The 144,179-nt window shown below is 43.5% G+C and overlaps 2 protein-coding genes, 2 long non-coding RNA genes and 1 other non-coding gene across 5 annotated transcripts; 2 read left to right on the top strand and 3 right to left on the bottom strand.

Annotated features, from left to right (window-relative positions):
• Positions 1 to 51,246: 51,246 nt before the first annotated feature.
• On the bottom strand, positions 51,247 to 57,624 carry LOC106557738. Its single transcript, XR_005378405.1, has 2 exons — positions 57,510 to 57,624; positions 51,247 to 53,717 (listed from the first exon to the last, which is right to left on the bottom strand). It is a non-coding gene; the product is annotated as an uncharacterized LOC106557738 (long non-coding RNA).
• A 6,254-nt stretch (positions 57,625 to 63,878) lies between these two features.
• On the bottom strand, positions 63,879 to 82,412 carry LOC111092316. Its single transcript, XR_005378404.1, has 4 exons — positions 80,945 to 82,412; positions 78,225 to 78,278; positions 65,720 to 66,045; positions 63,879 to 64,553 (listed from the first exon to the last, which is right to left on the bottom strand). It is a non-coding gene; the product is annotated as an uncharacterized LOC111092316 (long non-coding RNA).
• A 2,270-nt stretch (positions 82,413 to 84,682) lies between these two features.
• Positions 84,683 to 103,941, top strand: LOC102155494. The gene is made up of 4 exons (XM_038574493.1): positions 84,683 to 84,720; positions 84,774 to 84,820; positions 102,261 to 102,352; positions 102,881 to 103,941. Exons 1-4 carry the CDS (start codon positions 84,683 to 84,685, stop codon positions 103,517 to 103,519), a joined length of 816 nt encoding a protein of 271 aa, XP_038430421.1. The 3' UTR covers positions 103,520 to 103,941.
• Positions 97,712 to 97,817, top strand: LOC119866020. The gene has a single exon (XR_005378958.1). It is a non-coding gene; the product is annotated as a U6 spliceosomal RNA (small nuclear RNA).
• An 11,359-nt stretch (positions 103,942 to 115,300) lies between the features above and the next one.
• Positions 115,301 to 121,665, bottom strand: HMGB1 (high mobility group box 1). The gene is given in 5 exon segments (NM_001002937.2): positions 115,301 to 117,001; positions 118,055 to 118,229; positions 118,747 to 118,892; positions 119,118 to 119,280; positions 121,512 to 121,665. Coding segments are annotated over 4 exon segments (648 nt in total). The 5' UTR covers positions 119,268 to 119,280; positions 121,512 to 121,665; the 3' UTR covers positions 115,301 to 116,824.
• Positions 121,666 to 144,179: the final 22,514 nt, after the last annotated feature.

Raw genomic sequence — 144,179 nt, 5'->3', positions numbered from 1 at the left:
GTAGTTGTTATTATTATGGTAATTCTACTTATGTATTAAGATACTAAAGTTCAGGTAGGTTAGAAACTCAGTTGACTTCACACAGCCAGAATAGGACACAGCTGATATTGAACACATATTTGTCCCCTGACACTTACTTACAAAATACATGAATCTTTTACTCTTCCATGATACCTCTCATCAAGCAAGTCACAGGCTTTTCCTCAGCATTGGAAAGCCCAGTGGAATAAGCACTTTTCCTTCTCCAGAGTCTGGCCTTCTCTCCAGTACTACATCAGCATATTTCTCAACCAGTCAGAGCCTCGGCTGCTGGCAATGAGGACATTGTCCCTTCCTCTCCAAAAAGACCAGTGGCAGCTCCTGGAATCCCTTCTCCTCTCCTTTCTGCCATTGGCTCATTTCCTACCAGTGGAGAGCATCAGAACATCACTGTTCAAACACAGCTATCTCGCCCAGTGGTTCCCCACTGGATGTTACACAAAATCTTATAGGAAGTTACCGGATTTAATTAAGACTAAGATGCACATCTTTTCACATTTTTAATGACCATTTTTCTCTTACTTTACTATCTCTGAAATCATAACATGACTTAAAGGTACTGGCATTTTAGTTTTGTTGGAATAGGTGCTTGGAAATATATTGGTTCGATAGTCAACCAAGTTTAGAAAACTTAGTAATCAGGGGATGCCTGGGTGGCTCAGTGGTTGAGCGTCTGCCTTCAGCTTAGGTCATGATCCCAGGGTCCTGGGATCAAGTCCCTCATTGGGCTCCCTGCATGGAGACTGCTTCCCCCTCTGCCTATGTCTCCTCTTCTCTTTCTGTGTCTCTCTTAAATAAAGAAATAGAATATTTTAAAAAAAGAAAACCTAGTAATCAAATAAACTAAATTAAACAGATGTTTTTAATGCAGGCCTTCTCAGAGGCTTTAACATGCTAAAGTGCATCTTAAGAGATTTGTTAAAATTTTTTTGGCCATGCGATTCTCTTTTTTTGTTTGATGTCTTATGGTACTAGTGTTATATGGAATGTAAGTTTGAGAACACTGCATTAGACCATTCTATTCTGGATTAATTAATCAGATGTGCCAAACAACTGTCCTCTGCAAGAGAATTTTGAAAAAGTTGATCAGAAAATATGCAAACTGTGAAACTGGTAAATCTGAAGAATGGTCCTTTCGCAAGGGGGTGGGGGGTCAAAGATGTCCTAGAAGCACCATTCACCTGAGTTAGTCACTGGAAAATAGAGCAGATCCCTTCACAGTGAATTTTGGGGAAGTAGAGGGTACAGGAATGCTGAATTCTACTACCTAACTCTTTTTATTGGCAGTCAAGCCTGCTTGCCTTTGCCCAGTCCAAAAAAAACAGGAGTAGGGCTAAAGTCACCCCTCCTTAATTCCTGGAGACTGCATCTGATGCCCAGAGCCTTAGGACAACATCACTGGTCTCAGAGATATAAACAATCCTGCTGTGGCTCCTATAATGCTGGAAAAGTGAGACCCCAAACTTTAGCTAGTACTTTTTACATTCCCGGGTAATTCTGATGTGTGGACAAAACTGAGGGCCATACATCTCAGGAGCTGACTTGAAGAAGTGGTGTCTAAACAGTGACAGCCAGTAAAAGATGTATTTATTTGCTGCAGTAATCTACACCCTAGGTGACACAGACTAAAGGTGGCAGAGATAGAAAATGGGAGATAAGGCAAGAACTATTTTTTTAGACTTTATTTATTTATTCATAAGGACACACAGAGAGAGGCAGAGAATTATTTTTGAGCAAGAATCTTGGAGGAGGGTCTTAACATAACTCAGATTTTGAGAAGTTTGAAAGAATGTTGTGCCACGAGAAACATGGGATAGTGATGGGAGGAGTGGGGATCCTGGGTCCCTGAGGGAAGATGATTGTTTGAATTTACACACAGAGCTATAGTTTTTGGCTTGAGGTCCAAGTAGAAATGTCCAGGAGAAGGCTGGAGATGGAGACTGGTCTCAGAGGGCAGAGTTACAAATTTTGAAGTACTTTATACGATGTTTGAAGCCTTAGGAGTTGAAGTGTCTTTCCCAGATTGCCATAGCGTCCAACGTATCACACATTTATAACTGCTGGGAGTCCACACGAACAACGCAAAGTTCAAGCCCCACCTCTGCCGCCAATCAGCTATGTGGCCTTGTACCAGATGTTCTACCTCCTGAGCCTCAGTTTCCTTCCCTGGATAACAGGAACTATCACACCAACCTCTCTGAACTGGTGCAAATAATAAGCAAGCAAATCTTGATAAAGCACCTGGCACACTGCCTGGTGCTATGTGTGGCCTAGAGTCTTGCTATGTCTCTGATTTCCCCAGCCCCACCCCACACAGCTCACAAGCAAGCCATCGCACGAGTCCACTTCTCAGGTAGAGAATGAGGCCAACAGTGGCCCACAATCCATTTACACTCACCTCAACGGTATGTGAAGATCAAATCTTGGCAGACCAATTTAATTTTCTTCGATGAATAGATAGGCCACGTCGATAAGGAATGAGTAAGAGATATAATCTCGCTCTTCTGGAGTATGACCTCAGATTCCACTGCCAGTGACTTTTCATCAACGAGACAGAAAGAAAGAAGAGAGACTCTTACTTCTTAGGTGCAGGTACCAAGAACTGAATAATATCACCCAAAAGGTGGCTTATCAATGACTCAGCTTAACCTGGAAGTATCCTGTGTGATCTCACTGGTGTCAGAGCTGTAGCTGATGCTGAGCATCTCTATCTTTACCCCAGTGATGTAACTGAGAACTTCCTAAACAAATCACAGATGATGCTGAGTAGTGAGGCATTGGTAAGAGGATTAGGAATAGCAGTCAAAATACCATTAATTGACAAAAGAAATAGTTGATAATGTGGGCAAGGTGGGGTAGGAACAAGCGTAATGTATTTTGAAACAAATTATATAGACAGAAAGAAGGCTATAGATTGACTAGTTCACAGGATTATCAACCAGTTTCACCCAGAGGTATAGGCAGGTAAGCAATGCTCAAGCATGGTAAGGGTGCCTCAGTGACCCTGATGGGCTTAACAAATGACAGAAGAAGGCAGAAGAAAAGAGACAGACAGGCAGAATGAGAAACAAAGAAAGGGAGAAATGATAGGCAAGCGTGATGTTAGAATTGCTGTAATTTATGTTCAGAGTGGGAGATCTTAGGTAATTGGAATTATCTAGAGCACACAGTGTGTGCCAGGCACTGTATCCAGATCCTGCCCCCGGGAGTTCTTCTTCTACCTGACTTCTAAATGTTGAAGATTCTATTATGAGTCCTTAGACGTCTTCTCTCTCCATCTGTACTCACTCCTTTGGCGATGTCATCCAGTACCAAGGCTTTCCATACCACCCATCTGCTGATGACTCACAATTCAGACTTCCATCCCAGACTTGGGTGGCCAGTCGTCTACTTGTCTTCTCAACAAATCACAAACTTGGTTCATAGGAAGTGGAATCTGGAGTCTTCTCTGTCCTGCCCAAATCTGTCCCTTCCCGTCTTTCCCATCTGTGTACACAGCACCCAATTCAGCCCAAACAGAGGACTTGTCCTCGGTTCCTGCATCCCATGTCCTGTTGCTTCTAATTCTCCAGAATTAGAACTAGATCTCACAGCTGAAAAACAGCAGGACCTAATTATTTCACATTCCAAAGACTACTGCCAACAACCAGGAACAAAAAAGACCCCTTCTGGGACACCTGGGTGGCTCAGCAGTTGAGTGTCTGCCTTTGGCCCAGGGCGTGATCCCGGGATCTGGGATGGAGTCCCACATCGGGCTCCTTGTAGGGAGCCTGCTTCTCCCTCGATCTATGTCTCTGCCTCTCTCTGTGTCTCTCATGAATAAATAAATAAAATCTTTAAAAACAAACAACAACAAAAAACAAAAAACAACAAAAAGACCCCTTCCTCCTTCCTGCCCCATGCCTTCTCCCGCCCCTTACTCCTGACCTCCAGATATGATCTTGCCTGAACCAACCCTATCTCGACCCACCCCACATGAAGAAGACTGGGGAAGACAAAACAGTCTTTGGGGTCTATCGCCTTGGGAGTGAGGACTGCAATATTTGTGAGTAGAGATTACCAACCCTCCTTGTGGGGAAAGAGAAGAAATGGATTCCAAAGTGATGGGAGGCTCTACAACAGAGGCTAGTGAACTTTCTCTGCCAAGGGCCAGATGGTAAATATTGGATTTGCTGCCTGTCCAGTGTCTCCCAAACACTGAACACAACCATCCTGGCATGAAAGCGGCCATAGACGATAACATGAATGAGCAAGCCTGCGTTCCAATAAAACTATTTATGGACACAAATTTGAAACCCATATGATTTTCACATCTTTTTTTCATTTTTTTCAACCACTTAAAAGAGTTAAAAAAAAAAAAATCTTAGCTCACAAGCTGTACAAAAACAGGCAGCAGGCCAGGTTTGGCCTCTTGTCTGTAGTTTGCCGACCCAGAATCCAAGAGAAACACTTGCAGATACTGTGAGGACCTGCCAAAAGGGAACAGTGACACCTCGCTCCTCGGGAGACATAGCTGATGAACCGTGGACTGCAAGCCTGTCCTGGGTAGAACAGAGTGTGGGGAGAGGGCAATGGAGTATTTTCTTCTGGAAGCTGGGAGCACCCGGGAGCAGAAGGCCAGGCCTGCTTCTCAGCTAGGGTTTCTGAAGACAAGACCCTTATGAAGCCACACCTGCCCCGAGAGGAACAGAACTGATTTTACTTGTAACTATCTCTTGAAAATACTGTATTTTTATAAAATGGTGTCTCCTAAATTCCAGCTCTTTCTGCAGTAAACTTAAAATGTAACCACAAGGTTACAGATGATTTCTTGGGATGCAGAGGTTTTGCATGGGTGTTTGGAGTATTCATTTTTAAATTTCTACTACTGTTGGTGTAATTTTTTAAAAATTTTATTCAAATGAAAGAAGGTTAAGCACTGATACCAGTTAACGAGAAGGGACACAGAATGCCTATCCTGAGAGCCTTGCAACGATGACCAATGAGCATCTGTTTCAGAGGTTTTAGGGGAGCTCAGCCCGCCTCTGGGAGCTAGGTGGGATATCCACTTGGAGTTTCCTCCGTCTCCATGATTCCAGGGTACAAAAGGAGACAGATGCCCACAAGGAAGAGTGGTTAGAAAGAGCAGCCCTTCTTTCCTTTTCTCTGACAGCAGGGACAGTGAAGATTAACTCCCCAAACCCCCCGAGTAACACTGAATATCCAGCAAAAGAAGTTTCCTTTGAAATGCCGTCTGCCTGCAGAAGAGGTCCACAGAGCCTGCATTTTAGTGCTGAAATAACTGCAGTTGTTTGAGCTGCCTTTCCTGCTAAAAGATTTTTGAAGAGGAAAAAGAAAAACGCCTCTCAATATGACAAGGAACGTGTCAGAAGGACTGGGCACAAACAAGGTGCGGATGCTTTCCCCTATGAAAGAGGCGGGTGTAACTGAGAAATTATCTCCATCCTCTTGGCCTGCAGACCCTGAAGAGACACAGACAGACTTTTTTAGATCACAGTTTTCTCTGCATCGGGTGGCCACTGAGTCTCTGTGCTCAGGACCTGTAAGTCAGGACATTTCCTCTCTAGCTGAGTTTTCCCTAGTGCTAGAGAATCCCAACATCTGTGTGTAACTGGCAAATTGTGCTGATGTCACCGAGGGCAAGAATCGGTGCCGTTTGCTCTTCCTGGCCTGAGGGCAAGTCGCTGGATTAACGAGAGCCAACACTGAATTTTCACCCCCAATTATACTTTATAACTGATTTATAAAAATAACAGGGACAGATATTATGTAAAATGTTCCGTTTTCCAACATTTTTTTCTGGCTATCACCTTTCGATGTCCAATTTTGTTTCTGTCATGGACAGCAGGAGTCTTGCAGCTATGATATTTTTTATGCTGTGTCATTATCATTCAAGATGTCCAGCTAAATTACTAACAGAAAGGCAGCAGAGATGCCATTAAGCCGGCTCAATAACCAAATAACCATCCAGCTGAGAAAAGAGTCTTCGTTCACTCACTCCCTTCTTTCCTGGGCAGAATCGCTTGGTTTACATTTGTGAGAAACACGCTTGCAAATATTTTCTCTTAGCTGAATGTCCTTCTCTCTACTGTCAGATCAATAATTATGAAAAGATAAATACAGGAAAAGAGCAGCATCGCTTAGATGAGCCTCCCGCTCATTAGGCACCGACCGCATACCTGCTGCCAAGCCCACTCCCTCTGCTCCCCCAACAACTGCACAGGCAGGCATTATTCATCCATTTTTACAGCTATGTAAACTAAACTGCAGGAAGTTAAATAACTTGTCTGGGCTCATACTTCTGGTATGAAGTGGAAGTTGGCTTCCAGCCCGGCTCTATTTGCCTCCAGCGCCTCGTTCTTTCCACTCTTCCACAAGGCCTCCCTCAGTAACTACCCGGGGCTGACCGAGCATTTTCTGTGGCTGTCCCTCCAGCACATTGATCTGCCTCTTTATAGGAACCTCTTCCCACCTCTTCCAAAATTGTTACTTTTCATTGTAATTGCACAAGGATGACTTTAAAGGAAATTTTCAAGCTGGGGGTGTCACTCTCTTTCACAACTAGTTTAAGTTTTTTGTGTTTTCTTCCAGTCTTCATTCTTGGGGCTTGAACTAGTACATCGTTATCAATGCTAAAAATTGTATATACCCTTCTTTTTGCATTCAACGTTACCCTGTGAACGTATTCCTGTGTTTATATAGCATTATAATTATTGATTTAACAAGCACATAAAATTCCATCAAGTTGACATACCTCAATTTCTTTTTTTTTTTAAAGATTTTATTTATTTTATTTATTTATTCATGAGAGACACAGAGAAAGGCAGAGACATAGGCAGAGGGAGAAGCAGGCTCCATGCAGGAAGCCTGACATGGGACTCGATCCCAGGACTCCAGGATCACAACCTGAGCCAAAGGCAGACACTCAATCACTGAGCCACCCAGGCACCCCCCTCAATTTCTTAAACCATTTCTCCTATGTCAAATTGTTGATAATGTTTCCCTAATATAAGTAATGTCACAATAGACTTTTTTTAAAAAAAGATTTTTATTTTTAAGTAATCTCTACACCAGACATGAGGCTAGAACCTGCAACCCGGAGATCAGGAGTCACACACTCCACCAACTGAGCCAGCCAAGTGTCCCTACAATAAACTTTTTTCACATGTATATGCTTTTTCCTTTTACTGAGAATTTTCTTTAGACTAAATTCCCAAAAATATAATTGCAGGACCAAAGGGTTTGACTGTTTTATGTTTGACCCCTATTTCTAAATCTTGAACACAAGATTTTCAACCTTCTTCTCCTTGTCTTATAAGCATAATCTGTGAAAGCCAGATTCAATTTGTAGCTTCATTTCCCTCACATTTGATTGGGCATTGGGTTAAAGTGGAGCTTGCTCACACTCAAAGCTGCAGCCAATTTCTGAATGTAAGCTGAACTTCTTCAAAAATTCTTGTGTTTCCCATCCAGATACTAGGCCAAAAAGATAAAAAATAATTACTTCATATTCTTGTGCTGGCGAGATGTGAAGAAATGGACACACTAATAAATTTCACTGAGTATAAACTGGTATAACTTCTCTGGAAGGCAGTTTGGCAATACATAGAAAAAGCTCTAAAAATCTATATATCTCTTAATCTAACCATTCTATCTTAATAATTTATTCTAAAGGGGAAAAGTCAGTGATAGGTATAAATATTTAGCTGCAAGCTAAATCTATAGCATTTCTTTTGTAAATTTACTTATATAGGGACACCTGGGTGGCTCAGTGGTTTGGCACCTGCCTTTGGCCCAGGGTGTGATCCTGGGATCCCAGGATTGAGTCCCGCATCGGCTCCCTGCGTGGAGCCAGCTTCTCCTGCTGCCTGTGTCTCTGTGTCTCTCTCTGTGTCTCTCATGAATAAATAAACAAAATCTTTAAAAAAAAAATTTTACTTATATAAGTTCTATTTAGTTAACACAGAGTTCAATATTGATTTCAGGAGTAGAGTCCAGTGGTTCATCACTTACATATAACACCCAGTGCTCATCGTAACAAGTGTCCTTCTTAATACCCATCACCAGTCTAGCCCATCCCCCACCCACCTCCCTCCACCAACCCTCAGTTTGTTCTCTATCGTTAAAGAGTCTGTCATATTGGGATTCCTGGGTGGCTCAGTGGTTGAGCGTCTGCCTTCAGCCTAGGGCGTGATCCCAGTATCCGGGATCAGAGTCCTGCATCCAGCTCCCTTTGGGGAGTCTGCTTCTCCCTGTGCCTATGTCTCTGCTTCTCTGTGTGTGTGTCTCTCATGAATAAATAAATAAATCTTAAAAAAAAAAAAAAAAGAAAGAAAGAAAGAAAGAAAGAAAAAGAACTTTTCCTTTAAAAAAAAAAAGAGAGTCTATCATAAGGGGCACCTGGGTGGGTCAGTAGGTTAAGCACCTGCCTTCAGTTCAGGTCATTGATCCCTGGGATTGAACCCTACATTAGGCTCCTTGACAGCCGGGAGTCCACTTCTCCTTCTACCTCTACCCTTCCCCTAGCTTCTCCTGTCTCCCTCAAATAAATAAATAAATAAATAAATATCTTTAAAAGAAAAGTTTATCATGATTTGTTTCCCTCTCTCACTTTATTCCCCTCCCAAATGTTAGTCTGTTTTGTTTCTTAAATTCCACATATGAGCAAAATCATATATTTATCTTTCTCTGATTGACTTATTTCACTTAACATAATACACTCTAGCTCCATCTACATCATCACTGCAAATGGCAAGATTTCATTCTTTTTGATGGCTGAGTAATATTCATATATATATATATATATATATATATATATATATACACACACACACATACACACACCCCACATCCTCTTTATCCATTTATGGATGAGCATTTGGGCTCTTTCAATATTTGCCTATTTTTGATAATGCTGCTATAACCATTGGGGTGCATGTACCCCTTCAAATCTGTATCTTTGTATCCTTTGGGTAGATACCTAGCAGTGCAATTGCCAGGATCTATTTTTAGCTTTTTGAGGAACCACCATACTATTCTCCAGAGTGGCTGCACCAGTTTGCATTCCCACCAACAGTATAAGAGGGTTCCCCTTTCTCCACATCCTTGTCAACACCTATTGTCTCTTGTGTTGTTAATTTTAGCCATTCTGACCCATGTGAAGTGATATCTCATCATGGTTTTGATTTTGCATTTCTCTGATGACAAGTGATACTGAGCACCTTTTCATGTGTCTATTAGCCATCTGGATGTCTTCTTTGGAAAAATGTCTTCATGTCTTCTGCCCATTTCTTAATCAGATTTTGTGGGTTTTGGCTATTGAATTTGATGTGTGTGTGTGTGTGTGTGTGTGTGTGTGTGTGTGTGTTTAAGATTTTATTTATTTATTCATGAGAGACACACAGAAAGAGGCAGGGGCAGAAGCAGACTCCCTGCAGGGAGCTCAATGTGGGACTCAATCTCAGGACCCTGGGATTACAACCTGAGCCAAAGGCAGATGCTCAACCACTGAGCCACCCAAGGGTCCCAAGTTTGATCAATTCTTTATCGATTTTGGATATTTACCCTTTACCAGATATGTCATTTGCAAATACCTTCTCCCATTAGGTAGGCTGCCTTTTAGTTTTGTTGATTGTTTCCTTGCTAATCTATAGCATTTCTTTATAGCATTTCTTATTATGGCAAAAAGGGAAATAAATGTACATAAAAAAAAAAACAGAATTGGCTTTAAAAAATTATGACATATCTGTATAATGAGCTATGATGCAACCATTTAAAATTATAGTTGTAGATGAGGGCACCTAGCTGGCTCAGTCAGTGGAGCCTGCAACCCTTGATCTCAGGGTTGTAAGTTTAAGCTCCATGTTGGGTGTAGAGATAACTTTAAAAAAATGTTTAATAAATAAATAAATAAAATTATAGTTAGAGGTGATATAACACGTTAATAACATAAACACAGGCTCATGATATACTTAATGAAGAAACAAGTCACAAAACAGCACTTATTATATTACTTACTTGTATAAAATAGATAGAAATAGTTGTAGAAATGCTCCAGTTGTTAACAATATTAATATCCAGATAGTGAGGTTACTATCTGGTTGTTGAATGGTTTTGCCTTTTTATTTTTTACCCCACAGATATTACTGCTTCTTTGATTTTTTTTAAAAGGTGGGTTTTTTTTTTTTCCTCCTTAATTAGACCAGTTTCTAAAGCTTGCATGCACACAAAAAATTTCCTACTCCCTCAGCTGGGACAGAGAAAAAGAGCAGTATCTGCCTCATCATCTAGATTCTGTGTGTGTTTTATCATCCATACATGCAAATATCAAGCGCATAGACAACGGATTAGAAGTGTATAATGATGAATGTAGGGGAAATATCCTTCTATATCTCATTCAAAACTCCAGTACCACCCTAACCCCCCAGTCCAGCAAAGGAAGTGAGGGTGACTCAACCCCTCTGACCAAGGACCTAGACACTTCTCCCTGCAGAAGTGATGGGGGATAAAAGAGTAAGGCTGACAAGGAAGAGCTGCTGCTTGCCCTGCATTAGTTATCTATTGCTGTATGATAAGTTACCCTAGGACTGAGTAGCTTAAAATAACAAACGTGTGATCTCACAGTTGGTGTGGGTCAGGGATTTTGGGAACAGCTCTGTTGGGTGGTTCTGACTCAGGTGTCTCATGAGATTGCAATCAAGTAAGGACACATTCATCTGAAGGCTCGACTGGGGCTGGAGGATCCATCCCAAGCACACCCACACAGTGGGTAGGGGTTTCACTGGCTACCAGGCGGGAGCCTCACCTGCTTGCCTCATGGGCCTCTCCACAGACTGTGTGTTCTTGTGACATGACAGCTGATTTCCTGAATGAGTGATCAAGATGGAGTGAGAGATAAAGCACCTGATGTGGAAGTCACAGTGTCTTTTGAAACCTAATCTTGGAAATAAAATCCAATCACTTCTGGTGTTTCCTGTGGGTCACACAGACCAACTCTGACAGTGTGGGAGGGGACTATGCACAGTTGAGAGCACCAGGTAGCAGGAACCAGGAGGGGTCATCTTGGAGGCAGTCTACCATCCTCCCCAGCCATTGCTGAAATCCCCTCAGCAAGAGAATTGGAGAACCATGGTTTACAAATGAATCTACCAGAGTCCTAATAGATAAATTTTTACTTTCATTCAAATAAAATAACAGACAATACAGTAAATAACGAGCTTATCAATGTCATTAAATTAGGGACGCCTGGCGGGGATCGAGTCCCTCATCGAGCTCACTGCATGGAGCCTGCTTCTCTTTCTGCCTATGTCTCTGCCTGTCTCTGTGTCTCTCATGAATAAATGAATAAAATTTTTTAAAAAAATGGCATAAATTAGAGGTAACAGGTACCATACAATTAATTTCCATTTATGCTTTGCTTTACTAAAAACGGTTTTTAGGTTTCTTTGCCAGCAGTTTCAAGGAGATTTTTATAAATTTATTTTGCTCAGCTGCAGATACTACACACATCAAGAAGGTTTTTTCCTCTGTGTCTGATCCTATGTGCAATGTGAGTGCCTCTCTCATTGATATACTCTGAGTCTTGCTCTGGTTATAACCCTAAAGGCATAGCATTGGGCCAATGTAGCTTACCGGTCAGTTACAGGGAGGGGAGGGAGATTTCAGTGCCTCAAGGCCTAACATCAGGGTTAGGAAGCCTGAAGGTCACCCTCACCTGCCTAAGGCCTCACACCTCCCTAAGTGCCCTGGGCTGCTGGTCCCTGCAGAGCAGGCTGTGCCCCTTCCCTGCCTTGTTCTTCACATCTGCCCCAAGGCTGCCCTACATTCACTTCTACTGTCATGGCTTCCTCTTCACCTCCTTTTCCACTGCTTGTTTCCAACTCATTGTTTAGATTATTGCCAACAAGAGCCACAATCCCCACATACCAACCCCCAAATTCTAGACCACAATCAAAGGTATCAAGTAAAGTGAAGAGTAGAATTTTTAGAAAAATTAGTGTGGCCCTTTAGAGTCTTCTAGTGAATTGAACAGAAGATTGCTATATACCCTCAAGGCTTACAGCAGAGTATTTACTACCCTCATTAACAAATAAATGAATTAAGAGTTGGAGGATACATTTTAGCCTACTTGCTCCAGTTTGACAGAATAAAAAGTCAGCAACTCTTGATGTTTTCCCCTACTTCTGCCCCATCAAAACAAAACAAAACAAAAAAATCTGACTTGTGAAATTGTCAGCCTGGAGACCCATAGTTGGGGCCAGTAGAGCCATCATGTTGTTCGTATTGTTGGTACCAAGACTGTTCTTTTGCCCCTTGAGGGCAGAAAACCAAGTAATGCATTTGAACTCTAACATATCCACATCAGAAAGCCTGAGACAAATAAGAAGAAAGAAGAATCTTATGGATGAGATACAGAATGTGTCTAGAATTAGAAGAAGACTTGTGTAATGGAGAAAGTTTACCTGCTTACTGTTCTGGGTAAGTCCAAGGGACTCAGTGGTATCCTATGTGGGTTAACATGGCAATGTCTAGCAGCAGGATAGCATGATGTGTAAACACTATATTGACCAGGACTCCCCCAGTGGCCAAGTAACAAAAGCTGAACTCAAAAATTAGCTTAAATAAGGGAGGCTGGGACTGGGAGGCAAGGATCTGAAGGTCATTAGAATTCTTTCTCCCCATCCTTGGATCTGCTTTTCTGTGTGTGTGGATTTCATTCTCTCCTCCCACAGAGAGCTTTCTTTTTTTTTTTTTTAAGATTTTATTTATTTATTCATGAGAGACACACACACAGAGAGAGAGAGAGAGAGAGAGAGAGGCAGAGACACAGGCAGAGGGAGAAGCAGGCTCCATGCAGGGAGCCCGATGCGGGACTCCATCTCGGGTCACCAGGATCAGGCCCTGGGCTGAAATAAACCACTGAGCCACCAGAGCTGCCCAGAGCTTTCTTCACACAACAGTGGACATGGGAGCCCACCTCACTGGATTCACAGTCAGATGATTTGTGTCCAGAGAAGAAAGGGTTTTCTGCTAGGTCCTACTAGGAGTGTCATTAGGACTCTTAGGTGACAGGTCCCTCTCTATATCAATCATTATAGCCAAGAGCCCAGCTATGTTTACTTAGATTTCCTAAGCTTCATTTCCCTCATCTGCAAAGCAGGGATAATATTAATACCAACAACAAATTGTTGTTGTGATGATTAAAATAATTTAAATGAGATGGTGTGTATAAAATACTAAATTCTAAAAGTCCATTGTCTATGTGGCAAGCACCAATGCTCTGTGATCTGCTCAACGGGGAGACCAAACCACAATACCTGGTCTTCTATTCTTGCCAACATTCTCCTGCCAGAATGGAGTTGTGTCAAATAATGTACATAACATACTATAAAACCACGCATCCACAAAGGTGTGGGAGGGCCAACAGAAGCTGAAACCAGAATCATAATTTAAGACTTAAAAGAACTCTGATATTTTAGATAATAAAACTGTACCCTCACCTGGCTAGATAGAGGCAGAAAATATAAATTAGTGCCTGAATCCCGTTGTCATGAAAAGATAGCACACGGGATAGGCAGGCTGACAAGCTAGTTTCACAATTGTGGATTCGCTTTAAAGCCTCTGTTTCTTCCATCTGTAAAATGGGGATAATGATATTCCCCTTCTACTCCCACACTGAGGTGTGGTGGGATTTAATGAGGCACTGTTGGTAAGATGTTTTAAGTTCAGCTAATGAAAGCTCTGTGCAAGCGCTCACATTATTACATGGACCCTTCACGCCGTGTGTATTTGGAGTAAGTTGTTTGGCACTACTTCATAGAACTGCTAAGAAATGTAGATATACTAAATGGTCTTCTCCAAAACTAAAATTAAATCACAACAGAAAGGTTGGCCCAGTTACTGCCTTGTCCTAGTAAGACCTCATGCCTAATGGTGTCGACATCACTTCCCTCTGAGTACCACCCATGGGTACCAATGACCTATCACACCTTATTTTATCCTCTTTTTTTTTTTTTAAGATTTTATTTGAGGGAGAAAGAGAGAGAGCACACGCATGCATTTGTGTGTGCACACAAGCACAAGCAAGAGGAGGCCCAGAGGAGGAAGGAGAGGTACAAGCAGACTCTGCAGCAAGTGGGCAGCCGCACACAGGGCTTGATCCCAGCACCCCAAGATCATGACCCAAGCTGAAACGAAAAGTCGGACACTTAACTGACTGAGATACCTAGGTGCCCCTCTAAACTCTTTTTACCCCTCAAATCAAGTATCGTCTCATTTCCCTGAGGTGTCATCCATAATGTGAATTCTAGATGGATAACCATGGTGTTAATGCATGAGTTATATGTCAATTATATCTCAATAAAACTGAGAGGAAACCCCAAAATATGAGGAAAGGTAATTATATGCTGTAGAGCAGCAAACTGAAAAACAGATTTTTAATACTATACTGAAAGGACAAATCATTAAAAAGGCATTTCCCCAGTGGTATACTAGGGAAAGCTGACAGTGCCTTGTGAAAACTGATGGTGAAATTTTTAGGAATTTTTTGAGCTAGTTGTTAAATACAGCCATTTTATTTATTTTTTAAGATTTTTATCTATTTATTCATGAGAGACACAGAGAGAAACAGAGACATAGGCAGCGGAAGAAGCAGGCTCCCTCCGGGGAGCCTGATACAGGACTCGATCCCAGGATCCCGGGATCACAATCTGAGCCAAAGGCAGACGCTCAACCACGGAGCCGCCAGGTGCCCCTAAATATAGCCATTTTAAAAATTAACTTGTATGCACCTAAAATTTTTAAAATTATATTAAAAACAAAGCTAATGAATTCTCAAAACTTATCATTTATAGCAATTTTACAATTATGTACTCTCTTGAGGTCATTTATGTCTACTGTTTATGGCTATTGTATCTGTATGGTAGAAATGTAGTTCCCAAGTGAGGATGTTTCGATTTAAGATTTTCTGGCTCTATGATGGTGTGAAAGCAATTCTCATTTAATAGAAGTGAGACTTCAAATTTTGAATTTTGATCTTTTCCCAGGGAGTGATATGCATACATTGTGATTCTGTCTGTGATGCTGGGCAGCAGCTGACGCTCGCAGCCAACCACGTGATCAAGAGGGGCAACAACCTGCACAACCGACAACCATTCTGTCCCATTCAAGCATTCTGATTTTCACTTTCAGTACAGTATTTAACAAATTACATGAGATATTCAACACTTTATTGTAAAATCGGCTCTGTGTTAAATGATTTTGTCCACTGTAGGCTAAAGTAAGAGTTCTGAGCACATTTAAGATAGGCTAGGCTAAACTATGAGGATCAGTAGGTTAGGTGTATTTTTTTTTTTTTTAGATATTTATTTATTTATTTATTTATTTATTTATTTATTTATTTATTTGAGACAGAGAGAGAGAGAGGGGGGCAGAGGGAGAAGCAGGCTCCATGCTGGGAGCCCGACATGGGACAAGATCCCGGGTCTCCAGGATCACACCCCGGGCCGAAGGCGGTGCTAAACCGTTAAGCCACCGGGGCTGCCCAGGTTAGGTGTATTAAATGCATTTTCAACTTACAATATTTTCAACTTACAATGGGTTTATCAGGCTGTAACCCAATTATAAGTCAAGAAAGATCTGTATTATATAAGAATGCACTACTTTGCATTTCTTCCCATCTGCATGTTCAGTGACGTCCTTTTGGTAGCTTGCAATTAGCCACATTAGGAGTTATTTATACCACAGAAACTGGACTGCTACAAATCAGGGCTCCCGCTTCCCCCAAAAGCCAGTTGCCAAACATTTACTAGTACACCCTGTCTAGACCCATAAGGACAAAGAGAAGACAGGAACAAAAACAACAGCAAACAAAAAACATCAACAATATTCTCGAAACTAAAGAAGCAGATGAATAAGAGCTAAATAATTTAGCAGAGAAGATAAAGCCAAAACCTAGCCCACAGAAAAGGAAGCCTATAAGAAGCAAACAAGCTACACCACAAAACCTTAGAAACTGAAATTGGTTCCCTCTGTGCAGAATGTGGGTGCAGGTGTGCTGAAATTTGTGCAAGGGGCAGTGAGACTCCCCACGTTTCTTCCTGCACCTGTGCAGCCAGGCCACTACCCCCACCCAGTCCTGGGAGAATAGGTTAAATCTGAGATCATCTGGACAGTGACAACAGCTGACAGCTAGCACGTGACACAGTACTGAGACAGGATTAAATGAGTCTGCATTTTGGTTTGCAAGATCCCACGGTCCCCTTCACTCTTGGCTCCCAGAATATTGGTCATGAGGCTTACACCCCACAGGCGAAGAACAGATGATTCAGCTCTAGAGAAGCCGACCATTCCAACAGAGAAGACTTACAGAGACTGACCCAGTAGGATTCCCTCCACCCCACCCCACCCCAGACATCCAAAATTCCTGCATAAGCACTGACAGGGAGCCCACTGGTCAACAAACTTCACCCATGCACACATCCTTTTAGTGCCAGCAGTAAATCGCCTGACATTGGGGGGAAGCCTCAAACATGAAGAAAAATTCCTTCCAAGGTCAAGTAATATAACCAGACAAGTTTTCAAGTGCAAGAACAGAATAAAGACATTTATAAGGTCTCCAAACCTTTACCTGCCACAGGCCCTTTTCAGGAAGCTATTGGAAGATATGCTCCAAGGATTGACCAAGATAGAAGACAGGAGCTCCAGAGAACAGGGGATCCAACATAGAAAAGAAGGAAGGAGAAATCCTAGGATGATGCTGAAGCGAGGCTCTCAAATTGGTAAGTACAGTGGGCCCAGGAGGAACCAGCACTGAGTTTGGAGGAGGAAGACAGCTCCAGGAGGATGTTCTCATGGGGAAGGAGTCATAACAGAGAGATTACCAACATGCTCACCACACTGGGGAGAGCTTGGGGGTGAATTACTCATAAATACCCCCAAAATTACAGTTAAATAGACAAGGCAATCATTGACTCCAAGGGGGCAAAGATGCACAAGAGCAGACATGTAATTATAGCACACTGTAAACAATATTCACAGTTAAAGTAATGCAAATACTGACCAGTGATTTAATCAGATATTGTGATGTCCCCTACTTCATGATATTCTACAATGCACATATTTTTCACATTTTCACACCTTGAAAGTCAAACTGAATCTTGTAGCCAAAGTGATAAGAAAGTATTGGATCATGGTTTAATTGAAAGCAATTCTGCTCTTTGGTAGTGACTCATAAAGAATGCTATACCGTAGAATAGATGACATCTAAGGTGGGAAAGAAATACAGGACTGCTGTGGGAAGTGAAGGAGTGTGAGTACCTGTGTCTGGGGAAGGAGGAAAAAGCTAAACCCTTATCTTCCACAGTAATGTCAGTAAATGATTTCTAAAACTCACAAGGATACAGCCTTATAAGCATATTACCTGAAATGCTGCAAGTACAGCTAAAATCCCAGACTGCTGGTGGCTCTGGGAATCACTAAATGGAAGTAAGAATGGGCCAGGAGGCTATTGTGTTGTGACTGTTTTGTTTTTAGATTTTATTTATTTATTCATGAGAGACAACAGAGAGAGTGACAGAGACATAGGCAGAGGGAGAAGCAGGTTTCTCACAGGGAGCCTGTTGGGGGACTGGATCCCAGGACGCTGGGATCATGATCTGAGCCAAAGGCAGAGAGAGGTTCAACTGCTGAGCCACCCAGGTGTCCCTGTGATTTATGTCTTGTAAACATATGAATTTTTAAACTATATATATATATAATGTATATACATGCACACACATATATGTATTGGAAATAAATAATATGTATAGAAATAAAAGTAGTACAACGAAGCTCTCCATTTCAAGCCTCTCCGGAGCCGAAGTTTTCAGGCTGTGACGATCAAAAGGGATCTTTCTGATCTCCCCTTTCAGGACAAGGGGTCCGACCCTCCCCTCCGGTGCCGGCCGGCTGCAGAGGTGGGGCTCAGGGGACGCGCATCGGGACCCCCAGCCGCCTGATTTTTCACTCTCGGGAGATGAGCTCGCTGGCCTGGGGGGGGGAGTGGAAGCCGCGGCGCAAAGGACACATTTTCAAACGCTCGTGTTACCCCCGAGCCCTCGAGAATGAAAAGGGAAGCCGGCGGTTTGGCAGGTGCGAAGCCCTTTCCCACAGCCCGCGGTTCTGGAAGCCCAGCCCCCCCCCCCCCCCCCGGGGTTAGAGCCCTGGAGCAGGAGACGAGGCGCCCGTCCCGGCTGCCCCCGGGGAGGAGCGGGTGGTAAAGCCGGGGAGGGACGTGCCTCCCGGGAGGCGAGATCGCCTGGCGCTTCGGACGCGGGTCGGGCACTGGGGCTCCGCGGCACCCCGGGCCCCCGGCAGCACCTGCCTCCTGGGGGGAGGGCGGAGCGGGAAGAGGCCCCGGGGCTGCCGGGGGTGGGCATGAGCCCTTCGGGAGCCCTTCGGGAGCCCCTCAGGACGCCTCTCGCACCCCGCCCCGCCGCCACGGCCGCGCCACGAGCGCGAGGGGGCCAGCTCCGCGCCGGGCAGGTAGACAGCCAGACCCGCAGTCCTGCGGCCGGATTGGAACACGCGGCCCAGCAGAGGGCCTGCAGGAGCCGCTCCCGGGCTCGGCTCTGATTGGTCAGGCCCGCTGGTTCAGCATTTTAAATATCACGCCGAGCAACCAGATCTATCCGGGAGAGGCCAGGAAGCCGGCTTCCTGCAGACACCCCTGCACCCCCTCGCCGGGCCTCCTTTTCTCCCTAGCCCAGACTTGGCCCGTTTAGAACACCGGGGAGTATCTTTTACCGCAAAATGCCACCCCCACCCCACCCCCAACCACCACCGTCTGCCAGAAGAGAAGCCCTTACCTCATTCCCTGGGGGACCCTGGTGCTCCAGACTGCAAAGACATTTTCTTCTGTGCCTCTTCCTTTTACTTCCCTAACTTGTTGATCCTGACGAAATTAGGTGAAAATGGCCAGGGAGAGCGTCCTAAAAGGGGAAAATAAGGTTACTAGGGGCAGAGTGCAGCGCCAGGGCCAGGTGCAGCTGGGGAGAAACAGCCAGGGCCCGGATGATGTGCAGAGCCCCGGCTTACTGGAGGCCTCTTGGTACTCACATTCTTAAATGCTGGCTGCCAGAGGCCCTCTTCCCGCCCACCATTCTGGGGGGTTCCTGTCCCTGCAGGAGGGGGATCACAGACCCCTGGTCCTAATGATATTTTGGCTCCTCTTACAGAGCCATGGGCAGAGGACTGCTGTTTCCCCAGAGTGGGAAGTTTAACTGGTCCCTTGCCCTTTGGCGGGTTCAGGTGTCACCGATGCAGTCAAAGAAGAGGCCCCCGCTCTGCAGGCTCAGTGAGGGCCTTTGGCACTCATCCCGGCGCATCATGATCTGGAAACAGTTCGGTCTGTTGCATCTATCTCTGCAGAAAACATTCTCATTTTTCAAAATTGTGAAGACTTGGGACAATGGAGGAAATGGCCTTTTTGGCTTTTGTTTCTGTTTTGCTTGTTTTGCTTGTTTTTACATAAAATCAAAGGCAGACTGCAGAGTGGAAAGGGTCAGCACAGTAAGGACACAGAATAAGTCCTTCATCCTCTGGCTGTCATCTTTTCTTGAAATGAGAAAAATATTTGCAGACTGCCTACCTCAAAGAGTTGTCATGAGTAGCAAATTTAATCCAGTTGCAAAATGCCTTAAGAAGTATAAAGTAGCCATATGAATCTAAGTGATACTGGTTTTCTCTTTTATTCCAGCAAATTCATGACTATGTGTGGGGAACACTTGTGCAGTAAAGTCAGGGCATCACACAATTAGCAAAGCTTGCCTCTGCACACCCAGCCTCGGTTCCCTTCTGGTCCACACCCCATGGGAGGTCCTTCCCTCCCCAGATACCCCACTATGAGATATCCTCACCAGCTAGCCACCATGCTCCCACTGGGTATTCAGGACAGGGTCTCCCTGGGTAGAGGTGGGTGTCTGTGAGGCCGCTTTCCCAAGCAGAGGGGCTTCATTGCATCAAGGACCCCACCATCCTGTTGTAGCTCAGCTGGAAGTTCTGGGTCTGCCAGAGGAGGCGGGTAAGACCAGATGACCAGGGGCAGAACCCATGTAAAGAAGCACTTGTTCGGCCTAGAGAAGAGGAAGCCAGTTTAAGGGCCTCGGGAGAAGTCTTAAAGGCCCTTCTGTATTAGAAAAAAGATTAAAGTATTTTGTACAGCTTTAAGAGGTAGAACCAGGTGGGCTCTGTACCAGGATTTAAGAGGTCAGATTTTTTTTCCTAATGATCTTTTTTTTTTCCATGAGAAACAGAGGCAGAGACACAGACAGAGGGAGAAGCAGGCTCCCTGCGGGGATCGTGACACGGGACTCGATCCCAGGACCCCAAGATCACAACCTGAGCCAAAGGCAGATGCTCAACCACCCAGGTGCCCCTAGAGGTCAGTTTTAAGCCATCTTAACCATTTTTAAGTGTACAATTCAATACAATTAAATATATTCACATTACTATATGACAGATCTCTAGAACTTTCTCGTCTTGCAAAACCGAAACTCTATACCCATTAAACACGAATTTCTCCTGCCCTCCCCCCCCCAGCCTTTGGCAAACACCTTTCGACTTTCTATCATTTTGACTATTTTAGACACTTCACGTGAGTGGAATCACATCGTATCTGTTCTTTTGTGACTGACTTATTATACTTAGCATGATGGGCTTCACATCCATTCATGTTGTAGCCTGGGGCAGGATTACCTTCTTTTTTAAGGCTGCATAATATTTCACTGTGTGTATATGCCACATTTCATTTACTTATTGACATTTGGGTCATTTCCACCTATTGGTTATTGTGAATGACAGTTTAGTGAACATAGATGTACAACTATCTCTCTGAAATCCTGCTTTGAATTCTTTTAGATACATACCCAGAAATGGGATTGCTAGATCATATGGTAATTTCATTTTTAATTTTTTTGGGAACTTCCATACTGTTTTCCATATGGCTGTACCATTTTACATTCATACCAACAGTGCCCAAGGGTTCCAATTTTTCTGCATCCTTGCTGACAATTGTTACATTCTTTTCTTCTGATAGTGGTCAACCTAATGGGTGTGAGATGACATGTCATGGTAATTTTTATTCACATATTTCTGATGATTAGTGACATCAAGCATTTTTTTATATGTTCATCTTCTCCTGAATATCTTCTTTGGAGAATAGCCTATTCAGGCCCTTTGCCCATTTTTTAATTGGGTTACTCAGGAATTTTGTTGTTGATTTATAGAAGTTCCTTATATGTTCTGGTTATTAAGTTCTTAACACATATTTGATTTGCCAGTATTTTCTCCCATTCTGTAGGCTGCTTTTTCACTCTATTGATTATTCCTTTTGATGCATAGAAGTTTTTAAGCTTGATATAGTCTCATTTGTCTATTTTTGGTTTTGTTGCCTAAGAAGACATATTTTTAAAGAAGTTTTTTAAGTGATATATTTACAGGGTAAACAAACTTCAAAAGTGAAAGGGGGCTGGGTAGAGAGAGACAGCGAAAGATATGTACATATACATATAAACATACCTAGATATATATTCATATACATATGCACATAAAATTCTCCTGTCTACCAGATACCCCATCTCATCGTTTTCTTTCCCAGAGGCAAGTACAGTTGCCAATATCTTTCCAGATAAAACCTTAACATATATTTGTGTGTATCCTTCTTTTTGATTACATAAATGTGACACATATTATTGAGACGCTTTCCTTTTTTCACAAATCAACAGCGCCAGGGACAAAAGAACCAATGTAAAGACTTCCCTATCAGTACTTGAAAATAGTTGAATTTGTTAACAGCTGCCTGATATTCCACAGATCAGATACTCCATAATTTTTTTTAATCAGTCCCCTGGTTAAACATTTAAATGATTTCCAGCCCTTTGCTGTAATGAATAGATATTCATTGGATATCTTTGAGCCCATGGGGACTGTATCTGTAGGATGGATTGTTAAGAGTGGGATTGCTGGTCAAAGGCTCTGTATATTTTACATTTTGATAGATATAGCCCCATAGAGCGTAGAGTTTACCCCAAAGTTTGAAGGGATTTTGTCAACCAAAACTTCCCAAAGTGCTGTGCACTGCTTTAGGAGGTTGTGAGTGTCTGAAAAAAATCAAGACCAGGTTACAAATCAACTTGTCAAGAATGCCATTGTATATATTCAAGCATTATAAACTTGTTGACCACAAAATTTCTTCCAACACTGATATGATAGCTTTCTAGTCTAGGAATTAGCCCAAGAGACTTGACATAACTTCATTGAATACTGTTCAATGGTAAAGCAAGATGTTGGCTTGATTTGCACTGAGAGGTGCATGAAGGATGCACATTAATGCAACACTTGGCAAGAGAGGTCCTTGAGTAAAGCAATGCTCTAAATTAAGGACTCCCCATGCTATGTTTGTACCATGTGGCTCTGGGCATGTAGGTTGAAAGGTATCTGGAGGAACTCCTTCTTGTCCTTTCCATCCATCATCACTCACGTTGTGCACATCCAGGACTCTACATATGGAAAAGTGCTCTTTAGCAAAGGTGGCCAAACAGGGAGTGCTGTTTCACTGACAGCCATTAGGTTGGGGTCCCCAAAAACAGGGCTGTGACACACTGGTGTGTTATAGTACAATGCAAGGAGTGTACTTATTGCTCTTGCTAATTAAAGAACCAAGGTTTCTCGGGGATGGAAAGTTCCCTACCTTACATCAGCTCATTTAATTTCCAGCAGTTGATTTTTTTAGTTCTTCCTTTTGGAGCCACCAGATAGAAAATTTTTCTTCTTCTACATTCCAGATCTTCAAGATATCTGAGAACAGCCAGTAGAGGCGCACTCCGTCTTCTCTTCTTTGGATTTCTTCCCCTCGTCTTCCAACCATTTCTTATGTGTCATGTTTTCCAGATGTTCACTGTCTTAAATTGCTCTTTCTGAACACCTCCCAAGCAGTCAAAGGCCTCCGACAGTGTGCTTCCCAGAACTGGGCCTGATCCTGGCCAGGGAAGGGTACAATGAAATCATTTTCTTGTTTTTCTACACTTTCTTTTAACAGTGGAGCCTAAAATCAGCATGCCAAGGATCTTTGCTTTGGCCTGTCATACATGCCTTTCCACTTTGGGGGGTAAAAGCACCCTGATTTCCCATTAGTGAATTAACCCTTCTCCCATTCTGAGAAGACTTGAGTGCCAAAGATTTTCCCTGGGCCCCTCCTACTGGGAGGATGGAACTGGCGCACAGAACCCCATCTAGGCCATCCAGACTGGTTCCTAGGCTTTGGAGCCTCTGAGAGAATAACAGAAAACACTGCGGCTTAGACGTTCTGATGGGGGAACATAGAATCTGCCCATTCCTTCCTGCTAACAGCCTTCCTTCTTCCTGAGGCCTGGCTCTTTAGCATCCAGCAAGCAACTACTCCATATCTTTCCAGCAAAGTCCTTTTCCAGTAAGTTCATCACAACCTCTTTCAATTGCTTGCCACCCAAGAACTCTGATACCATCAGAATGTCCTGCCCCAGCCCCAGTGAGGGGTCACCGTGGGCCATGCTCCTAAACCTGTTCCTTAGGCTGTTTCTATTCATGACACCCTGGCACCAAATTAGTGCGGTTTTTGTACCAAGTCAAACAGTTCTCCAACTCTCTGGACACCAGGGAGGTGTTCTGTGATTTAATTCTGACATTATTTCTCTAGAATTAGTACAGAGTCCACAGCTTCACGTTCAGCCCCATAAAGCTGCCCCCACTTCAGGTGCCAATAGCACATCCTGGGGGCCTCCCAAAGGCTGCAAAGTTTAGGGGGTCCCACAACGCCCACCTCAGATTCCAGAATTTTCTATTACGGCTCACAGAACTCAGGGAAATGGTTTATTGTAAAGGGCATTATAAAGGATACAAATGAGGGACACCCGGGTGGGTCAGTGGTTGGGCATCTGTCTTTGGCTCAGGGCGTGATCCCAGGGTCCTGAGATCAAGTCCTACATCGGCCTCCCCTCAGGGAGCCTGCTTCTCCCTCTGCCTGTGTCTCTGCCTCTCTCTGTGTCTCTCATGAATAAATAAATAAAATCTTAAAAAAAATTTTTTTTTAAAGGGAAACAAATGAACGGTCAAATGGAAGAGATGCATGGAGCAGGGTATTGGGTGGAGGGAGGGCAGGGTAGTAGAGTTTCCGCATCCTCTCTTGGTGTGCCACCTTTCCACACCTTGATGTGGTCATTGACCTGGAAGCTCTCTAAACTTCATTGTTTATGGAGGTTGTAAAATTACCCAAATACGATCGATTAAATCATTGGCCATTGGTGGTTACTTCGATCTCTAGTCCCTCTCCCCTCCCAGGTCAGGGGTTAGAACTGAAATTTCCAACTGTCTTATCACAGAGTTGGTTCCTCTAGCAAACAGATCCCATCCTGAAGCAATGAAGTCACTTCATTAGCATAAACTCAGGTGTGGCTGAAAGGGGCTTGTTCTGAATAACAAAAGAAGCTCCTCTCCTATCATTCCTGGAAATTCTAAGGGTTTAAGAAAATCTTGTGCCAGGAAGTCTGGGTGGCTCAGTGGTTGAGCATCTGCCTTGGGCTCAGGTCGTGATCCCAGGGTCCTGGAATCAAGTCCTGCACCAGGCTCTCCACAGGGAGCTTGCTTCTCCCTCTCCGTGTGTCTCTGTGTCTATCATGAATAAATTCTAAAAATTAAAAAAAAAAAAAAAAAGGATAACCGATTGCATGTTGATTTGGCTATTTCACCATCAAGGTCTATCCCAGTATTTGGCAAAGTGTTAAACAGCCCATGCATACTGGCTACTCACTCTCTGCCACCTCTCAAGAAACTTAGCATTCACAGAGGTTTCCCAGATGGCCCCTACGCAATGGTCCTGAGGTTCAAACCCAAATCTCCCTCCGAAGCCAGGGAGAAATGAGAGATTTCCGTACAATTCATAGCCCACAAGTGACTTGTGGAGAGGAGTCGTGTGTCCAACTGTTCCCGAAGACCTGGGAGGAGAGGCAGACATTTAAGGCATCAGATTACTGGTGGAACAAAGACCTGTGTGGGAAAGGCTGCACCCAGCTAGGCTTCCCTCAGCATCCTGAGCCCCCTGATCCTCCCCGCCCCACATGCCAGCGTCCACGTCTCATGGCCCCCTCCGTCCCCATTCAGAGGTTATAGGAAAGACACCCCTGCTTTCTCACTGTGCCTCCTCACCCCAGCTCCCCACCTTGCTCCAACAGACAGCTCTTCCGGGAGGGAATTAACAGCCCTGGGAATCCGACATGCCCAGAGAAAAGACAGACATTGTGGGAAAATGTAAGTTATATTAAGATAAATTTAGGTATGGCTTTTACTGGAGCTTTTTTTTTTTTTTTTTCTCAACCCAGATTTGGTAGTTTTAAGATCCTAATTTTATAACCTCGGTCATGGGGAGAACCTCGACTGATTCCTATCACTTTAAACAGCCTTTTATAGCCTCAGCATCTAGAGAACATTTCCTCTTCTTTTTCAACATATCACATTTCTTGGCAGAGCCATCTAGCAGAAAGCACCAAAATTTTTATAATGAGGATAAAATCAAAATTTCACACATCAGATTTGTCTTCTAGATTGTTTCTTCCTGCTACATCTTTCCCTATTTTAACTTTGCTTTAGTGGCCAACGATTTTAAATTTGATTCCGGCATTGTTCAATCATCTTCTAGGTTTTCGTTGCCAAAGGGCATTTGCTCTTTGCTCTGACTTTCAAGTTGCTAAATTGAAACCTTTGCCAGTGTCATCACTCAGAGCTCGGTTGTACTCGGGCAGTTGTCACCTCCCACTCGAATTCCGGGGGTGAACTCTGCAATGGCCTTCCCACTCTTCCGGTCTCAGTTTAACTTGGCTTCTCACTAAGACTTTTCCATTTTAAAACGTGTGCTATATTCTTGATTCCAACGTAAAGGTTTGTTTGTGATTGTCTTTGGGAGCAAAGATCAAGTTCAAACTCCAAATACTGCAAGACACGCTGCAGGAGCCACAGCGACGCTCTCGCTTGACTACCACCCCAGGCCAGGAGGCCCAAGTGGCCTTTGCCGCTTCAGCTGAGTCACCAGGGTCCCCCCAACCATGCTTTTTCCCCCTGAAAACGCTTTTCCGGCTCTGCTCAGTGACTAACTCCATCACGAATGTGACCCAGTTTGTTTGGCAAGATGTGAATTTTTTATGTTTTATTTTTTTACTCACACTGCTTTTCCTGGTCACGACTCTCTCACAGGCATTCAGCGACTCCCTGGCACGGGCACCGGCTGGCCCTGCTGCCCAGCTGGATACATGCTTTCTCCCCAGCTGTTCCCTTTGCCGCCCTCCTCTCCCCGGGAAATCATACTCCAATTGCTTTTCTGCAGCATTTTGATACCTCCAGAGTCTCCTTAAAATAGATAAACACTCCTCTCCAAGGGAAGTTGCAGGGCAGAGCCCACAGATTCGTGCCCGCTCAAGAAACTGCTGCAGAAGGCAGCTGGGTGAAGAGCAGAACAGCCGGAGTCGCCGCGGCCTGGGCTGCTTCTCGTTCACAAAGCACTTGGGACGCGCGCGTGGTCTCGTTTGATAATAGACGCGGTCACCCATGGCGCAGGTGTAAGTGGTCCTTCCAGTTTTCAGAGAGGGAACCGAGGCTCAGAGATGAAGGACGCATCTGAACTGGAAGGGAGGGCCCGCACTTGAACCTGCTCTTTTAAAACCTGCTGTCTCATTTACATTCAATAAAACGCGCAGATCATCAGTGCCGTTTGCTGAATTCTGACAAATGTATATGCGTATGTTACTCCCCCCCCCCCCCCCCCCGGAAAGGATACAGAACATTTCTAGGGGTGCCTGGGTGGCTCAGACGGTTAAGCGTCCAGACTCTTGATTTCAGTCCAGGTTTTATCTCAGGGTCCTGAGTTCAGGCCCCACGCTGGGCTCTGCACCTAGTATGGTGCCTACTTCAAAACCAAATCAAACATTGCTATCACCCAGAAAATCCCCTCAGGCCCTCTCCCAGAAAACCCTCAACCACTTTCTGATTTCTCTCCAGAGATTAGTTTGCCTGAACCTAGTCTTTTGACCCCGAACTCCACATCCCATCTTTTCCATGTCACCATGTCACACTTTTGAAATGAAAGGTCGCATCTGGCTGGATTTCACAGACACAGGACTTTGGGAAGCCAGACCATAGTCTCTCAGTTGAGAAAGCTGGTTGACTGGTGGGGTGGACCTCAAGGCTTGCGGTTTCTGGAATGGATGGAGGGAGCACGATGCCCAAACTCCATTAACACCCCATTTCTCAAGTACACGGTAAAATTGCACTCACCACCTTCGGGCGGCAACAGCACTTCTGGTACTTGGGATTACTACGGAAAAATTGTTCTAAGGCATAAAAGAGAGGGATTGGAATCCAGTTTTGAGATAAAAACACCAGACTCCAGCCCACACTTCTAGGCCCTCCCCCCTCAACCTTGAACTCCACCTCAGTATCTGCAGCCGCCAGCTTGCCCGCAACTCCCTGAATTCTTACATCAGACTTTTCACACGACTTTTCATGCCCATCAGGCATGAATAACCTGTAAACTGGGGAGTTTTGCAACAGGAGGCCTCCAATTTAGGGGCAAGAAAAGCAAAAGAGAAGAAATACTAAAAGCCAATACTATTGCTTCCAAGGATGTACGGTAAATGGCACTGATTGCTGAGTCACATTAGGTAGCATTCCTACCAGGTTTTCATTAATGAAGGGATACTAAATACAATTAACCTTATCTGCTTATCTGCCCCCAGTTTTGTGCCAAACTCTTTGTTCACTCTAGTAGGTTAACTGGTTCCTCTTGGGTCTTGTTTATACACAGCAGCGTGCTGGTAAATGTTTAACAGCTGATTCTCCAGGAGGAAAAAAAAAAGGCCATGATTTGCTCTGGAGGGTGAGTGATTCGCAGCTGGCGCTGCCCCTCCACCTGCTCTCCCAAATTCTCCCAGAGCCCTGTTCTCTTTTCAATGTATCGTACAGTCCGAGAGCTTGCAAGGTGTTCCTTTCTCGCCTGGGTTGGAATCTCCAAATAGACCTGTAAAGTCACCTTGCAGTGCAGAATACACATAAGCCAGCCTGAGATGAATTCCCACAGGTCCCCACTCCCGGGGACCCTGAATGGCCAGCCTCCACTTTTCCTTTCTTGCCTTGCTTCCCAGCTAGTCTTTAAAAGCTTCTAGAATCTCTCCAAACATCCAGCTTGCTTTCTTGCCCCGTTTAGTTTCTCTCTTTAGAACTAACTGCAGAAAAGCACAAGCATGCAATCATTTCCTGCTCCCGGATGAGCATATACTGCCGTGCACAGAGGAAAAGGAAGTCAGGAAGAGGCTGCAGCCTATACAGGAGCCAGGAGCCAATTCCAGGGTTAATACATCTTGGGAAGGCCCGCCACTCCGCCATCATATTCCTCGTCCAGAAAGCCGCAACGGCAGGAGAAAGGATGCATGGAAATTTGCAGGCTCATAAACAGGTTGTGTGGTGGAGAGATTGCTTTTCTTTTTTCCGTCGGGTCAGCCCTGGCGCGGGGCTCCTTGCTCTGTGGCATTTGCTGCTGCTGCGCACTGGCACTGTTCTCTTTAGCCACGTTAATTAGCACTCACCACATCATGCGTCCCTGCTCTTTCTTCCCCCAGAACTTGACCTGATTCTGCACGACCTTTCCCAATTTCTTCTTCATAGCCTGTCCCAGCTTGCCCTTGCTCTCTGCTTTCTGCTCAGGGTTTTGTTTTCTGCTCTGCACATTTCTTTTGTGGGAGGGTTGGCCTTACATTTTTTAAACCTTCTGATGACTTTAGACATTTCAAATAAATACCCAATTCCTGTCTGTCTTGGTCAGTCTCTTTCATGCCGTAAGGTCATTAGATTCCTCTAGATTCCTCATACAGGCCCTTTGCTGACTGGTAGGCAGAGATTCAAAGATGTCCCAGCCCTCGGTGACTTTGTAATCTGGGAGAGGGAATAAGAATATCTGAGCTACACTGATGCCTGTCTGTCAGGCAGTTTCCTTCCCTTTACCTTAGGCCTCACGATAATCCTTGAAATAGACAGTAATATGACTCATTTTACATATGTGATAACTGAGGCTCAGAGAGGTTGAGTAACTCGCCAAGGTCACACAGCTAGTAAATGGTGAAGGTAATTCTGATTTTAAGGTTCCAGCCCAGATGACTCCAAAACCTGAGCCTCTTACCACAGAGCGACAGAGTAAGTACCCAAATCAAAGTAATATAAGGGAGAAAGTGTCAATGGCAAAAACAAGGCAGAATTTCAGGGTCGGGTGATTTTAGAAGTTGCAGATGGGAATCAAAGGTGTTTAATGAAAACCTTTTCTTTGTGAAATAGTGAGCTCCCCAGCCCTGAAGGTACTCAAGCAGAAGTTGGAGCTCCCTGCAGTGTGGTGGGCTAGTACCTGCAGCTGGAAGAGGCTTCTCTCTCTCTCTCTCTCTCTGTCTCTCTCTCTGAGACCTTCAGCCCTTGGTACAATGATTTTAGCAAATGGCCTGTGAGCTGAGCCTAGAAGCAAGGCTTCTTGCTGGTACAGAGTGAGGGGAGAACGTGTTCAAGGTAGAACGGACCAAGGACCAAGTCTCTGGACTAGAACACACGGGGGCTGCCTTTCAGTTTGAGTAGGGTTCTCAGATGCCTTAAAGCTCTCTCATTGCTTGGGTCAAGGATATCTATATCAACACAGTTGCCGTCTGACAGTTAAAGTAGAAATACGTGTCATCATTTAAGTCGGTGGTTCTCAAAGATTTATTCCATAAGTGGGACGCAAGGGTTCTACAAGTTAAATTCAATGATTGCAGTTATTGCCTGTTTTCAGGGGTGATGGAATTGCACTCTTGTCCCAAAGGCACCACAACCTCAATATACTCATTGAAATTTGTTACCCAAATTTTTCTTAAGACTTTGGCAACTGCTACCACTTGTCTGCCAGTGAATGCTTCTATGACAAAACAAATAAATGAGCATAGCTAACAGAAATTAGCAGAAAGACACAGAAATCACCAATTAGGCTTGGTGTGACAGCTTGATTTTCTTTTCATGGACAGTTGGTGGTAATTTTAGATTGCATACATATATTATAGAGTCATACTTTCTGCCTGTGAAATTGTCTGAAATCATTTAATAGACATAAATATGTCACTATTTTGTGGTGTTCTACAAAGAGCACTGTGGCTTCGGGTGCTTCCCCTAGCCTTCCTGATAATGCCGGGTGATTGAGTGATGATTCCGTAATTATTTTACTGCAGTGTGAGCAAAAGTGTACAAATTTCTAAATGGGGGGGATTGTACCACTGTCGGGCTAGAGGATGTCTTTGAAGTGCTGGTGGAAAACAGTTGTTCAGCTTCGAGGGACAAAGTCTGAGGGTCCCAAGACTTCTTTCCACTTAGTCCCATGTACCCTACAGCAGGGCTTCTCCACCTGGGAGGAACCACCCCAGAGTTTTTTTTCAGAATGGACCCACCCTGTCCGCTCCCCTGAGGACAGCGCCCAAGCCTGTCACAAGCCTATGACCTGTGAAAATCTCAGAGCTAGTGTGAGGAGGAGGGCATCCATAATTTGACCAGTGATTTCCTCCCTTCACCTGCCCAAGGACCTCTGCCTAGACGCCAAAGACTGGAATAGTTCGTGGTGCTTCACGAATACTTTAAAGGTTTCCATTTCAAAGAGTCCTCTTAGCCAGCAGGGGACTGCCATCCCATCTCCTCCCCCATCCCACCCTTCTCCCCAGCCCTGCATCAGAACCAGCTTTGGGACCCAATGTCCTGAGCCCAGAAACAGGCCAACTGTCCCCAGTTCTCCTGCAAAGCCAGTGCAGGCTGCAGCATCTCTGCCCACTGGAGTCCACTCTTGTTCAGAGCCCTTGAGCTTCACAGCAACTGATGCCTTGAGCTGGTGCCACCCCAGGCTCAGGCTGCCAGCAGGGCCACAGGCCTTTCTCAGAGCCCTGGTCTGCTCGCAGCTGAGCCCATTTCTTCTCCAAGGTTTCAACAATGCACTAGATGCTGATGACATCGGCACTGGCCTCTGGAACCGCCTCCAAGCCTCCATATAAATATCCACCAGGCAGTTCCAACACAATGTTTTCAAGACTGACCTGATAATCTCCTATTCTAATCTAACTCTTCTCCTGTAACTTCCAACTCAGTGGTAGCGCCACCATCTTCCCAGCCACCCAAGCTAGAAACCCGGGAGCCATCACCAAATTTTCTTTCTTCCAACCTTCTACCCATAACCAATCCAACATCAAGTGCCGCTCAGTTTATTTACCCGGCTTTCCTATAGGCATAGTCTGGCTCAAGCCCTTATCGTCCTGTCTGAATTCACTGCAACAGGTCTCACTGGCTCAGCCTCTTCTCCCATGAATTCCATCCTCCATACTGCTGTCAGAGGGATCTATTTACAAAGCAACTCACATATCTAGTGATACCATCGTTGCCAGAGAGCCAATGAAGCCTGAGCTCCTTCCAATATTACACATGGCCCTGTCTCCCCACCTTTATTCCCTGCCTTGCCTTACCAAATATTTCAAGACCCATCAAGACAAAACTGATTGTCTCTTGCCTCCATGCTACCTTCCACCTCCTTCTGCTTTGGAGGCTGACATTTGGCAGATATCACCAGCCGTCTCTGATCCCACCACCTCCCTCCCAGAGTTAGATTTCCTTCCTGAAGTTCCCATGATCCCTCATGCTTGCCTCTGGGTTACCCTGTTGATTTATATTTTCCGTTTATGTGTCTGTCTCTTCCAACGAACATTTGTTGCTTGAGGGCAGGGCCCGTGTTTTCTACTATCTTTGAATTGCCAACCCCTAAAATAGTGCTTGACCAGCCATGGAGCAGAATTACACGGAGGGTAAAAATCTAAAGCAAGTTCCAGCATAAGAGTGTTGGCATTTCTAGCCTTCCACGAGCAAATGCCAGAGTCACAGCTATCCTGTCTCATCCTATGGGCATCTCTTTACTATTAAAACATCTTCCAAAAAAAAAAAAAAAAATCTTCCAGAGTCTCTAAGACAAAGGCCTGTAGGAGAACTCACACTGCCTTCTCTCAATCAGCCCTGATCATCCTTCTTAGTCTCCAACTGCAAAAGCACCTGAAATACTCATAGGACCCAGTACTCTGTCCTAAGATCTCCTTCCCAGGACTGGAAGTCACCTGAAGTTCTCCATCACCTCCCTAGACACAAGCACACAGGTCAAGTGTCTCCTTGTCACAGCAATCCCCATCAAGAACCCCACACCATGACCTAAAGCATCCCACCACTGGCTAGGCCTAATTTGGCAGCAACATGGTGGCATCTTACCATCCCTACACTAACTGTTGCCTTGACACTTTACCACACTTCTGTTTGCTCCAACTTTCTGAGGCCATAGAGAAGGACTCACCCTTTGAGAAGTAAGTGGTGCTATTAGGACTTTAAAGGGTCACCCATGAATCTTAGCATAACATCCAAAGAGGAGAAACACGGCTTGTGGTATGAGAAATCGGCTGTGCCCTCCCTGCTGGTATATACTGGATAATCACCAAGTACACAGCACCCACCAACTAGCTTACAAAAGGCAGTTTATTTTCATAAGTAAGAACATGGGCTCTATAATCAAACTTGGTTTCAAATCCCAGGTGTGCCCCCTTAATAACTGTGTGACCTTGGGCAACTTATTATCTGTGACCTTCTGTGCCTCAACCTCCCATCTGCAAAATGGGGGTGATAGAAATAGTATCTCCACCACAGATCTGCTCTGAGTGATAAACCTTCCTTTAGTGAAGGAACGGCGTGTGGACGTTATGAAGGCTGTCATTCGTTGTGTGTGGCTATCATTCATATGCATTAGCTCGTGGACTCCTCACAACTACCTTATTTTACAGACGAGGATATTGAGCCTGAGATATGAACCAGGCCAGGGCCAAGCATGGCCAACATCCACATCCTCAAGCACAAAGGCTGTGCCCTGCCTGAATCCCCTCAGCTGTGACGCTAGGCCTCCTTTCCCAAGGGCTAAACTGAGCAAGATATTCTGCATCCTTGTACAGATAATGCTTATCTTTTTAGTAGGAAACATGTGCTAAGCTAATTCAAAAGTAGGAAATGCCTCATACTAAAATGCCTTTCTTTTTATAAAAAGCAAAAGCAAACAAACATCCTTGCCAATTAACACCTGAGCAAAGCCATTCCACGAACAGGAAGCTGATATGGTGGCAGGGCAAGAGCCCAGGGTTCCAGGTTTTGACTCGGCGTTTTCAGCAGACACCTCCATTATGCCCTGGGAATAGCACATGCATCCAGGGGCTGCAGATGGGGCACCCGTGTCTTCAGCTGCAGAAGGTCGCCTGGCAGGAAGCACGTTGGTGCCCTGGCAGTTTCTGGGACCTTGTGATCTAACTGCCAGGTTGTACTTCTGCAATTACAGCCCCCAGGGACCAGCCTGAACCAGACATGGGTTGCTATCACTTAGAAAGGCTAAAGCAGCAGCTCTGATGCAAGGAAAGCTTGGGAAGGAAAAGTTTACTCTAGCTCAGGTCTGGTGGTGACAAACAGCACGATAAACAAGACTGCTGCGGCTGGATGACTAATGAGGCACGGGGACCTTTGCATTTGGCTTTGAGAGATTATAAATACATGGGGCTCGTCAAGCATAGCCAGTCAGTTACAAATTGTGACTCGGCTTTCAGTTGTTGTCCTTTTACGCCTCTTGTTTTGAACAGGGTGAGCAAACAACTTTCAATCTGCCAGCTGTGGAGTTCCAAGCACACGACCGAGCATGGGGCATCGGGACACCCCTTTGCCCAGCTGCTCTGCATGGCTGCAGGTTACCAGGCCGCTCAGCTAGGACTCGCCCTCAGAGCCTCCTTCCCCTACCTGCCTGCTCCTGTGTCGATTTGAGGGCTTAGTTCTGACTGTTCAGTGCTCAGGGATGGTTACTTTTTTTTTTTTTCTTAAGAATTTATTTATTTATTCATGAGAGACACACAGAGAGAGGCAGAGACACATGCAGAGGGAGAAGCAGGTTCCCTGTGGGGAGCCCGATGTGGGATTTGATCCCAGGATCCCGGGGTCACACCCTGAGCCAAAGGCAGACACTCAACCGCTGAGCCACCAGACACGCCAGGGATGGTTACTTCATTAACACTTCTTAGATCCCGTTTTTTTGCATGTATCACCAGTCACAGAGCTAAGTAGCTATGCGGGCCATTACTTTTAAAACGTGGTAGATGTACTTGTGTTTGGGGAGGCTTAATGATACACTCAGGAATCCAGCATTGGAAGCGTTTGCTTCCAGAAAGAGAACATTATACCACAAAGATATGTTTAAAGAAAATAACTACGTGGCAGCAATCCACAGTGTGCTGCTGTGTTTATGGGATAATCATGACACCTGCTACCTGAGGTTTCTGTGAGATTTCAGTCTTTGGTGTGAGATAAACACACACACAGCATTCACACACACCCCAATGGTAAGCATATATGCTCTGCAGCTTAAAATCTCAGTCCTTTTTTTTTCTTAAAGATTTTATTTATTTATTTATTCATGAGAGACACACAGAGAGGCAGAGACATAGGCAGAGGGAGAAGTAGGCTCAATGCAGGAAGCCCGACGTGGGACTCGATCCCGAGACTCCGAGATCACGCCCTGAGCCAAAGGCAGACGCTCAACTGCTGAGCCACCCAGGCGTCCCAAAATCTCAGTCCTTAATAATGCGAAAGGCACTTGAGTCCTCCGAAACTCAGTGAGAGCCAACATCTTCTGACATGAATCCTTCTACCTTTTAAAATTCACAACAGTAGATTTTTAGTTTACCTGGGGTCTTTGTAATTAGACTTTACATACATCTTAATTAGGGGGAAAAAAGTCTGTCTCAAACAGAAAATATATCTTTCCCTCACTTTCACTCAACTCTGAAAAAAATACCATTTGATTTTTTTTCTTTTCTTTTCTTTTTTTTTTTTTTTTTCTTTTCTTTTCTTTTAAGATGTTATTTATTTATTCATGAGAGGACACAGAGGGAGAGAGAGGCAGAGACACAGGCAGAGGGAGAAGCAGGCTCCATGCAGGGAGCCCGATGTGGGACTCGATCCCAGGACCCCAGGTCACAACCTGACCAAAGGCAGATGCTCAACCGCTGAGCCACCCAGGCATCCCTGTTTTTGTTTTTATATTTCTTCTTTAATTCCTGTCCTTTAAGCCAGCCAGTTGAGCAATATCTGGTCAGACCACCTTTACAACACATTTCTTTCTCTTTGTTGCATTTCTCCCATGAAAATACAGTATTAAATATTTTATAACCTTTGGGGTTGGGACCTGGCAAAGTGACTAAACCAGAGCTGTTTTGAGCACTTGCTGGGCAACTGTGCAGTACTTCCCAAGCCATCGCTCTCACTCCCCTCTCCACCCTAGTAGGCCGCATAAGTTAACAGCAAATAAATACTCCTTCCCTTGGGGGGTGGGGGTTGTGTGTAAAGAGTCCTGCCCTTATTTCCGCTCTTATTTACAATCTCTACTAGTTATCAGATAGGATTTCCTTAGAAATGGGGCACCTGGGTGGCTCAGTCAGTTGAGCATCTGCCTTCAGCTCAGGTTAATCCCGGGGTTCTGGGATGGAGCCCCACATTGGGCTCCCTGCTCAGTGGGGAGTCGGCTACTCCCTCTCTACCTCTTGTGCTCTCATGCGCACCCACTCTCTATCTCAAATAAATAAAAGTGTTAAAAAAAAGAAAAGATTTTCTTAGCAAAGAGGGACAACTAAATAAACTCTGGCACCAAAAATAATCCACAGGAAGTCAGAATTACTAAGAATATGCCATGATTTTTGTTGTTGTGTTCAAAGACCAATGTGGCCCAAAGCACAACCATCCACCCAGTCACATAAGCCAGAAACCCTGAAATCACCCATGTCCTTGCCTCTTGGCTTTGTCCCTGCATCCAGTCAGCCACCTCAACTTGTTGAGTGGCCCTCTCACCAGCCCTGGAATCCACCCATGGTCTTCACTCTCTTGCCACTGCTCGCCTGGACTGAGGTGCCTGTGCTTGCAGTCCTGCATTCTCCTTTCCTCCAGCTCCAGCTGCAGCAGTGAAAGCTCCAAATGCAAACCCAACCAGCTCTCTCTCCTAGTGGGGCTCCCACGGCCTACAGAAGAGTCCCAGCTCCTTGGCCCGGCACACAAAGGCCTGCCCTTGGTGCTTGCCACCCTTTTTCTGGGCTCTTAGCACTGCTGGTGCATCCCTGGGACTGAATGCATCTCACTGTCTGCTATTACATGTGCAAGATGGCCTTGCCCCCTTGACCGGGAGGTCCTTGAGGGCAGGCACTATCTCTCTCAAATCTATATCTCTAGCACCAAATGGGGGAAGTGCTCACCTACTAAGTGAATGTACAATATAAAAAATAATTGTTATACCTTGCCTCATTCTAGATGGGATTTGAGACAGCAGATGAGTAGAATTTACAAATGCAGTCTGTCCCGCTAAGACTGGCCATATACTGAGATGGTGCACGTGTTCATGAGCATAAGCACATAAGCTACTAGCCTCTGACCATACAGGCCTCCTCACTGTAAATATTACTAATTGCTGCCCTGTGACAACATGTATTAAAAACTTAATATTAGGGGAACCTGGGTGGCTCAGTGGTTGAGTGTCTCCTTTGACTCCAGTCATGATTCTGGGGTCCTGGGATTGAGTCCTGCATCGGGCTCCCCACCGGGAGCCTGCTTCTCCCTCTCCCTGTGTCTCTGCCTCTCTGTGTGTCTCATGAATAAATAAATAAAATGTTTAAAAAACAAAAAACTTAATATTACATCCTCATGAGTCTCAAAGGCAGTTTTCTCTTTTTAACAGGTGAAGACGCTAAGGCAAGGAAAGGTTAAGAAATTTGCAGAGAGGGGCACCTGACTGGCTCAGTCAATTAAGTGAGTCTGACTTCGGCTCAGGTCATGATCTTGGGGTCCTCCATCCAGCCCAGCATGGGGATGTGTGATTGCTGGGAAGTCTGCTTCTCCCTCTCCCTCTGCCCCTCCCTGGGCTCATACCCTCTCTCTTTCATTTAAATAAATAAATAAATAAATAAATAAATAAATAAATAAATAAATAAATAAATAAAAACTAAGAAAGAAAGAAGAAAGAAAGAAAGAAAGAAAGAAAGAAAGAAAGAAGAAAGAAAGAAAGAAAGACCGACATAAAGAAGAAAGAAGAAAGAAAGAAAAGAAAGAAGAGAAAGCGCCCGCAGCCAGCAGCAAACGAAAAAGCCCGCCCGCCGAGCTCCCCCACCGAAGATAAGAAGCAAAAGAGAAAAACAAATGTGTCCAGAGTCCCACAACGTGTCAACAGAGAGGAACGAGTGGAGCCGGGAGACCTTCTACTTCCCGGCCCTCCGCTCCCTCCGCTGTGTCATGACGCCTCTCGGTTTAAAGCTTGGCTTCTGACTCGGTGAGCACTGCCAGCGTTTTCAAACAGCGAGTTTATGTCATTCATGGTCGGCAAGGGCTGTGGGTGGCACCCAGCGTGGCTTTAGAGGCAGAGGCTGGAACTTCGGGCAGGAGGAAGTACCGCCTGAACTCTGAGCACGAGGGTCCTCGCCCCCCCCCACCCCCGCCCCTGGGCGCTGGCAGGCAGGTGGGCTGAGCGAGCCTCCCCAGCTGTCTGACCTTGACCTCGACACCTTGCCCCGAACTGTGCTAGTGAACTGGCAACTTGAGCGTCTGCATCTGTAGCCTGCCGAGGTCCCAGGTCGGCTGGAAACCACTGTGAGAGCTGCAAGCCCTGGGGAGAGAGGGTTCACTCCAAGCCGCTTTACAGCTCCTTCGTGGAAGGGTTTCACATCTTTCTTCCAGGATCAGCCTCAGTCTCAGAGCCTACACACGCCTGGGCTCCTGTCTCTGCAGATGAGCATGGGGAGGGAGGGAGCTGGGGAGAGATCACCCTGGGCCGGAGGGGGGCGGGGGAGACACACGGACACAGTGACCTAGATCCCAGGTGAGCCGAGGGTCACAAACTCTCCCAATGGAAGAGTCTGAGGTGGACCCGTCACTGCAAAATTCTGCTCCCCCCAGTATAACTGGCAGGTTCAGGGAGCCCATGTGACTGGAAAGAAGCAGAGGGAAGACTCTGGACAGGAGCCTGGCAGATTGTATCAGCAGGGCAAAGTCTCAAGCAAGACCCATCAGCATGCTGGTGGGTACAGGCGGGGGGCTGAAGCTAGGAAAGAGAGAAGGGTACACTGAGGGCCCGCTCTGTGCCAGGTCCTGGGGGTCAGCTGCCCTACCAGACAGCAAGATGAAAGCCACAGCCCCTGGGCAGATGCTCTGGCGCATGGTGCAGTGTGAGCACTGTCAGTGGCCACCACGCTGCCCCTCTGGATACAGATGGTGCAGGCAGGCTGCATCCGAGGACCCAGAGGGGGTCCCGCAGGGCCAACCCAGAGGGTCCTTGGTGGCCTGCAGGATGGAAATCAGACACAAACCAGCAGAAAGTGAGAACAGAGCTCAGTGAAGATACAGAGAGAACAGAAACAGCAACGTCTGGGAGACTCAGAAAGGAAGGGAGAGAGAGTCTGGTCTTTGCCTGGGGTCTGAGGATTTACTGAGAATTGTGGTCCAGAGCACATGTCTTCCCAGGCATCTGGGAGCAAAAAGGAGTATTTAGGTGTCCTCCATAAGTCGCTTATGCCCCGGAGCCAGGGATCGTGGTGAATCTGTGGTCTTGGAAAACCTTTATGTTGACCTGCCCTGACACTCTATAGATCTTATCCATTGTGCTGAAAGACTCCAAAGAAATCAACTCCTTGACCTTTACAAGGAGAACACACATGGTCTGTTCTCTAAGGCATGTGTAAGGTAGAAGCGCAGGTCGTGGCAAGAACAGAAGCAGGAAAAGGAGCAAAAAAAGCAGTTTTTCCTGAGGTCCCTTTGGTTGCCCGGTCTCACACAGGTGAGACAGAAGGTGCTTTGGACCTTCTCCAGCAAGGGCAAAAAGGCGGTAACGTCTAGTCAAGTCTCTAACCACCTGGGTACGGAGCAGTGTCCGCACAGCTTCCTGGTTCTGCAGCTTTCACACCTACCGCAGAGGCATTGCGATTTGGGGGTTAACAGTGAAAGCAGTAGGTGCAGCCACTACCTGGCCAAGCCAGTTTTGCAGTGTGACTCTGGGAGTTGTGTCCAGATGCCCAATCTGGAGCTTCTGTCTTGAGCCCTTGTCACCATTCTGTAACCCAACAGTTCCCCAAGGGTGGCCTCTGGCCCAGCAGTATCAGCAGTACCTGTGAACTTGTTAGAAACACAGATTCTCAGACCCCACACACCAGGTCCACTGAATCAGAAACTTTGGGGTGGGGCCCAGTAATCTTGGTTTTAACAAACCTTTCTGCATGCTAAAGTTTAAGAACTTCGCTACAAGGCAACAACCTATAATAAATCCATTCCTGCTAAAACTAATGGGAGTAGAACCTGTTGTGTGCAACTTTTTATTTAATTTAAATTCAATTTGCCAACATACAGTACATTTTTAGCTTAGATGTAGTGTTCAGTAATTCATTAGCTATGTATAACACCCGCTGCTCATCATATCGTGTGTCCTCCTTAATCCCCATCACCCAGTTACCCTATCCCCCACCCTCAGTTTGTTTCCCAGAGTTAAGGGTCTCTCATGGTTTGTCTTCCTCTCTGATTTTTTCCTACTCAGTTTCCCCTCTTTCCCTTATGGTCCCTAGCACTATTTCTTATATTCCACATAGGAGTGAAACCATATGATAATTGTCTTTCTCTGATTGACTGTTGTGTGCAACTTAAGCCTAACTGGATCACAGTCCATGCAGAAGACACCCAGTTATTACAAAATGGCATGATGTTCTGGACAAGAACAAGACAGGGTCACTTTACTCAGTTAAGAATGGTGAACTCCCAACTATTTTTATTGTATATCCTTCTCAAAAAATTTTAAACATGTATCGTCAATAGTTATAATACTTATTTCTAAACTATATGTATACTCTGTTAATACATAAAACACGTAAAAATTAAACCTTAATAGATGAGATTTTTAAAAATGAACATAAAGAGAAGTTCTAATGTCCCATGGGTGGCACTTTGCAATCATTGGTCTAGAATGTAGGAAGACTTTCTAGAGAATAGCAAAATCAAAGAAATGGAAATGATGCTGCAGGATATGTTTGTGGAACATAGTAGGTAAATAGGTAAGAGTGACTGGAAAGAAAGAGGGAGGGCAGCCAAGGTGGCTCAGGGGTTTGGCGCCACCTTTGGCCCGGGGCCTGATCCTGGGGAAAGGATTAAGTCCCACGTAGGGCTACCTGCATGGAGCCTGCTTCTCCCTCTGCCTGTGTCTCTGCCTCTCTCTCTCTCTCATTCTCTCTCTTTCTCTGTGTCTCTCGTGAATAAATAAATAAAATCCTTAAAAAAAAAAGAGGGAAAATAGGAGATGATGATGGCGACAATGACGACAATAATGAGAATAGTGGTAATTATTATTGAGCAACTAAAACAGTCATTTAGCTCAGAAGACAACATTGTGAAGTAGAATTTTTACCTTCATTTTTAGAACTTTGTTTTTCTGAATGTCCTTTGTAATATGAGGTCAAGGACAGTATTTCTATCGGATAGAGATCTGCAGATGAAATGAGAAATGGCATAAAGTGCATAAAGCGTTTGGCCTATTGAAAGAACTCAGTTTTTGTAACTGTAATTATCTGATCGTTATTATAATTGGTATTGTTCTCTGAACTAGGAAGGAAGCAGGTATGGATTAGGGCAAATGTAGAAAACCATATAGTTGGGGGAAGTGTAACAGTTCAGGAAGCTCTCAGCTGATGGCCTCTACTTTTGGGCCAGGCTGGGGGCAAAGTCCAGAACTAAGAGTGAGTGAGAGAAACAGAGGCAGGGTAGGGGCGTTAGCAGAAGCACACCAATCTATAAGTGCCCCCTTGGAGATTCAGAGAGAAAATTAATGAAGCCCACCCAAAAGGATCTCTGAGTGTAAATAAAGGAGGAGTTAATGATTAGACTATTTACTAAGGACATTCAGAAGAACAACGTTGGAGAGCTAACACTTCTAATTTCAAGAGTTACTATAAAGCTATAGCAATCAAGACGGTATACTGTTGAAATAAAGACAGACAAAAATATCAATAGAATGGAATAAAATGTCCAAAAAGATGGCACCTGGGTGGCTCAGTCAGTTAAGTGTCTGCCTTCAGCTCAGGTCATGATTCCAGGGTCCTGGGATGGAGCTCGCATCAGGCTCCCAATTCAGCGTAAAGTCGGCTTCTCCCTCTCCCTCTGCAACTTGCATGTGCTCACTCTCTCTCTCCCTCTCTCTCTCTCTCTCAAATAAATAAATAAATAAATAAAATATTTAAAAATAAAATAAAATGGGCAGCCCGGGTGGCTCAGCGGTTTAGCACCGCCTTCCGCCCAGGGCCTGATCCTGGAGACCCAGGATCGAGTCCCACATCGGGCTCCCTGCGTGGGAGCCTGTTTCTCCCTCTGCCTGTGTCTCTGCCTCTCTCTCTCTCTCTCTGTGTCTCTCAAGAATAAATAAATAAAATCTTTAAATAAAATAAAATGTCTAAAAAAGAAACCCATACATATAAGGACAACCGATTTACAATGATCAAAAGGCAATACACCAGAGGAAGAACAGTCTTTGTAACAAATGGTACTGACACAGTCCAACACCCACATGCAAAAAATAAAAATAAAAGAATTTTGATTCATACCTCATATCTTATATAAACATTAACTCAAAATGGGCTATATTCCCAAGTATGAGACCTAAAAGCCTGACACTTTTTGAAGAAAACAGAAGAAAATGTTGGTGACAAGTTTAGGCAAAGATTTCTTAGATGTGACACCACAAGCACAATCTATAAAAGGAAAAGGTGATAAATTGGATTTCATCAAAATTAAAAATTCTGCTGTTTGAAAGACACTATTAAGAGAATGAAAATACAAGTCACAGGCTAGAAAAAATATATGCAAAGTCTGTATCTGATAAAAGACCTGCATCCGGAATAATTAACTCTCAAAATTCAATTGTAAGAAAACAGCCCAGTTTAAAAATAGGCAAAAGATCTAAGCAGACATGTCATCTAAAAAAAATATATATGGATGGCGATGCTACTCAACATCATTAGGAATATGCAAATTAACATCAAAAAACGATATGTCACTACATTCCTACTAGAATGGCTAAAATTAAAAAAAAAAATTTTCCAAGTATTGGCAAAGATGGAGAGGAACTGGAACTCTCATATACTACTGGTAATAGTACAAAATGGGAGAGTCATTTTGGGAAAAGTTTGGCAATTTTTATTTTTTTTTTTATTTTTTATTTTATTTTATTTTTTTTTTAGTTTGGCAATTTTTAAAAAGTTAAACACACCTTGCATAGGATCCAACCATTTCACTTCTTTGTATTTTCCCAAACGAAAAGAAAGCATATGCCTACAGAAAGACTTGTGCATGTAAGTTTACAGCAGCTCTATCTGAATCTCAAACAATTGTAAACTGAACAATTGATTAAATCGGGTGAAAAAGGGAAAAAAAAACCATTATGGTAAAAGATAATAACTAAGAATCAACTAAAATCCAGGTCATGTTCTTGAAATCCCTATTCTAGGGCATTGCAATAATTAAGAAATGAAACCCCTATTGGAAAACAATAGGGACTCCTTGCTATCATCAGAAACACTATTACAATTCTTTTCATATTCTTAAAATAAAATAACACGGATAAGACAGTAAATAAAGACAATGTGGTACCTAATCACTTTATATTATTAAGGAATGAAAACTTCTTTATTAGAAAGAAAACAAAACAGGCCCTAAACATTTACATTTCGCATGTAAATGGACTGTCCATTCTGTGAACGCATACCATGGAATACTACTATTGACATACACAACCACCTGGATGAATCTCCAAATAATTAAATAAAGTGGGATCCCTGGGTGGTGCAGCGGTTTAGCACCTGCCTTTGGCCCAGGGCGCGATCCTGGAGACCTGGGATCGAATCCCACGTCGGGCTCCCGGTGCATGGAGCCTGCCTGCTTCTCCCTCTGCCTGTGTCTCTGCCTCTCTCTCTCTCTCTCTCTCTCTCTGATGTGACTATCATAAATAAATAAATAAAAAAATAAAAAAAATAAAAAAAAATTAAAAAAAAAATTAAATAAAGTGAAAGCAATTAGACAAAAAAAAAATGCATGCTATATGATTCCATTTATATAAAACTCTAGAAGTGGCAAATTAATCTCTAGTGACAAAAAGCAGATTCAATGGTGGCCGGAAAAATGGGGAAGGAGAAGAAGAGAACAGAGAAAGTAGAAAGGAGCTCAGGGAAACTCTTGAAGATGACAGATATGTTCATTATCTTAATTGTGGTGATGGTTTTATGAGTGTAAAGAGATGTCAACATTTATCAGATTGTACCCTTAAAGTGCATACAGTTTATTGGGTGTGAGTTATCCCTTAGTTAAGCTGTTAAAAAGAAAACAAAATAAAACAAGTACACTCAATTTACATGGTGATTTAAAAAAAAAATAGGTGTCCATTAACTTTTGTGAGTTGATTGATGAAATCACAGTACAATTATGATTAAGACATGTTCAAGGCTGCTAGGACTGCCGTGAGAAAGAACCGCAGACTGGGCGGCTTAAGTAACAGAGATTTATTGCCTTACAGTTCTGGAGGCTACAAGGCCAAGATCAAGGTGTCAACAGGGTTGGGTTCTTCTGAGACCTGTCTCTTTGACTTGTCAATCCCACCCATATGGTCTTCCCTCTGTGCACTCTCCTGCGTCTCAATATCCTTTCCTTCGAGTCATATAGGATTAGATCCCACCCTAAAGGCTCCCTTTTAACTTAATCATCTCTTTAAAATCCCTGTCTCCAAATATGTAGTCATATTCTGAGGTACTGGGGGTTGGGATTTCAACATAGCGTGGGAGAGGGGGGAGATGGCACAATTCAGGCCGTGATACACACTGTTTTCTTTCTTTCTTTCTTCCTTCCTCCCTTCCTTCCCTCCTTCCTTCCTTTCTTTCTTTCTTTTCTTTCTTTCTTTTTTTTAAGATTTCATTTATTTATTCATGAGAGACAGAGAGAGAGAAAGAGAGAGAGAGAGGCAGAGACACAGGCAGAGGGAGAAGCAGGTCCTGGGTAGGATTTGATCCCAGGACCCTGGGGTTACAAACTGAGCCAAAGGCAGATGCTTAACCACTGAGCCACCCAGACATCCCATGTTTTCCATTTATATTACAGCACTTACCACACCATTAATGTAGAGGTAGCCTAATTTCTTTGAGAACATTCTGGTTATGTGAGTTGCGTGATGAATAGGAGAGAGATTTTCTTGAATTAGCAGTTCTGCTAACCTATCAAAAGCTGTACCTGAATCCCTAAAAAACCGATAGATGATGAGATAAACCAGCAGAAGGAAATGTAATCTTTTGTGAGATGGTAGGGGAGGAACACGTTGGAGACATAAAAGAAGGCCTGGAAGTTATTCCTTCAAATGACAGGCAATAGGAACAGGAAAAGAGACAGGATCACAAAGTAGCTTTTTCTTTATCCTCAGATCCTGTCCATCAGCCTGCTTGGGTGGACCCAAATGGACTGCAGGATCACCCTGACCCCCAAAGGAAAAGCCTGACTTTACAATTTAAACAAATGGCCAAGTTTGCCAGCAGAGCTCCTTCCTCGCTGTCGGGACAAGCTGGAAGCTGCCACCTTGACAAAACCCTCTTTCTGTTGATGACAAGGGCAGGAAATTCAAGCCCGAGGTAGGCAGGTGGGGGGATCAGGTGTGATGTAAAGCAGGATGCTCCTCGGACAACCACCTGCTGAGTGGGGCCCAAGTGTGGGCCTTTGAAAAGCCTCCAGTTGCTAGTTCACACACTGACTTGCAAGTGCTTTTGTTCAGATAATCAAACAAAGCTCAATTTAGAATTTCCATGGGTTTCTAATTCCAAAGCATTCTTGCTGTGCCTGTGAAGCCCACTTCCTCTATGGGCTGAGACCCTTGGACTTGCATGTGTAACAGTAGGGGGTGGGGGAGCAGTCGGAGGAGTACTGGGAAAGGAGCAAGTGTCTTTATCTGGGCTTGAACTGAACTGCTTGTAAAGTGATAATGTGGGCAAGAGATAAACAGCATTCTCTTGGCCATTAGGTACGCACCCTTACTTTCTATTACAACTAAAAGAATCCTAGTCATTTTCCAAAGTTTACTTTAAAAGAAAAGGTAAATAAATTACTTGCCTTTAGTTAAATGTTTGACCTTCTTCCATACTTTCCTGAAACACTGATGGGAAGATTAGTAGGCTCAGAGGACACACCTGTGCCCCTAATTTGGGGCAGTCATACTGCTCTCTGAGGCCTCTCTTCACAAGAAATTGTTCTTTGATTTCTATCTAAATCCAACAGAGTAAATTAGGAGGTAGAAACCTACCTGGTGTTTGAGCTGGACACGAGGTCAAGTGAACAACTAGAGGATTATGATTGTTAAGGATTATTATTCTACTAATAACTATTATGGTGACCATTTATTGAACATCTACTATGTACCAGGCACTGTTCTAGACTGTAATATATATGATTTCATTCTCACCATGTTAAGAAATCCGTATAATATTCACCATTTTACATTAAGAAAATGAGGCTCAGGGAAATTCCTTGCCCAGGGACACATAAATCTTAAGCAGTGAAGAAGAATTCGGACTTAGATTTGTCAGATTTCAAAGCCCATCCTCTTTTGACCACCTGTTACTTTTCTGGAAGAGAACCCTAAAATATATTTTTGGACTGTATTTTAGTGTTATTTGGTGAGTTCTCTTTATATGTCTATTTAGACTGTAGCCTCCTTAATATGAGAAGATTGAGTCTTCTTCTGGCTCTTCTTTAGCAGAATACACAATTTTTTTAAAATTTAATTTTATTTTATTTTAAAGATTTTATTTATTTATTTATTCATGAGAGACACAGGGAGAGAGAGAGGCAGAGACACAGAGGGAGAAGCAGGCTCCATGCAGGGAGCTGGACGTGGGACTCGATCCTGGGTCTCCAGTATCACGCCCTGGGCCGAAGGTGGCACTAAACCACTGAGCCACCCAGGCTGCCCAGAATACACAAATTTAATACATTCAAAATGTTACTTGAAGGTCTGTACTTGATCTTCATCAGAGTATTGTTGCAACGTCAAGCTCCTGGTTTTGACAATATACTATTGTCATATAAGACTGTTGTTGGGGGAGGCTGAGTAAAGGGCACATGGGAACTCTCTATTATTTTTTGGAACTTTTCAGGAGTCTTAAACTAGTTCAAAATAAACGTTTTTTTTTATGTTATTTCAAAATGATCATAAGGGGCACTCTGTTGGTATAGTACAAACAGAATTAGGCAAGTCAGTCCCCAGGTTCAAAAGCTGCTCTTCCTTAACTAGCTATGTGTGGATTTGTACAAGTCACCTGCCCAACTGAGGCCCAGCAAAAGTGGTATCCAAGTCCCATTGTAGCGTAAAGAGTTATGATTTCTTATATTTAAAAAAATGCATTCTAGACTTCCTTTTTAAAATGCCAGAGTGAATATCTCATCTAACTTGCTTCCTCCCAAAATACACTAATAATACAGTAAAGAGATTGTTTGAAGACACACCCCCACAAAGATAGGCAGCATAGGGGAGGCAAAAACAGCAACAAAATTAGAGAAACTAGCTGAGTGAAGTAAGTCAGTCAGAGAAGGACAAACATTATATGTTCTCATTCATGTGGGCAATATAAATAATAGTGAAAGGGAATATAAGGGAAGGGAGAAGAAATGGGTGGGAAATATCAGAAAGGGAGACAGAACTGCTAACTCTGGGAAACGAACTAGGGGTGGTAGAAGGGGAGGAGGGCGGGGGGTGGGAGTGATTGGGTGACGGGCACTGGGGGTTATTCTGTATGTTGGTAAATTGAACACCAATAATAAAAAAAAGAAAAGAAAAGAAAAAAATTAGAGAAACTAGGAAGTAGGTGAGCATATGATCTAAGATTTACCCGACCTTGAATTTGCAGTAGATAAAGGTAAGGATGAACTTATTTCACATTAGAAAATCTTCAAAAAACTCAGAAACCAACAGCACCAGGTACCTTTGGAAATGGAGGTATAAAAAGGGTGACTAGAATAAGGATTGAATGAAAGCCCCCAGAGACACAGATCTCTAGCTACCTGCCCCCATCCTGTACACCAGGAGACTGCTTTTACCACCATTTAACCATAATTTAGAGATTTTCCCCTCCTAAGAGTATACCATAGATGTCTGTGGACTAGGAACTTGGATGCACCATAGGTTGTTTTAAAAAAAATATTTTATTTATTTATTTATTTATTCGAGAGAGAGAGAGAGAGAGAGAGAGAGAGAGAGAGGCAGAGATACAGGCAGAGGGAGAAGCAGGCTCCATGCAAGGAGCCTAATGTGGGCCTCGAACCCTGGAGCCACCTGGGAGCCCCTGGATGTACCATGTTGCCTGGATCCACCATGTTAAAACCAAATGACAGGGATGCCTGGGTGGCTCAGTGGTTGAGCATCTGTCTTCAGCTCAGGGCATGACTGTCTGGGGATCGAGTCCTGAATCGGGCTCCGTGCGAGTAGCCTGCTTCTCCCTTTGCCTGTGTCTCTGCCCTCTCTGTGTCTCTCATGAATAAATAAATAAAATCTTTAAAACAAAACAAATGACAGTATACACGATGAGTGCCAGCTGCTGAGACCTCCAGCTCCCTTTCTCCAACTTAGCTCCCAGAGCTTTGGCAGCCAGATGTTAAAATTCCAAGCAGAAGATTAAAGTTCTGCTCTGGAGAATCTGACCAGCCCAAGAGAAACCAGCCAAAGATACTGAAATTAGGGAATGCTCAACCCATAGTCCACCGAGCCAGCTCACCCCACAGTGAGGCTCACAGTCACCAAACCCCTGCCTTGAGCTCAGAGCTTCCAGTTAGCTTGTTGGTTCTCAACTCTATGGTGGACATAGCTATACCACAAACAAAAGAAAAAGGCAACAGGAGTCTATGGAGGGAGAGGAAAGCTTTCCCCAAAATCATTGATCTTCTCAGAGAAATGACAGAAGATCTAAGCAAAAAAAACAGAATGCTATAAAAAAGGAGAAGGAGAGAGGCCACTGGGTGGCTTAGTCAGTTAAGTGCCTGACTCTTGACCTCAAGTGAAGATCAAGCCCCTACCTCAGGCTCTCTGCTCAGCAGGGAATCTGCTTGAGGATTCCCCCTGGCCCTCTGCCCCCCACCCCCACTCCCTCTCTCTCTCTCTCTCTCTCTAAAAAAAAAAAAAAAAAGAAAAGAAATCTAGAGAACAGCCAAAAGGCTCTTGGGAACTAAAAACATGACTGCATAGATGACAAATTAAATAGACCGGAAAACAAAGTTGATGGTAAGTATCCCAGAAACATTGCAAAAAGACAACGTGATAAAAAATGAAGGAGAAGAGGAAAGTAGAGGGTGAGTCCAGGAAGTCTGACATTTAAATAACAGAAGAAATCTCAGAAAGAGTGAAAAGAGAAATAGGAGGAAAATCATCGACAAAATTATTCAAGTAGTTTTCCTGGAACAGGACATATCATTCTAGAATGAAAAACTCTACCAAGTACCCAATACAATGGATGAAAATTGTTCAGGGAACATCATTAGGCAATTTCTAACCACTGGAAACCCACTGGGAACAAAAACGATCCTATGGGTTTCCACAAAAATGAAATAGATCAATTATAAGGATCAGGAAACACATTGACTTCAGACTTCTAAAAGCAAAAAGACAAAAGACAGAAGGCCTGGCTCTGGGTACGATGGTGAATACACCCTCTGCCTGGACTCTCCCATGGGTGGTCTTCATAAAACCTGGACAGAACGATATAACATCTGTTTGGGGAATCCAAAAAGTAAACAGCAGCAGGCAGTTGAGAAAGGAGACCAGAGTCCAGGGTAGCACCCAACCAGCAGTGTGAGTATCATTTTTTCTTCTGGAGGACCCAGTTGTGATCAAGTCAGTGTGACAGCAATGGCAAGAGCAGCCTGACATACCTAATAAGTGGAATATTATTCAGCAATAAAAAGGAACAAATTATTGATTCATGCAATCGAATGGCTGACTCTGAGATGCATTTTGCTTAGTGACATAAGCTAGATGCAAAAGACTATTACAGAATTCCATTCATTTCACTTTCTGGAAAAGGCCACACTACAGGGACAGAAAGCAGATCAGTGATTGCCAGGGGATGAAGTTCAGGGAGGGGTTGGCTGGAAAGGCGGCAGCGTGAGGGAAATTTTGTGGTAGAATTATTCTGTGTCATGACTGTGGTGGTGGATACACAACTCAGTGCATTTGTCAAAACCCACAGACCTGGACACCACAGAGTGTGAAGTTTGTTGTAAGTAGATTTAAAACCAAATGAATCAGACTCTGGGAGGGAACCCAAAAGGAATGTTCCCCATCACAAATTAATCTAAGTGTATGATAAATGAATACCATAACCACTGCAAAGGATGTTTGGAACTCTGAAAGCAGTATTTTAACATGATACTATAAGGCTTAAGACAGAAAGAACTGTATGCAAATACTGCATCTAGTCAGTAAATGTGTTTCTCAGAAGCCGACAGGTTAGCAGCTCTCAAATTACTTTCTGTGGGGACACCTGGGTGGCTCAGCAGTTGAGCGTCTGCCTTTGGCTCAGGGCATGATCCCAGGATCTGGGATAGAACCCTGCATCTGGCCCCCTGCAGGGAGCCTGCTTCTCCCTCTGCCTGTGTCTCTGCCTCTCTCCCTCTGTGCCTCTCATGAATACATAAATAAATATATTTTTTAAAAAATTACTTTATGTGTTTACTATGGTTGAACAGAATGATAAATACAGTGTTGGTCATAAAAGCCAGGTTTCTCACTGTCAGAGAAAGAAGCTATAGATAGGGAAAGGGGAAAGGCTGGGATAAACCCTGTGGTGCTGGGCTGGAATTAGAGGTATTGGTATGAACTCTCATCGTTTTTAAATATGTATACAGTTCAACAGATAAAGAAACAAGCAAATATGTATATATACTTGGCTTATAAATATACATACATATATTTCCTAGCTCTGTGTGCTAAGAAGGCCTAGAAGACATGACATCCCAAAAACAGTGAGCCCACCTAGTGCCTAGATGTTGGTCTTTGGACTATGATCCATTCAAGGGAACCAAGGCTCTTTGAGAAGTGGCTGATGCAGTTTGGAGAGTGGAGACATGAGATAAGTCGGGAGTATCTTGTGGTGCTAGAAGGTAAGAAAGTGCCCAAGGAAGGATGAAGGCACAAGATTCAAAGAACACAGGAGGGGCACCTGGGTAGCTCAGTGGTTGAGTGTCTGCCTTCGGCTCAGGTCATGATCCCAGGGTCCTGAGATCAAGTCCCACATCAGGCTCCCTGCAGGGAGCCTGCTTCTCCCTCTGCCTGTATTTCTGCCTCTCTGTGTGTATGTCTCTCATGAATAAATAAATAAAATCTTAAAACAAAGAACACAGGAACAAACCTGAAAGCACTTCCAATGGCCAAAGCTGGAACAATCTGAGGTACAATATAAATATAATATAATTAGATTATAGCCCATAGACTAAAATAAATATATTAGTTCATACCAATATAAACACATGAAGGAAGGAAGGAAGGAAGGAAGGAAGGAAGGAAGGAAGGAAGGAAGGAAGGAAGGAAGGAAGGAAGGAAGGAAGAAGAGGATAGCTCTTCCTTACAGAAGAATTCCAATTAACAATTGTAGAAGAAATGAGGAAAAGACAGAACCACCATTACAACACCACAGAAGTCATTGTTGCAGGCAAGATTCTCCAGTGGATGCCACAATGAGTGGGCAGAAATTTGAGAAGAAACAGGATACTTGTACAACCTACCAGTATCTCCCTCAAGATATTTATTAACTAAAAAAGGAAAAAGAAGAACTTTACAGCAGAGAAACCCTGCCCCTTAGTCAAGCAATCAAGGTAAACATCCCTACTTATAAGAATTATCAATGTCATGAATCTGTTAGTCTGAGGCACTGGGAGGTGCACATTACTTCCGTGGTGTCCTTGCTAAAGAGTCATGAGAAATCAACAGGCAAACCCAAATAGAGGGACATTCTACAAAATAACTCACTGGTATTTTTTTTAATGGTCACAAAATCACGAACAACAAGGAAAGACCAAAGACTTGGACAGATTGGAGGAAAAGAAGGAGAAATAGTTAAATGCGATGTGGATCCTGAGAATGGGGTATTAGTGAAAAAACTGGCAAACTCCACATAAACCCATAGTTTAGTTAATAGCATTAATTTCTTGGTTTTGATCATTGTACTATAATTTTATGAGATGTAAACATTAGGGGAAGGTGGGTGAGGGATATATGAAAATCCTCTGCACTATTTTTACTTTTCTGTAAGTCTAAAATTATTGCAAAATAAAAGTTTTTTTTGTTTTTTTGTTTTGTTTTGTTTTTTTAAAGTACATACTATGGGGCAGCTGGCTGCTCAGTCAGACCATGCCACTCTTAATCTCGGGGTCATGAGTTCGAGCGCCATGTGGGGTGTAGAGTACTTAAATAAATAAAGAACTTTCGGAGCCCCTGGGTGGCTCAGTCAGTTAAGCATCTGACTCTTGATTTGGGCTCGGGTCATGATCTCAGGATCGTGAGATTGAGCCCCACGTTGGACTCTGCACTGGACGTGGAACTTGCTTAAGTATCTCTCTCACCCTCTTCCTCTGCCCATCTGCCCCCCAAAATAAATAAAAATGAAAAACTTTAAAGAAATATATCCTATGTTAAAATGTCATTTTCCATCCTCAGCTGATGTATCACAGCTAGCTTCTAAGGTTTATTTAGTAATGATGTGGACGTATGGATGTAAGTTATAGCAATAGTCAATTCTAGTGAATTCAGAGTTGGTGCCTGGGCCAGCTGCCTGGTCATTCTCATTGAACATTTTTCTACATCAGCCAACAGGTTTGGCTAAAAGGTCTTGGACTTTTGCTGGACTAGAAAAAGTTATAGGAAAGGAAAGCAAACAGCCCTTAAGATGGAACCTGTTTTCTTGTGCGCCTCTTTTTTTAGTTTTTAATTTTAAGATTTATTTATTTGTTTGAGAGAGAGAAAAAGCAAGTGCAAGCAGGGGGAGGGCCAGAGGCAGAGGGAGATAAGCAGCCTCCCGCCGGAGCCCAACATGGGGCTCGATCCCAGGATTCTCAGATCATGACCTGAGCCAAAATCAAAAGTCAGACGTTAAATCGGCTGAGCCACCCAAGCACCCTTTCCCTGTGCACTTCTAAGCTGCTTTGAGCTCCGGCTCTGCACAGCTCCAACTTCCAAGGAAGCCACTCTCTTCTTGTGTCCAAAATATCGCAGACGGATAGAGGTCTTGGTTCTAACCATGCCATTTGTTTATGCCCTCAGAATTTTAAAAGCAATCCCTATGTTTACAGATCTGAGCTTACATGTCACATTTGTAGGCCAATAACAAAGCAGCTGCCAGGCAGTTGCAAGACTCTTCATGTTCAGAAGCTCCTCCACATAGAAGCAGGTCAGGTCCTGAAAGGTTTTCTTAAGCGCACTGTTTGTCATCCCAGTTGCCTAGGAGGGGTTTCCGCTGGCAGCCTTCTGATTGATGTCCATCAAATAAGAGTGTTTTAAAGTCAAGTACACGCTCCTTCTCTTCACTGATATATGTTCTCTCGGGTGTATTTCCCCCAACAATTTTGTGGGAGGTTTTTTTTTTTTTTTTTTCTGCATTGAAAACACATTGAAAGAGAGAGTATCTGCAAATATTGTTAAGAATCTCCTTAACTTCGTATCCACCAGCCTGCCACACTTTGAAGTCAGGCACATTCAAAGGGGGCCTTGTGCAGAGGAAACATCCATGGCCTGGAGCAGGCATGCCATTGCTCTGGCCTCTGTGTCTTCAAACTCCTGCCATGGTCCTGACAGAGGCTGGTAGGCTCTTTCTTGATGCAAGCCTCTGAGCCATGACACTGAACCCTTTCGTTTCTGTCTACTGCTTGTCCTATCTCTTGTGGATTATTGACCAAAGAAGCAAGGCAGCTTCTCTATATTACATAATTACCCTTTGTCCTTTTGAACTTCTCTAATAACTCAATCCATACAGAAGGGCAACGTTCATTATTTTTCACTGGCTTCCAGTTTTTAAAAATTATCTCTCTTGTTTAAATTGAATATATTGTAAACCCTTACATGGACATGACGGGGTTAAAATGTTTGCAAAACACCTCAGGCTTAGCATGATCAGAGCAAACACACTGTAGACCAAGGGGCTTATAGCCAAGAATCCTGAATGGGCATTGGTGGTGAGCAGAACTTTCTCCAGACAGTAGAGATTTGTTGATAACCATGGAAGAGCTCAAGGAAAGGGTGTCTGTACTTCCCAAAAAGAGCCAGAAGGATGATCCTGGGGTTGTGAGTGGATCCTACTTAAAACATAAAACTTAAAAAAAAAAAAAAAAAAGAGCAAGAGGAGACTCTGAAGTTGCTACTTGGTACACTGTTTCCAGAATCAACCAAGCAGGAGGTTGACACAATTATCTGGAGAATCTGGGCAGAAATCTTCTTATCCATACTAAAAAACAAAAAACAACAACAACAAAAAAAACAATCATCATCATCAAAGATTGGTCCAGAAATTTTCAAAAAACTAGGTTACATTGGTTAAATACTTACTATGCATCAAGCACATGCATTATCTCCTTGAATTCTTTGAACAACTATGCTATATTCTCATTCCCATATTCCAAGTAAGGAAACCAAGGCACAGGTAGGTAAAGTAACTTATCCAAAGACACACTGCTAATTAAGAGCAAAGCTGGGATTCAAACCGGAGTCTCTGACCACATAACTCTTAACCACTGAACCTTTTCAGGTAATCACCTCACCTCAGGTTAAATGACTGGAGAAACGAATGTGCTTCTGTGCTCAAAGGCTTCACCTTTTTCTTTACAATACTCTCACGCAGGAGGGCTGCCACCAGGAGCCTTGTGTCTACCTGAGAACATTCCCACTGTGAGTCACCTCTCTATGAGAGCCAAAGCCACTCGGTCTCTTGCCCCCACATCTTAGGAATCAACACAATTGGAAGCTATTGGTGGCCTTGTGTTGACAGGGCTCAGGAAGCGGTTCTCAACCAGGGGCAATTTTGCCCACCCCCACCCCCACCCCAGGGACATTTGGCAACGTGGGAAGATATTATTGATTACCCCAGTTGGGGGGTGGGGTGGGGGGCGGAGGAAGTATTAAATGGTAGCCAGGGATCCTACTAAACATCGTACAAGGCATGAGCCAGCTCCCCCACACCCTCAGCTCCAATCCAGCCCCAGATGTCAGTGGCTTAGAAGGCTCAGGAGCCCTGGTCCCCAGCCTGGCCTGGGAAAAAAAAGAAAAAAAATCACTGCTACCGCAGTCAGGAAACTGGATCAGATGGGTTATCTCCTCTGCAGGGGAGATGCTACCGCCTGCGCTTGGGCTTTTTCCATCCAACTAATTAGTACCCTTGCGGATTGTCTGAACTGACAGCCTCCTCTCCCCCATGAGGCGCACGCCGGCGAGCCACTCCAGATTCAAAATACTGTCCTGACAAGCGAAGCAAGTGATTCGACAAGGTGACTGTCTGCTGTGCCAGGTGGAGGCGGGTGGCAGATTCTAGGGGCGCTCCACAGGGTGGCGGGGGGGGGGGGGGCACAGGTAAAGCGGGGGAAGCGCATGGGCGTCAGGGGGAGGAGAGGCACTTTAAAGCCAGGCGAGGAATCTCATTGGTCCAGGGCCTAATTATTTTCACAGGCGGCGGGATCACGCTCCGCAGGGACGGCCGCGCCCCGGGGAGGGGAGCTCTCGCCGGATACCGCCCCCCTATGGAAACCAAAGCCGCACGCGTGTGGCCTCGACGCCGCGCGCACCCAGGAGCCAGCCTGGGCGTCACCGACGGCTCCGAGCTCCCGCTGGCAAAGCTGTCGCCTGTGCCCGCGGGCAGAACAGCATCTCCCCGCGCCTCCGTGGCCCCCCGCGGCCCCCCGCGGCACCGGGCGCCTCGCAACAGCCGCTCGGCGCGGTCGTCCTGGCGACAGGCTGTGCTGTGTGGGACAAAAGAACTTCTGGGTGGCGCGGGGCACAGGAAACACGCGGAGCAAACGCGCGGCCGCTCCTCGCCGCCTCCCCTCCCTCGCACGTGCGGACACGGAGATGGGGCTTCCCTGCCAGCCTGCCTGGGTGAAGGCGCCGGGCGAGGGGCTGAGTCACAGCCCAACAGAGGCTTTTTATTAATGGAATTGACTTTGACAGATCATTCCCACGAGAGGCCCAGATAAGCAAGCCTGCCTCACACTAGGCTCTTTGATCCTAGGACCCAGGAAATGACTCCCTGAGATAGACTCGTTATGCACCCAGGGTCACCTGAAACAGATTTACCTGGAGCTGAGGAACATGAAGCTCCAAGCCTCTCACCCACGCAGGAGCCCCAGCAACACACTCAGGCCATTTGCCTTTGTAAACTTGGCGGTGGCAAGATACCCTGACCTTGATTGCTTTGATCGCTTAAGATCGCTGCCTCTTTCTACTCTGACTTCCCTTTGGCCACGTTTCCCCAGCTTTTAGGTGACTTTGGAAGGGCCGTGGGCATATTTGGGTTCTGGGTAAGAGGAAATGGAGTCAGAGATACCTTTACTTTGGGTTAAGAGGTATTTACAAATTTATAAACTATATTTATACTTCAGTCACTGCTGGCTGTTCTCAAGCAGGGAAGGTTTCCAGCAATATTCCTCTGGCCCACTGGGCCCACCCACCCGGTATGGAGATGGGAAGGCTCAGATCCAGAGGTCATATCTCAATATGAGTGTGTCCTGTGGTGTCTGGCACGAGAGGTAGTGTGGGCCTGGGCAGGGAAATCAAGATGTGGAATAGACAGAGCCAGAACAGACTAATCAGAAGCTGGCCTGGGGGAAATTTTTCCAACCATCAAACCTGTGCAACTGTAGGCACACTTAAAATTGATAACTGGTCACAATGAACCTCAGACCTCCTAAGAAACATGCTCCCCACCCCCACCCCCCCACTCCAGGACCAAAAAAAAAAAAAAGTTAAGAGATGTGGTAAGCAAATACCACAAGTATCTTTCTGAATTTGGGGATATTTTAATACCTAATTTTGTATATATAATGTTACACCCTCTTCAAAAGGGCTTCTCGGATTGTATAAGCTTCAGGCCCTACAGTAAAACCTAGGTCCATCCCTTAAAAGCATGGACTTTTATCTCTTTCAAGAGGGTAGAGTGGTGGCTCAGCAGTTGAGCATCTGCCTTCGGCTCAGGGCATGATCCCAGGGTCTTGGGATCAAGTCCCACATCAGGCTCCCTACACGGAGCCTGCTTCTCCCTCTGCCTCTCTCTGTGTCTCATGAATAAATAAATAAAATCTTTAAAAAAAAAAAAAAAGGAGGGTAGAGTTGAGGGGAAGGTGAGAATAGAGAAAACTGAACTCCCTAAGTAAATTTCCTGAAATATTTCTATGTCAGTCAGACAGGGAACCTACAAAACTGGAAATTCCTTGAGTATCTGTTCTTTCTGAAAAGATTTAAATGAAATAAGAATATAAGGCTCCACCTTATCCTGGTGGATTTTCTCATCAGGCTGAGCCCATACCACACAGTGTTTGGGGGGAAAGTACTTTTTTATAATGTGAAATAAAACACACCTAGCTTTTAAAAAATTTTTTTTAAGTCAGTTTCTGCTAGTCTTTTATCTGTGCTTTATCTATCCCCTCCCTCCAGCAGACACTCTAAACTCCATTCCCCGCTTCCCATTGTCGCGTCTACACCCAAATCAAACAAACTCGGCCGGATAATTAGCTTTTGAAAGCACAGAGTAACGCTCCACGAGTCGGAGAAAGTGAAAGAATTTTCTAAATTCAAACGCCCGAACAAGGAAACATTCAGGTCGGCAGAGCCCTCGCAGGTCTGCTTCTCGCCACCGGAAGACTTGGAGAAACCACACTGCGGAGGCTGCTTGTCCTTTTACTGCGAAGGCCCGGCCCGGCCCGGCCCGCCCCGCCCCCGCCCCCGCCCCCGCCCCCGCCCGAACGCCGCCGCCGCCCCCCAGAAGCGTGAATTTCACAAGGCCCGGCCGACGCAGCTCCCCGGCTAATTTCGGAGCTCTGTCCTCCGTTTCGCAAACGCTCGGGCCCCGCGCCAGGTCGGCGGCCCCTCCCTCGGATGCTCGGCCCCGCCGCCCCTCCGGGCCCGGGGAAGGGGGTGGCCCCGAGCAAGTCCCGCGGGTGGGAGCGGAGCAGCCCCCGGGACGGTCCGCGGGCTCGTTCCCTTTCCTTGGAAAGCGCTTGGCGAGCTCAAGACGCCCCACCCCCGTGTGTACCTTCTCTTGCAGGGCTGCTTGTTTTACAAAAACAGAGCTCGGGTCTTTAAAACCCGCATTTTCGCCCTGGGAGTAAGCATTAGTTAATGATTGCCAGCCGGTTTCTGTGTCTCGGCACCATGTGACCGGGGCACGTGACTTGGAGCCGGCTGTGGTTGTTCCTTGTATTTGAATAAAAAAGATCAAGCTTATTATTGCACTAAAAGCCTGCGGATCTCGTCAGTGCAACGTGATTCCCAGGCGGGTTACACAACGCGCTGCAGCCCCGAGCTCCGGCTTCCAGCGCCCAGCCGGCCTCCGCCCGGCGCAAGGAGCTGTTTTCTGAGAGACTTAAAACAAATAGGGTTTTATGTTTTCCAAAGTGAGAGTCCATTTTCCCCTTGGAAAACGTCTGATGATCTTGAAAAAGGAAGAGACCCAATTTCTCCGAGCTTTCTTCTTAGGTTAAGGTTAGGAGCCCTATTGCACGCACACGAATAAAGGAAAAAACCAGGAGATCCAATCCTTTTTGCAACAGAAGATTCGGGATTGTTTTGACCTTTGATTATTTCCCTCTCTGGAGTCTTCAAAATATATACTCTTTTCTACTTAGAAAAAATGTAAACTGAAAACGATATTTTTAAATTTAAAATTTTAATGGCGTGTTCATTTTGTGTTTTTTTTTTTGTTTCCCCTAAGATTTCTAGAACATTGGCAGTTAAATTTTGATTCAGCACATCCCCTAAGGAGACAGCAGAAGGATTAGTCTGTTTATAGGTGGGAAGAGTTGGCTGTCTCTTTGCAGGTTAGTGTCTGTGGACACCGGTATGCAAATATATGCAGATTTGCCTCAAAAGGGGCCCCCTCCAATACCCAGAAGGTGACATCCTTCTAGGCACGTTGTAAAACTCTCCCACTCCCCTCCCCCAAGGCCGTAGAAGGCCTGCAATATTTTGCTTTGCCCTGTCTCTAAGGGTAGTCTTCAGTGATGCCTCAGTTACAGGAGGAGGACCACGGAGGAGATAACATTGGTTATCTCTAGTCCAAGGTCTTCTCTGAATGGAACTGCAAAGCGTTTCTCCATAGCAGTCACTTCTCCAGCAGCCTCTGTCCTCTAGAACAGGAGGCGGGTCCGTTTACCAGCCCAGGCCAGATTTCAGCTGTGGATTCATTCATTCTGCAAATACTGACTGAGTGCCTCCCCTGCCTGGCATTCTTCCAGGTGCTGAGGAAGCAGCTGTGAACAAGGGAGCCGGATCCATGCCGAGGTGGGGCCTCACTCCAGTGACAGGGTTACCTCCAAAAGCCCAAGCCCAGGAGGCCTGGCCTGAGCTGGCCAGGAGGCAGGGCTGGGGGGGGGGGGGGGGGCAGGGGGGGCACAGCATGTGAAAGTCCCTTCTGCATTACAGCCATTGCTCAAATGATGGGGCCACTAAAGGTTAATTAATTTGCCAGCTGATGATTTGGAAATAGAAGTCAATCTTTGCTGGCAGATACAGGTGTGATCTTGTTTCTTAGACACCTTCCAGCCAGCCCTGAGGAGTCCTTGCTCTCCGTTTCTGATCCTACATGGACAAGAGTCTTTGTGTATTGTGTAGATGTCTCACTGCTGCCAGCAGCATGGCCAAAAATACAGCAGAGCTGTTTGGGAGTGATCCCTCCTTGAGCTGCGACCAACTCACTGCCAGAGTTCCAGCTGAAGCATCAATGCCTTCCTTCTGCTTCCCTGTTTCTCCGCAGTCTCCCATCCAAGGACACCCCAGCAACTCTGGCAGGAGCTACCCAAAAGGCCAGCCTGTCCACAGTGCCAGAGGGGTGAGGTCCTTGCCCTCCCAAGGACAGGATGCCAATCCTGCTTCTATTCCTCAATGGCAGCTCAATGGTAGTATGGGGCCTTCCCTCTTTTGACAAGCCCCGATGTGGATGAGAGAGTGAAATTGTGTTCTGAAAATGGCAGAGCTTTTGACATGCTGAATAAGAAATTACCAGGTCACAGGAAGGGCAAGACAGAGGGAAAGAATGGAGCTCCCGAGTTCTTGATGAAATCTCGATTGGACTTTGATGAACTGATCGTTCAGTGGACACTACTCTATGGAACCACATACCACACCAAAGGAAAGGGAATACAGCAACTTTAAACAAAAGTTAGAAATGCAGGCACAATGGTCTGGTGGCTGAGGATGGTCCTTTATACCAAGGTCTCGGAGAAGGTCCTTTTTTTTTTTTTTAAGATTTTATTTATCTGACATAGAGAGTAGAAGCAGGGGAAGAGGCAAAGGGGGAGGGAGAAACAGGTTCCCCACTGAGCAGGGAGACCAATGAGGGGCTCAATCCAGGACCCTGGGAACATGACCTGAGCCAAAGGCAGATGCTTAACCAACTGAGCCACACTGGCGTCCCGGAGAAGGTCCTTGATATCATGTATGATAAGCAGGATGGATATCGGACCCCAGACGTAGCCTCCAGCCACCCCCACCCTGACCTGTGCAGTGGAAGGAGAGGCAACTCAAGCTGGAGAAAGGAGGCAGACAGGCATAGGTTCTGGCCTTGGAACTCAAGGTATTTTGAACCAAATGTCTTCTCCTAGCCAATCTCAATAATATTTCCCATGGTCCCTTGGTTTCCCAAGAGAAACAGTTAACTGCTATCTTCCTTCTGCAGGTGGGGAACCTAAGATAGAAGCATGGTAACAGCCCCAGTGGTAGAAAATCAAAGATAAAATTTATGTCTTCTCCAGGCTCACCTCTTGTAAAGATGAGCACCAGCAAGAGAATCAGAATGGTGCAGCCTCTACAGAAAACAATATGACAGTTCTTCAAAAAGTTAAACATGGAATTGCCATACGATCCAACAGTTCCACTTCTGGGCATATGTCCACAAGAATGGAGAGCAGGGACTCAAACAGATGCTTGTACACCTATGTTCATAGAGGCATTATTCATACTGGCCAAAAGGTGGAAACAGCCCAAGTGTCCATGGATGAAGGGATAAACAAATGTGCTGTCCACATACAAGTGAATATTATTCAGCTTTCAAAAGGGAGGAAATTCTGATGAGTACTACAACATGGGTGACCTTGAGGACATGATGCTAAGTGAAATAAACCCATCACAATAAGACAAATACTGTATAATTCCATTTACATGAGGTACCTAAAGGAGTTGAATTCATAGAAACAGAAAATAGAACGGTGGTTGTCAGGGCATGGGTTGAGGGGAGAATGGTGAGTTAGTATTTGAGCAGGACAGAGCTTCAGTTTGGGAAGATGAAATGGTGATTCACAACACGGAAATGTACTTAGTGCCGTGGAAATGTATGCTTTAAAGTGTTCTAATGATGCAGCGTATATTTTACCCAAATAAGAAGCTTCAAAGGGTGTCCGAGTATCACTTGCACATTTTTAGAGCTTCAGGTAATCTCAAAAAAATTTTGCCCTGTGTATCGTACTCGGTGTATCAGCAGGATCCCTAGGAGTTACCCATCGATCCTATCCCTTCTGATGTCCAAGGAGATGAAATTATGTTGATTGTTGTACCATCTCTCTTGTCCTTTCACCTGGGTTCTGTGATGCCAACAGCTCAGAGAGGTGAGGGCCTTACCTTCATCAGACCATCGTCATCCTCACCCAGCCCATTGATCTGATTTGCTAGAAAGAGAATCGGTGGCATAGAAGGAGAAAGATTAAGGAAGGATTCAACTCTGCTGCCCAACCAGTTTTCACTGCCTCCAGTAGAAAATGTTCAAGATTTGGGATAAAATTTGTTGCCTGCACTAGTGAGTTTTTTTCTCACCTATTAATAGACAGATTTTGCAGGTCATAGGAAATATTTGATGGAGTGTTAGCAAAACAGTTGGGCTTCAAGGGATATGAAGGAAGAAGATCCCAGAAAGCATGAGAGGAAAGATTATAGACATTGAGTTTTAAATGTCCTCTGCCCTGGCTTTCTGACTTAACATACAATAATATAGTGCATGTTACCGGAAACTATAAAGACTATTCTATTCTTAAAACAAAACAAAACAAAACAAAAGAATAGAATATTCTTTTTTTCCTTTTTTAAAAATTATTTTTTTTTATTCATGAGAGACACACAGAGAGAGAGAGAGGTAGAGATACAGGCAGAGGGAGAAGCAGCCTCCATGCAGGGAGCCCTGAGTGGGACTCGATAGTGGGTCTCCAGGATCATGCCCCGGGCCAGAGGCAGGCACTAAACTGCTGAACCACCCAGCCATCCCGAATATTCTACTCTTATATAAAACTTGGGGCACCTGAGTGGCTCAATCCATTAACCATCTGCCTTTGGCTCAGGTCATTATCTCAGGGTCCTGGGACCCAGCTCCCTGCTTGGTGGGGAGCCTGCTTGTCCCTCTCCCACTCCCCCTGCTTATGCTCTCTCTCGCTCTGTCAAATAAGTAAACAAAATCTTGAAAAAAAAAAAAAAAAAGCTTGTACCTCAGAATTCTAAGTTAGCAACAATTGAATTTTTAGAAAAGAAGAATAATCCTCATTTGGGAAAGCCCCAGACCTCCTTGGAAAAAGTAAGTTGGTGGTTAGGATGGCCTCAAATTGTTCTCTATATTAATCGCTGACAGTAGCCATGAGTAATCCATAAACACGAAAACAGGTCCGATCTGGGGGATGTCTGTGGTAGCTTTCCAGCAGACCTGATCTCTGCATCCTCCTTCATCAAGTCAGACCTATACTGAGCCTGTGATGAAGAACCTCAAGTAGGCGGAAAACTCTTTAGGAAAAATGTATGGATGAGAGCCATAAATAAAGATATTGCCTAACCTCTCACTGACCTGGTCCCTCGGTGATCATCCTACATGGAAGAGTGCTTCTTAGCTCCACGCTTGGCACTTAACAAATGTTTTCTTTATTGGGTGGCATTATTATTGTTATTGTTGTTATTCTGGATGTCCCACACATAGAGCAATCACGTTTTTCAAGTCCCAAATTAAGAACTTCTAGTATAAGATTTGTACAGTATACTTAGGTAGACAGCAAGATAGATTATTTCAAACCAAGGCTATCTAGAAAAGTCCAGGCTCTGTGTAGCCAGTCTCATGGGCTCTCCATTGACAGACCACTCCAGTTAAACTATGAAATCTGCCCAAGTTCCCATATTTTTGGGGATCTACAAAGGTGGTAGTTCAACCAAATGCAAATCCTTGTTGCATTCAATTCCATTCACAAACACCCTTTGAGCACCTAAACGTAAAATACTGAGTTGAGTGCCATGGGGAATAAAAAAAAAAAAACAAAAAAGAGATGGCCCAGACCTTCCAGAAGCTCAGGGACAGGAGGGTATGGGAAGGGCTGCCCTTGTGCTGAGCATCAGAGATTCAGAGGAGCTCAGATTCACTATTTTTAAAAATATTTTTAGTTGAAGTATAATGGACATACGATACAAGTTTCAGATGTACAATATATGATTCAACAATGATATACATTATGAAATGCTCACTGTGATAGGTATAGTTATCATCTATCTCCATTAAAAAGTTATTACAATATTATTGACTATATTCTCTATGCTGTCCTTCCCACACCTGTGACTTATTTATTTCATAATTGGAATTTTGTTACCTCTTAAGCCCCTTCACCTATTTGGCCTCTTCAGTCACCCCCTACCCCTCCCCTCTGGCAACCGCCAGTTTACTGTCCACATTTATGAATCTGTTATTTTTGTTGTTGTTGTTGTTTGTGTGTTGGTTCATTTGTTTTGTTTCCTAGATTCTAAATATAAGAGAGATCACAAAATATTTGTCTTTCTCTCTCTGACTTACTTCACTTAGCATAATGCCCTATAGTTCCATCCATGTTGTTGTGAATGGCAATTTTTTGAGAGATGAACGGATAAAGAAGATGTGCTACATCTACACAATGGAATACTACTTGAAATCTTGTAATTCAGATTCACTCTTAGTCACTGATAATACCTGACCAGTGCCTCTAAGGCTTTTGATGGCATTTTAAGGTATTTACATTTGATTAGATCCCCAGGAGGTACAGAATAATTTCCATGCAAAACTACAGGACAAAAATTACAGAGGGAGAACCTGGCCGAGCCCTCCAACATGACCAAGAGAATGCCCATGATCCAAGCTCAGATTCTCATGCTACCCAGAAGTCTCTATTTTCCTTGCACTTACAGATATTTCAGGAGCCTTCTACATGGTCAAAATGATCAAAAGGCTCCTATAGGAGCCTTCCTGTCCCTGAACAACAGATTAGCGCTAATGTGTTAGCAGAGATTAATAGACTCCTACTTCCAAAAGCCCCCTCTCTTAGACTTTTTTTTAAATTTAATTTTATTTAATTTATTTTAAAAATTTTATTTATTTATTCATGAAAGATACACAGAGAGGGCAGAGACACAGGCAGAGGGAGAAGCAGGCTCCGTGCAGGGAGCCCGACGTGAGACTCGATCCCAGGACTCCGGGATCACAGTCTGGGCCAAAGGCAGTGCTAAACTGCTGAGCCACCCGGGCTGCCCTCTCTTAGACTTTGGATTTGGCGATGGGCTGATGGAGGCCATCTCCTTTGCTTTCATGCAGGGCTGCCTCTGAGCGGAGAATTCTCTTCCTCATAGCTGTATCCTATGTAGCCACTAGCCCAGGAGCATTCCTATACCCCTTTGAAAAACAAGGTCTTTGGGGCCCAAAGGCAGATGTGGGTGGGGGAACCTGCAGGTGGAACACCCCACAAAGCTGGTCCAGCTCAACTCATGATCCCAAGTTGTGAAAAGTAACATAACTTCTTCAACATAGGCGACTAGAGCCTTCTTGGGTTTTCTTCTTTTCTGCAATCCTGGCCAAGTTTAAAACCAAAGATATTAGGACCTACTTGGGGGTCCATTTGATAGGACCAGAGCTGACAGAGGTAATCACAGCATCAAAAAATGGAGAGTTTGAAGAATCTGGAACAACCTGGCAGAGTAGCAATGCTATGGGACAGGGCTGCTGGTCTCAGACATGGATTTGGGGCATTTCTGGCTCAGCTCATCCCAGGCCTTCTATATTCACTCATTAATCTTCTGACTTGAATTTCCCAAATAGGCTCTATCAGAAAGAAAGATTCATTCATTTATTCAACAACTATATTGATCCCCTACTATTAGCCAAAATGAATTAATAGAAATTTAGTGAGAAGGTAGAAAAAGCAATAGCAAGAGGCCTCCATGTGGTGCGTGCTATAACGCAGGGAAGCCCGGAGTGTTATGGCAGCATGGAGGGGCATCTCAGAGGGTTGGGTCACTGGAAAATGATTGGATACTGAAGGAAAAGTATAATTCTAGAGACAAAGTGAAGGAAGGCATCCCAGGATGAGAGATCTACATGAATTAAATTGATGTGTGGCGGCATGAAATTAAGATATTGAACTCCCTGTGTCTGTGAGTTTGGGCTGCCCGAGTTGGTTATCTTGGGCCCACATTACCCATCCTAGTCTTGTTTCTAAGTCTCAAAAGTGCAGCCTAGAGAAGGTAGAAAATCAATCCGTGGAATTCTGAAACGTGGCCGCAACTGACCTTTTACCCCACTTGGAGTAAAATGGTGCAGGCCATCTAAGTATAGCTGCAGGGTAGGGAGGTGCTAGATCTAGAAAGGAAGGTTTGGGGACTAATTCCATTTTTTTAAATTTAATTTAATTTATTTATTTTAAAGATTTTATTTATTTATTCATGAGAGACAGAGAGAGAGAGAGGCAGAGACACAGGCAGAGGGAGAGCCTCCACCCTCCTACAGGGAGCCTGATGTAAGGACTCAATCCCAGGACCCCAGGATCACGGCCTGAGCCAAAGGCAGACACTGAGTCACCCAAGTGCCCCTATTTATTTATTTATTTATTTATTTATTTATTTATTTATTTATTTTTTAATTAAACTCTCTGCCCAACATGGGGCTTGAACTCATGACCCTGAAGATCAAGAGTCAAATGCTCAAAAAAAAAAAAAAAAAAAGAGTCAAATGCTCTACTAACTCAGCCAGCCACACAGGATGGGGACTTATTTCAGAGGGCCTCGTAGGTGATACCGACAGGTTGCTACATGTCTCATGAGCATAGAATTGTCCGTATGTTATCAACTTGTTCTATACTCAACTTGAGGCACCAGGGCCATATTTAAGCTGGAATAGACATTGTTGAAAGTGGTGATTTGGCAACCATTCTTATCTTTAGGATAAGTGGAGGATGGTGAATGGGAGGGCGCAGGATGGGGTGGACATACCAGTACTAAACTGCAAAAATGTTGGATGGCTGTACTTTCCCTCATCAGCTTTTAGCTCCATTCATGGAAGATGTCTTCTTGCTCTTTTTACTCTTCAACTTTACTGTTGGCTTCCTTATGTACCTGAGGCTGGAATCCCAGATGGGGAGGTGATACATCTTAGGCCACGTTCAAGGGAGGAACTCGCTTCTCAAGTCTCAATTCCAAGATAAATATGTCGTTCCTGCCATACACTTAGCTTCCAAAAACACAGCCGTGAGTAAATGCTTCATGCAATGCAATGCCAGAGGTATAATTAAACTTCAAAAGGGTATTAATTGCATCACCTTCAAGAAAAGTGTAGAAAAAGAAAGGCATTACTGAAAAGCAAACTCAAACATCCCGCCACCTAAATTCATCTTTGGGAGAAAGAAAATAAAGTGGAGTGATTTCTTGGGGCACCCAATTTTCTCAAGCAGGCCTCCCATTCAAGTTGTATTAGGAAAGGGAGTGCGTGTGCTCATGTCTAGCCGTCTTTAAATCCAACCTTTATGAAAAGACACCTTCCCGGATTCTAGTTACCATCATGCCTCCTGAGCAAAAGAGGGAATGAATGTGAAAATAGCTTGCAACATTTAAAAAACAAAACATATCATTATTCCCTGCTAATCTTTTTCAGGTTTTTAAGATCACATTTGCTGGGAAAAGTCAAGAGCAAGGCCCCTAGACACAGATGGCTTGTTGCAAATTCTAGCAAGTCTTTCTGCTCCATGACCTTGGGTAAAGTACCTGACCTGTCTGAGCCTCAGGATCCTCAACCATGAAGTAGAAGCTCCAAATAACTCCTTGGTCAGGGAGTTGTGACAAAGCTGAAATGAATCATTCCACAGATAAACTTGGGGGTCAGCTTGCCACATACTAAATAGCCAGGGAATATGAACACTTATTATGGTTTAGATTGTTCCCACCAGGAACCCTGGATCTCAGGCTCTGTCCAGGATACTCCAGTCAGTTGTTTTGCAAAGACAGACTCTGTCCCCTGAATAAAATATCTGCTTCTCCCCTCAGCTAACACCTTCAAAATGCATGTTTTTGAGGACCTGGGCCAGCGGATGTGGAGCGGGCAGCTCATAAAAAATCAGATTAAAGTCAGTGACATCTTATCCATTTGTGAAAGGCAGCACTTCAACTGTGAAATAATCTGGACTTTTAGGGAAGAATTGTGCCAGGAGAGTCTCCACTCCAAACCTATTTCAATAAAGACGCATCAAGCAGAGAAGCACCATATATCACTATTTATGATCCCCAGAGTCATATTTTACCAAAGTTCCAGGTAACTAAGGATGATCTTGATACAATCTTTCAAAGACAGAAATCCTAGGGAAAGCAAACAAAACTTCAAAGTGAAAACAAAACAAAACAAAAAACCACAACTTGACAAATGACAGAAAGAAAACCCAACCTGCTCTTAGACCTGTAGAGGAAAACCCAGACTGCTTTTATTTTATTTTATTTTTAAGATTTTATTTCTTTATTCATGAGAGACACAGAGAGAGAGGCAGAGACACAGGCAGAGGGAGAAGCAGGCTCCACGCAGGGAGCCCGACGCGGGACTCGATCCAGATCCCGGGTCTGCAGGATCACGCCCTGGACTGAAGGTGGCGCTTAAACCGCTGAGCCACCGGGGCTGCCCCCAACCTGCTTTTCTTATATTGCATGTAGCCACCCCGGCTTGTTTGACTTTAAAATATTATTAAAAAAAAAAAAAAAGCCAAATCAATTTTCACAAACTGATCAGCGTGGCTCACAAAAAGCAAGCATTTGGTTTGTCAATTAGTTGGCAGCCTGACTTGGGATTTTAAGTTTTGCTATCCAAATTATCATAAAGCTTTAAAATGTAAGGAAAGAGAGAGGGAAAGTCTTGCCCTTAACTTGTTCTGGGCTCTCTTGTTTGCTTGAAGTGAGTCTCTACTTAATACCTTCAGAATTTGCTCTTGCCTTGAAGCAATAGACAAGTATGTGCTGCTCTGTTCTAAATATGGGAACAGCCAGTACAAATAGAAGATTGAAGATTTGCTTTGAAGCTCAATGTTGCCAATGTAGAACCTCTCCCGAAGGCTGGGAGCAGGCAGCAAGGCGCTGCAGAGTGAGAGCTCCCGGCTTTTAACGGCTAATATATTAATTCTGGGTGGTGTCTGGTGAGACCAAAGGTCACGAATCTGCTTTTGACCTTAGTACTAATGGCAATCCTGTGGGAATCCTGAGAGTGGCTGAATGAGCGCTGTGATAGTACTAAGAATTAATAATGATGATAATGTCCTATGTTTCTTCTTTTAGTGCCTATCGCCCAAAGATTTCGAATCACTTCAAGACCAATTGTCTCACCCACCATTGACCTATAACTGGCTCAGGCACAGAATATTGCCCAGTTGTCAAGAATACAGCCACCCCAAGCCTGTTTAAGCATGAACTGAAGAAAGATACCCATTGAAAATTAAAGTGTAAATTTTAGGTAGGCAGGTTATAATTATCCACTTGAAATGAAGCCAAGAAATGAAGTTTAATACCCTTCTTTTGTGAGAAGCACCCAGGCAACGTTCCTAACCATAAACAGACCTCAGATTTTCATCTCCTCTAATTCAGGGTTTCTCAACTTTGGCATTATTGACATTCTGGGCTGGATAATTTTCTGCTGTGGGGTAGACAGGCTGTTTTGTGCACCACAGGTGTTTAGCACCATCCTGGGCCTCCCCGAAATACCATTAGTGCAGGCGTGCGCACACCCAGTTGTGACGATTGAAAATGTCTTCAGACAGTGCCAAATGAGGGGGGAAGGGAGGCAAAATCGCCCTTAGTGGAGAACCGTGGCTCTAAATGAAAACATTTGCGAAGCACGTTAGAAACTACTGCACTACCAGAATCTTTCATTCCTCCAAGTTGCTTGAAAGATTCCTCATGAAGGAGGGACAATTATTGGCCTAGGGCTTTTAGGATTTCAGAGAGTCTTCTATTATAAAACAGGTGAACTTCGATCCTAACTTTGACTATGAAACTTAGATTATGAAATTAGATCCCCCTCCCTCACCCAGGAAAAACAAAAATCAAAGAAATAACATATCCCCTAGACTATCAAATGTGACCCTCCCCTGGGTGGCAGGGGATCTGTTTCTGGCATATAACTCCCCCTCCACGTGGCTGTGGTTGACTGTAACAGTATGTGGCTGTGACAGCTTTAACATCCACATTGCCTACCCACCTCTCAGACTTCCTGGGGTCAGAATTTCTCTCCTTCTGGAATCCACAGCAACTGTCAAACAGCAGAACTGAGGCCTGCACCTAGCCACCTGCACGCACTGTGATAACGCCAGTTCCCTCTCTGACCAAGGCCCATTACCTGCAACTCCTCATCCTCCCCGACAACACGCACCCAGGCACACAGCCTGCCAGGACCTCAGCTGCAGGAGCTTACCCTCCCTGCCTGGTGCATACCCCAGATGGTGTGGCTTTCAAACTTTTTTCACCATGGCTTACCGTATTTTCCATTATGTCCCCTCCCCCCGCCAGTTCTCATATACAAAAATACATTGTGTTTTTAAGCCGTGATCTGAATTTATTTTGGACTTGCAGAAAAGTTGCAAAAATCCTGCAGACAACTTCCATATATACTTTGCTATGGTCCAGATGCTTGTATCACCCCAGAATTCCTACGTTGGAATTTAATGCACAAAGCGATGGTATTAAAGGGTATGGCCTTGGGAGGTGAGTAGGCCATGAGGAAGGAGCCTACAAGAATGAGATTAGTGCCCTTACAAAGGGGAGCTCCAGAGAGCTCCCTGGGCCCTTCCACCCACTGAGGACACAGCAAGAAGGCACCATCTATGAACAAGGAAGTGGGTCCTCACCAGATATGGAATCTGCCAGCACCAGGACCTTGGACTTCCAACCAACAGATCTGTTAGAAATAAACTGCTGTTTATATGCCACCCAATCTTTGGCATTTTATTATAGCAGCTGGAATAGACGAAGCCATTCTCATCCCGCTTCCTCTAGTACAATGATCAAAACCAGGAAACTAACGTTGGAGCTGGACTATTAACCAGACCAGAGACCCCAATTTCCCACTAATGTCCCTTTCCTGTACCAGGACCCCTTCAGTGTCTCATATTGCATTTCGTCATTTCTCCTTGGTCTCCTGAATCTATGTGAGTTCATCAGTCTTTTGTTGACTTTTATGACCTCGACACTTAAAGAGTGTTGATCAGTTATGTTGTCAAATGTCCCTCCACTGCAGTTTGTCTGATATTTTTTCAAAATTGCACTGAAGTCAGACATTTTTAGCAAGAATGCCACAGAAATAATGCAGCCCCCCCAAATATATCTTTTTGAGATTGAAGTGCAGTTGACACAAAAATATATCTTACACAGAAATTTCATGAAACTGTATCCTTGCTATGTGAGATACACTCTGACATTTTCTGTTATTATTTTAAATGCTGGTTTTATAGCCATATTGTTTCACAGTCCTCTAATGGGTGAGAAAACACCGCCCAGGCCAGCTGACACTGGAGATCTTCTTCCTCTGACCTGTTCTTTCTGGACTCTCTTTCCTTTCTCTGCCTCAGTGACACCATGCAGATTGTTGGTTTTGTTTGTTTGTTTTTGCTTCCTCTCTGACCAGCTCTTCCTTGTAGGTTCTTCGACTCTCTGTTCTCCCCTGTCTGTCTGATCACACTGAGCTGACCCCCTCTTTTTTTCCCCTGCACATAGGTGACCTCATCCTTGCTCTCCTGGCCATGTAAGGCCTTGACTTCCAGCTGCCTCAAGGAATTTTGAGGTGGGTACCTTGCTTTCATGCTAAACTCTACAGGACCAAAAGGACCTTTACTTCATGCTCTTCCCCTCACAAACTGAATCCCCTTCCCCTCCTGTACCTGTCACTGGTATACCTGTCTTCCCCCTTATTTATACGCGGGGAGCTTGCTGCCCTACACGTGGAATGTCATCCAGTCAGCTCCTTTCTTCTCTATTTCCCAATCTAGTGGTTCCCAAATTTTAGAAAACACCAGAATCACCCATAGGGCTTGTTAAAGACAGATCCCTAGGACCCACCCCCAGAGACTCTGATCCAGTAGGTCAAGAGGGGGGGGGCACCTCAATTTTGCATGTCTAACAAGTTCCCAGGTGAGGCTCAAACTGCTTTGAGACTGGATGCGTTCATAGATGAATTTCAGAGGTACCATGTGCTTCCTGGACTGTGGAGAACCAGCAGTGGCTCCCTGTGGGTCACGTGGGAATATCCACACTCCCTACCTAGTCAGCGGCACCTTAAGCCTGTTACCCTACCCACCCCCCACCCACCCCCCACTCTCGGGAAATGGAAAGCCCTGTTTGTCCCATCTCCTTGCAAGGACTCAAATCTCCCCCATTGTGCAGGGATTATCTCCAGACCAGCAACCCCAAAACACTTTTTACTTCTTCAGCCTTCATGGAGTTCTTTCTTCTGGTACTTGGTGGGTAATGAAAGTTGATGATTAGAATTGCCAGGTTTCCTTCCTTTCTCACCAGAGGGTGCTCCCAGGGTCCTAGACTGGTTCATAGCGAGTTGTTCTTATTTGTTCTCAGTGCACTTTGTTCCCTTCTTTCATTGTGACTTCTAGCACATCCACCTTTCACCTTACACGCTTTCCTATACCCGCGCTGAAACGCACCACACACACACACACACACACACACACACACACACACACACACACGGGGGCAAGCACTGGTTTGGGGCTCGGCCTGAAGCAGACAGCCCAGGTCAATGTTTCCCAGAGAGTCACCTGGCTAACCTCGGTAGGTGAGCTTAAAAGAAACCTAGTGAGGATCGCCTGGCTGGTCAGTTGGAAGAGCATGTGACTCTTGATCTCTGATCGTGAGTTTGAGCCCCAAGTTGGGTGTAGAGATTACTATTAAAAAAAAATCACTTAAAGAAAAAAAAAAAGGAGTGAGACTAGTGAGACTTTGCCCTCTCTTTCAAGGACCGGCTGATTGCGGAGGCGGGTCCTTGTGCTGACTTGGCCGCGCTGCGCCAGGAACAGGTGTGGGCTGGCTGGCTGAGGATGTCCAGGAGGGCCACGGCAGGGGGGCATTTGGGCTCCCCTGTACGTGAACATGAGTCCATTTTAAAAAATCTTTTCGAAGGGCACCTGGGTGTCCCAGCGGTTGAGCATCCGCCTTTGGCTCAGGGCGTGATCCTGGGGTCGCGGGGTCCTGGGATCGAGTCCCCGTCGGGCTACCAGGGAGCCTGCTTCTCGAGAACCTCTGCCTGTGTCTCTGCCTCTGTGTGTCTCTAATGAACAAAAAGATGGAATTAAAAAAAAAATCTTTTCGAAGAAGGTCCAAAGAAAAGATCGTGTTGGGTCCTTGGAAACGGAATCCAGAAGTGTCTGGCAGAGGAGCGGGTTCCGGGTTCCGCGCCGAGCGGCCCCTCCCCGCCGGCGGGGGTGGGGGGGGGCGGGGACCTGCACTGCCGCGTGCCACCGGCAGGTGTCTCTCTCCTGGCTCCGGGGCCCGCCGTGAACTCCCCAAATGGAGGCTCCGGGAGGCGGGGGCAGCGCGGGCCCCGCGCCCCGCCGGGCCGCCCTCTGTCCCCGCCGCATCCCGCCCCCCCCCCCGCCCCCAGCGTCACCTTTGAAACGCTTGGTGGCGGCGCGGGAGTGGGCGGGAGCCGAGCAGCCACTAGCCGCGGGCGGCGGCGGACTCGACCAGCCTCCCCGGCCTGCGGACCTGCGGGCCCTGCCCCCTCGGGCTCCTGCGGGCTGCGGAGCGCGGCCGGGCGCCCGGTGACCGCTGCAAGCCCGTCAGTCAGTGCAGGACCGGTACCCTGGGCCGTTCTGTCCCATATTTCCGCTCACCTTCCCAAAACCGGTAGGAAGGAGGGCCTGCTGTCCTAACATCTTTTCCCTTTAGGGATATTCAGTTTCCTAACATGTCCTGTTTTGAAAGAGGCCCATTTATTGGGCAATGTCAGCAGCTGGGTAGGTGCAAGTGGGGCCAGTTGTACCTTATTATTCTTCTTAGTTTTTAAAGTTTTTATGTTTTTATTTATTTAACAAATGTTTATTGATTGTGGATGGGGTCCTGGGCACAGTATGGGAGATTCAGTGGTGAGCAATGAGCAAGGACTTAGATCCTTCCCTCATTATCCAGACCACCAAGGAAATGAGTTCTCAGGGACCCTGGGTGTGTTAGTGGTTGAGCCCTCCCCTCAGGTGGTAGTCCCAGGATTCTGGGATCCAGTCCTGTATCAGGTTCTCCGCAGGGAGCCTACTTCTCCCTTTGCCTATGTCTCTGCCTCTCTTTTTGTCTGTGTCTCATAAATACATAAATAAAATCTTAAAAAAAAAAAGAAGAAGAAGAAGAAATGGGTTTTCAGGTCACAAGATGTATGTGGTGTCCATTATTTGAGAATCCAAAACAATATGGAAGAAAAAAACCACCCTCATACCAAAATATGCAATCTGTGCCATTGGTTAGAAAAAGGTTAATGCAGGCATGCATTCCTTTGGAACTTCTCAGGTCATTTAATAGTAACAAACAAACAAACACAACCTTTACTGAGGACTGAATTTGGGGCTGGGGTTGTGCTAGGTGCTGGGGATATAATGGTAACACGCTGCACCCCTGTCCTTAAGAAACGATCAACCCTGTGTGCCGTAGACCAGTAAAGCATAGAGGACAATTTCGATCTGACCCTGGTGCCACCCTGGCTAGCTGTCTTGATTCCACTAATTTAGTCAGTAAGGCACAAGAGGACCCAGGAAAGAGAGGCCTAGCCACCAGCACTGGGTAGGCCCAAAAGCCAGCCCAAACAATACAGAGTCCCACAGGAAAGCCAGCATGAAAAGGTGATGCCCAGGGAAGAACAACCATTGTTTCATACTTCAGGACCAAGTAATAGAAGCATCCCAATTTCTCATCTTGGGTCTGTTCTGGCTTCATTAACCCATTGCTGTACAAATTCATTTCCTGGAAAGTTCCTAAGAATTAGTGTCACACATCCATATACTACCCTTTCCTTCTCATGAAACTTTGTTCTAGAATCAAGCTGATGTTGGGAGAAAAAGAAGGTTCACTCGCATGTCTGCCTTTATATGGCTCAGGAGTTGCTGTTTTAATGTGCTGAAATTATGTTTGGGCTTGTTTGCTTTTTAAAATAAATTTTACAAATTTAGAGTTTCAGGAAAGACTTTTAGGTTAACAGAACACGAGCCGTGGGGTTCCAACCTCAGCCATTTACAGACAGCAAAATTCTCATCACGCAGCCAGAGAAACAGTCACAAATTCCCATGACACACTTTCAAGCTCTATCTCTGTTCTTGGCCTGCTTCAGGACTGTGGGAGTAAGTCATTGCTGGAGATATTAACTGTAAGGCGCCTGGAATCCCTCCACACTGATATTTTGTCCCCTTTTCCCCAAGTGAGAAACGCAGTCCTCTGCAAGCCCCTTTATGGTTTTTGTTTTGTTTTGTTTTAATTTATAAAAACACATAGATCTCTATGTTCAATATTCTCTGAGCTCTGTGTTATACATTTAGTGCTATTTTCCAAAAGAAAACGTTTGCCTCATTGAAAAAGCATACCAACATCTTGTTGACTCTTTGTCTATCTGTCCATACCAGGATAATTCCTGACTACCTAAATTGCTCTAGTAGTCACAATGGGATAATTCATTTCCTTTCTCAGCTGCTGAGTGCTAAAATCATTCTCCTTGGGACAGATGCCATGTCTTATCTAGAAAGATACTGAGAAAGCAACATTTGTGATTATTTATAAGGCTGGTGAGCACATTGGGCATGTGAATAAGAAAAATTAGGTACATTTTGATCATTCTTGAGATGCTGTCAGAGAACAGAGAATGACACACAATTCACATAAGATCAGTCTTTCTCCTCTAAATCTCACATATTCCTAAGCACGCTTCAGAAAATAGGCATCGTTTCTACAAATTGAATCCCATTATCCCATTCAAAACATTGAAAATGTGTTCACACAGGAAAACTATTTCAGTAGACCACATTCAGAAATGTTTCAACAAGAAGGAGGTGGCCTGGGACAATCTCATAAAATTTGGAATAGGTCTCATTGAATTCAAGTCCCAAACAATGCCTCTGACAAGTGACTTTCTCACACCTGAGGAAACGTGCCCTATGGCAGGGAGGCTCCAAGTGGCCCACTCCTTCCAATGCTTAGAAATATTTATTTATATAGAACCTGAGAGTCCCAAAGTTCCTTGCCTTGAGTGCCTACTCATCATTCTAACCTGGCCATGTGGGTGGGAGAGGCCCCTTCCACCAAGCAGCTCTTCCAATGTTTGACAGCTCTCAGAGGCTGTTTTTGTGAGTTTGCAGTATGGCCTTTGAGTTTATCAAAATGTGCTCATTGGGAACCTAAGGTATATCAGGAACAAGCGATGGATCAGGGAAGCAAACAAAGCCCCAGCCCTCCTGGATCTTACATTCTATTGTGAAGACAGACAATAAACAGTTAAGTATATTTATAACATAATGTTAGGTACTGATTAATATACTAAAGGACAAGCAAGGTAAAGAGACTGGGAAATAGGAATGTTTCTTTAGATTGGGAGGTAAAGGAGGTCTAAATGAGGAGGTGACTTTTGAGCAAAGACCTGACTGAATGGAGGGGATGAACCATGTGACATGTGAGGGGAAGAGCAAAGATAAATGCTTGATGTTTGAGAAGTATCAAGGAGGCCAGCCACACTGAAATGGAGAAAAAGAGAGAAATCAGAAGGGTAGCCAGTAGTCATGTGGCCTTGAAGGTCTAGGGCCACACTTTGCTGTCTTGAGAGCAGGGACACAACATAACTTCAAGACTCTTTCCATATAAGCTAGTATCCAAGATCTATAAAGAACTTATTAAACTCAACAGCAAAGAAACAAACAATCCAATCATGAAATGGGCAAAAGACATGAACAGAAGTTTCACCAAAGGAGACATAGACATGGCCAACAAGCACATGAGAAAATGCTCCGCATCACTGGCCATCAGGGAAATACAAATCAAAACCACAATGAGATACCACCTCACACCAGTGAGAATGGGGAAAATTAACAAGGCAGGAAACCACAAATGTTGGAGAGGATGTGGAGAAAGGGGAACCCTCCTGCACTGTTGGTGGGAATGTGACCTGGTGCAGCCACTCTGGAAAACTGTGTGGAGGTTCCTCAAAGAGTTAAAAATAGACCTGCCCTACGACCCAGCAATTGCACTGCTGGGGATTTACCCCAAAGATACAGATGCAATGAAACGCTGGGACACCTGCACCCCGATGTTTCTAGCAGCAATGGCCACAATAGCCAAACTGTGGAAGGAGCCTCGGTGTCCATCGAAAGATGAATGGATAAAGAAGATGTGGTCTAGGTATACAATGGAATATTCCTCAGCCATTAGAAATGACAAATACCCACCATTTGCTTCAACGTCGATGGAACTGGAGGGTATTATGCTGAGTGAAATAAGTCAATCGGAGAAGGACAAACATTATATGGTCTCATTCATTTGGGGAATATAAAAATTAGTGAAAGGGAATGAAGGGAAAAGGAGAGAAAATGAGTGAAAATATCAGTGAGGGTGACAAAACATGAGAGACTCCTAACTTTGGGAAACGAACAAGGGGTAGTGGAAGGGGCGGTGGGCGGGGGGTTGGGTGACTGGGTGATGGGCACTGAGGGGGGCACTTGGTGGGATGACCACTGGGTATTATGCTATATGTTGGCAAATTGAACTCCAATGAAAAAAAAAAAGACTCCATATTAGTTTGCTGTCTTCTCTACATAGTCTAGCTGATCAAAGCCACCATAAAATATAGTCACCCAGAATTGCCTTCAGTATCCAGGAGAGGCCTAACATGCAGAGTAGAGCAAGACCATACCCTCCTTTATTCTGGACATAATATTTCTTTTTTTTTTTTTAAGATTTATTTATTTATTCATGGGAGACATGGAGAGAGGGAGAGACATAGGCAGAAGGAGAAGCAGGCTCTTCACAGGAGCCCGATGTGGGACTTGATCCCAGAGCCTAACCACTGAGCCACCCAGGCGTCCCTGGACATAATATTTCTATTAATACAATCCAAGGCTTCTCATGTAGTATTTTAAGAAGTCATTTATTTTTTCTTTTGCATATTGGACTCTTAAACCACACTCCCTACCCGAGTCTCTTCTCCACCCTCATCTTCCTGTTCTCTAGACTAACATCTACTGTTATAGTGGAGCTTTGGGAAACATCCTAAGCACCAACTGGTGGCCGACTCCTAACAAAATCTTTACAGGTACATTTTTACATTTGCTTTATCCTTGTTTCACTTAAACATTCCAGGTTCCAAACACCCTGAACCTGTTTGAATAACTTTTAGGTGCATAACTGTGGGATACTTCTCTATTAAATTCTTATTAGATTTGACACATTGTTCTCTGTATTTTATTTTATTTTTTTTTAAGATTTTATTTATTTATTCATGAAAGACACAGAGAGAGAGAGAGAGAGAGAGAGAGAGAGAGAGAGAGGCAGAGACACAGGCAGAGGGAGAAGCAGGCTCCATGCCGGGAGCCCGATGTGGGACTCATCCCGGGTCTCCAGGATCAGACCCTGGGCCGAAGGTGGCACTAAACCGCTGAGCCACTGGGGCTGCCCACATTGTTCCCTTTAAAAACATTTTTGGACCCTGGCTTCTAGTCTCTTCACATATAAACTTTTTTCCCCATATTTGTCACCAACAGACTTCTTCAGGATATCATTTATAACAATATTGTACTGAGTGAGGCTGAAGGTAGATTTCTGTGGCAAGTCACTAGGGACCTCCATCAAAATTGAAATGGATCCATTTCAAGACTTTTGGGAAGTGACTGTTCAACCAGCTACAAATCAATCTAATTTGCCCTACTTCTACCCTATATCTCTCCATGAATTGACAAGGACACTCTAAAAGATTTTTGACTAATGCCATACTGAAATGTACATGCATTACTTTGACCCTCCAGCCCAACCATGCTGTCAAACAAATGAATGAAGTTCTACTTACACCTCACAGTTTCCATTTTCTTTGGCACCTCTCTTTTACCAATTCTAGGCTTTTCTTCCTGGCCTAAGGCTCAACTAACATCAGTCATTGGTCACAACTGGAAGCTTGCTTTCTCCTTTTTACTGTAACTGCACAATACAATTTCATCTTCTTAAATGTATTATACACATAACTGAAAGGTTGTGAATCAATTGTGATAATATGAATCAAATTTTAGGTGTACAATGAGCTGTTCATTCAGTCAATAAGGTTATTGATCACTCCCTCTGTAAGACCAGTATAGTATTTCTAAAATGAAAAACCTTTTCGTAATGCAAGTACAGTGCTTTCTAATGTAGATTTGTTTACCTACAGTGAATTTCCTCAAAACATATCATACTTTTAAACACAATGATAACAGACTAGGGCTGCTGTAACTTGAATCACCAGTAAATCTAATACCTATCAAATGATGTCCTCCTGACAGGAAACTCTTCAACCTCAAGTCTTCAGACTCTGTAAAATAAACAGTATTCTTTTAAATTGGTAGTTTATGTGAACATAAACAAAAGCAGTTTCATCTAGTTTTACATTGATCTTGAATTTTCACATCATCATTGTTTCTCCTTTGCAAACCAGATCACAGATCTCTGTGAGGACAGGGATCGTATTTGTTTTACCCTTCACTGTCTTCACAGAATAAGGCACAATACACAGAACCTATGTACTGGTGCTCAGTTGATATTTCTGGAACAGATAAAATGAGGAATAAATGAATATGTGTAAAAAATGATACTTCATTTGTTCATAAAATGATTTTAATTTTGCTTGGGATCAAATGTAGCCATGACCACTGCCTTCTAGAAAGAAACTTCAAAAATCACGTCTGATGCATAAATAATAGTAAAACTCTTGATTAGCAATTCTTAAACATGTGGTCTCAGAATCCCTATACACTCTTACAAAAATCATTGAGAATCTCAAAGAGTTTTTTTCTTATCTAGAATATATCTACAAGGCTTACCATATTAGAATTTTTTAAAAATTTAAATATTTTCTAATTCATTTAAAATAATTGCAATAAGCCCAAAATACACCAACAAAAGTATGTTTTATGAAAATAAGTTTTCAAAACAAAAATAGTGAAAAGAGTGACACTGTTTTAAATTTTTGCCAATCTCTTGAATATCTGGTTCAGTAGAAGACAGTTGGATTTGTATATGTGCTTTTGCATTCTGTCTGTGGTAATATTACATGACATGTAGCCTCCACAAAATTCACTAGACACTCATGACAGAACGAGAGAGAAAGGGGCAAGCAATGCCTTAGTATTATGAAAATACTAGGGGTGGTGGAAGGGGAGGAGGGTGGGGGGTGGGGGTGAGTGGGTGATGGGCACTGAGGGGGACACTTGATAGGATGAGCACTGGGTGTTATTCTGTATGTTGGTAAATTGAACACCAATAAAAATTATTTTATTAAAAAAAAAAAGAAAATAGTTTTGATCTGTGGGCCCCCAGAAAGCGTTTTGAGGACCACAATGTTTCCTGGACTATATTTTAAGAACTATTTTAGAGGTTCACACTGTTTAAATAATAAGAGTGATTTAATTCATAACATTTTCTTCTTCGCCTTGAATGTTATAAAGTTCATAACTAGGTTTACTAATCAGTTCAGGTCAGGAATTATAGCCTGCCGTCTTTTATCACTCTGTTCAATCACAAGCTGTTTGCTACATAGTTTTTACTTCTTTTTTAGTGTTAATGGCTTTTGGTCATTTTGTTGTTGTTAAAGATTTTATTTATTTATTTGACAGAGAGAGAGAGATAGAGAGCACAAGCAGGGGGAGCACTAGGCAGAGTGAGAGGGAGAAGCAGGCTCCCTGCTGAGCAGAGAGTCCTATGGGGAAGGCTTGATCCCAGGACCTCGAGGTCATGACCTGAGCCAAAGGCAGACATCCAACTGACTGAGCCACCCAGGTGCTCCTTCTTCTGTGTTTTTATTAGTTGCTTCTAATCCTTCTTGGAAATAGGTTTGGGTTTTTAAGCACATGTATATGTGCATTTACATATCTTGACACACAGAAGTTTAAAATTACACTAGCTAACTAGCACACGTCAACAGGAAGAAAATATATATGATAGTCACATAAAAGATCAAGATGTTTGTTTGACGGGCTTTCTTAATAGAGCCCAGAGGATAGGAGTGGAATCTCCAGGAAACTGCTATCTAAATGGCTTCAGCTCTATGATAGACAATTTATCCCTCAAGAAATTAGGCTCCAGGGCAGCCAGGGTGGCTCAGCGGTTTAGTGCCGCCTTCAGTCCAGGGCCTGATCCTGGAGACCCAAGATCAAGTCCCACGTTGGGCTCCCTGTGTGGAGCCTGCTTCTCCCTCTGCCTGTGTCTCTGCCTCTCTCTCTCTCTGTGTCTCTCATGAATGAATAAATAAAATCTTAAAAAAAAAAAAAAGGAAATAAATAAGTAAATTAGGCTCCAGTGTCTGAATTGTGCCTCAAAACTCCCACCTGCACCTGCACCAGTCACTTCTTCTATATCAATAACTAATTTGAAGTCTAGGATAGTCGCACTTTTTTTTTTAAAGATTTTATTTAAAGATTTTATTTTTATTTTAAAGATTTCATTTCCCTTGCTGCCTAACCCAGCTGAGCTGATCACTGGCAACCAAGGTCTCAAACTTGTCTCAACCAAGGTCTTAACTGAGGCCAAGAGAGAGCCAGAGCCATCTGTGAGGTGTTTTTCTCTGTACAGCCTGGTCCCATGAAGGATCCTGGAGAGCATTGTAGGTCCTAAATATGCATGGACTCTCTGAGGGCTTTTATCAGGCAAAAACCTCTGTTGTGTCCGAGGCCAATTAGATTAGGAAATCGCATTTCCTCTGGCTTTCCATCCCCAGAGGGTAAATGTACAGATGATTGGAGCTGGCAATTGACTTCGTGGGGTAGTTTTTGCTGAGGGCACATACCCAGGGACTTGAGTGACAGAAATCCCCAGGTGCCAGGGAGAAGACTGGCAATTACGCTTCTGAGCACCTGCCTGTTGTTCCCAAAGCACTGACCCTCCGTGACTGGCAGGGCGACCCACTTTTAACCGTGCCAATTTTTAGCAGCTGGAAACAACGAAGGGAGAGATAAAGATCCTGGAGGACTGATTTCTCCTTACCTGTTTTCTGAAGTCGTGAGATAACGTGTGACTAGCAGGCCGGCAAGGATGTGGTGTGACATCCACGGAAAGTCAGCGCCACTGCCGCCTTGGAGGGGCTGCGTGATGGTGGGGTGGTCCACTCACTTCTCAGGGCCGAAGGTTTGCAGATGCGGGATGAGAAGATAGGACTCGATGGTCTTTAATATGCCTTTCATCTTCAACTTTCTACAGTCTTTGTGAGCTAGAAAGATTTACACAGAACTTCATCTTGATTTTATTACTTGTAGTTCATCTTCTTGTGACAGAGCCAGCGGCAGCCTGTGCGTGTGGAAGTAAGTGGCTCTCTCTCTGGCATGATTTAAGAGGTGCTGAAAGCCCGGAGTACCTCCCTCACTGTTCTGCCACTGCAAAGGCCTGAAGCTCCCGGGCCTCAGAGCCAGACCTGGGATCCAAGCCTTGTTTGTTGATGGTCTCAGTCAAATGGCAAACACATGCCCACTGTTTCTCACTGAGCACATAAGCCTGGACTTGCCTCCAGATTCCCTAGGAATGATACCAGGAATGGTATCCAGCAGAGGTACAACTGCCAGGAGAGGTCTGGGGCCCAGGGCATCCCAGTGGCTGACAGGCCTCACCGGCAGAGTCTGCAGGGTGGCCAAGGGCCAGATGAACAACTTGAGTCTTAGTCAACTGTATTTGCATAGGGTGGTGGCCTGTCAGCTTTGGGCACTGCCCTAGGCCTTGCTTCATTTTGATTTGCCTGATTCTCTTTCTCTTCCTGCAGGAAGGAGGAGGTTCTCTGACCAGTTTCCATGGCTCCCTCCTCAGTACCAGAAAGCAGGACATTAGGCCCCTGTAGGAGGAGAAGGTCCTTAGAGGCAGCCCCCTCAGTTGCATCTTCTACCATGGAGTCTGACATGACAAAAAGATTAGGGATAGTTGGCCACCTTGGAGAAAATGGCCTGATTCTGTTGTGGAGCAGCTGCTGGGACCAGAAGGCCCTTCCATCCATAGCGGGGATTCGTGACTACTCTTAGAGATGGCAGGCAGAACCATTTACTTTCTTCACTCCATTGTTCGCCTAAGGAACCTCAGGCCTACAGCCTCACTACCCACCACCAAAAACAAGGCTTGGGTATCAGGTTGTATGTTGTCGACCTCTTTCTGGTGGCTTTGATTCTTAACCTATAAAAATGGAGAAAGGGTAACCAGGAGAACTTCCTAGCACTCCTGTGGGGGATTTATTTATCAATATGGTAGCTGTACGAAGTTTAGAAATAAATGAACCATCAGATGGCACCCTGAGGTATTCCACGACACAGCATTTTAAACACAAATTCCCTCTGCACTCCATTAGAACATGTGTAGAACATTATATTTAACAGCCAGTCTTCCCACTGACTTTCTTAGAAGGCTGGGCTTGTCAAAACTTTATCTTATTTCCTTTTTTTCTTTTTAAAGATTTGATTTATTCATGAGAGACAGAGAGAGAGAGAGGCAGAGACATAGGCAGAGGGAGAAGCAGCCTCCATTCAGGGAGCCCGCTGTGGGACTCAATCCTGGGAGTCCAGGATTACACCCCTGAGCCGAAGGCAGATGCCCAACTGCTGAGCCACATATCTCATTTTCTTTAAAAGATTTTATTTATGTATTTATTTGAGAGACAGAGAGAGACAACACAAGCGAGGGGAGGAGGGACAGGCAGACAGACAAGTAGACTCCTCCCTGAGCAGGGAGCCTGACTCAGGACTCCATCCTAGGACCCTGAGATCATGACCTGAGCCAAAGGCAGATGCTTAACCCACTGAGACTTTATCTCATTTTTGGGTGAGGATTAGGGTGTGTTCTGGTGACACATGAGTATATAGATGTCAACTAGTAATGAAAATATATCTGAAGCATAAAACATCCTGCATGGTATCTTGAAACATTCTGAAAACAAAACAAAACAAAACAAAACACAAAATCATCAGAGGAGCCTAACAGAAACAAGTGTGTTTTATATTTAAACAGGAAAGGAACACACATACGTTCTGAACCACAAATATCCCATCACCCTCACCACTCAGGTCTCCCTGGTCTCCAGAGTAAGTCACCCCGTTGCATACCATAGGAATAGGAACAGAGAATCCCAGTTTTCCCCGAGGTGTTCTTCACAGTCCAGTGGAGATTCTGGATGTACTGCAAGGGCCCCATTAAACCTCAGTTTCACTTGTCTTGTTGGTCTACCCCTCCTCACTACTATTTATTTCCTTTGCAGCAGAATGGTTATTTGGGGGAGAGCAAAAAAAACTATGGGATAGTCCAGTACTTTTGCTTTGGGATGCCAGCCTAGGGCCCAAGGAATTTCCCTAATGAGCCCTAAGGAGATTTGGGTTAACTAGAGATAATAGCTCTATAAGTACCCTTATAGAGCTCTGGAGAGAGGCTAGGAATTCAGAGATTCCTGCTAATGAAAGGCCTCAGGAACATCCCTTGGGGGGAAAAGATGCCCTCATTATGTCCGTTGTGAAACACAAGTCTGGAAGAACTGTGAGCAGGTACCTACCTGCAGAGCTACCTGACTGTCCTCCAAACCAGGCGTCAGTTCAAACTGTGTTCAAGCCGAACACCAGCTTATACTAAGTCAGGTTTTGAGTCTGGGAGTCAGATACAGATTTGAGTCTTGGGTCTGCCGCTAAGACCTGTGTGGTCATGGCCAAATCTCTTAGCCTACCCTGGCCTCAGTGTCCCGATGTGCTAAACGGAAGATCAAAGAGACCTACGCGACCGACTGAACTGGATGGGGATGGGAGGCTGGGGGAAACAAGACCCTGTGGCCACCATTTCTGGTGGCGGAAATGCCACACTGTCCTTCTGTGGGATTCTGCTGTCCAGGCCACCTTATCTTTACATCTACCTACCCCCCCCCCCCCAGGTGTCCAAATATGAAATTCCGCTCTAAAGGGTCCGGTCTAGAGCACACCAGGACCATCTTGCTCCGCCTGTTCTCTTGCCTCCCCGGGCCTCTCTCTCTCAGTCCTCTCCTGGGTCCTCATTTCTCTCTAAAACCAAAAGTACTGCTGCGCTTTGATCCGTGCGAAACTTCCAGAGCAGAACCGTCGTTCAACTGAGAAGAGCCGGGCGCTGCCCTTGGGGCTGGGACCCCCGCCCCACAGAAGCTCAGAGTTTTGCGGGTGCAAACGCCAAGGCTGCCTGGGGCTCCAGGCCACCCCGCGGTGGAGCTGCCTGTAAACCTTCTCCTCGGATTTCGTGACTGAGCCCTGAAACCACATTCTGCCCAGATCTGGGTTTCCCGAAATGAGGGAGGCGGCCCCCAGGGGAGAAGGGAGGAGAGGGAGGGGCAGGAGGTGGGGGCAATGAGGTGGGAGGTGAGAGGGGGAGGGGCGCAGGGCAGGAGCAGACGCGTGGGGGAGGGGAGGGGAGGAGGAGAAGGAGAAGGAGAGGGGTGGGAGTCCGGGGGTTTGGAAGGAGGGGAGGGGGGTAGGAAGAATGGATGCATCAGAAGAGGGGTTGATCCGACGTGGAGGAAGGAAGGGTTGGAGGAGGTGGGAGAGGGAAGAAGGAAGTGGGAGAAGTGGGAGAGAGAAAGTGGGAGGGGGAGGAAGGTGGCAGGAAGTGGGGGCAAAGGTGGAGGAAGGGGGGTGGGAGGAGATGGGAGGCAGGGGAAGTGAGAAGGGGAGGAGGGGCTGGAGAGGGAAGAGGAAGGGAGAAGGGGGAGGAGGTAGGGGAGGGAAGAAGTGAGGGGAAGGAGGTATGGGGGAGGAAGAAAGGGCAGGAGACAGGAAGAAGGGGTGAGTAAGAAGAGGGTGGGGAGGATGAAGTGGAGGTAAGAGGACGTGGGAAGGAAGGGGTGCAGGAGGAGGTGGCAGAGGGAAGAAGTGAAGGACGGAGGTGAGCGGCGGGGGAGGGGCGGAGGCGGAGGAAGCGGGTAGGAGGAGGCGGGAGGGAGAAGTGAGGAGAAGGGGGAGACGCGGAGGGGAGGTCGCGGGTGGGCGGCGGTGGGAGCCGGGGGCGGGGGAAGAAGGGGTGAGTAAGAGCGGGGGGGCGGGGCGGGGGTGGAGGGAGGAGGAGCGCGCGCGGGCCGAGGGCGCAGAGCCGGCGGGGGCTGGAGGCCCGGCGCCCGGCGCGAGCCCTGCTGCCGGCAGCGAGGCGCTTCGGGAACCCGGGCGCGCCGAGCAAGTCCCCTAGTTTCTCCAACGCCGGCGGCCGCGGGCCGGGGAGCGCCGCGGAGCTCTCGGGCAGCAGCCGGAGCCCCGCCCCGCCCGCCCGGTGCAGCCCCGCCCGGTGCAGCCCCGCCCGGTGCAGCCCCGCCGGTGGTAGGGGGGCGGCGGGGCGGGCGGGGCGCTGCCCTGTGGCCGGGCCCGCGCGGCTCCGGGAACTCGGCGCCGTCACGCTTCCGGGAGAGACGAGGCTTTTCTGCTCAGAAATCCGCCCGACTCCTCTGATGCGCTTTGCTTTTGCAGTGGAAAACTACAATAATAATTGAAAAAACAAAAACAGAAACAAAAAAGAACAAAAAACCCCCCAAACATAGCCATGAAACTAAGTGAAATTAGAACCTGCCGACTTCACTCCCTGGAGGCTTTCTGTGGGGTCTTGAGACTAGGAATCTTTGCGGGTCATCCTTGGAAGTGCCTTTCTCATCTGTCCACACTGATGCTCGCGCCTCTGTACTGCGTTTAACATCCTTTGACTGGTGACGTTGTGACGCTGTATTAACTTAGTGATGGTTTCTGCCTGGGTCCGTTAACGTCGCCTCACTTGATAACCTGAAATAAATGTCTACACGTTGCAAACCTGAAGACACCGAAGGAGAGGTATCTTTTTAACCCTGCGGTAAAATAGATTAAGAAAAAAAATCCCCAATATCGGAAGAGTGGAGTATTATTTAGACCATGGATATGTTAGAAACAACAAAAGCTCGTTGGCTTGTTTATTGTCATTCGTAAGTTAGCACTATGGAATCATTAAATAATAATAGGGATGAAAACTCAGTTATTGCAAACTTGCTGTTTTAGAACATATATCCTACGTAGTAAATCACTCGTTATTAGCTCTTTGGGTGTGGGAGAGAATTTCTGCTCTGAAACAGGGCTCACTTTGGTACCGAGAAGTTCCACTTGAGAAATCCACAAATGCAATTATTAGAAAGCAGATGCAGTATGGAGTGCTTACTAAACGGAAAGTTCTTCCCCCAGAGTTTACTCCATTTTCCTTTAAAACGTATTGGAAAAGCAGGGGATCACAAATTTAAAATTGGTCAATGCTAATCGATGGTCACTCCCAAACCGGAATAGTAAGGTTTTCATCTCCAGGATGGTAAGTTAATAGGTCCAGTTCAATTTACAAAAATTTGGCCTTTGGGCCATATCTGAGACATCTGTATAAAATCAAAAGATGATGCAATGCAGGTTTTATCAAATTAAACCAGAAGTAGTGATAGGATATAGCTTCTTGTAAGCAGAATGCATGGACACATGTCTCTGTTCTAAAGCATTTTACACTAAATAGTATCCCAGTTGTTCTATGCACCTTAATTCCCTGGGATTTGTATACTCCAAAGTAGAGATTTTGTTTTCCAGACCTGTTTGACTTTTGAGATGTAGTTTAAACTTTTTTTTTTTAAGATTTTATTTATTCGTGAGAGACACATAGAGAGAGGCAGAGACACAGGCAAAGGGAGAAGCAGGCTCCATGCAGGGAGTTGGATGTGGGACTCGATCCCAGGACTTGATCCCTGGACTTGATCCCTGGACCCCAGGATCTTGCCCTGGGAGGAACAGGCACTAAACCACTGAGCCACCCAGGGATCCCTATGTTTTAAACTTTTGAATTAGTTATCTATATTTAAAAATCAGGATATTTCACATGCAAAGCTGGACTTTTGGCGTTTCTTTAAAATATGAGACCTGGCCACTGGAGAGGGCTGGTTGGCTGGAGCCCAGCAATATATGACTCAAATCTTCATTTCTAGAAATTTATCTTGGCGGATTCATCCAATCAGTAACAGATTCTATGTACATTTCTTAAAGACAGGCACTACAGAATGTCCCAGTTCACTCAATTTTGCCTTTCCAAAAGTTGCAGCAAGACGTAGGGGAGCATGTGATCTCAGAAATTAAACATGATTTGGAATCCCACTAAGGACTTGTGCAATGTTAGGCAAGTTATTTATTGTTCTTAAGCTTGTTTCTTTAAAAATAGATGTAATGAAACTACCACCTTGGATTTTTGAATATTAAATTATTATATGTGACAGCATCTTGAATAGTACCTGGTCTACAGTAACCACCCAAAATATTAGTTTTCCTTGCCCTTGGGATTTCAGTTACTAATATAGGGACCTGAGAGAATCCTTATTAGATCTTTTTACTTGTCTACAAAATCCTACTTTAGTCGAATCCAAACTTTGTCATGCAGAAGATTTACCTGGGTACTTGCATAAGATGTTAGTTTCTGGGTCCCCCATCCAGGATTTTGATTCAAGAAGTCTTTTTTTTTTTTTTTTTCAAAAATTTAAAAAGATTTTATTTATTTATATGGGGGGAGGGAGCAGGGAACAGCAGAGGGAGAGGGAGAAGCAGGTTCCACACTGAGCAGGGAGCCCCACCCAGGGCTTGATAGCAGGACCTACGGATTATGACTTGAGCAGAAGGCAGATGCTTAACTAGCTGAGCCATTCAGGCACCACTGATTTGGGAAGTCTTAAATAGAGCCCTGGGGTTTCACATTTTGGTATTTAATTCTAGGCCTGGAGGTCTCAGACTTCACTCTGACAGTCTGAGATCTGGACTGGCTACGGTCATTCCATTGAAGGAGAAGGAGGGAACAAGGAGGGAACCCTGGGCCGATTTTCTGGCTGGTCCTGGCCAATATTCTAACCCTGAAGCTAAATCGCATGTTCTCTTTGGGTCCCTTATTGCCTTCTCATTAATTCCCAGACATTTACTGAGCACCTACTAGAAGTACACTTAGGTATATGATGAAGTACACTTAGGTATACAGTAGATGAAGTGGTTTCTGTGCAGGGATCTCAGGGAACTGAATACCAAGCTGGGGGCCTGGCACAGATTTCAGCCTTTCCGACCCATGCCATTCTTAACAACGACAGTCCTTTATACCATCACTGGCCTGTCCTCCCCTCACCTTGCATTATGCATTTTCATGTCACATTGCAGTGCTATATATGTTACTGTATGTGGACGCTTAACATGGCGCTGCTTAGGTGATCACTAGATATTTGTGGAATTTCATTTCCTTTGACAAGTCTATCTTCTGGAACTTAGATGTTCATTCAGTCATCAGATATTTGAGCGAGGAATTGTTCTAGAAGCTGGGGATGCGATTGTAAACAAAAATAAAAAATTCCTGTGCACATGGAACTTGTCTTCCAGTTGGGGAAGAGAGGCCATATAAACAACCTGTTTTGACTTCTTGTGTATTTGATTGCTGTCTGTAGCCTGAAATTTGCTGCAATCTTGTTTGTTTTGACTCCTACCTTAGTTCCTTGCCAGATGGACTTCTTGCCCAACTCTGCTCTACACAAGCCTTGCCCTGTGGCTGGAGAGCTTTCAGATATCCTATTGCATTTTGAATCAAAGTGTCTGCATCTCCTCTAGGCTTTAACCAAGATCGACCATTCATTTCCAAACACCAGAAGCTTCCACAACAGGCTATTTTTTTTTTTTAAATGCAGCTAATGCAGCTTGTATGTTCTCTCTTCACAGAATATTAAGGAAAGTCGTGACAGAAGCTAAGTGACTCCACAGTCTCTCATTTATTTTGTTCTGTTGCAATATTGCTTTCTTTTTAAGTTTCTTAGCTATTACACCAAAAATAAAAATGACTCCACTTTGCATGCATATTCTGTAACTTATTTTGAGTAGTACTTTTCATAATTTATCAGTAAAAGATAATCTTACCTTTAAATATGTGATTTGGGGGGGACATATGTTTTGCTGCATTCCTCTTGCACTTTGTGTTTCTCTGGGTCTAATACTTGTTTTAGAGAAATACAAGTCTAATTTCATCACAAAAATGAGAGGGGATTTCAGTTTTCCAAATACTCTATGAAGTGTGCTACATCTGAAAATTCAGGTAAGGAGTGTAATTTTAATTTCTTCTCTGAAGGGGCAACTTTTTTTTTTTAAGATTTTATTTATTTATTCATGAGAGACACGGAGAGAGAGGCAGAGACATTGAAAGAGGGAGAAGCAGGCTCCCTGCAGGGAGCCCGATGAGGGACTTGATCTCAGGACCCCAGGATCACGACCTGAGCCGAAGGCAGATGCTTAACCGACTGAGCCACCCAGATGTTCTAAAAGTTGCCCCTGCTCAGTGGAGAGTCTGCTTCTCCCTCTCCCTCTGTGCTCTCTCTCTCTCATGTAAATAAATAAAATATAAAAAAATAAATAAAGAGGCAACCTTTTTGTGACAATGCCCCCAAATATCTTCTTCCTATCTCTTTGCATGGGTATATTTGTATATTTGACCTGTCTGTTCTCATCTTCGGCTCTCAGTTACATGACTTTTATCATTTTCCAAGTCTATATGATTTCCTGTTGAGAAATACAAACTGGGTTAATGGAAATTCTTTGAGGAACAAATTCACCAAGGATTTCACTTTTGGCTTTGAAGTACAATACAAGATAAGCGATTTAATTTGGACGAAGCATTAGTCTTCAGTCAACTGGTGACTATGCAGGTAATGTTAAGATAGGATGAACCACAGATGGTCACTCTAAAAAGCTTGCAGGTTGCTGTGCTGAGCCCAAGTTCAAACTGCTAATTTGAACTTAATTTGAGAGTCTGTGCACATGCACCATTGAGAGTTGCCTTTGGTAGATGGAACTACCCATCAGAGCAATTGGAGTTTTAAAAACAGTAAGCTCTGGCTACTCTGATAACGATGAGAATTCAGACATCATGATATCGACACACGGTCCAACCAGAACCCGGGGTTTACTTAGAGAACCTGAAAGAAAAGAAATTATGTGCTCCATGCCTTTCTATTCCTTTTTTTTTTTTTTAAATCCCCTGGGCATGAAGGGTTGAGAGGTGATGTGGAGTAAAGGTGAAAAATCTGAACCTGGATCTGTACCAGCCACCACTGTGAGAAATCCACTTTTGTATTAACTGATATTTCCCCTCACTGAACTGACACTTAGTGATTAGAAGACCTGAAATGCACACCGTGACCTGGATGTCTTTGTTTAAGGCCAAAGATGGAGACAACAGGAGATGGGGTGCAAGGGGCTCAGATGGCTTTGGTAAAGGGAACAAATGCAAACCTCACAGACCAAAAAAAGTAGTGTCTCTCGCTCCAGGTTTTGCTAGGCGGCTCTGCAAGGCTGTATTTTTTAGCATACCTAGGCTTTCATTCTCCTTAATGACATTTTCATGCCCCCCTTCCCCGCCCAGTACCTCTCCAGTAAAATCTTTAACAGGCACCCTGGGACTCCTGCCTTTCCCTTTAGAAATTGGCGATAAGATTTCTCGTATAGTACAGATACATACAGATCTGTTCCCTCTCCTGCTTTTATGATATTATTTTAGAAATTGAGCTGTTAAAGGTTTTGTTTGAACACAGTTTTTGAACAAGAACTTTAATTAAGGGATCAAAAGGCTTATGCTCATGCTTTTTAATAACTGAAACCAGTTTCTATAATTTTTTATATCTAAAATCTATGGAAATGATCATCAGCCTAGCTTAGTTTACTTTCAACTTGTAAAGAAACTTTTCCTTCAAGCTCCTCCTTTTTACATCCAGTAGAACCAGCTCTTGTGATTATCATAAGCTAGAAGAAACCCATACCTCTCAGTAAGCAACGTTAAGTTGCCACGTTGCCAGGGACTCTAGGGATTTTCTTCTTTGGTCATTGTCATAGCCAATTTCTTCTTGAAAGACATGTCATGTCATTGCCATATTCAGTGGCTAAGAGTTTTCTGGTTACATTACTAAACTTTTGACTGTCTTAGAATTTAATTTGCTCAATAAGATGGCCAAAGAAACCCACAGATGACTACATATACTAATACATATGAAATAAATGACACATGCCAACTGGGAAAGGTGAGCTGCTCCTCCTGTTGGTTTGGGGGAATGTGTGTGAGTTGCTTTGTTTTTGTTTTGGGGGGCGAGGTCCACTGGTGTGGGTAGATTTCCAGACTACCCAAGAGAACCTAATTGGGAAACTCATAGCAGTCCCAGAGAGGAGTACTACAGCAGGCTGGAGAGGGAGCTAGAAAAAGATTGGATGGTTGAAGGAACTGGAATTGTTTAGCATGCAAAGGGTAAAGTAGGGGTAAGAGAACTGTGTCCCACTAGAAGTGCAAATTCAGAGAAAACACGAATTTTAACCACAGCTGAACATAAAGGGAGAAACTTTAAATTTAGAACCAAGCATTGCTATGAGTTGATTTCTTGACATAAACTGACCTAAGGGTGGTATCCCAAACTGCTGGAGTGTGGAGGAAAGGTGTTAAATTGCCTTTTGTGTTCTCTATTCTTTTGTCTGTAGTATAAGCATCTAGGTAAATACCAAAAAAGTGGCTACCAGATACCTGGAAAGTCAGCTTTCGCCCAGACATTAAAAAAAATTGTAAAATGTCAAGTGGGCTCAGATGTGAGTCTTGCCATTTGGGGTGCTTTGCTCACAGTTGACTGTTGGGATGGGGATGGGGTAAGTCATGAGAGTGGAGAGCTACTCCGTGAAATCAACTTCTAAAGCTTGAGACATCTTTCTTTTTCTTTTTTTTAAAGATTTTATTTATTTATTCATGAGAGACACACACAGAGAGAGGCAGAGACACAGGCAGAGGGAGAAGCAAGCTCCGTGCAGGGAGTCCGATGCAGGACTCGATCCCGGGACTGCAGGATCCTGTCCTGGGCCAAAGGCAGACACTCAACCGCTGAGCCATCCAGGCGTCCCAAGACATCTTTCAAATAGACTTTTCCAACTTAATCAAAACCAACTATAGATTTATCATGAGAGAAGCTTTTTACAAACTTTTTGGATATATTTTTATTTTCACTTTGTTGACTTGGAATAATGAGTAAAAATGACACTTCATTTGCCCGCCTGAAACTAGATGTTGACCATTTAGAAACACAGCCTATGAGACTTCCAAAATGAGTAAATCTCTCCTGTTGTTTAAATGGCCAGCCTTTCAGACTGATTAAGAAAGTGCCTAGGCAGGTATTCTGAGTCACTGTGTGATTCTGGACATGTCCACTGACCTCTCTCCAGGCTTAAGTGAAGTTAATGTTTTTCCTCCCACCAACTTACACTGGTGCCTTTGGGTCGGAAAAAATGAATGTGGCAAAGTTCAGTGCAGATTTTTTAAATGCCACAGGAAAAATCAGGTAAAAAAACACTTCTTTTTTTGTGAAATGTAGCTGCTGTGTGAAAGACACATGGCACACAGGCTTCTTGGCTCAGGAACAAAAATATCCATCTCTCTATAACTCAAAACCAAAGGTAGAAAAACACCATGGAAGATTTTAAGAAAGGAAGCAGAGTGTTCTTTTTAGGCCTACGAGGCAAATCCTGTTCTTTTCTCGTGTCTCTGGGAAAGAAAATGTGGTCAACATAAAGATGTTTTATTGCTGATGCTTACATAAAGAGACCTCAGTGTTCAAATCTCAAAAACATGTCTTCAGATGCCAATTTCACCTCTCTGAAAATGAGCAGAACCGAGCTTTCCCTAGGGGAGGGTTAGTGGTGTAATTATAGGCATTGGGAGGGTGCCCAGGCTATGTCTTTCGTCCATTCTCAACTGTTGCTCCTTCCTTAAAACATACATATTCATGCCCCAGCGTGGTCTCTTGCCAGCGCTGACACACACATACTCTGTGCTGGAATGCCTTTCCCTATGAGTGGGCCACATGCACAAAATAGTTTTACAACACATGGCTGTCTGAATGGCCATCTTTCAAGCAGTATACACTCTGAACCATCTTCCACCACTTAATGGAGAAATTTAATCAGAAGTCAGGCTGGCTGGGATTCCAATGACAGAGAGGCAAAGGCTTTATTAAAGAGGAATTGTTTAATTCTTTTTTTTAAATTTCTTTTTAAAAAAGATTTTATTTATCTATTTGACAGAGAGAACGAGAGCACAAGTAGGGAGAGCCGCAGGCAGAGGGAGAAACAGACTCTCACCCTCAGGGGGGAGGAGTCTGATGTGGGAGTCAATCCCAGGACCTTGGGATCATGACCTGAGCCAAAGGCATACGCCAACTGAGCCACCCAGGCAGCCCTGTTTAATTCTTTTTTTTTAGATTTGTTTATTTATTTAGAGAGAGAGAGAGAGTCCCAAGCAGACTCTGCACCAAGCACAGAGCCCAACTCAGGGCTCTATCCCAGGACACGGAGATCAAGACCTGAGCTGAAAGTAAAAGTTGGGTGCCTTAACTGACTGAGCCACTGGCACCCCAAAGAATTGTTTAAAAGGAAACAAGTGTTCATTTTTTTCTTCATGGGAACACCAGACTACGCAAAAACCTGCTAAGGTGAGAAACTTGGATGTGGGCTTTCCCATAGTTAGGTCTGAAAAAGGTAAGATGCTACAAGCAGCTGGTCAACTGGCCTCTATAATGAACAAAAGACAGAGGCCAGCATCTCAGAATAGCATAGCATTCTGAAGGAAGTTGAGGGGTGCAGGGATGCATTCTGAAGTCATCCACTGAAGTTCAAGGATGTCCCTTTAGGCATGGAAATGTGCTTTGTAGTGGCTACCAAAAGTGGACGGAAAAGTCTTGAAAAAATGTTTGTTTTTCTGGTTGTCTGGCTGGTTGGTTTCTTGGTCTCTCCAAAGTAGCCACCAGCCCATCAAGTTTGGGAAACCCAACTTCAGAGCATAAATGCCTGTCTTCAGGTGAAGCTACTCTTCTCTTCCTATGGAAAGTTTGGAGAACCAGAAATTTAATTTGCTTATTCTTTCATTAATTTGTCCAACTAACTGTATTGAGTACCTACAATGTACCAAGCAAGCACTGTGCTTCGTGCAGGAGATACAAATGTAAAGGAGACCAAATCCTGTGTTCAGGAACCTCCAGCCCCACTCCACTGTGGGTTCTGCCTGTGTGGATTTAAGCTAATTTCGCCATCTGGATCACGTATCCTGAACACTGGAATCAGGGACAAGTGATTTCTCCAACTAATCAATAATTCTCACTAAAAAGGCCATGTCTAGGGGTGCCTGGGTAGCTAAGTCAGTTAAGCATCCAACTCTTAGCTCAGCTCAGGCCCTTTTTTTTTTTAGCTCAGGTCTTGATCTCAGGGTCATAAGTCTAGGCCCCACATAGGGCTCCATGCTGGATGTGGAGCCTATCTAGATATAAGAAAGAGATTCCTGTGATCTGTTTCAAAGGCTTCATTTAAAAATACACTTGGAAAACAAAAGCCAAATAGTGGACGTTTTAATTCTAAAGTGAAGTGATGTGCACCCATATATCCTGGATATCGACAATAGGAGATCAGAAAAGGTGAGGTTAAAGGGATACTTGTTGGGGCCCCTTTGGTTCAATGATCTTAAATCATAATCCATCTTCTCAATATTTGAGAAGCTAACAAGGCTGTCACCCACAAGAGGCCAACGAGGCAAATCCAGCTGTAATGGCTTCACACAGACTCAGTGCAATTAGATAGACTTATTTTTTTAGAGGGAAAGAAATACCATACAGATGAGACTGAGCAGAGCCCGGATGTGGAGACAAAAGCCCAATGTTGGAATGACTCTTCTGGTACCAACTATGTGCTCCAGCAAGTCACCCTACCTCTTTGGGCCCCAGATTCCTCACTTGTAAGATGAAGACATTATGTTGGATGACATCTGATGGCTCTTCTTCTTCTTTTTTTTCTTTTTTAATTAATTTTTGTTTAGATGACATAAAATTCAACATTGGTTTCAGGAGTAGAGTTCAGTGGCTTGTTATTTACATATAATACCCGGTGCTCTTCCTAACAAGTGCCCTCTTTAATGCCCATCCCCCCTCCAGCCCATCCTCCACCCACCTGTCTCCATCTACCCTCAGTTTGTGCTCTATAGTTTCGGGTCTCTCATGATTTTTTGTTGTTGTTGTTGTTATTTTTTTAAGATTTTATTTATTTATTCATGAAAGACACAGAGAGAGAGGCAGAGACACAGGCAGAGGGAGAAGCAGGCTCCATGCAGGGAGCCTGATGTGGGCCTCAATTCCAGGACTCCAGGATCACATCCCAGGGCAAAGGCAGATGCTGTACCGCTAAGCTACGCAGGCATCCCTCATTATTTGTTTCTGAAGGCCCTTCTGATCCTAATGTTTTATTATTCTGTGATTAAGGTGGCACTGGGCAGCCTGTTTCACGATTTAAATTCATTGATTTGGTGTTTCCTCAATGGCCAGAGTTGCTTCACTGCTCTGATTAGAATAATTGTGGCAAGTCTTCTGGGTTAATAATTCACTGAAATAAATGAGCCATTTCACACCTCTGCTGGTGTTCTCCTTTCCAACTTGCAACAGGAAAACAAATAGCGAATGGCAATGAATTAATTCACAAGCAAAGATTATTTTTGGCAATTACAAAAGTTAGGCACTTCTCTGTTTATACATACCTGTTATATACATAAATCTGTGTGTACATTTATACATATGTACATACATGTTACCATTTGTCATTAATTGTGAATATCCCAAATAATAAAATTACAATAGCTAACACTGTGTTTATTGAGCACATATTATGTGCCAAGCACTGTTAAAGGCTTTATTTACATTATCAGTAACTTTTTAAAATGAATTTCTTCTACTTCCATCTTAACATCCACAATTGATTTCTCAAAATATGGAGGTTTATAAAGTTTACTGTAGACATCTTGTCTGGCAGGCATAACTGTTAGAATGTGGGAAATAATATTTCAAAAAAAGCACCCTCAATTTTTCTGATCTTTGGTTAAAGCCCTCTTTAGAAATGCATGCATTTGATCATGTTCATATTGAGGGGCAGGGGTTTTTTTCTCCAAAAACTCTCCTGTTTTGGAGAGAGAGGGAAAATCTTAGAGTTTCTGGAAGATGGGAGACACAGCCATCTCTAGTGAGATAAAAAAAAAATTAATAAGTCAATAAGGCTCAAGGAAATATTCCCTGGCAACAAGGATTATATTTGATAAGTCACTATGATATTTGAATCGCATATTCTGGAAACAGTTATAGAATACATTTTCACACAACCGAGACAATTCAGGTGTACTTCTTTCAGTCTGGGGCTTGACAAATTCCATATGGTGTCCTGAAATGTCATAGGATCACTGATTTCCACATGCTTTGCTCATGTAACACTCCCGGTTGATAAACATAAAGTAGCAGAAGGGACATGGTTTATGTTATGATGACTAAAATTCTACATGTTTCCCCAAAATGTACAAATATAAAATATGCTGGGTTCTACTCATGTGCTTGCATATGGAAAACAAATAAAAACTGTTTACTTTGGCTACAACAAATGTCCTTTTCTTGCTTTGTGGCTTTTGATATTCTTTAGCCAAATCAAACATGCTGCTTCTCAAGATACCAGGATCTGTATTTAATACAATAATGAGTTTCTCGCTCCCAGCCTCCCTTCTCTCTCTCTTTTTTTATGACTCCATTGTTAAATAAGAAATGGATAATGTCAGCTTTCCCAATAGCACCAGTAGTATTTGTTGCTGTTTCATAAGTAATTTAGGAAAGCAACTAAAGCATAAAGAAGCTAAATTATTTATTACTGTATTCTCTACTGGATATCACTATAATCTTCAATATTAATGCATTCCTTACAAGTGTAAGGTTGGAAAATTGAAGTCAGTGGGTTAAATTGATAAACTAAACAATTATGAAGTGTTTTCAGGTGCATAGTTGATTCTGCTTTTGTCATTAAATAGAAATAGTGCTTTGCTTAATGCGTGCATTATCTAAATATCTACCTAATATATGTTTATATATCCTTAACTGTTGTGATACCGTTTTTTAAGATTTTTATGTATGTATTCATGAGAGACACAGAGAGAGGCAGAGACATAGGCAGAGAGAGAAGCAGGCTCCCTTTGGGGAACCTGATGCCAGACTAGATCCCAGGACCCCAGGATCATGACCTCAGCTGAAGGTAAATGCTCAACCACTGAACCACCTGGGTGCCCCATGATACCTTCTTTAACTGATTCTCTTTGAAGGTCATAAGCAGCTCAATTCAGTTTCCTAAGTCAAGTGCAAACTTACCGATACCAATTCAGCGGCTAGTGTGGCCAGGATTAAGAAACCAGTTGTCGGGGGTCCCTGGGTGGCGCAGCGGTTTAGCGCCTGCCTTTGGCCCAGGGCGCGATCCTGGAGACCCGGGATCGAATCCCACGTCGGGCTCCCGGTGCATGGAGCCTGCTTCTCCCTCTGCCTGTGTCTCTGCCTCTCTCTCTCCCCCTGTGTGACTATCATAAATTAAAAAAAAAAAAAAAAGAAACCAGTTGTCAGAACCCACCCTTGCCAGAGCTGATGATTCATTCAGTTGGTTTATGGGTTAACTCAGGAACCATGATCTGGAGATCCTAGAGTTAGTAGAGAAGTGTTTGATGGGGATGTTGTCTGCAAGTTTATGCATGGGGCAGCCAGAGCAAATCAAAAGAGACAATAATCCTGATGTGTTGCTCTTCAACCAAACACGGAAGAGTTTAGGCAGGGGTCATTAGGGAAATAAATGGCCAAAAAAAGCATAGGAACTCCTTGCCTGGCTCAGTTATCATCTGTGGAGTTCTACGTAAAATCTGCACAGAGGGCTCACTTTGGCAGCACATATACTAAAATCGGAATGATACACGGAAGATTAGCACGGCCCTGCACAAGGATGATATGCAAATTTGTAATGTGTTCCATGTTTTTTAGAGCTTACTTAAAAAAAAAATCTGCATGAAGCTCTGATCTCCTACCTGCTTGCCCAGAGAACAGTTGTTTTCAAGGGGCATGGAAATATCACAGGTTTTCAAGCTAAAGCTTGAAGTCATTTTCATAAATGAGCATCACCTCTTCCCAATTTTTCTGGAATTAGCTACACTACCACCATCCTCCAGATTCTGGGGAAGTTTTTTGGACCCCGTCCCTTACCGTCCATTTCAGCTGCCACACTCTGCCCCAGTCTCCTAACTTCAACACCAGTAGGACCCCCTGCCCGTGGTGTCCACCTTATCACTGTCCGTGGATCCCCTCCTGCTTGAGAATGCACAGTGGGCCTCTGCTTGCTTTAACAATTACATCCTCCTAATGACCCGTCACTGTCTCCAAAGGCTGAGCACCTGCTTCTTCTCTTCCTGAGCTAATCTATGTATCAGCCGCCTCTCTGCCTGGCTAATCCCGAGCCCAAACCTTACCTGTTGCTATTTGCCCCCCAGATTTACACCTCCTCCCCACCCCACCTGCGTCCTCAAGCCATGCCTGCTATTCCTTTCACATTTGAGAATATGTTGGTTATACACTTCTCCTCTTTGGGCCAGATCTGTGTTTAGGGCATGAGGTCTTGAAGGGCCCCTCAAATCCTGTTTTTGTGACTTCACACTGTGCAGGCGACTGACTGCTCTGTGAGGACCCTGTGAGCAGAGGAAGGCACACAACAATGAATGTTGGGTTGGTAGAGGCTGCTCTGGTGCTAAAGTGGTATTTGCTTTTCAGTATAGAACAACTTCAGTATTTTCCCTGCACACATTAAAAAAGAAAATGCTATATTGAAGCAAATGAGTATATCTGAAGTTTACATAGAGTGCTAATAGAAATGACTTTATTTTTTAAAAAGATTTATTATTTGTTTGTTTATTTAAGAGAGAGAGAGAGAGAGAGAGAGCACATGCACAGAGGGAGAGGGAGAAGCAGACTCCCTGGTGACCGGGAAACCCAATGCGGGGCTTCATCCCAGGACCCTGGGATCCTGACCTGAGCCAAAGGCAGATGCTTAACCGACTGAGCCACGCAGGTGCCCCAGGAATGACTTTTTAAATGGTGTTTGGAAATAAAATCTGAAAAGGCAAGAGAAAAATGAATGTGACAAGGAAGGGATATACATTTGCGATGGGAGATACCATGCTGCTCCTTCACACAGACACACACTAAGTGCTTTGGGGGAAGGATCAGAAAAGTCAAATTTGATAGCCCCCAAACAAGCACAGCTAACTCCAATAGGTTGATCCAAAGACAGCTCCCAACAGCCTGCTGGCCCTACCCCAATTAAAGTAACTTCCAGAAATAATTCTTCAAAACTGCATTATCTACACAGAGGATTCTTTACAAATAATCTATGTCAGGGTTTGATAATTTAGCCACGGGCCAGATCCAGCCCAGCTCTGGTTTTGGTAAGTAGTATTTTCTTGGAACACAGCCCTATCTGTTCGTTTTTGTATTGTCTGTGGATGCTTTCCATTACCATGGCAGAGTTGAGTGGTTGTGACGGAGATTCTGTGACCCACAAAATTAAAAAAAGGCTTTTTAGGGGGAACATTTGCTGATCCTTCACCTACACGATCTAAGGATACAGTAATTTGTCTAGAAGTGCCATTAACTTGGAAATGTAGGGGCACCTGGGAGGCTCAGTGGTGGATTATCTGCCTTTGGCTCAGATTGTGATCCTGGGGTCCTGGGATCAAGTCCAGCATCGGGCTTCCCATGGGGAGCCTGCTTCTCCCTCTGCCTGTGTCTCTGCCTCTCCCTCTGTATCGCTCATGAATAAATAAATAAATAAATAAATAAATAAATAAATAAATAAATAAATCTTTAAAAAAGTTTAGAAATGTAATATGGTTGGATATATATTTTCTGAAATGAGGGAGTGAGCTGAGCTAGGCCTCCCATGTGTGCTTCCCCCCGAGGGGCAGATGTAGGGCCTAAAATCTGGCTGGCTGGCTGGCTAAGGGAGTAGTAACCTCTGGTCACCAAGTATAGTAGCCAACTTGTTCTGGTTTTCCAGGGACTATCATGACTTTAAAACTGAGTTCCATGTTCTGGGAAATCAGTCCTGGGTAAACCAGGAGCATCAGTCACCCTGACATACAGGGTGGGGTCTGGAACAGACAGACTTGGTTCAAATGTATTTTTGTGACTTCACGCTGTGCAGTTTTGAGCAAGTTAACTAATCTCTCTGAACTTCAATAACCCTATCCATGAATTGGGACTGATACAATCTGAGGAGTTGTTATAAAGGTTAAAGGAGATTATGTACAGAAAGAGTCTAGCACATAATAAGCACTTACTAAATATTCATACCGTTCCTACCCCTTTGACCACTATGAATTTTTTTTATTCACTCTTTAGCCAAAATTCTCTTTTTCATAAAACTATCAGAAGGGAAATTTTAAAAGACTTTTCTTATGTCCTCCAATTTCTAGTGACATCATTCCTGTGCATCCTACAAATAAATGCTCTCACAGACAAATAACTTGTTCCACTGTGGGAGAAGTAGTCCATATACAACACATTGCCTGATTTTTAACTCCATTGTTTTCTATTTTCAATATAAATGCTTAGAGACAAGTGGTTGTTGAATTTGGTTTTGTCCAACTGTGGGTATATCCCAGAGCGGTTTGGTCTGCCCAGCTAGTTCCAGAGATCATGATGCCACAGGTTCACAGCCAGATGCAAAACTTCTAGGTTCAGGGACTTTTTCGAATGTAGCATTTGGTGCCTGTAACGGAAAATGTTGACAGGATGTTGATAGAAGCTGTGAATGCTACCTCACTCATGATTCATCTGATGGATCAGTATGACCAAAGCGCTAAGTGGATCAACACGCTCATTAATTTTTTAAAGAGGTTAATAATAGGCAGCAGTGTGCAAATCCAATAGCAACCTAGAAGCCTTCAAAAGCCCCCAGGACGAGATCAAAGGGATGAGACAACATTAATCTTATTCCAACTATCAGCATTTTGATTTAACATCCAGTTGGTTAGCAAATGTGCAGGATGGAATTAAATAATGTGTACTCCTGTAGTGATTTATATTCTAAATTACACTTAAAATCCTAGGTCATCCCCAACAAATCCAATTTTCTTTAGGCTATGGCTACGAGAGTTTGAAAAATCAAATTTTTATTAAATGAATTGGTTAAATCAATCCAGAGCTATCAGCATTTTTATTTAATATCCAGTTTCTTATCAATGTATAGAATGGAATTAAATAATGTGAACTTCTATGGTAATGTATCATCTAAAAGGTTCCAAACATCCACTCAATCATAGCTGGTTTCCAGAAAATTCAATTTACTTGAGGCTATGACCATATAATTATAATGAATCAAACTTTTTACTGAATTAATTGGTCAAATCAGTCAAAACCTATGAATTCAGTGAAAAAATAAGTCAGATTGATTGGCTGATTTGAATGGCTAATGCAGCAAAATGAGTCACATTATTAGCTCAGAAGACATGCCATTTTAATTTGATTTAAACTATACACATCTGTGTGCCTCTTTGAGCAGGACAACACCGAAAAGTGCTGGTTTCCAAAGTTGGCTGTACATTAGAGTCACCTGCAGGAGCTTCCAAACCTTCTAAAGCCCAGGCCACACCAAGATCAATTAAGTCAGAATCTTGGAGATGAGACACATGCATTGGGCCTTTATAAGCAACCTAGGTGATTGGGAAGGCCTGACATCAGGTTCAAATAAATAGGAATGAAGCCACTACAATATGTTTGGCCTTAAGGTGAAGCCTAAGTTGGAGAAGGAGAAAAGAATGGGACTAGGCTGTAATATAAGAGTATTTACTATAAGTTAATAATTTATTATATCATTAGTTGTTATTATTTTAAAAAGTAATAGCTAACTATTTGTTGAGTTCTAAACAAGCACCAAGCACCACGCCAAGGATTTTATGTGGATTTTTTTTTATGTGGATTTTTTTGCTAAATTCTCACACATGCCAGTGAAAGCTTATGAAATCATTACAATTATTATGCCCATTTTACAAGTAGGGAAATTGAGGAAGAAGAGGTCAAATAGTTGTCCAAGGATACCTAACTAGCACGTGGCCACGTGAGGGCTGGCGCAAAGCAGTGTGTGGCTGTACTTGAATTTTTTTTTTTTATTTAATTATTTTATTTTATTTATTTATGATAGGCACACAGTGAGAGAGAGAGGCAGAGACACAGGCAGAGGGAGAAGCAGGCTCCATGCACTGGGAGCCCGACGTGGGACTCGATCCCGGGTCTCCAGGATCACGCCCTGGGCCAAAGGCAGGCGCTAAACCGCTGCGCCACCCAGGGATCCCTGAATTGTTTTTTAAAAACCAGTCACTTAAAACTCTGTTTCTTTAGGTCTTTGGACTCACTATCTTATCTCTTTGGCAGGGCATTGGGTTGTTTCACTTTTCTTCGTTTCTGGATTCCAAGGCCTTTCCGAGCAGCACACAAAAGCAATTTCTGATGCCCCTGGGAGAGAGGTAGGCCTGGCTTTATGGTTATAACAGGCAGAAGAGTTAATATTCCACATTACGATCTCCTGCTCTCTCAGGGGAGTTTTGGGCATACTTAAAGCACTCTTAGGCAGCATGTGGAAACCTGAAACAAACCTCCCACCTGGAGGAAACAGGCATATTTGCTAAGTGTGTTTAAAATTTAATTGAAAAAGAGTACTTCCCATTCACAGCAAATCTTGTTATTTCATAAAATCTTCTGTGGCAACTTGTCAACCTGCATGGTTTGTTTAAAAAGTTATTTGGAGTTTATTTTTTTTATTTTTTGAGGTAGTTGCCCTAAGTAACATGCATTAAATACCAGCATCTAAAAGCTTAATATTTAGATGATAAACATCACTGTTTTTTGTTGCATAATGAAAAAACAAAAGGAAGAAAGAGATATGAGAATACAATATAATGTCACGGTCATTTGCAGCAGCAGTTTCCTGTGACAATTACGAGGCTGTACACGAATTTCTGAATTCTGTCTTCTTTCTCCTTTTCATATACAAGCTGAGAGGAGCTAAAACTGCCCTGAGAAGCTCCCCCAGGACCAAGGCCGACCGTCAGAGCAGAATCTGGGCCAATCTCGGCGGTTGTGTTTTTTCTTCAACCCACTTACCTCAGGAGAGCAGGATTTTTGCTCGGGCACACCCAGCACAGCCGGCATCCGGGCGGAGGGGGGGAGGGCCCTGCCCCCACGAGGCTGGGTGCACAGCACCCCCACCTCCCCGGGGGCTCCTGCTACCTGCCAAGGCACCTGGGCCTCACAAGGGCCCCGGGAAGCAGCGGTCCACATCCTCATGGAAGGGGAGGTCCCGCGAGGGGCGAGCATCCGCCTCCCAGCTCAGTGATGGCCGGCGTGGCCTCCAGCTTTGGGCAGACGCACACACCCGAGCCGATGCGCACCAACCTTGGAGATGGGTCAAGGCCCTGGGAACCAACTACGCTCCGGTCCCTGGAGGCCTCCTCACCCACTTTCCCCCGGGCAGGCTGGCGGGGCTGCAGGACTGGGCCCGTCTCTGCTGTGTGGGGCAGGCCGAGGGGTCTGCTTTCAACTCCTTTCACGCTTCCTTCCTTAAAGACAGAGGTAGTTCCTGGGGCACCCGGGTGGTTCAGTCGTCGGGCGGCTGCCTCTGGGTCAGGTCATGATCCAGGGTCCTGGGATCGAGTCCCACACCGGGCTCCAGTCCCGAAGCCTGCCTCTCTTCCAGTGCCTCTCAGGAATAAATAAATACAATCTAAAAAAATAAAAAAGATTTCTCATGGTGCCTTATAAATAATACTTGGATTTTTGAGTTTAGGAAGATGGCCTGAGGAGAATGTGGATCTTGAAACTGGCGGGAAATCTCAGGCGGGAAATCTTTTAAGGTGATCATGGAAAAAGACTGGCCGCGTCCTGAGGCAAGGCCCCGGCGCGAGAACAGAGGGTGCGGCTTGACCCCCGGTGCCTTCTCCTCAGTCGCGTCCCTTCGCCTGGTACAAAAGCCTGAATCATCTGTGCTGAGCGACCCCTGAGTGTGTGTTGAAGAGAAACAGGAGACGTCTCGGGGCGCACGTTTCCTCTCTTCTTGGCCGGCCTTCCATCATCACGCGCGCCCCAATGAGAAAAGCAAAGGCGCGGTGTGCGCGGGCGGGCGGCCCGGCTGCCGCAGGGCTCGGCGGGGCTGCGCGGCGGCGGCGGCGGCGCTGGCTCCCCTCGGGGCGGCCTCCTCCCGCGCCGCGGCCCTGCCGCCTGCCCCCGGCTCCCGAGCGCCGGCCGCGGAGGCCCCTCCCAGAGGGCGTGAGTGACCGGCGCGCGCAGTGAGGGGGCGGCGGGGAGGGGGCTGCGAAGGTGGGCCGGGCCTTCCGGACCGGGGAAGGGCCTGGGGCAGCTGGGAACCGGGCCCCGACCCCGCACCCCCGGGGTCCTCACCGCGCCGACCCGAGAACTACTAGCGGAGTCTGAAGATGAATGAACTGACCTGACCCCCTGCTGTGGTCTCCCGAGAGCCCTTTCCAGACTCCAGGCAGCCCGCGCTATCATTCACCCGGAGCCCCCTTACCCTGTTTTATTATTTTCAGATGCCCTTAGCGGCATCAGAACTTCTCTTTCTTTCTTTCTTTTTTTAGATGTATTTACTTATTTATCCATGATAGATGTAGAGAGAGAAAGAGAGAGGCAGAGACACAGGAGGACGGAGAAGCAGGCTCCACACCAGGAGCCCGACGCGGGATTCGATCCCGGGACTCCAGGATCGCCCGGGGCCAAAGGCAGGCGCCAAACCGCTGAACCATCCAGGGATCCCCAGAACTTCTCTTTCTTATCTGTTTGCTTGTTCATCGTCTGTCTTGTCCACGGAACTGGAAGCTCATAGACGGTGGTGACGGAGGCACCTGGTCTGTTTCTTTCGTGCCAAACACAGTGCCTGGCTCCTTTGTAAATGAATGAACGGGACCCAAGGAGCCAGCTGCCTCCTAATCCACCAAGGAGTTGGATTTCTCAATTTCATATTGTAAGGAGGTGCTGTCAGAAACCTATGGAGAGCAACTAGATTTATTTGGCCATAAAAAAAATTCATTCTTTAGGGGCTTATATATTTTCCAACCCACACAATGGGATCTGACTAAATATGAGTGATCTTTTTTTTTTAAGATTTTATTTATTTATTCATGAGAGACACAGAGAGAAGGGAGAGACACAGGCAGAGGGAAGAGGGAGAAGCAGCCTCCATGCAGGGAACCTGATGTGGGACTCGATCCTGGAACGCTGGGGTGTCATGCCCTGAGCTGAAGGCAGATGCTCAACCACTGAGCCACCCAGGCATTACAGTGACCTTTTTTTTTTTTTTTAAGATTTTATTTATTTATTCATGAGAGACGCACAGAGAGAGGCAGAAACAGAAGCAGGCTCCCTCTGGGGAGCCTGATACAGGACTCGATCCCCTGACCCGGGATCATGACCTGAGCTGAAGACAGATGCTCAGCCACTGAGCCACCCAGACGTCCCAATATTAGTGATCTTTACAGTTTCTTTATGTGATGTGTGCCACTTGTTACTATTTAATATAATCTCACATCATTTTAAAAAGGTTAAATTCTAGGGAAACTAGAAAGTGACAATAATATATCAAAACTTTTTTTTAGAGTCTGTAAACAGATACTTTATTGATGTATTTAGAAAATTGGAGCCATAAGGAGAGGGCTGCACCCCTCAGAACCCCTGGCAACCCACAGGCGGTAGAAAGTCCCATATGTACTTTTTTGGCATGTACATAATCATTGAGAGGAAGACTTTCTCCTAAAAATTGATGAAAATAAATTTGAGAAAGACTCAATTCAATTCAATTCAGCGAATTTGACTTAGTGACAGATCCGACATAGTCTGTTGTATTTAATAAGAATTCAGCCCATGAAGGAAGATTTAATGACATTCATAAAATTACCTTTATTCATTAATGGAAAAGAAGGAGTCTTAACACTAAAAGCAAATGTTCTCTAAACTTAAATATTTTACACTCAATGAGAAAATCCACTGAAAAGAGAAGGCTTGTCAAAAGTGACAGTTATATCTGATGATGATGTCTGCAATTTGGAGATACTGTGAAAATTATATATGTTGGACGTAATAAGGTCTGTTCTTTCCAAGATCTCGGAGTTCACTACCTATTCCTCTGTAATTATAATGAATCGTCCCCAGTTTTTGCTAGCCTCTTCCCAAACCCTTCCAGGCAACTACACGGTAGAGCATGTCACCTTGCTTCTAGAAGTGACTTGTGTCTTGTTCAGTAATAGAACCAACATGTTAAAAGTTTGTAGTTTGCTAGAGTAGAAAGCAGAATATATTCATGTAGATGCTCTTCTTTACGAGCACCTACCCAGCTGAGCCAGCAGCCAACAAGACAGGAACTGTGCCAGCCCTCCTGGAACTGACAGCCCTACTTCAAAATGTTACCACACCATCTGAACAACGTCTCAATCAACTAAGTAATTTGAATTGCATTTTGACTCCCTCCCTGCTTTTTATTTTTATTTTTTAAAGATTTTATTTATGTATTCATGAGAGACGCAGAGAGAGAGAGAGAGTCAGAGACATAGGCAGAGGGAGAAGCAGGCTCCATGCGGGGAACCAGAGGTGCAACTCCATCCTGGGACCCCGGGATCACAACCTGAGCCAAAGGCAGATGATCAGTTGCTGAGCCTCCCAGGCATCCCTTACCCTGCTTTTAAAATAAAACTGGAAAATAGAAATCTAGTGCACAAGGATTTGCCTATAGATAGTGATCCAACACCTCTGGATTTTGGGAGTCCAGAATTTGGAGTGGGGGTGGGGTGAGGGGAATATGGCTACCACATCTATTGACCCCACTGGAGAAGTCTGTGGGTCATAGAGTTGTCCGAGGTTCTCATCAGCTCCCTCATTGCCCATGAGCACCTGTTTCTTTGGAGATGTGTGTCAGGAGAGTAAGGATCTGGATGGATCAGCAGAACCAAACTGAGTGGAAAGGAGAGACAGGGTTCAGTCTCATCACAGAATTTACAGGTCAGGGGACATTCTTTCACACCATGGACTTTCTCAAGGAAAAGATATTTGAGTGTTTGCCCTGTTTTGATCATTTTTTGTTAGAAGTCATACTAGATCAGTTCAAGTTAGCAAGGGGACACCTCTACAGAGTAAAATCATGCATACATTGATGGTACAACATCATGTACTTAAAGCAGCCCTAATTTTGGTGAATAGAATTTTTAAATCCTTTTATAAAAAATTGGAAGACTTATTTGTACTGGGTGTGAGCTTAGATTGCAACTGTAATTTTGATCAGCTTTATTATGAGTGTATTTTGCTAATTTCTCTCTTAAAAATCTTCTTAAAAAAAAAATCTTCTTCAGGCTTTCTCTTAACTCCCGAGTGGTGCCAGAAGGGTATTATTTTACATGTCTAGCTAAAATTGGGTCCTGGAAAAGAATCTAGAGTAGATGATGATGATGGTCATCTGACAATTTATGTTACTTACCTGCCTGCCTTCCTCCCTGGAATTAAGAGACCAGAAACTTTATAATAGAAATCCACATTTCTGAGCCCTCAAGAGGAAAAATAACAGTTTTAGGAATTTCTTTGTACTTCTGAAAACCGGTAGAAGCTACTCCTGGAAGTCTACTCCAGTGAAATCCCAACATGCTGCACCTAGCAGCAGGTTGCCTACCTCTAGAGAACATGATTCCAGATTTTCTTTCCCTGGAACATGGCTCCAAAGGGGCTGTTCCATCACAAAGGAAATGCTTTGCCTGGGTGCTCAGTAAGTCTTGTTCATCAAGGAAATGCTAACAGTTGTAGAAAACGTTCCCTGGAACAGGTCCTCCAGACCCAGTTACATGGGAGGTCCTGTTGGAGCTGAGGAAGTTACCCTGCATCTGTCATCATCCCTCCCGTGTGCTGTCCCCTAGCCTGCCAAAGCATGACTAGACCATCACCAAACTCCTACATCATATCACAGGCTCCTGGGCAAGTCCATGTAGTTATCACTTGCTTTACTCTTGTTTACGGGTTTAAATGAAAAGAAGAAAAGTCACATATTAAACTCTCACATGAGCGTTTATGCATTCTTTTTTTTCATCTTTTCATCCTATTTGATGGTGGAGGCATGAGAGCTAGTAAAGATATATTTTGAGATTTGTCTTTGTACCAGAAGTTTCTTAATACTTTTTCCCATTAAAAGAAGAGATATTTATAATAACACAAAACAGAAATGTTCTTATGATTTTAGTGAGGTTTTATTTTAAAAAAAATTTTTTAAAGATTTTATTTTTTCATGAGAGACACAGAGAAGAGAGGCAGAAACACAGGCAGAGGGAGAAGCAGGCTCCCTGTGGGAAGCCCGATGAGGGACTCAATCCTGGAACTCCTGAGCCAAAGGCAGATAGATGCTCAACCACTAGGTTGAGGTGCTCAAGCCACCCAGGCACCCCTTTAGTGAGGTTTTAAACAGTATTATTATTAACAACCTACTAAGACTGCCTGGTCTTAAAGGTGAGAAAAAATTAGATTTGGCTTAACAATGAAGACACAACAAAAAATAACAGTAAACAAATTGTATCTCTCTTTTTTTCTAGTTAGTTGATCTTAACTGTAATTCTTTAAAAACCCTCAGGACCTTAATGTTTAATTAAAAAAAAAACTTTAAGTATTATACTTATAATAGAGCTATGGTACAATAACATATGTCTAATTTTAAAAAATAAAATCAATTTTATTTCTAATGGTCCATTTTAATTATCCATAGAAGCTCAGTGCATAAAAATTCATGACATAAAGTTTTGGAATGTTGATCTCTAAAGTTTAGGTTCTTAAAAGAAACACAAAAATTATACTTTACTTTTCAGATTTGGTCTGTATAGTAAAGTCCAATCCTCATCAATGTACGAAATGGATTCCTATGGGATTGACTAGAAAATGAGCTTTCTATAATTAATCCAATTTTGTGTTGACTTGTTGGTCACCATTCAGTAAGACACGTACTCTCCAGAAAAACTGTTGATCTATGTCTTGGTCTTAAATGAAATGTGAAAATACAGTTTGCCTTATTTAAGGAAAAGAATTCTGATACAAAGGATTAATTAATAAGTTTTGGAAATTATGTCAATTATGTGTAGGAACATACAATGAATACTATGAAATGAAAAGCAAGAAAGCTCTAGTGCTTTTGTAAAATTTTCAGTTTTTTCACGCATTCCAATTGATCTACACATTCTCTTTTTGCAGTCCTGCAATTACTTGAATATAAAAGCCCTTTCTGTTAATCTTCAACCTGAAAAGTAGTAAAATAACAGAAGTATAAAGGGGAATGGACATTTCAACCCAATGGCTCTTCAGGCTTTTCAAGCTTTTCATCTGCTGGCTTTTGAAGGTTTACCCCTTTCACAATTTCCCCCATTGCTGTAGGCTCGAACCTTTATAAAACCTTAGAAGCCATGACCCTACTCTGTATCCCTTATATGTAAAAATTGTCTGAATAGCCTTTTTAAGAAGTTATTACATTTGGGTGAAAACTTTCCAAAGGCAGCTTGGTTAAATCCCCTAAATTTGGCTCATGCTTTGATTCAGCAGTTTCATGTTGAGGAATATATTCATATCCCACAAAATAATCATGGGCACAAAGGTATGGGTATAACGTCATCTTAGCCTTATTCATGATGGTAAAAAATCAGAAATGACACAAATGTCAGAATATGGGATGTACTGGTCATTTATGGTATTTTACATCCATTCAGTGGGATACCGTGCAGCTATTAAAAATAATGCAGTGCAAAATAAGAATATACAATGACATAAACTTTTTTTAAAGAGAGACTATTAAGCAGAAAAAGTGTATAAATAGAATGTTTACAAACATATTGCCATTTTTGTAAAACAAAATATATACAATTTACCAAAAAATAACCCAATTTAAAAATGGGCAAGGGACTTGAATTAGTTTTCCAAAGAAGGTATACAAATGGCCAACAAGCAATGAAGAGATGCTCAGCATCATTAATAATTAGGGAAATGAGAACCAAAACCACAATGGTATCACTTCACACCTAGTAGGATGGCTGTTATTAAGAAAGAAGGAAAGAAAGAACAAACTAATCAACCAAACCAGCTCAGTAGCCAAACACAGAAGTGTTGATGAGGTTGTGGAGAAATTGGAACACTAATACATTACTCTAGGGAATGTAAAATGGTTCGGCTGCTGTGGAAGAGTTTGGTGATCCCTCTTAAGTTAAACATAGAATTACCATATGAGCTAGCAAGTCCACTCCTAGCTATATGCCCTAAAGAACTGAAAATAGGGATTCAAACAAATGTGTGTCCATGTATGTATGTTCATAGTAGCACTAGTCACGATAACTAAAAGGGGACAACAGGCCAAGTTGTCCATCACTGGATGAGTGAATAAATGAATTGTGATACATATAAATCAGGGAATATTATCCAGCTGGAATGGAATACTGATACATATTACAACGTGGACAAACATTGAAAACATTATGCTAAGTGACAAAAGCCAGACACAAAAGGCCATGTATGATTGAATTAATAAGAAATATCAAGAATAGGTAAATCCGTAGAGATGATGCAGATCAGTTTCTGCCAAAGGCTCTAGGGGAGGAGGAAATTAATAGGTATGAAACCTCCTTTCGGGGTGATGATGTTTGGAACTAGACTGAGGGGGTGGTCGCACAATATTGTGAATCTACTGTCACTGAATTGTTCATTTCAAAATGGCTAATATTATGTGATGTAAATCTCCCCTCAATTTGTAAAATTATATATAATAGATATTAAATTAAAACTACCTATATCATATATAAAAAGCTACAAGGGCACACAGTACTAGTCTAATAGGAGATTTTTATTTTCATGTTATCTTTCAGTGAAAGATAATTTCATTCATAATAAGGGTAAACAGTCTTTCAGAAGTTACCATAGTATGTAGTGTATTGCAATCCTTCCTTCTGTCTGTGTTTAAGTTCATGCTGCGATTCTAAGGACACATTAGCAGCACACATTCTTCTAATCCTTCCCAGCTCTTTAGAATCAGGTAGCTTATACGTTCCTGTGATTGGCAATATTTTTGTTTTGTTTGGAAGTGTTAAGTCCAAGAAAATAGAAGGTGAAGGGCCTGAGAAGAATCACACTGATAGAATGTGCTGGCTATGCTTGCATATCAACTGTAGCCATTGCAGGAGAACCCAGGCATGAAAGGAAGGAGTAAAGAGGAAGTCTTCCAACTCCTTCTCATGGTCCTAAAGGAAAAGGGAAGGAACTCACACTTTGCACCTACTGTGAACCTGGCGCTGCAAGATTTTTTTTAAAGATTTTATTTATTCATGAGAGACAGAGACAGAGAGAAGCAGAGACACAGGAAGAGGGAGAAGCAGGCAGGACTTGATCCCAGGTCTCCAGGATCAGGCCCTGGGCTGAAGACGGTGCTAAACTGCTGAGCCACCCAGGCTGCCCTGCAAGATTGTTTTGATGTTGCTTTTGGTCCTCCAGCAAGCCTCGGAATCTCTATGGACTTCTTTGCCACTTGTTTGCCAAAATGCACAGGGACTGCAAGAGCCCTTGGAGCCTTTTACCACTCATGTGCTATGAGCCTGCACTGGTGCTATACTTTATTCTATTGAAGGCCCCCAAAGCAATGGCATCTTTTGGTCCTCTTGTAAAAAAAGGGCTATCTTCTCTGGTCTGCCTCCCTGCTTCTCAGCCTGGGTGTGCCTAGCCTTTCACTATGCCCAAATCCCAGGAAGGCCTACTCCAGATGGCAGGGCAAGGCCTGAGTCTCCCTGAAGTTCGGGTTGGGAGTGGGGTGGGCACTGGATGTCCTGGCTCTGAGTAACCTTTAATCTTAACTCTTCACACCTTCCTGGGCATTACACTGACACCTGAAGGCCTGTAGTAATTAAGCTGTTTTCCTTTTTCTTTCTTTCTTTCCTTTCTTTCTTTCTTCTTTCTTTCTTTCTTTCTTTCTTTCTTTCTTTCTTTCTTTCTTTCTTTCTTTCTTTCTTTCTTTTCTTTCTTTTTCTTTCTTTCTTTCTTTCTTTCTTTCTTTCTTTCTTTCTTTCTTCTTTCTTTCTTTCTTTCTTTCTTTTTTTTAAGATTTTATTTATTTTAGGGAGAGAGAGAGAGATAGCGAGCACAAGCAGGAGAAGTGGCAGACAAAGGGAGAGGGAGAAGCAGGCTTCCCACTAGCAGGGAGCCCAATTCAAGGCTTGATGCCAGGACCCTGGGACCATGACCTGAGCTGACTGCGGACACCCAACCAACTGAGCCACCCATACATCCCGCTGTTTTTCTTTACCTTTAGTAGGAGTATTCTCTCACACTCAAGTTATTTTGTTTTAGGACTTTCATTCTCTTACCTGGTTTTGTTCAGAACACTTTATGATTTCTAACTGAAACCCAATGAACAAAAATAAGGAAAGCCTGTAATGAGAGAGTCTATGTAACTCTAAGAGAGTAAGTTTAATTCCACTTTAAAGCCTCTTAATACAATTGCATTTATAAATACATTTGGAGTATGACCCTCTTCCTAAAGTACCCTCTCCAGCAAGGAGGTGAAGCAGTGATCAAGTTTATTCCATTTCAGGCAGATCCTAAATATCCATTTCACTTTTCAAAATAACATGTCATCCTTCTAATGCCCAGGATCTGGCCCACAGGATTCTTGACTACAATTTTGTAGCAGACCCCTCCCTTCCCAAAACTGCAGCGACTATAAAGATCGACACACTATCTTTGCTTAAAAAAAAAAGAAAAAAAAAAGCCCCCTGATAAAACTACCAGATACTTCCATTTAGGATGAAGGGTGCCAAAATGGGAAGGAAGCTTCTCATCTCTAACCAGTAGAGAACTTAAATATTTACTTTTGCAGTAACTTTTAAGACTCTGTTCAGTAGTTTAATAATCAATAGCCAATCCAAGAGGCTTTCAGTTCTGTTTCTGCCTTCTTGTATTTGGGTGGCTCTGAACAAACAACAGTATTTCAGTATTTGAATTTCTCATCTTTAAAAGATGGATAGTATTTCATGAACCCAAAGAATAACTGGTAAAAATCTTAATCTATCATAAAAATTGTTAAAATGTTTCATGGTTAAGTGTAACCTTTTGGGAGGGGGGTAATTTGTCAGTACCTGCCAAAAATTTTAAACATACTTATCTTTCAAGTTAGCAATTCTACTTAGAGATGTCTACAGACTTACTTATGCCTAAGAGGAATGTACAGATGCTCACAGCAGTAATTAGAAACACCAAAAACTAGGAACCATGAATGACCATCAGTAATGATCAAATAGATTATGGGGCATCATACTATTCAATGTCACTTATGTCTGAATTGTGTGACTAAGGAGAAAAATAAAACTAAGTACATCATAAAAATCTACAAGGATCTCTTTACCTCCCTTCACAGATTCTCTGGCCGTTACTGGCATTCAGCCTCCATACTGGGCCCCTGCCTACCATTCCCCTTGCGGCCACTTCCAGATCTCTATTAGGAATTCCTCATTTTCAGTGAGTGACCAATAAATTCAACTTACAGAGAAGGTCCAAACCAGTGGACATATCTAAAGGCCTGAGTGATTACACTTCCTCCTGGTTGACATGACCTACTTCAGACTGAGATATGGGAATTCAATGTTTGGTGTGGCATAGGAAATTATGCTTGTTATCCGGTGTTGTGTGGTATTTCTGTATCACGGTGCATGGCTAAACAGCAGCATTTCTAGAACTGAACCACATCTTTGCCTTTTAACTCCAGGGAGCAACCTGGCTCAGACCCAGGGAATTTCCCAAGTTGTGGCAAATGTTAGCACTACTGTTCAGTCTTTGCTATTAGAAGAGGATGAGAGAATGAACCAGCCTGCATCTTTTGTTGCATAGGTATCCAAACCATTTGCTGGCTTTTATGTAGTTTTAAAAGGCACTTCAGGTCATTTGACAAATGAAAAGACACCAATATGAAAAAAAGCTTGGACTTACCACTCTTATTAACAAAATAGCCTCATAACTAGCCGATGGTTCACAGCTGAAAGGTAATGCCAAGATATAGGCTGTATTTGATTTATGCATATTTGTAGTGATACCATCATATGCAAAAAGTGCCTGGCCCGTAGTGAAAAAGAGCTATTTCAGGCCCTTTCAGAGGGTATGTTGTACGGATCTGACCTGTATCCAAACTCTCATCATAGATTGTGATGCCAAACAAGGGAGTTGGCCATGTATTTCATTAAAAAAAAAAAAAAATTACTATTTTGTCGCTCCAGTGTAGTTTCCAATAAAGCTAGCTGCTACCCTAACATCTGAGCAATACTTAAAATTCTCTAAGCAGTGAGGGAAATATTTGTCAAATGGCCACTGCTACCCAAGTATTTTTCATCCCTGTGGTGCACAGGGCACAAAAAAACTTTTTTTTTAAGATTTCACTCTAAGAAAATGAGTAACTATAGCAAATATCAACACCTTGATGGAAGATTACAGCGACCAATCTGCCATAGTGCCCAACCTCTACAAAGGAAAGTTAGGGAATTGAGATTTAGTTAGGTTTTAAACCATATTGGTTTAACTGCCCAAAACTTAATACTAAAATTTATACTGGTTTGATTTAGAAAACCTTTATCCCCAGAGTATTGTAACTATTTCTGAACATTAAGATAGTTGCTATACATTAACTTTAACAAATCATCCCAAGGCTTTACACTAAACTACCTAAAATTTCAAGCCCTAGGGATACTGCGAGAACTAATACAGAGAACTGTATTAGTTTCCAGATTGAAGAGGTGGTTTTTTTTTCTGTCAAGATCTGAAGCCAGTTAACACAAAAAAACTCCATTCCCATTCTCAACATCTTAAGAAACTGGTAGTTGTCATGACACACTAAAGTTACAAGTTTCCTTGAGGCAGAATTCACTTTTAATTGGATCACTTACTAGCAACAGATGTTGACAGTTGTGCTATAGCTAGAAGCAGAAACATCCATGTAAGGATAGGGACTTGCTCCTCTGGACTAAAAACTTGCTTAATTTTTACACAATCATGGCCTTTCTATGGAGGTCCTCCATGGATTTAGAAAACTGATAGACTTATCATCACATTTTTTAATTGCACATGCCTTGTTTTGAAAAACTATCTTGTTTAACCCAGCATTCTGAAAGTAAATTTAATTTTTCTGCATCTATCTATATATATACATATAAATATATATATATATATATATATATGTAAAATCCCCTGAGAACAGTTTGACAAAAATTGTTATCATTAACCTATTTATAAACCAAGTATTTTTACAGGGAAAAACTTTGCCAGACCTTATACTTGCTTAAATGGTGTTGCTAAGAGATACTACTGAAAATATGAAAATATGTATATAACAAAATCTTAAAATCTTAAGCGAAAGCCATTTAACTAATATTTAAAACCTCTGCAATTATTAGTTTATTAGTATCATCCAGGACTCAGATGTTCAGTATTCTTCCTGAAATTACATAAACAAATGCAAATGGAAAGAATCCAAGTCAAAATTATATAACAAAACAGCACTCCATCACAAAAGCGTGTAAAATTACAAGAACGCTATTTTAAAACACTGGCACTTTAAGAGAACGATAATCTCAAAAAACCACAAAATTGCCAAATTGTTCCCTAAACTGCTAAGTAGATAAACATGACTCTAATGAATGAGTTTGGGTTTTGTAAGAAAAATCAAATTCAAATCAGATAAATCATACTGAAATACCAAGTTTTAGGGGCTTCTTCCTTTACGTCTATTTGACTTAAAGGAGCAAACTCTAATATAGGAAAATATACCTGATTTTAAATGTGGCATACATTTTAGAAGTTGGCCCAATTAATTAAAAATACCTTTAATGGAGAGTCAAGTTTCCTTAGAAATCCACATTTAGATAAATAGAAGACATTTACAGCCAGCACTTTTTTTTTTTTTTTTCTGTTTTCCAGAGCCTTTGCTGGGACTAATGTCAACAAAACATTTAATATGGCAGTCTTGTATTTTAAGCTCACGCTTTTGGGGATACATTCTCAGGTCTTCTTTAATGTGGGAACTGCAAATATAACTGCCATTACATGGTAATGGGAGTTAAAGAATGTAGAGTCCTCATGTAAAGATTAGAACATACTTTTCTTAGTCCTTCAAGGACAGACTTTCAAAATGATTGATTCTACTAATCCCATGCTGTGAATAGACTGGTTACTCTTCACTTTATAAATGTGACCGGGCTATGTGAGATCTGGTATCAATTGATCAAGATTTGAGTTTCAGTTATGGATGAAAACTGTCTCAATTCAACTTTTATTACCCTCATCATGAGTATGCAGGGTGCAGACAAAAGCTTTCTATCAGCTAACTATATGAAAAGATAAACACTGTAATAATCCATGTGATCCAAAATGGGCAAAAGCAAGACTAGCTTCCCCTCAAGAAGAAAAATTTCAGACCTATGAAAAGGACAACAATACTAATAAAAAAAATTGTATTTACTTAGAAGCATTCAGAATGTCAACAAAACAGCTGCAACTTTTTTTTTTTTTTGCAATTACAGAGTGGTATTCAGTTAACAGAACAACAATTATTTCGTAGAAGCTGCATCAGAGACAACTGAAGATGAAAAAACTACCATCCCCATATATAACTAATTTGTGCTGTGCACCAACAAGAACCTGCTTTAAATTTCCATGCCAATTTACAACCCCCATACTGTACCAGGCAAGGTTAGTGGCTATTGAAAATACCACCAGGACAGGGCTATCTAAAGACACATTCGGTAGTGTGTTAACTATACAAAAAAAGACACTGTACAGTTTAAAAACAAATCTTACACAGCCTTACATTTCAATTTTTTTCTTTAAAAGGAGTGAGTTGTGTACAGGGGGGTTAAATGCTTTATAGACAAGAAAAAAAAAACTGCGCTAGAACCAACTTATTCATCATCATCATCTTCTTCTTCATCTTCATCTTCTTCATCTTCTTCCTCCTCCTCATCCTCTTCATCCTCCTCGTCTTCCTCCTCTTCCTTCTTTTTCTTGCTCTTTTCAGCCTTGACAACTCCCTTTTTTGCCGCATCAGGCTTTCCTTTAGCTCGGTACGCAGCAATATCCTTCCAAGATAAAGGCAGGAGAAAGTGGAAGAAAAGACAAAACAGTTAAGTAAGGGGAGAAAGAAAAGTAACACTGAATTTGAGGAAAACTCAAGGAAAACATCAAGATCTCAATTACACAAAAATACCATGTATCTATACACTCACCCCAATTCCGTATGTAAGTAGGACTGAGGAAAGCAAATAAAAATACTAGGAGATAGTTGCAATTAATGATCTATAACTCATGGAATGACACGCTCTAGTTTTTGCAGTGTTATGCCTCACTGAAGTACAATTATGTATCACATCCTAACTTTATTAAAACTAGAATGTAGACTTTGATTAAAGGGTAGACACTGCCACCTTCTGAATGCAAAACAGCATTCTACAGGTTTATATCAGACCCTAATTCACAACAGAAAATTTTGTCTTAAAAAAAAAAAAAAAGGTAATTTGCCAGTAAGCATGCAGTCATGTTCAGAAACATCTACAAATCAACATTTTCCCAGATAACTAAATAAGCTAAAATGCAACTTAATATTCCAACTCAAAGTATAGGAGCCATAGCTTTCTCTTTATCAACTTACTACATAGATCAACAGACTTTTAACTTTTCTTTTTAATTAAATTGGGATTTTTGTTATTTAAGTAAAGTAAGTGTTTTAGGGTAGGTTTACGAAGGATACAGTCTGTATTACTTTGCCCAGAATATATTTATGATGCATGTCTTATAATTTAACGTAGGTAATCATCTGACTCAAAGTGACCACCAAAATTTTCACAAATTTGGAAGTACTAGAGAACGCAAACAACCAGCTCAAGTGTATGCCTTTGAACCCAATTAAAAAAAGAAAAGTAACAATTTGATCTTTTGTACTCTTTGAAAGATGGAAAAGAATTAAGACTACAGTCACTAGCATACTGAATGTAGTTGTTAATCTAAAAACTGCATTACACCCCAAACTTACTTAGAATTCCACAAGAAAATGAGAAATTGAAATGAGCTACCAAGAACAATCTACATCTGACATACCTTTTCATCACTGCACCGAACAAATCCATACTTCTTACCTTTTCATATTTTTCCTTCAGCTTAGCAGCCTTCTTTTCATAAGGCTGCTTGTCATCTGCAGCAGTGTTATTCCACATCTCTCCCAGTTTCTTTGCAACATCACCAATGGATAGGCCGGGATGCTCTCCTTTGATTTTTGGGCGATACTCAGAACAAAACAAGAAAAAGGCCGAGCTAAAAAGAAATTTAATTTTAGGATTTTAAGTTTACTATCTAATTGTACTGTTCTATAAAAGCCGCTTCTAATTTCTACCAGGTACCCAACAGGGTGTGGATATTGTATGCCTAATGTCCTTCATAACCAAAGTTTAATTTGCAGCTATTTAACTTATCAACTAGCTATTACTACTTGAATGTGTACTATTGATAAATGTTAAAGCTCCAGAAACAGCTCTGCAAATCACTAAGTATTTCAGATAGATATTTCTAAACAAAAGAATGTTACATTTAGAAGATATATTAAGTGAAGGAGGCAAGTGTCTAATCCAAACGCTCCGGCTAAAAACTCCCATTCGACAGGAATTTTACTTGCAATATTCAAATATACCAATGTGAGACACTTACCAGGTAAGAAACTTTGATTTTACACTCTAAACCCACAAGGTGGCTTGCTAAAATTTCTATCTTATTCCAATGCAAAACCCTCCTTGAAAATAAAAAAAAAAAAAACCCTCCTTGGCAAGATACTTACGGAGGCCTCTTGGGTGCATTGGGATCCTTGAACTTCTTTTTTGTTTCCCCTTTAGGGGGGATATAAGTTTTCATTTCTCTTTCATAACGGGCCTTGTCCGCCTTAGCCATGTCTTCAAATTTTCCTTTCTCTTTAGCAGACATGGTCTACAAAAGAATTATTTGTAAACTTAAGTAGATAATGAAATCTTAAATTGTCCTCAAAGTATTGAAGTATAAAGACTAAAACTACTCTCTTTGCTAGTTATCCTGCAGCCTGTTCTAAACATCACTACTCATGTTATGCAAATGGCACCCACGCTTTTAAAAAATCTTAATTTGGATTTAACATTTAAAAAAATCACCTCCTTAATACTTTTCAAGCCCCCTTACCTTCCACCTTTCTGAGCACTTCTTAGAAAACTCTGAGAAGTTGACTGAAGCATCTGGGTGCTTCTTCTTGTGCTCCTCTCGGCAAGTTTGCACAAAGAATGCATATGATGACATTTTGCCTCTCGGCTTCTTAGGATCTCCTTTGCCCATGTTTAATTATTTTCTAAAAAGAGATAAAGTAATGTTTGACGTTAGCAATGAAATTATGGCACTTTAAGAGCACTTCAACTTCGTGGGGGAGTGAATGAAAACCAAAGTATTGATTATTTAACATAGCAGTGACATTAGCCTCCTAAACAATCCTAAACAAGAAAATGGCAGTGATGGCCAATTCCTAGAAGAGGCTATGCCAAGCAAAACAAAACAACAACAACAACAACGACGACAAAAAAACCAGTCCTTCAGTGTGAGCTCAAAAAAGTGTAGACACAAGGGCATCCTCATACGGTATTCGTTACTCATCTGCCTGTATCTGCTCCAAATGAACACCTAACCGGTCACTTAGAAACTTTTTAAACGTACAAAACCATGTTTAATCCCCAAAACCAAAGACCACAAAACTAACGCTGCCGGCTCGAGGATCTGCATCACAGAAGGAATACACATGGACAGGGGCTCTGTGGGTAGACTTTTTCCAAATCATGGGCCTAAGTCACCGTCTACCTGAAGTTTTCCCAATAGGGACTTTTAAAAATACTCTCTGCACAAAACTTTGCTGGGAGGAGGGAGGCGTAGGAAGCTCCGGCTCGGACCCAGGCCGGGGGGTGGCGGCGGTATTTGTGCGGCTGCCACCGCGAGGCAGCCTCGTTTCCTATCGGTTTGGCCCCGAGATGTATTTCAGTTCTGACTAAACACGTCCGGTCTGAAGTTTCTTCGAGTAAACAAGGATGAGGGACAAAAGCCACTCCTGCTCGCTGCTCTGCCTGCCCCCCCCCAGCCACCAGGGGAGTATTTTTTTAATAATCTGTGGAAGTCGGGGCGCCGCTCGAGGCGGGCGCCGCACACCTTCCCGCCACTCGGCCCCCACCCCCCGAACTTCGGTGGCGGCGGCGCGGCCGAGCCGCCGCGGGGCCGCGGCCCAGCCTCCAGGCCTCGGGCCGCCCGCGCCGGCCCCGCCACGTGCGCCCGCCCGTCTGCCCGCCGGCGCAGGCCCCGCAGGCCTCCCCCATTTTGTCAGCTCGGCGGAGGGAGAAGCCCCGCTCGAAATGGGGGCTGGCTCCGCCCGCGGCCGCCGGGGCCGCCGCGCACGGAATGGCCGCTGCGCGTCTTCCCCGCCTGCGCCGCCGCCGCCGCCGCGAGGGCGAGCGCGAGCGAGAATATGGCTCCTTCCCTTTGTGTGTGTGTGTGTGTGTGTGTGTGTGTGTGTGTGTGTGTGTGTGTGTGTGTGTGTGTGTGTGAGCGAGTGTGTGAGTGTGAGCGCAGGCGGGCGGGGTGCGCGCCGCGCTCTGGCGCACACACTCGGCCATTACAGCCGGGGGGGGGGGGGCGGGGGGCGCGCGGGCCCGGACCCTCCCCCTCCCGGCCCGCGGGGGAGGGGGCCGCCCCGGGAGGCGCCCACCGGCCCGCCGCTCCCCGGCCCCCTCGGCGTGGGCCCGCGCGCCCCGGCCGCCCCCGCACGGAGAACGCGGGGCTGGTTAGAGAGGAAAAAAAAGTTGCCTCGGAACTGCTGCGCCCAGGTCCCCCGCCCGCTCCCGCCCGCCTTGTTTTCTCTCCAGCCAGCAGCGCCGGGCCGAGTCAGCCATGTTCCAGCGAGCGCAGCGGCGCCGCTCCCCCCGCCGCCGAGCCGCCGCCGCCGCCGCCGCCGCCGCCACCGCCGCCGCCGCGCCCGGGCACAGGCCGGCGGGCTCGGCCCCGCGCCGCCGCCCCCGGCCCACCGCGCCGCCTCGCCCGCAGCGCCCGCCCGCCCGCCCGCGCTCGCCGCCGGCGCCCGGCTCTCTGCGGCGGCCAATGCAGCCCGTGGAAGCGCCGCCGCCTGCCCGCCTGTCCGCCCGCCCGCCTGCCCTCCCGCCGCCGGCCCCGCCGCCCGCCGCCCCCCGCGCACGCCGGCCGCTCGAACACTCGGCCCGGGGGCCCAAAACACGTTGAAAAAATTTTTTTTAATTAAAAAAAATTTTTTTTGCGCCAGTCAGCGCGGACGCCGCCGGGGGTGGAAACTCGCGGGGCTCGGGGTTCGCAGCGCCTCAGGCAGCCTGTGGGCCGGGGTTCCGGCGCGGGGCAGGGCTCCCGGCGCCCGAGAAGAGGCTCGCTCCGTGCGCAGTTCCCCCCACGGTCCCCCCTCATTTGCCTTTGTGTGGATCCTGACCCGCCGGCTCCCGGCCGCGGGGATCCGGCCACCGCGCGGGGTGGGGAGCTGCCGGAGGCGCTCTCCCCGCCGCGGCGCTGCCCCAGACTCACCCTCAGCGAGGCACAGAGTCGCCCAGTGCCCGTCTGGCTCTCACTTGCCCCGGCGCTGTCTCTATGGAGCTCAATGTACTGCAATGGCTGTGAGAGCGGGAGCCAGACGCAGCCTCCTCACTCTCTCCGCTCTGTAACATTACTCTCCAGCCAGCGCGGCTCCTATTGGCTACCGCCAACTCACGGGGCTCGCTCATTGGCCCGATACCTCCCATTGTCCTGACCAGAGCCCGTTTGCTATTGGCTGTCTCCGGGGACACGTCATCAAGGATTGAAACAGCGCGCAAATCTGAATGTGTGTGTATGCCGGGCAAAGAGGCTGAGGCGGGAGAGGCAGAGGCAGAGGCAGCAGCTGCTACGGGAAAGCAGAGCTCTATGGTGTATGTGTGCATGTGTCTAACCCAAGCCAGCCCCACACCGGAGCGGCCGCCGGAGCGAAAAGTGCCTGACTTTTCCACAAGTGTCCCCAACTCCTCAGGCAAAAGAGACACTCACAGGCCTCCCCCCCCCTTCTTACCCCAAACTCACTTCCAAAGCCATTGAAATAAGAGGCCCCAGAATTTTAACAGACCTTCAAAAGTGAGTGCGACAGTTTGAGATCACGTCCCCTGAAAATTGGGGTATCGGCTAGTGCAGAGGGGCAAAGGCAGCCAAGATTCGAGCCCCTCAACAGCATATGGTTGCATTACACTTGAGATCTCTGGAAAGGTAGGGCTTTTCCTGCAGCAAAGTGACATGATCCAGTCAGCCGGTTTTAAAATACCCCATTTCTGGGCTCATAAGCCGTAACGTCAAGCTTGCTGAGCAGCTGAAATCTTGACTCACTGAACAGGCATTCAGTTTCACTCTTTTTCTTGGTTTGATCGAGTTTCACAGCATGTCTAGAACTTTTTATTTAAATACAAAGCACTGTCTTAACTTCCTGGAAATCAAATAATTATCCCATGTAATTAAAGCACAGCTACTTCGTTTTGATATGGGGTACTCTAGCAGGAAATGTTTGTGAGGGCCTGCTAGAATTAGCAAATTCATTAGAGACCACATTTTTGCCTGTTTGGCTATTTTATTTGACTTGGTGTGGATTACTGTTATAATCAAACGAATCCTTGTGATGCTATCTTTCTCTCCCATCACACCACTTAGTGCATCCATGTAACTGCTCTAGGATTACAGCAGTTGTACGTATATTGTTACCCGGAGGATTAGATGCAGGCAGAGAGTGCATATGCCCAAATCCACAGGCTGTGGTTTCTCTAACTCGCCAAGCTGGCTGGTATTAATAGACATACTTACTATGTCTGTAAAGAAAATGTACTAGCTATAATGGTCAGTTCTGAAGACTATAGTTCTATTGGTCTTTTATGAAACGATTATCTATTCCTCCTTAGCCTAAGCAGACCACACCCCTGTTCAGTTATAACAGACTTCCCCTTTTTCACTCTCTAATGGTGTGTTTATAATACTTCTAAATCCACCAGCCAATTCCTCCCAATGTAATAGATCAAAGTTAAAAACAAATCATTTTATTATGTTAATTCATTTCTTGTATCTACTCAAAGCATCCATAACCTAATGTATTTGCTCCCATTTATTAAACTGTTTGAGAATAGGCTTAGATAACCTTTCGTGACCTATGGTTTTAATGCTTACTCCTTTTTTTTTAAAAAAATACATGACTGGTCTCAGGGATTATAGTCTCACTGAGTGGACAATACATGGCACATGCATATGAAAATGAGTATAATATTAAAGGATATATAAACTAGTATAACGTATGAGCGCTATTTAAAAAGTAAACATCTCAAGGTAGCTTTTATATTATTATCTTCACATGTATTTACTCTTGTCTACTTTCCCTATGTTTTGCGCTCTATTCAAATCTAGACATTTACTTCAATTCTGCTTCACATTCTCAGGGCCTATATTACAAAATATTCATAAAAATTGTTGACGTTTTAAATGGCATCCATGATACTAAAATTTGACTATTATTTGAAGACGTTACCACCAATATTTTGCAGGAGCAATGTTGGATTTGCTTTGTCCCAACCACACACTTTTACCAGTTTTCTCTAATAGCTTGCTTCCCAGGCTAAGTTCACGATCACAGAACCACAGGAAAGCAATGAGCCCACACAGGTTTCTATTTAAGCAGAATGATATGGTGAGGGATAGACACTGGGTTCAACTAGAACTGGGTTCAAATCCCAGCTGTGCTACTTAGCTGTATAATTGTAGGCAAGTTTTTTTTTAAATCACTTTGTGCTTCAATTCTCTCAGCTATCAAATGGAGGTGATCACAGGGTTGTAAAGATTAAACTTTTTGTTCAAAGGTTTCAGATTATGTCATGCTGATCCCTTCAAACCCATGACTTAGAAAACATCAAGTGCAATTAAACTTGATTTTTTTCTCGATTATTTTAATTTTATATGAGGGCAGTGGTTGCAAATCTAATTAAGCTTTTTTTTTTTTTTTAAATCCTAGTCTCAATACTAATTTTCATTCATTCTAGTGATGATGCCTTTACATATTCCTAAGTGTAACAGAAGCCACGTCAGAGAGAAGAATATAAAAAGTTCCACTTATAGGCACAGAATTTCTCATATTTGTTTTTTCCATGATTTAGGCAGGGAAGGAAATTTTTTTTTTTAAATTTATGATAGTCACAGAGAGAGAGAGAGAGGCAGAGACATAGGCAGAGGGAGAAGCAGGCTCCATGCACCGGGAGCCCGACGTGGGATTCGATTCTGGGTCTCCAGGATCGTGCCCTGGGCCAAAGGCAGGCGCTAAACCACTGCGCCACCCAGGGATCCCGGGAAAGAAATTTTTAAGTAAATCCTAAACTTCTAGCTCTAATTCCGCAACCTTGATGTTCACTTATTCATGATGTTAAACCCCTTCCTTCTTTAACACGAGTCCACCAGGAATTGGCATATATTTTACTTTAGAGTTAGTGGGTGTTTTGTCCTAAATTACAAAGATAGCTAATTCAAAAAGACTGACACTCTCTCCCTACCTGATTTAGCTGACTGAATTACAGATCTTCATTAATATAGTTTATATCCTTCCTGAAGCCGCCTCAATCTCCTCTAGGACAGGTGAAACCCCTCTCTTCTGCAATCCCATAATATTCTGCACATTAATTACTGTGTTCACAAGTGCACTTATCCAGTTATATGCCTGTTTGTCCTATTGCACTGCAGTCTTTGAAGGCAGGGACCCTAGCACCTAGCAGGGTGCCTGGCATCTATAAGCACTAAATAAAGTCTGCTGAATAAATGAATTAACAGCTGAAAGAGTACTTACTGCAAATTATTGTTTTAATCTTCCTCTTCCATCTTTGGAGATAAGCATTTGGGTCTCTCTAAATCAGAAGGCAGGAAAATAGAATAATAAGTAGTAAGTAAATGTTAGGATACTAAGTTTGAGGCAGATGCCAATTGCACCTCATTCTTATAATTTAAAAAGGGGGACATGGGGTTGGGCTGGAGCGGATCTTGAATTTAGATAAACACATACATTTTCAGCATTTAGCAGTTTCCAAATAGGCCAAGGTTACTCCTTCTTGGATATAGTGAACTATGGCAAGCCAAATAAGAATTTATCACAGAAAACTGCAAGAATGTCTGCCCAAAGGTTGCTTCTAACAGGTATTTAAAACTTAATTCTAATGTAAAAAAAAAAACATAAAATGCAGATGGGGCTGTTAAGTCTTTGACTGAAGGATACTGATTTTTCCCCAGTGCTAAAGTCAAGCTAGGTGAGTTCTCTTATTTTCTCTCCTTCCTGAAAAGGGCCAGGTTCTGAAAAGGAGTAAGAGCAATAAACCAAAATGTCTGATGAGGTCAACCATATTACAGATCATACATACTTAAAATTTTTTTTTTTCATGAAAAAAACAATTTTTTGGGGGGTGCTGAAAATAAAGAAAAGAGGAATTCAGAAAGAGACATGTTTGTGAAGTCTGGACTACAAGCTAGGCCACTGATTTCCAAGCCTCCCAATCCACCACGTAGGGACTTCTGGGTAGCCCCCTAAGCTCTGTGCTCCATTTCCCCAACTCTTAACTTAGGACTGATACCTTATCTAACTTGAAAGGATGTTGCAGGATAGGCACAAAACAAGACTTGAGGTGGAGGGCAGAGAAGTGGTGGTATATTTGTCAGTGTGTGGAATCAGGAGAACCTGGTCTGGAATTGCTTAAATACTTCTGCTCCAGCCTGAGTTTTGTCTGAATGTGACTTGCAGGTGGGGAATGCAGTGGCTTCATCGGTGGGTTGCACTGATGGCCGAGGCAGAGAAAACAGTCCTGAAGCTAATGTATACCAATAATCTCTCTAGAATTGGAATATTTCACTGATAAGAAAGAGATATCATACCTTTTCTTAAAAAGATACCTTTTCTATGGCTACTAAAAGAATGGTATACATGCAGAGGGGAAACTTTAATAGTAAAACTTTTATAAAATGATGATCTCAATTAAAAAAAGATCACTATTTTAGGTCTTGATCTCAAGATGCACATCAACAGACCAAATTCAGCTGCTGTATTGAAAGTGTCATAAACCTTAAGAATAAATGTTTTAACACACCTACGAGGATGGCTATAAGGAAAAAGATGACAGCAAGTGTGGGTGAGGATGTGGGGAAACTGGAAATGTCATACACGGCTGGTGAGCATGTAAAATGCTGCAGCTGTTTTGGAAAACAAAGGTTAAATCCAGAATTACCATATAACCCAGCAATTCCCACTCCTAGGTATATATCCAAGAGAAACAAAAACATGTCCACACAAAAACTTGCCATAAATGTTCACAGCAGCCTTATTTGTAATAGTCAAAAAGTGGAAACAACCCAAATGCCCATCAACTGATGAGTGGATAAATGAAATGTGGTACATCTATGTGGCTGGATATTATTGGCAATGGGGGAAGTGAAGGACTCATTCATGCTACAGCATGGATGAACCTTGGGAACATTAGGCTAAGTGAAAAAAGCCAGGGGCCAAAGGCCACATTGGATTCCATTCACATGAAATGTCCAGAATACAGAAATTTATAAAGATGGAAAGTAGATTAGTGGTAGCGAGGAGTTGAAAGTGAGTTGGAAGAAGGGGAGTGATGCTACTGGTTATGGGGCTGTTTTTAGGAGGACAAAAATGTTCTAAAATCAGATTATAGTAATGGTTGTATAACCCTGTGCCTATACCAAAAATCACTGAATTGTATGTGACTTATAGCTATCTTTTATAAAAAGGAATAAACGTTTTCTGAGTGGTTTTGGCTAACCAAATGAACATAGAAGGGGATAACAGAACTCTACCTACTAGCTAATTTTGTCCAGTCCTATCCTGCTGTTGCCCCTCATGTTGAACACCTTGTGACAATGGTGGCCTTCCTCTTCAGTAGGTGGAAATCTCATCTATTATTGGAATTATATATTATGTGCATACAGTGCATTTTTGGTATAAAATAATATTAAGAGCACTTCCCAAGGGTACCTTGGGAGGTTTTTCTTTAGAGCCTGGGGTGACTGCAATAAAAAGCAGGTGAGCCATAAAGGTTAGGTCAGAGTGCAAACTGGCAGGCCTCTGGCCTTATCTGATGCACGGATGTTTCATTTGGCTAACACAGTGTTTTTAAAAGTTGGATTTTTTCCACGTTAAAGAAATCCAGATATTTGGCTTCTTTTGAAAAATAAGAGATCTGAAAAGCTTGCATCCACATTTCGATAGAGTGACAATCTTGCAGCATGAATAGTGGCTGCCTCCTTAATGGGGGCATATGTCCTGTAGTTAGCCACAATCCCCACCACTACCTAAGCTTTCTACTTGACTTTTTATCCACTCATGCTACCTGCCTGGCCTGTCTACAGGGGTAGACACTTGAGCCTGCATGTCCTGAGTTGGGTCCTTATTAAATTATGGCTCTGACTTGTGATTCTGCAATTTTCTTGATTAGGGATTCCTTTCATAGGAAACACTTGTTATCACAGAGAACACAGGGAGTAGGAAACTGAAGCAGAGGGGTTCCTCGGGTGAGAAATGGAACCATCTTGGGTGATATCATAGGTAGCACATATTCTTGATGAGGAATGAAGGAGGAGTCTGGCTATGCTGCAGAGGATGTCTTATGGCCTAGACAAAAGACTAGAAAAAATAAGCTTTATTTATCATGTGTCTCCTATGTACTGAGCACTACACATAGATTTCATTTAATCCTCCACAGTGAGCCTACAGGTCAGGATGCTTATTGCTTTTTTTTTTTTAATTATTTATTTTTCATTGTGTTTTATTTTTTAAAAATGACAAGGAGGCTCAAGAGAAATTTAATATATTCTAATATAAATACTACCAGCAAATTGATATTATTATTTATCTCTTTATTGTTGCGAGAAAGCAACAATATTGACCCAGTTCTGACCCCAAAGCTAAAGTTTTCTCCACTAAGCCACATGACCTTCCAGTTATTAGCTTAGCTAATAAAATTTTTAATAAGGTCACATTTTCCCACCTAAGTAGCCACCACATCCTCATGGGAATCCTGACTTGAGTTTACAGCTTTGGCTTTCAAGAGTTTTGGATGGGACCAAGACAGTTTGTATAGACAACGTTTGAGAAAAAGTTTCTTAAAAAAATATCTACCACTGTTGTGATACAGTCTGACTTTTTTTCCTTAAAATCCTAAATTTACTTCCCAGCCCACCAGTGGGCCCCACAGTTTGCAAAACATGCATTAGAGCTATGGTCAATAAGCCCCATTTCCCATCAAGGGTGCCATCAGCCTTAGATGACAAGAGCAGGTGCTGCTGGCTGACTGAACAAACAGGACTGAAGAGGGAGGGAGGGAGGGCTGGGAGACAGGCCTAGCATCCACCACCTGCAGCCACAGCCTCCCAGTACAGCAAACCAGTTTGGCACCAAGATTGTGGGGCTGTCCCAAACCCAGAGAAAGACTCTGGAGACAGGAAAAGGGAGGGCTTTGCTCTGCTAGGGAGACCCAAGACAGAAACTAGTGCTCCAGGACAGAGGCCTCTGGGAAATGCAAAGAAGATGCCCGCAAATCACCCAGGCCCAGGAGAGCCATCCTTGCAGCCCTGATAAATATCATCCTCACCTGGGATGATATTCCCTACCTTGGATTGGCCTCTAATGAAAGTGAGAGGCCAGAAGCACAGGAGTCCCTCTGCCAATCAGGAGCTGGACTGCTTGGGAAGGTGGCCTCATGTCCCGAGGGACCAGGCATTTTGTTTAAAAAACACTGAGCGCAAGGTGCCTGGGTGGCTCAGTTAAGTGTCTGCCTTCAGCTCAGGTCCTGATCTCAAGTCCTGATCTCAGGGTCTTGGGATGAGTCCCACATCTGGCTCCCTGCTCAGCAAGGAGCCTGCATCTCCCTCTCCTCTGTAAGCTGTCAAATAAATAAACAAAAACCACTGAGCTCTTAGAATGGCTTGTGGGGCTAAAGAGAAGGTGATTGCTGCCCCATACCTGTTGCTCATGAAGATGTTAATTAAAAAAATCAACAACAAAAAAAGTGTATGCTTTTTCTGAAAGGTTGCTGTTGATCTTTGTTCTAAGGTTTTCTTTTGACTTGCAATGATGGGAATGAGGAAGTAGGAAGGCGATAAACCGATTTAGTAGATTCTAACATAAGTACTACCAGCAAATTGATACTACACTCAGAAGTGGAACTGATTTGGAAGCATTCATGGTATTTGACCAGTGATTTTGCTTCTAGGAAGTATTTAGAAAATAAGAAAGTAGTAAAAAAACGCAAAAGTTTGATTAAGAATATTAACTGCAGCATTATCTATAACGTGGAAACAACCTACATACCCAATGACAGGGGCTTGGTGAAATAAATTCTGGTCCACCATTATGATGACAATTACGAGGATGCTACCATCTAATTGTTATGAATATAAAATTTAATGCCATGGAGAAATACTAATAATATCTTATGAAGGATCCCTGGTTTGAAAAAAAAGTGTGTATGTAAATCCAAAAAAGAATGGAAGAATATACTAAAAAATGTTAATAGTGTTTTCTTTTTTTAAAACGATTTTATTTGAGGGAGAGTGTGTAGAGCGAGCAAGCAAGAGAGCACGTGTATTGGGGGTGGTGCAGAGGGAGAAGCAGGCTTCCTGATGAGCAGGGAGTCTGATGTGGGGGCTCCATGGGGTGGGGAGGGCGTTGATGGGGGTGGGGCTGGATCCCAGGACTCTGGGATCATGACCTGAGCTGAAGGCAGATACCTTACCCACTGACCGCCCCAGGTGGATTTATTTATTTATTAGTATTTATTTTCTTGTGCAAAGTTATCTTTGTTGGGGTGTCTGGGTGGCTCAGTGGTTAAGCATCTGCCTTCAGCTCAGGTCGTGATCCTGGGGTCCTAGGGGATTGAGTCCTGCATCAGGCTCCCCTCAGGAAGCCTGCTTCTCCCTCTGCCTATATCGGTGTCTCTCATGAGTAAATACATTTTAAAAATCTAAAAAAAAAAAGTTATCTTCGTTTTCTCCCTAAACTCCTCAGTTTTCTACAATTTATATATCTTCTGTAACTAGCAAATAAAATCAATTTTTTTAAATAAGAAATTTGCTAATAAAAGACTCAAAGATTCAGATCATTTTGAAAAATTCAGACTTCATTACTCTAGAAACTCTTCCCTATAAGAGAAATACACACACACATATATATATGCAATGTGTACACATAAATATAGTAGCTGTACTATATATATATATATATATAAATCATGCATATTTATCATAGCGTTGCAGTAAAGGCATCCCCATTGTTATCAAAAGGTGACCACCCTGATAACACAAATCAGAATTAGGTATCTTGGAAGGAAAAGTATCAGAGTCTACTTGAAATAACTTTTACCTCTCGAATCTATTGATGTGTCTTCCTCAGGGGATAGTCCTTCTCCCCCCATAATTCAGTCCCCAGTCAGCTTTCTGCTTCTCTTCTCTCTTAGAGACCTAGGTGACCTCATGTTGAGGCTTAACCCCCATCTCTAGGTAAATGACCCTAAACTCCCCTTTCACCCTTAGGCTCTCTCCTGGACTCCCACCACTTACCAGTTTCTTTTTTTAAGAAAAATATTTTATTTATTTATTTATTAATGAGAGAGAGAGGCAGGCTTCATGCAGGGAGTCTGATGTGGGACTCGATCCTGAGACCCCAGGACCTGAGACCCCCGGATCACACCCTGGGCTGAAGGCAGTGCTAAACCACTGAGCCACCCAGGGATCCCCCACCTACCAGTTTCTCAAGCTCATCTGCCTACTCTCTAGAGCACGCCTCTTTCTGATTTCCCCACTTACTCCAGCTTTCCCGGGAGTCTGCGATTCCCCCTTCCAGTTCTTTCCTCGCATTAAGTTCTTTAACATCTTTGTCACAATACTTTGAATCATTTCCTTTTTTTCCCCATTTTTATTGGTCCTAACTCTAGTTCTGACGTTTGTTATTTTGTGGTTCAGAAAAGAGAGTTTGGAACCAGACCCCATAGTTTAAAAATCCTGGCCGTGGCACTAACTAGCTGTGTCACTTTGAGCCAGGTGAATTAACCTCTCTGAGCCTCAAGTGCTCCTGTAAAATGGATAATACTCCCCTTTGAAAAGGGAATATTAAATTAGCTGAGTTTAAATTAGCTCATATACATAAAGAGCTGAGCCTAGTATGTAAATTGCTTAGAATGCTGTAGATGATCAACAGATGTTGGCTGTCTATTTTTGATTACTTGAAAAACTGGTATTTTTAATATTTTCCTAATGCATAAAAACCACTGCTTAAAAGCTTTCCATTTAATTACAACATTTTCATCTAAATTAACTACATGATCCTCACCTGGCCTTCAGGGCCCTCCCTATCAAAGCACATTTCTCTCTGCTTTCCCTTCACTGCTTGCCTATTTTCCAATCAACCTGGACCTTGTACTCTCCTTCTTTCGGGCTTCTAGTCACGTTGTTTCTTTTGCTGGGAGTCCTACCCCCACCTCTGCTGAAATCCAACCTGTCCTTTAAAACCTTCCCAACCTTTTTTTTTTTTTTTTTTGGATTTATTTATTTTATTTGTGATAGAGAGAGAGAGAGAGAGAGAGGCAGAGACAGGAGGAGGGAGAAGCAGGCTCCATGCAGGAAGCCTGACGTGGGACTCGATCCTGGGTCTCCAGGATCGTGCCCTGGGCCGAAGGCAGGCGCCAAACCGCTGAGCCACCCAGGGAATCCCCCCCTTCCCAATCTTTTATAATTCTCAACTTGGTGAGCTTTCCTTAATTTTGGAACTCTGAGTTTCCAATGGTCCTATAGTGTCGTGCATAGGACAACAATCTATTTAACATTATACTATTTGTAACCTATATAAACATATCACATATTATGCTCTCTTCCTCGTGTTTCTCCAGCACTTTGTCCATCATAGGCACTCAATATTGACTGAACGTAAAGATGAGGTTCAACTTTCTGTCTACACGTATCATGTTGTTGATATTCAATTTTAAGAGATGATATCTAAAATTCCCTTGCTAATAAATTCACAGATTAAATTACATTCTAGTATGTTGACTTTAGGGACATGGAGCAAAATGTATTTTGTTGTCATTTTTCTGGTCAAAATCAATTGATATTGGCAACTTCATGTTCAATTCTGTTTAGGTTGGCCCCTATCTTGATCATTTATTTGGGGCAATGTTTTTATGAACTGTGTCTTAACAGATTTTCTTTTTAGCTTTTTACTTGGTGAGGGGTTGTGATAGTTCATAAGCTCGTAAATATATTCATATTTTAATTCATGTATTTTACTAAAAATCTTTAAAATCAAAATAGTAAATGGTTGCATTTGTGTGGCAACAAAGCTGCTTTTGGAGTTTCACACACATTTTTTTCTCCATATTGTCAGATATCACAGAAGCTCATAAACTCCCCTAAAATGTTAGCATTGTTCTTGCGTAGAAAATCTACTTTGACACCAAAGTGTGTGTTTACTGAATTCAAGGAATTCCATGTAGCTTTTAGATTTGGAACGATAACAACAACAACAAACCAGTTTAGATTTGCATGAAAGTACTCCAGGATTTAAGTGGACCAGTAGGTACCCTAGGTGAACCGGGTGGTGGTAGAAAGAGGAAAGCCAAACAAGCTCCACCAGCAAGGTCCCTGTAAGGACCTACTCTCTTGTGTTTTGGTCATTCCCACCCATTGTTAGTTCCTTTTACTGTCACCACCACCTCCCCACCCAGCCCTGCCACCCTCCCTCACCCTCTCTACGCTTTTCCCACCCTCCTCTCCCAACAATGGTTGCAGCTTCACAAACAGTGCTTAAAACACCGAGTTCCTGGGATTTATATTTGCCAAGTGGCTTTGGGGGAACAAGCTTTTCTCAAGCCTAAGCATCAAAAGGCACTTATTTCAACACTTCAGGGAAAAATAGTAACTAAGGAAATTAATAATCTCATCCCACACAGAAGAATAGATTTTTGAGAGGCTACCTTTATGGTTTCCAGCCTCTCTTTTATTTTTTTTTTATTTTTTATTTTTTTCAGCCTCTCTTTTAGAAGAGGTAGAATATTAGTCTCTTCAATCTTTTTCCTTTTGTGTCTTCTTACCTTACCTACAGAAATGTGGGTAGGGTAGGTAGAAATGGTATCCTGACCTAAGTAGTATATGGTGGCAAGTTGTCTTCCTAAGCTATGTTTATTAATGACAGAAGATTTAAAGAACATTTTATGTAGCTATTAAAATCCCAGTAAAAAGCAAAGCAACCAAGTGGCTGAAAGTGAACTTCATCTTTCTCAGAGGGTGCTTTTTTTTTCTTTTATTTTTTTTTTTTAATGGGGCAAAATAATACAAATGAGCCTAGAAAAGGAACTACTAGGACAACAGAAGAAAGAATGCCAAGAAGGGGTAGGGGAGGCTGTAGAAGTGGAAGCCAGCGCCAAAGACTGTTCCACTCAAAAATGTTCCCTAAATCCATCCAACATCTAAGAAAGGTGGCCTGAGGGAGTTTGTGAGCCATAAATGCAAGAGTTAGATGCTATCTATATCCAGGAAGAATAATAAGAAAGAATTTACATCCATATCTCCAAAAGCTGAAACATTTGGAGAGGACTCAAGGCAGAAGAACCTGCATTTTTTGAAAGTGAGATGCCAATCGCATCATATATTCAAACTGTAAGATTCAAGGACAAAGAGTGGTGGGGCAAAGTCAGCCTATGAAGAAAAAGAAGCTATCGTCCTACCCATTGGCTGGCCATTCCAGCTCCATTCAAGTATTCTTAGTCTTTTTAAATGTGCTACCATAGACACACATGATTGTCACAAGCTGCAGGTTAACAGATATCAAGGCATTTGAAGGAACTCTTTCAGGCAAAACTTCCACTCAGAAAAGTTGCTAAATTGGATTTGGATTCCTTCCCCTTTTCTCCTTTTTCTCTCCATTGTCTAAGAAATTAAAAGTAGCAACAGGAGCAAACCAGTTATCAGCAAGATGGTAAAGGTAAGAGCAGCATTTATTAGAGGGGAAGGCTGTATTGTTTCGACTGTTTAAGTACCCATGGATGGGGCTTGTGCGGGCAGAAATTAACGTTTATTGTGCATCTACCACCTGTTGGACACCAGACATGCTTTATTTCATTATAATTCTTGTGGCAAGTCCTTGGAGTTGATGCTTTCCTTGTTTTACAGAGGAGGGAATTAAGGTTGCTTAGGGCTTACCCAGTTGGTCTCTCTGGCTCCAAAGCCATGACACCTTGTATGGATGTCTCCTTATACTCTCTGCTTTGGCACCCTAACACATCAATCACAATGAGAGACATTCCAAAGGAAATGAAGAAGCCAATGTTCTTTACAACTTAGTGAGGAGAAATCCTAATGGAACAGATGATAGGTCAGAGAATTTAGCCAAGGGCTAGTGCCCAGTACACTTTGCCAAAAAGGTAAGTGGGCCAAGGAGACACAGAAAATCCATTTCATTATTCAGATAGTCCCTTATGGTTCTGGGTACACCATGACTTAGAAACTTGGTGATACTTTCGGGTAGCCATGAAGAGTCGAGACTTCATTCACCTCTGCACTCACCATGGACACCCTCTCATGGTGCTTTACCACTCAATTATCCTGGCCCCCAAGCCCACTTATTTCATCACTGATTCCTCTCTTTCCCTAACTCCCAACCATCAACAAACCATCAAGTTCTGTGGATCCTGCCTCTTTCATTTATGCGTCTGATTTACTCACTTCTGTCCATTTCAAAGGCCACGGTTTTAGCTGAAGCTTGGTCTACTTAAACAATTTCTAACCATCTAATGTCCCTGGGTCTTGGCTTTAGAAAACTCCAGGTGGCTTTTCTTCTGAAGTAAATATGATATGATCACAATATATCCCTACTTTAAAAAATCCCTCCAGAACTTCCCATTGTCTGCAGAACATTCAAACTCCTTAGCAGAACATCCTAGGCCTTTCATGGCCAGCATCTGCCCCTTTCTCCAGCCCCATGGTCTATGGTCTCATCATCTTGAACCATTGGAAGGTCCTGAGATGTATATGCTTCCTCAGTCACTTGCAATTCCTTCGGTTATGATAATCTTCCAATGAAGCAACTTCAGCTTGTCTTTCATCATAGATGTCACTGCTTCCAGAAGCCTTTCTTTACTACCCTGATCTGTGCCCAAGCCTGGGTGTGGCATTCCCTGCAAAGCTCCTACTCCACTCTTCTGATCTCGGCATGCTCTCACCCAGGCCTGCAACCATCCACACTTCAACTCTATAAGTCCTTCTGGGGCAGGGTGTGCTTTATTCACCATTTTCCTCAGTGTTTAGCCTAAAGCCTGGCTTATAGGAGCTACTCAATTCATGAATAAATGCTTACATATAACCAAGTGGAGAAAGTAATTAAGAGATGTGAGTCTAATCATGACTTTGCCACTAACTTCTGTATAACCTGCTCCTAGAAATCCATGGTAAAATGAAGTGCTGTTTTCCCCTCCTTTAAAAAGGATCTTCACCTTGTTCCTCACTCACTATCCCCCACTGACTGCTACCCACTCCCAGGAATCAGGATGAGTATGAGAGTTTATTTATTTTATTTTTTAGAGGAGAGAGGGGCAAAGGCAGAGGGAGAGAAACCCTCCCCCCCCTTTTTAAAGACTATTTATTTGAGAGAGAGACAGAGAAAGCACAAGGTGGGGGAGGGGCAGAGGGAGAGGGAGAAGCAGATTCCTCACTAAGCAGGGAGCCTGATGCAGGGATCATGGCCTGCGCTGAAGGCAGGCAGACAGACTCTTGACTGACTGAGCCACCCAGGAGCCCCAAATCTTTTTAAAGTTTTATTTGTAAAATAAATAAATAAATAAATAAATAAATAAATAAATAAATAACAATAAAGTTTTATTTGTTTGAGAGACAGCATGCAAGGGAAGGAGCAGAGGAGGAGCAAGGGACAAGCAGACTGCACTGCACACAGAGCGTGATGTGGAGCTCAATCTCAAGATCATGGTCACAGTCATGGTCAGGATCATGACCTGAGCCGAAATCAAAAGTTGGGGGCTTAACTGCCTGAGCCACCTAGGTGCCCTGACAGTTTTTCAGAATTAAAAAAAAAAATGACATGCAAGTGGCAATACACAGGGCAATCTTTAATTCTGTAGGTGATTCCTCTTCAAGGTGATGAAGGGCCAACGGCATAAAGCACCAAAAGATCTCTCAAAGCTCTGTGAATAGGCAAAAAGTGGAAGACAGGTATTCCTGTGGCCAAGAGTAAAGTATTCGAGCAAAAAATTTTCAGATGTACTTAGAAGATGATGGACTGTGAGCTCCTATTTATAATATAGGAAAGGCATCTTGGGGCTACATTGTGGGTAGCCCCAAAAGGCACCACCTCAGGGTGCTGGCTGCCATCACAATGCCACCAGACTGGAGTATCATGAAGAAACAAACGGAAAACACCATAATCCTGCCTTCAGTACATACTGCTTCCTTCAGAGCTGGGGTGTCCCTAGAGATGGGTAGCAAAGACAATCGAGCATTTTGAGACTTTCTAAATAAAAGTAGATTAACAAAGAGAAAAAAAGACAGTAGATCTGCAATCAGTAAAGCTGAAGAAAAAGAGGGAGTATGAGGAAGTTAATTCAGTAATAAACTGAATGGCAGGTGAACCTGGAAGACCAGAAATAGCACTGCTTCTTAAAGTGTGACCAAAGTAATTTAGGGACCATTGTGGGGGAAGTACACTCTCACGGTGGTGTTTTAAATAGCATAGTCCATTTACCATACTATTCAGTAGCAGTTTAAAGAAGCTTCATGGAATTTTATTATTTTATTTTTATTTTTTAAATATTTTATTTATTCATTTGACAGAGCACAAGCAGGGGGAGTGCAGGCAGAGAGAGAGAGAGAGAAGCAGACTCCCCACTGAGCAGGGAGCCTGATGTGGGACTCGATCCCAGGATCCTGGGATCATGACCTGAGCTGAGGGCAGATGCCCAACTGACTGAGCCATCCAGGTGCCTCAGTTCATGGAAGAAATTTTAGAACATGGTTATAATCAATGCAGCTGCTCCCGCATTTTAGATGAAGGAAGTAGGCCCAGGGAACTCAGAAGTAGGCCTTGTTGGAGCTCATACATCACCTTATGGCAGAGCTACATATTAAACCCAAGACTTCTTACGCCTAGCCTAGTTAATGCTATTTTCTTTAGATTATTTCCTATAAAAAACACTGTGACAGACGATAGAGCCCCAAAATAGAAAAGTTGGGAGGAAGGGCCAGATAAATAATATATTGTGAAGGAAAGCCAGCATGTCGTGTGCAGTAACCCTCAAAGTGTGTGGCTGACATGGGAGAGAGCAACACTGTTTTCTCCCAAAATAGCCATTTGAACTACTTGTCAGAGGCAAAAGACTAGCCTGGGTGACATGCAGATCCATAAACTGATTGGCGTTTCTCTCTCGGAGCACCTATTCCTTGGACTCCAATGATCTGCACTGGGGCAGAGCATAGGCTGGTTCACTCACATGGCTGCATTCCCTTCAAGGTTGGATGTCCAAGCCAACTGCAGCCACTCTAGGAATGTTGAGGTCAATGGAATTCTACCAACACTTGCAGGGTGGGGAGGGGAGACAGCTGCCAGTGGCAGTGGATGGAGGATGGGAGGGCCATCCATCCCAGAAAATTCTGCTGCTGCCTCCGTGGGGAGTATGGTAGTCAAGACGCTTAGTACCCAGGCAGACTGGGAGTGGGAAATATCTTAAGTATTCCAGTCCTCCCCTCTTGGCACTGCAGGAGCAAGAGAGAGAATAAAGCAGAGGAACCTGTTGGACAAGACCGTTGAGGTCACTCTCTTGTTGTTGGAGGCTGCCATCGGCTAGAAGAGGCCCGGAAAGAAGAGGAACAGAGAAGTGAGCCTGGGCTGGAGAGACCTGAGTGCATGGGATGCTATTTGCCAAGATCTCCAAGCAGGTGCTGGGAAACACTCTCTGATCATGCTTCTGCTTCGCATTCTGTGCTGGGGTGGCGGACACAAATGCTTCCAGACAACGTAATCCCAGGTAGAAAAGGAGGCTGCTCAGACAGATGCACGCCGCTACAGAGGTGTGCAGCTAGGGATCAAATCCCCAAGTCTGGCCCCTGCAGAGAAAGAGTCCAGTTTCACCTTTCTCTTCGTGCTGGTCTTCTTTCCTCTGATTCGGTTTATTTTCATGAAAATATGGTGGTACTGGGAGGAAAAAGAGATATGTGGACTAGGATAGTGAGAGATCTGAGCCTGGAGCTGGAGGGCAGAAATAAGTGCAGGTGAGTGGGGGATGTGTGCGTGTGCCTGTGCCTGTTTGGGGGAGAGGTGTTGGTGTCCTTCTCTGTGACACCTTGCAGAATAAGGAAGTGTCTACAACTGTTAACAACACCTATCCACCAACAGCCGGGACTCCGCGGTGGCCAGGGCCTACGTTCTGCCCCCAACAGGTCTGCATTGAGCACTTGGCCTGGGGTCCTTATCTGCAAGGAGTGGGATTAAGTTTAGCACAGAGCAGACTGCAGGAGATGGCTTTTATGGCTTTGTAGGACACACTTCTTGAAGTGGTGACCAAACGTGACGCTCTTTCACACGTTTTTCTCAGGATGGGGCTGGGACTCATTGGTCTATCTATATGCAGAAATTTGCAGAAAAGATAAGTATTTAAATTGAACTCTGATGGGGAGATTTCGACCAAACTGTACATAAACTTCATACAACTCTGATATCTAAGACATATGATATTTATCTTTTCGTTGTAAGGAAGAAGCTAAATGACTACCCTCTATCCCTTACCACTCTCCCTTCTCTTTCAAAAAGCTGCCATATCTAGTTGATTTTACAGTCTAAAAAAGGTTGCATCACATTTGGTATTCCCTAAAAGGGAAATGGGAAAAAATTATTAAAAAGTGCAGAAAAACAGTACTGTTTGCTTAGAAAATAAGATGTATGAACCCTTAAGAATGGGAAAACACCAGCTACTATGGCTGGGAGAAGACATTTTGCCAAATTTAGAACCCACTTGAAAATCACGGGTTCTAAGTTTAGAACTGAACTAAAAAACTTGAGCTCACATTGCATTTGGCATCAGTTAAAAAAAAATCTAAGATACTAATTAAAGGGGAAAAATTTATACTCTTAGTAGTTCTAAAAGCTGGGAATTATTTTCAAACAAATTCTTTATTGGCTCAATGGAGGGACCTGCACTTAAAAAAAAATTTTTTTTCTAATTAAATTTCCTTACAAAATAATGACTTAAGATTGAGGGGGAAAAAAAACCACGTGGCCAAAGTCTTTCAAGAGTTACAGAATTGTTGTGTAACCTTTGGACCCCACCAAATACATGACGTGGTCTATAAACTTGATGTTTATACATAAATGATGTCCAAAATGGAAGTAATTATATCCTACTACTGGCAAACTTTAAATAATAAAAACACAATTGGAAACCCTCATTTGAAACAAAACAAAAACAAACTACTACCAGCAATTAGTTTTATTTTCTAATTTGGATGCTAAGACAGAAATTGCAACATCATGAAGAAATGGATCAGAATTGCTATGGAGATAAACTACAAAAAGTTCCAGATTCAAAATATTCAAAGTAGGAAATCAAGAACTTGTCATGAATAGACAATGCTTAAAAAGTATCCACTGACTGATTATTGAACACCACATCTGAAATTGATGATGTACTGTATGTTGGCTGAATTTAAATAAAAATTTATAGTTGAGTCTTTGAAAATACCTCTGGTTATGGAGGAGATAAATAGAACTTGGTGAAGGTGATTTACTTTAGTAATTAATCCACGCATTTGTCTGTTGGGTGATGACTGAAGCCAAGCTAAAAGCAATCATTTCAATAAGGTCCAAATTAGGCAAATATCAATAAATATTTATTACTAAAAAAAATCCATTGGCTCACCATGATTCAAGGCAACTAACAACTTTTGCAATTATAGAAACTTAAGGTATCTTATGCCATCCTCCACACACCTACCATCACACACACACACACACACACACACACACACACACTACAATAGCCTAAGAGGACCTGAATTCAAATAATTAGACAAAAGGTTAAACGTGAACATTTAGTGTAAATATTTACCACAGCCAGTATTCAAAAACACAAATGTTGGAAAAAATTTTTTTCCTTTCATCTTACGGCCTGGGAGTTTTACTACATTTTTGAGGACCTTCAAGGGCATAGGCTTAGCAAGTAGTGGATGTGACACTCTTCAGAAGATCACTAACAGTTTCAAACCCTGTAACTTTAACTTCCGAAGACTCTTGTTGAAGGCTATAAAATCAATTCCTGAGTTGACGTTTTCTACCAAGAAGATGTAATTGTACTCATGGAAAGAGGGTCAAAATCTAAAGTGTGAAAGCAAAAACCAAAAAGCAACAAAAAAAACCCACTGCATGTGTAAGTGGAAAAGGATTTGTCTAGAATATATTTCTAAATTTACTTGTCATTAAATAAGCATAGTGAAGCAGTCATTATGTCCTGCTCCTAATAGCATGTGCAGTTCTCATTAAGAGATGTTTGCCCAAGTTGGAGTACAAACTTAGACTCTCTGTCCCCAGGCCCCATGCTTCTAAATACACATTCTTCAACATATTCTCTATCCTTTTAAATTATCCACTAAAATTGAACTTCATATTTAGTCTCTTCCACTCTTATGTCCTCAAAACTGCTCTCATACTTATTTTAAACTCTTGTTTATAATAAATTGGACTAGTTTCTTCTTTCCTCAGGCCATTATACCCAGATAAATGTAGGGAAATAAGGAGACCCTTTATGGGAACAAAAAGTATTTCTTGAACCCCTATGACATGGGTCGGGCACTATTCTTAGAGGTGGTTGAATCCATTTCTGCCAAGCACTTGCTTCTCTTGGGCTCTAGAGATAGAAAGGCCCACACATCTACACCAGTGCCAGGAAAACACAGCCCGTGATCCTGGTTCCCTGAAAGATGACTTTTTGTGGATGAACTGGAATAAGAAAAGGCTGGGTAGATTGCCAATGTCCAGATTCCTGATTGTCTTTGCAGAGAAAGTTCCCAGATCCTTAAGTTGTCTTCAGGCACTTTGAGTCCTTTAACCTGTAAATTTGCTCACAGAAATAATATATGAATAAATTTAGTATTGTAAACAATTAGGTCCCCAAAATACTTTGTGACATGGTGCATTTGACCAAGTCTACACCCAAGTTTTCATATTTTCCTTTGCCTCATTGGTGTAGGTCTTGCCTCTAATGTTAACTCATAAGAAATATGTATTTCACTCAAGAATTTAAGAATTGACAAGCAAACCTAACAGAGGTAAGGAAAGATGCTTTTCTCCAGGGGCCAGGCAGAGATACAAGGCTAATATTCACCAAAAAAGTATTCCCTACTTCAATTCCCTACTTGAATCATCTCACTAGATAACCTCCATGTGGAATAGAATAGAGACTCCAGAAATACACCCACACATAAATGGTCAACTGATTTTCAATAAAGGTGGTACGACAATTTAATGGGGAAAAGGAAAATCTTTTCAATAAATTCTGATAGGCAACTACATAGTCCTATTGGGGCAGGAGGAGGATGAACACTGACCCTTACTTCACCCTCTATAGAAAAATTTCAAAAAAAATTTAAAATATTTTATTTATTTATTCAAGAGAGAGACAGAGAGCACAAGGGATGGGGGGAAGGGAGAGAGAAGCAGACTTCTGCTGAGCTGGGAGCCCGAGTCGGGGTGGGGTAGGGTCAATCCCAGGACCCTGAGATCATGACCCAAGCCAAATTCAGATACTTAACTGACTAAGCCACCCAGAGGCCCCTAAATAAAAATTAATGATAGACCTAAATGTAAAACCTGAAACTAGAAGGCTCCTAGGGCTAAACAAAGGAGAAAATCTATTTAATATTGAAGGAAACAAAAATGTCTTGGTAAACAAGAAAATTGATAAACTGAGCTTTACCGAAGTTTTAAAATTCACTTTTGAAAAGATACTTTTAAGAAATGAAAAGATAAGGCACAGAATGGCTAAAGATCTTCAGTACATAAATGTAATAAAGATTTGGTATCCAGAATATATAAAGATTACAGTTCAATAGGAGGGAGACAACCCATGCAATATTTTTAGTGGGTAAAGATTTGAACAGCCACTTTACAAAGTGATAAGCACATGAAAAAGTAGTCAACATCATTAGTCATAGGGAAAATGCAAATTAGGACCACAATGAGATACTACCACACACCTAAATAAAATGGCTAAAGTTAAAGAGCTGACAATATCAAGTGCTGGCAAAGATATGGAACAACTGCTGGTAAGAATATAAAATAGTACAAATACTTTGGATGACTAACAGTTTCTTAAAAAGTGAAAGGTACACCTACCATTCAACCTGGTCATTTTACTCCTAGGTATTTCCTTGAGAGAAATGAAATGGGATGTCCACCCAAACACGTTACAGGAACGTTTATAGTAGCTTTATTTGTAATAGTCAAAAACTAGAAACAAACCAAATGCCCAAGGACAGATAGATGCACGGATAAACCAGTTGTGCATATCCATACAGTAAACTATCAGTCATTAATAAAAAGACCGAAGTACTGATACAACACGATGATTGTCAAAATAATTGTGCTGAGTGAAATAGGTCAGACACACAAAAAGTACAAGTTGCATGATTGATTCCATTTAAATAAAATTCTAAAAAATGCAAACTAATCTATAAGTGGAAGAAAGATCAGTCATTGTCTGGGACAGGAGTGGAAGGGGGTCAGGGGGACCAGAAAACCTTTGGGATGATAGAAATATTTGGTATCTTGGCTGTGATAGATACATGAGAGCACGTATTGGTCAAAAGTCTTTGAACTGTATACTTTAGATGCAATTTGCATTGTGTACAACTCCATAAATTATTTTTTAAATCTCCAATTGAATGTTCTTTAGGTTACTCAAATTTCATATTTCTAAAACCAAGCTCATAAGCCCCTTCCAAGCCTGCTTCTCTCTCTCTCTCTCTCTCTCTCTCTCTTCTTCTTCTTCTTCTTCTTTTTTTTTGGTTTAATGCTCTTTCTTGACTAATTGCCTTGCCTTCTACCCAGTCAGCTAAGCTAGACAGCTTGGCAACCACATTCACTCCTCCTCCACACCTTTACTCCCTTTCTCAAATTTATCTCTCCTTTAAAAAAAATTCAGAAAAGTGTATTTTAAACTTGTGCATAACATAAAATTGATCATTTTAACCACTTAAAAATGTACAGTTCGGTGACATTAAGTACACTCACATTGTGATGCAGCCATCACTACCACCCATATCTGGAGCCTCTTCATCTCCCTAAAGTGAACCCCCCACCCTCGCATTCTCTTCCCTCCCCAGTCTCTGGCAACCTCCATTCCACTGTCTCTATGAATTTGACTCAAGTCCCCCCCCCCCTTTTTTTTTTTAAGATTTTATTTATTTATTCATGAGAGACACAGAGAGAAGTAGAGACACAGGCAGAGGGAGAAGCAAGCTCCCTGCAGGAAGCCAGACGCGGGGTACAATCCCAGGACCTGAGGATCATGACCCAAGCCAAAGGCAGACACTCAACCACTGAGCCACCCAGGTGCCCCTCAGGGTCCCTTTCTAAGTGGAATCATGCAATATTTGTCCTTCATAACTGGTTTTATTTGACCTAGAATAATGACTTCATTGTCCATCCATGTTATATAGCATGTTGTCAAAATTTCTTTCCTTTTGAAGGCCATGGAATATTCCACTGCATGTACACACCATAGGTTGTTGGTCCATTTATCCGTTGATGGACATGTGGGTCATCTCTAACTGTGAATGCCCACTGCTACTACCCCAGCTTCAGGTCACATCATCGCTCACCTGGATTATTTCACTGCTCGACTAACTGGATCTCCTGTCTTCTTTCACGCATCTTCTTACCTACTGCCAGCAGCATCTTTTTGCTAAAGCAGTGATTTTGTGCCTCCATTACTCAAAAGGCCTTTGTGTAGAATTTCAAACTAAAATGGAATCAAATGTCTCATTTTGTTCTGAAATTTGTTTTTCCCACTCTACTTTTGAATAACTCTGATTAGTACCATTTTTTTTCCTTATTTTAATCCAATATGTATTTCCTCATCAATTCCTCCCATTGCTCCT

The sequence above is a fragment of the Canis lupus genome, chromosome 25, assembly GCF_011100685.1.
Source record: "Canis lupus familiaris isolate Mischka breed German Shepherd chromosome 25, alternate assembly UU_Cfam_GSD_1.0, whole genome shotgun sequence".
In the NCBI taxonomy this organism is placed as follows: Eukaryota; Metazoa; Chordata; class Mammalia; order Carnivora; family Canidae; genus Canis; species Canis lupus.
This window is presented reverse-complemented; position numbering and strand designations above follow the sequence as displayed.

Excerpts from the sequence above, each read along its gene's own strand:
- LOC102155494 (XM_038574493.1), top strand. The coding sequence starts at position 84,683 with ATGGGGGAGGAAGAAAGGGCAGGAGACAGGAAGAAGGG. Across the intron at positions 84,721-84,773 it reads GCAGGAGACAGGAAGAAGGG|GAAGGGGTGCAGGAGGAGGT; the intron begins GTGAGTAAGAAG and ends GGACGTGGGAAG. Across the intron at positions 102,353-102,880 it reads CTGATGCCCCTGGGAGAGAG|CTGAGAGGAGCTAAAACTGC; the intron begins GTAGGCCTGGCT and ends TTCATATACAAG.